Raw genomic sequence first — 144179 nt, 5'->3', positions numbered from 1 at the left:
AGGACCATGCAACTTTCCCCTGCAGGAAGGCCCAGTCTGCAAGGTCTTCTCAGTAGCCATTACCGTTATTTTAACTTTACTTTACCGGTTGTGTTGTCCCAGTAATGAAAATGTGTTCCACAAAGGCTTGCAAATCAGGCAAATCCTTCCTTCGTTATACTACATACTGTTATTTAAATTGGACTTCTTCCGAACTAAAGTTTACTTAACAGCTTTTTGCCATATCACCAATCCTCAGTCCCTTGGAAAGAAGTAGTTTCGATTAATCTTGTACAGGATTATTTTAGTACATGACAAAATTATTATCAAAAATGGTAAACTTTTGAAATATATGAATGTTTTCATAGAGTAGCATTTTGTTTTCTTTATCTTTTCTAGCAATAAGAATGAAGTATACAACACTTTACATGAGCAGAAAACAAAGTAATTCCATCTTTGTCTGACTCGTGCTATATAAGAAATTATGTCAGTCGAGCAATCAATTATGAAAGCCTTTACATGTTAAAGTGGTATTTATCTTTTTCCTGGGTCATGATGAGGATTGCAACAATAATCAATATCTGATTACAATGTTATGATATAGACAATACTGAAGAATTTGTGAGTAACCATCAAGCTGAATTAAAGATTGTGGCGATAAATGCAGATGGTGAGAATGTAGTCATGATGAGAACACTGCATTCTAAGTTACAAAAACGATGGCATAAAAATATAGCTGGAGCGGTTGCCTCTATACATGCAATAGAAGAAGAATCTGGTTATGTTACATAATCCGACGTGAACAACTCATTAGGATTGAGATGGAGGAAGTGCTCCAACCAAAACTGTGTCACTTCCACTTTGTTTTACCCAACACTAGACATCAGTTAATCATGAATTATAAAATATGTCGGAATACACTGGAATTCCCACAGGAGCGCTTCGCTGTATCCACGAACAAGAATCACGCAGGGGAGGTGCAGGTCAAGTTAAATAGGTTTCAACAGGATCTATGTAATGATAAAGACAGGGAAAATACCCATAATTGGTTTAAAACATTGAAGGACATGTGAAGGACCCATACTTGCCCCACAGTCAAATGAGCATTTCTCGCAATCGTCTTTGAGCAAAGTGAATAAGTCTTCAATTAACCATCAGGGGTCCAGTCTTTGATCATCTTCCTCTGATAAAGGTTGTGCTAAAATCAGTAGGAGGTACCTGGAAGCAGTGATGTAGTCAAGTCACTAAACCTCGAATCAAAGTCAAGTCCCTAGTGTTTTATATTTGAGTCCGAGTCAAGTCACGAGTCCTGGACTTGAATATTTGAGTACTACTAATTTACTACTTTTATTAATTATTCAGGTGTGATACAAAGTAAATAGCTATATTTTAAGTAGTTACCGTATTTGCTGGTGCTGTACTGAAAAAAATGCTCTTGCAGTAAATTACCAGGGCATGCCCTTTAATATTATGTTTCCCATGGTAAACTATACTCTACACACTCAACCCATCCCTGAAATGCCCCCTTGAACTCCCCTAGCGGCTGGCCGAAACTCTATAAAACAGCCACCATAATGGAGACCTGATGATGTCACCTTGGTTAATTAATGGAATCTGACCCCCAGATGTTTAAATTATTCAGTCCCTGAAAAAACGGATGAGCACTTTAATTAATACAAAACCCTGAGTGAAAGGGACCTGTGGCTGCCTGCGCTTTGTGAAGCTTTGTAACGATGTTTGGGCCCAATGTCCATTGTTCTCTTCCTGCAAATTGGAGCTTTTTAATGAGCGGCCACCATGTCTCACACTATTGTCTTCGGCACAATCAGCCACAGCTGGACCGAAGGGGATGAAAGATGTTTCTCTGACTTAAATGGGATGAGCTGTAATGTTTTTCTGTTGCAGCCCTTTGGTCGACAGGCAACCTTTTGCAAACCTCTTTTTTTTCATGTTGCTGTAACTTTTCTGTCTTTCTGTGTTTCTGTTTCTGTTCTTGTTTTGTTTTTCCTGTCAGTCTTTTTTTCTTTGGTAAACAAAGTCTGCATTGTTGTATTGTAACTTAAACTACATTTGAGACCAATAATTTGTTGTGCACATTTAGGATCTGTATTTCTTTTAACATAGAAAGGAAATTACAATATAGTTCCTCTGCTTGGGAAATTGGTCCAATCACCAAGTCCACACCCCAGCCGCAAACTTATAGCAACGAGGGAAATAATTTCTCTCCACAAGAAAACATCAATTTTGTTTTCCTCAAACCTGATGCTATTAATTATACTCTCCCTCTCCCTCAGGGGCTTTGCTCTTATCTGATCATTTCACATTGTGGACAATTTTTTTGTTTCAGTATATAATAATGGCGCTGGAGGGGGGGGGGGGCTGTTGTTTTACGGGCTCCTAACCAACTGTGCTATTTTGTTCGTTTTTTCGCATTGTTTATAACTCATTTTGGACATAATGTTGCTGCTACCATTATGACCAAAAAGAGCTTCTGGACATCAAAACAGCGACTACTCATCTCAAACTGGACAAAGATTTTTCCTTTAATGAGTCCGAATTAGAGGATATACTGCTTCGTCGAGACGAGGCCCAAATCGACATCATCGGCATGAAGAAAAGATAGAGAAAAAGTAGAGGAGGGTGGCAACTTGTAAGAATTTGCCAACAAGGGACCTCCCGAGTCGCCGCCGCAACCAGGAGACCCATGGGACGTCGCACAATTGGCCCAGCATCGTCTGGTTTAGGCAAGGGTTTGGCCTGCAGGGATGTCCTTGTCCCATCGCGCACTAGTGACTCCTGTGGCGGGCCTGGCATGATGACATGGTCGCCAGGTGTACTATGTTTCCTCCGATACATTGGTGCGGGTCGCTTCCGGGTTAAGTGGGCATTGTGTCAAGAAACAGTGAGGGGTTGTTGGGTTGTGTTTCAGAGGACACACGGCTCTCGACCTCCACTTCTCTCGAGTGTGTACGGGAGTCTCGGCAATGAGACAAGACTGTAACTACCAATTGGATACCATGAAATTGGGGAGAAAAATGGGTAAGAAAAAAAAGAAAAGAATTAGACGGCTTCTCCATGTTTTGGCAGGACAGAGCAGCTACATCTGGTAAGAGGATGGGTCGGGTGTGTGTGTCTCTTTGTCAATAACAGCTGGTCCACAATGTCTGATACAAGTCGCAAGGTATTGCTTGCCTCATGATAAACTATAGACCACACAATCTTCCAAGAGAGATCATAGATATTATAGCCGCTTACCACCACAATCCGATGCTGGCAACTAAGACCGCACTCAAAGAGCTGTATAAGGCCATAAGCAAACAAAAAAATGCTCAACCAGAAGCAGTGCACCTAGTGGCCGGGGACTTTAATGCAGGCAAATTTAAATCCGTTTTACCTCATTTTTACCAGCATGTCACATGTGCAACCAGAGAGAAAAAACACTCTAGACCACCTTTACTCCACACACAGAGATGCATACAAAAGCTCTACCTCGCCCTCCATTTGGAAAATCTTATCATCATTATATTCTGCTGATTCCTGCTTACTAAAGCGTGATGTACCAGTGACTCGCTCAATACAGAAGTGATCGGATGACACTACACTACAGGGCTGTTTTTCTAGCACAAACTGGAATATGTAACCAGGATTCATCCAAGTGCATTGGGGAGTATACCACCTCAGTTACGGGCTTCATCAATAAGTCCGTTGACGACGTCGTCCCCACAGTGACCGTGCGTACATTTCCCACAAGAAGACATGGATTACAGGCAACAGCTGCAGCGAGCTACAGACTAGAAGTTCCGCTTTCAAGGAGCGGCACCACTAATCAGGACACTTTCAAGAAATCCCATTATGCCCTCAGATGAACCGTCAATCAGGCAAAGTGTCAATACACTACTAATATTGAATCCTACTATACCGGCTCTGATGCTCATTGGATGTGGCAGGGGTGTGTGCTTAGTAACCTCCTTTACTCCCTGTTCACCCACGACTGCGTGGCCAAACAACTCCAACACAATTATTAAGTTTGCTGACGACAAAACAGTGGTAGGCCTGATCGTTGACAATGATGAGACAGCCTATAGGGAGGAGGTCAGAGACCTGGCAGTGTGGTGCCAGGACAACAAACTCTCTCTGTGTGAACAAGACAAAGGAGCTGATTGTGTACTATAGGAAAAGGAAGGCCGAACAGGCGCCCATTAATAACCTTTTGCGACTCGGGGGCGGTATTTTCATATTTGGATAAAAAACGTTCCTGTTTTAAACGGGATATTTTGTCATGACAAGATGCTCGACTATACATATAATTGACAGCTTTGGATAGAAAACACTCTGACGTTTCCAAAACTGCAAAGATATTGTCTGTGAGTGCAACAGAACTGATGTTACAGGCGAAACCCAGATAAAAATCCAATCAGGAAGTGCCGCATTTTTTGAAAGCGCTTCATGCCAATGACTCCTTATATGGCTGTGAATGGGCTACGAATGAGCTTACGCTTTCTACGTATTCCCCAAGGTGGCTACAGCATTGTGATGTCTTTTTACGCATTTATGTTGAAGAATAGCCGTAAGGGACCACATTGAGCAAGTGGTCACATGATGGCTCACGCAGAAAATCTTGCGTAATGTACTGAGGTAGCCATTATTCCAATCGCTTCTAATGAGAAACCAATTATCACGACGGATATATTATCGAATAGATATGTGAAAAACACCTTGAGGATTGATTCTAAACAACGTTTGCCATGTTTCTGTCGATATTATGGAGTTAATTTGGAAAAAAAGTTTGCCGTTGTAGTGACCGCATTTTCTGGTCGATTTCTCAGCCAAACGTAAAGAACAAACGGGAGCTATTTCGTCTACAAAATTAATATTTTTGGAAAAAAATAACATTTGTTATCTAACTGGGAGTCTTCTGAGTGAAAACATCCGAAGTTCTTCAAAGGTAAATTATTTAATTTGATTGCTTTTCTTATTTTCATGAAAATGTTGCCTGCCACTAGCAGAGCCTAGCATAGCATTATGCCATGATAAACTTACACAAATGCTTGTCGAGCGTTGGCTGTAAAGCATATTTTGAAAATCTGAGATGACAGTGTAATTAACAAAAGGCTAAGCTGTGCCTCAATATATTTCATTTGTGATTTTCATGAATAGGAAGATTTTCTAGGAAGATTTATGTCCGCTGTGTTATGCTAATTAGTTTGAGGCGATGATTACGCTCCCGGATCCGGGTTTGAGAGTCACAAGAATTAACATCAACGGGATTGAAGTGGAGCGGGTCGAGAGTTTCAAGTTCTTTGGTGTCCACAGCACCAACAAACTATCATGGTCCAAACACACAAAGACAGTTGTGAAAAGGGCACAATAACACCTTTTCCCCCTCAGGAGACTGAAGAGATTTTGCATGGGTCCCCAGTTCCTCAAAAAGTTCTACAGCTGCACCATCGAGAGCATCTTGACCGGTTGCATCTCCGTCTGGTATGGCAACTGGCTGTCATCTGACTGTAAGGCGCTACAGAGGGCAGTGCGTACGGCCCAGTACATCACTGGGGCCAAGCTCCCGGTCATCCAGGACCTATATACTAGGCCATGTCAGAGGAAGGCCCAAAAAATTGTCAGACTTCAGTCACCAAAGTCATAGACTGTTCTCTCTGCAACTGCAAGGAAAGCGGTACCAGAGTGCCAAGTCTAGGACTAAAAGGCTCCTTAACAGCTTCTGCCATAGGACTGTTGAACAACTAATCCACCTGGACTATTTACATTGACCCCCCCCCCTCCACCCCCTTTTTGTTTTTACACTGCTGCTACTCGCTGTTTAATATCTAAGCATTGTCACTTTACAAATTACCTCGACTTACCTCTACCCCCGCACATTGACTCGGTACCGGTATATTATATACCCCTGTATATTGCTTCGTTATTGTTATACATTTTGGATTGAAAATATATTTTTTTACTTCAGTTTATTTGGTATATATTTTGTTAGCTCTCTTTCTTGAACTGTATTGTTGGTTTACGGTATAACACCTGTAGTATTCAGCGCATATGACAAATACTATTTTATTTGATGTTGCACTGTGAAGATGGGCAAGCCTCCCCCTCAAGGTCCTAAACGATATCTTAACCTCCATCGATAAGAAACATTACTGTGCAGCCGTATTCATTGATCTGGCCAAGGCTTTCGACTCTGTCAATCACCACATCCTCATCGGCAGACTCGACAGCCTTGGTTTCTCAAATGATTGCCTCGCCTGGTTCAGCAACTACTTCTCTGATAGAGTTCAGTGTGTCAAATCGGAGTGTCTGCTGTCCTGACCTCTGGCAGTCTCTATGGGGGTGCCACAGGGTTAAATTCTTGGACCGACTCTCTTCTCTGTATACATCAATGAGGTCGCTCTTGCTGCTGGTGAGTCTCTGATCCACCTCTACGCAGACGACACCATTCTGTATACTTCCGGCCCTTCTTTGGACACTGTGTTAACAACCCTCCAGGCAAGCTTCAATGCAATACAACTCTCCTTCAGTGGCCTCCAATTGCTCTTAAATACAAGTAAAACTAAATGCATGCTCTTCAACTGATCGCTACCTGCACCTACCCGCCTGTCCAACATCACTACTCTGGACGGCTCTGACTTAGAATACGTGGACAACTACAAATACTTAGGTGTCTGGTTAGACTGTAAACTCTCCTTCCAGACCCATATCAAACATCTCCAATCCAAAGTTAAATCTAGAATTGGCTTCCTATTTCGCAACAAAGCATCCTTCACTCATGCTGCCAAACATACCCTTGTAAAACTGACCATCCTACCAATCCTCGACTTTGGCGATGTCATTTACAAAATAGCCTCCAATACCCTACTCAACAAATTGGATGCAGTCTATCACCACAGTGCAATCCGTTTTGTCACCAAAGCCCCTTATACTACCCACCATTGCGACCTGTATGCTCTCGTTGGCTGGCCCTCGCTTCATACTCGTCACCAAACCCACTGGCTCCATGTCATCTACAATATATAATAATAATATATATAATAATATCTACAAGACCCTGCTAGGTAAAGTCCCCCCTTATCTCAGCTCGCTAGTCACCATAGCATCTCCCACCTGTAGCACACGCTCCAGCAGGTATATCTCTATAGTCACCCCCAAAACCAATTCTTTCTTTGGCCGCCTCTCCTTCCAGTTCTCTGCTGCCAATGATTGGAACGAACTACAAAAATCTCTGAAACTGGAAACACTTATCTCCCTCACTAGCTTTAAGCACCAACTGTCAGAGCAGCTCACAGATTACTGCACCTGTACATAGCCACCTATAATTTAGCCCAAACCAAACCTCTTTCCCAACTGTATTTAATGAATTATTTTATTTTGCTCCTTTGCACCCCATTATTTTTATTTCTACTTTGCACATTCTTCCATTGCAAAACTACCATTCCAGTGTTTTACCTGCTATATTGTATTTACTTTGCCACCATGGCCTTTTTTGCCTTTGCCTCCCTTCTCACCTCATTTGCTCACATTGTATATAGACTTGTTTATACTGTATTATTGACTGTATGTTTGTTTAACTCCATGTGTAACTCTGTGTCGTTGTATCTGTCGAACTGCTTTGCTTTATCTTGGCCAGGTCGCAATTGTAAATGAGAACTTGTTCTCAACTTGCCTACCTGGTTAAATAAAGGTAAAATAAATCAAATAAAATAAATAAAAGCTGTGACTACAATGTAATTGATCAACTCCATGGTGCATATGTAACAACATTATAATTGCTCTGATACCATACCTCAAAATACAGCATGGACTAAAACATTCAAAAATGGACTTGGCTGTCAGGTCTTCTGAGCTGTTTATCTGGTTTGATGGGCATAGCCTTCAAGGAGAGGTGTAAAACCTACAGCCAATGTGTATTTTAGCAGTAGCTGTACATAGATATTAGAAACAGTTCCTGGAGAAAACAACACTCTTCTTTATCAACACTTATGAAGCCAGATCCTCAATGTGGTTGCCAGTGAAATTAGAAGCATTTAATAGCACACTTTGCCTACTGATACAACTTGGCCCAAAACCTGTTTTAGCATGGACAGCGCAATGTACAGATTTCACCATTTGAAGTAGTCACCTGGGTGGGACTTCGGACACTAATACATCTCCATGTACTACTATTAATTTCTGATTTGTGTATAGCAGGCATATTCAGTAATACAGTACTTTGTTACTGCAGTCTGATTGGCTATGTTAATTCTAAACGCTATGTAATCACTCCGACAGACATAATGCACTGATAAGTCAACAACCCCAGAGGTTATATCAAGTTACTCTCTTTCATGCTCTGTTCCACAAGTAGACAGTTTCTTATGTGACGTGTGTGATATTTTGTAATGGTGCAGTGATAGTAGGAAATGTATTTTGACCTTAAGTAAAGTCACAGTAAACTACTCAAGATCAAGTCAGATGGAGTGTTTTGCCGACGGCAGGGCCCGGCACGGACACAAATGCTCTGACATCCTCCACAGAGCTGAATACTTTCAACCAATGAATGTGGTGGTGATAAACCCTGACTAAAGCTATCAGAAAACCGAGATCAGGTATGGCCGCTGACCTGTGTGCTACCGATGAAAGCGTCCTGCTCTGAATGGTATTACTAATCTCCTGAGTCCTGGAAGAGCTTCGCTGTGTGGGGCAAAAATGGATGTCACAAACATTCATTCAGACTGGGTTATAAATTTACCGCTTTCGTACAGCAAAGCTGGGAATACAAAAATGTGTGTGCGCATGTGTGTGTGACCCGATCGGGTTTGATTGGCAAGATGTGGATTGTGGATGTTTAAATGCAGGGTTCAGGCAAATTAAACTGAGGTCTCAGAATAGGAGCGAGGTGTGAGTCACACAAATATCAAACAAATGAAGTGTCAAAGATGATACCTCGCACAAATAAAATGTCAGGGACAATTCCTCGGTCTGTGGCCTCTCTCACTTGGCCTCATCATTCCCAGCCAGTCATATTTTTAGTTAGGCAATGCGAGGGCACAGTAATGGGCACTCTCCCAGGCATGGAAATGGGCATCCATTTGACCCGTCAGGACCCCATTATTTGAACTGCTGAATGGAACATACCAGGGGCTCCTCCAATCTCCAATCCACCAGGTCACAAAGCATATTTTCTCCACCCCTTGCCACCCAGGCACTTCTCCTCTCTGTTTCTTCCTTCTCCCTGTCTGGCGCTTTGCCTCAGTTCCTCCCATCGCAGCATCCCATCCTCTCCTCCACCAACTCTGACTATCAAAACAATAGTCATTAGGCAAATTTGCTTTGGTGCAAGGTTATGTTAATTATCATGGAATTATCACTTCATTAAAGCGGGCAGAGATACATTATCTCAGATTAAATGGATGCGAAATGGGAAAATAATGATCAGGCGACGAGAGGGAAAAAATGTAAGCGACTACTTGACAATGGAAATAGTTAAATGACTCCCCATCTCGTTCCCAAAGAGCTGGCCAAACCCAAAGAGACAATGCAGGCACACAATGCGACATGACAGGGCACAAGGTCCCCCCATGCCCGAAAACTACTCGTGAGGCAAAAGTTTCTTCGCAAGATTTCTCTGCAGGTAACTTTTTTCCAATAGTGAGTTGCAGGTATCCATTAATCACACCAAATATCAATTACAGTTTTAACGAAGGCTCACATCAGCCTGGCGGAGCTCCTCTTTGTTTCCCAAACAAAGTATGGAGCTCTACGGCAAGACTGGGGTGTGTAATTCAGTGGATTGAATGTCAAAGATGGAATGCTATGACAATGTACAATCGTGGTGTGAGGGGAGGTTTGTTATGTCGGAAGCCAGGGCTGTCTTATCTAAATATATATTGCATTGTCACCCGGGTGATGAGCAGCATGGTGACCAGAGGGACGCAGTTAAGGGTACGCTCTACTGGTTGATCTGCCATCATTAAAGAGATCATATTGCTATGGCAACTTCAGCAGGACTCCTGTCTCCCCGTTGCTCGGTGATAGATAGTTACTTAGGCAGTCGGTATGGCCTTCGACAGCAACCAAATCAGGCAGAGAATAGGAGGAATCACTCAAGCCGCCGCGGTCGGCTCTCTCTATCTGAAATTCCAAAGAGACACGGGTCAGAGCCATGATGTATAGACACGAATAGGTCTACTTTCACCTCTGTAACACTTCAAGTTACAAATATGGACCAGGGTTGTGATATATTTTGTCTTTGGATTTTCTTTATAAACCAATCAGCTGAATGCACAGTCCATGGGGGAGTGCTGTGCAAATACATGAATACATGAATACACAGTCCATGGGGGAGTGCTGTGCAAATACATGAATACATGAATACACAGTCCATGGGGGAGTGCTGTGCAAATACATGAATACATGAATACACAGTCCATGGGGAGTGCTGTGCAAATACATGAATACACAGTCCATGGGGAGTGCTGTGCAAATACATGAATACATGAATACACAGTCCATGGGGAGTGCTGTGCAAATACATGAATACATGAATACACAGTCCATGGGGGAGTGCTGTGCAAATACATGAATACATGAATACACAGTCCATGGGGGAGTGCTGTGCAAATACATGAATACATGAATACACAGTCCATGGGGGAGTGCTGTGCAAATACATGAATACATGAATACACAGTCCATGGGGGAGTGCTGTGCAAATACATGAATACATGAATACACAGTCCATGGGGGAGTGCTGTGCAAATACATGAATACATGAATACACAGTCCATGGGGGAGTGCTGTGCAAATGCATGAATACATGAATACACAGGGCAGGTAAGCGTGTTTCGGGGGTTACAAAAGCTTGTGAATAACATAAGCAGTCTTGGTCACGTTCCATGTACTAGAAAGATTCAGTTAGTGTTCGGCAGTATGACGAATGAAGCGGATTGAAATTAGCATAATATTTGTCTTGCATGGGACAATGTCTTATGAAATGGAACAGTGGATGTAGTCAGTGAGCAGGTTCCAGTAGACTTATCAAGACCTCTTCTCACTAAAAACTGTGTAATGGACCTACGATTTCTAAAATGTGTGGTATTATCCAAGAAAGAGCCCACAAAAGGTTTCATTTTAGTTGCTTACTCATTCCCAAAGTTCCCGGTCTCCTCGCTCTTTGGAATTGTACCTTTGCATGATTTATCTGTGCTGGAGGTGACTTGAAAAACATTTAATGTATGTGAACAAGCATCGCTAACACCATTTACCCGCATTATAAAAAGTGGAACGTTTGCTTGCTCCCATGGTTATTTCAAGTCTAAACTCAGTAGGGGGAATAATTCAATGTAAATGCAGCTAGACCTTATATTAGTTTTACAACAGACTAAGGCAACTTTCTGTATTTGTTTACTCTTTTTCAGATGTTTTTGTGTGGATTTCCATACTTTTCAATAGTTTTGATAGTGTCTTACAATTACTTTAACAATGACAATTTCAGATATAATGAAGAGAAATATAAACGCAACATGTAACATGTTGGTTTCATGAGCTGAAATAGAAGATCCTAGAAATGTTCCATATGTACAAAAAGCTTTTCTGCAATTTCTTTGCACAAATGTGCATATATCCCTGTTAGTGAACATGTTCTCATTTGACAAGAGAATCCATATACCTGACAGGTGTGGCATAATACAGAATCTGATTAAACAGCATGATCATTAGACAAGTGTACCTTGTGAGGGAGCATGAAATTGGCATGCTGACTGCAGGAATGTCCATCAGAGCTGTTGCAAGAGGATTGAATGTTCATTACTCTACCATAAGCTGCCTCCAGCTGCCTCCAACTTTATAGAGAATTTGGCAGTATGCCCAACCTGCCTCACAACCGCAGACCACGTGTAACCACGCCAGCCCATGACCCCCACATCTGGCTCACCTGCTGGTTCATCTGAGACCAGCCATCCGGACAGCTGATGAAACTGAGGAGTATTTCTGTCTTTAATAAAGCCCTTTTGTGCAAAAATACTCATTCTGAGTGGCTGGGCATGGCTCCTCAGTGTTTGGGCATTGATCGCAAGTGGGTGGGCCTATACCCTCCCAGGTCCACCCATGGCTGTGCCCTTGCCCAGTCATGTGAAATCTATAGATTGGGGCCAATGAATTCATTTCAATTGACTGGTTTCCTTTTACGAACGGCAACTCAGTAAAACAGTTAATTGTTGCATGTTGCCTTTTATATTTTTGTTCAGTGGCGTTTACTATAGGTGTTATTTTGAATACTTGATCTCCTCCCTTCTTTGAAATTTGGTTTGTGAGCTGTTGTCTGCCTCACCCCAGAGAAAGCACAGACACTTAAGTTGCTTTTCATTGTAGATTTCAAACAGACATTCCTATTGTGATTTTACATTCCATCGAGGAAGGCAAGACCATAACGTAACCACTGCTACAATAGCGTGTCAAAAACCTATTTGAACCTAAATTGTCACGTCGACTCTCGCTCCTCCCTTCCGGCATTCGACGTCGCCAGTATACTAACCACCGGTCCTGGGATTAATCATTACGCACACCTGGAATCAATCATTACCAGCACCTACATGTCATCATGATACTCACCTGGACTCCATCACCTTCCTGATTACTTCCCCTGTATCTGTCACTCCCATAGTTTTTTTTCCCTCAGTCAGTATTGTTCCTGTGTTTAGTGTAGACACTACTGTTATGTTGGCTTGTTTCATGTTTGCAGTTTTATTCAACGTTTCACCTGCTTCTCGATTCTCAGCGTCTCCGTTACATAAATACAACTTCGCTCTGCTTCGTAACATAATTTGTCATTTTAGCTTGCTGTGTAATAGGAAGTGCATCACTTTTGTAGAATGTATGGAATTTGGTCCTAATACTTTGACGGCCCTGAATTTTTCTGAACCGTCTCAGTGCAGCTCCTTCCAATAGGGCGCTTTCCCTTTAATTCCCAATTAAATAGCCAGCATCATCTGCGCAAAAGTGGGGTTGTGATGGAGACGTGAATGAGGATGTGTTCAACCCTCAGTTCCGAAGCTTCTCTATTCCGTTTGTTTTGTTGCCGTTAAACATGTGTTTTGTAGCCTAATAGAGTTTACCCAGGACCGGATCCACTATTTGCTTCCGTGGACTACACCTCTCTGTTCTTCGTGGCTTTTATCCGCTGGAGATCTGTTGGCGGATTGGATTGTCTGACTGACGACAACCTTTTTTGTATACGGTATTTCATTTGTTTTGATGTGAGGTATACTGTGATGATTTATGTAGTTAGTTATAGTTGAGGCCTTCACTGTTCACTGAACTCCTTTACCGGGCTGGACTCTTTTTAGGCCCGAGTTACAGGACATTTCTAGAAGAACCAGAACTCATTGTGATATTATGTGTGTAATCATTGATGTTGCTAATACAACCCACGCAAAATAATATAGTTGTTTTTGAAGTTCTTTCCAATGTTTTAAGGGTTTATGAAAAGTTTATTTCCATCCTGACTTTTAAATAAGTCCTTTGTATTGGTGTAGACTTGACGGACCAGATGGGACTCATTCCCTCCCAAACCAAAAGGAGAAACCAATGTTTTCTCTGGTAGGCACAACCTACCTGGCACCCCTATAAATAATAACCTCAAGTCAAAACCGTTACAACTTGTCCTATTTTTGAGAAATCATGCAAGAGAATCAAAGACATTACATTAATTTAACATTACATAGAACCTCTTACCTCTGCATATACAGAGACATAGCCATCTTCCCTCATCTATTCCCCCTCCATTGGCCATTCCCCATTGTCCTGCACTACGACTACTTTCTCCTCAATCTGAGTAACTCAGTAGCTAACCGCACCACAGCCACTGCAGTACGGCTCCATGAACTCCCTCAATAATCCCCCTCCCTAATACTTGCCTGATGTTCTATAAAAACGCTAGTTTGTTTTTGGAATGGAGGTACAGGTTCAATAGCTGCCATTCTGTTGGAGAGTGGGCTCCCCAGTGGAGTTGTGGTAGAGGCCACAGGAAGCGCTGTTGGAAGGGGGGGGGGCTTCTAGAGGAGATAGTGGTTCTTTCCATCTGTGTGGATCCAGGCTATGTCGGGTCTCTGTGTGATTCTTCGTTGGTATCATTTATTTAATCTTTATTTAACCAGGTAGGCAAGTTGAGAACAAGTTCTCATTTACAATTGCGACCTGGCCAAGATAAAGCAAAGCAGTTCGACACAAACAACGACACAGTTACACATGGAGTAAAACAAACATACAGTCAATAATACAGTATAAACAAGTCTATATACGATGTGAGCAAATGAGGTGAGATAAGGGAGGTAAAGGCAAAAAAAGGCCATCGTGGCAAAGTAAATACAAATTAGCAAGTAAACACTGGAATGGTAGATTTGCAGTGGAAGAATGTCCAAAGTAGAAATAAAAATAATGGGCTGCAAAGGAGCAAAATATATTAATTAATTCATTAAATACAGTAGGGAAAGACGTAGTTGTTTGGGCTAAATTATAGGTGGCTATGTACAGGTGCAGTAATATTTGAGCTGCTCTGACAGTTTGTGCTTAAAGCTAGTGAGGGAGATAAGTGTTTCCAGTTTCAGAGATTTTTGTAGTTCGTTCCAATCATTGGCAGCAGAGAACTGGAAGGAGAGGCGGCCAAAGAAAGAATTGGTTTTGGGGGTGACTAGAGAGATATACCTGCTGGAGCGTGTGCTACAGGTGGGAGATGCTATGGTGACCAGCGAGCTGAGATAAGGGGGGCCAGTGGGTTTGGCGACGAGTATGAAGTGAGGGCCAGCCAACGAGAGCATACAGGTCGCAATGGTGGGTAGTATAAGGGGCTTTGATGACAAAACGGATTGCACTGTGATAGACTGCATCCAATTTGTTGAGTAGGGTATTGGAGGCTATTTTGTAAATGACATCGCCGAAGTCCAGGATTGGTAGGATGGTCAGTTTTACAAGGGAATGTTTGGCAGCATGAGTGAAGGATGCTTTGTTGCGAAAAAGGAAGCCAATTGTAGATTTAACTTTGGATTGGAGATGTTTGATATGGGTCTGGAAGGAGAGTTTACAGTCTAACCAGACACCTAAGTATTTGTAGTTGTCCACGTAGTCAAAGCCGTCCAGAGTAGTGATGTTGGACAGGCGGGCAGGTGCCGGTAACGATCGGTTGAAGAGCATGCATTTAGTTTTACTTGTATTTAAGAGCAATTGGAGACCACGGAAGGAGAGTTGTATGGCATTGAAGCTTGCCTGGAGGGTTGTTAACACAGTGTCCAAAGAAGGGCCAGAAGTACACAGAATGGTGTCGTCTGCGTAGAGGTGGATCAGAGACTCACCAGCAGCAAGAGCAACATCATTGATGTATACAGAGAATCAGTATCCAGGCCACCAGTATTGTTTTCAAGGCCATATCAAACAAAGGCCTATACATTAGGTGCTATAGTTTAAAAAGGAAACCAAGGAATCAAAAATCAAACCCTCAGAGATACCATTCTTTGGTTCTTATATATTCACAATTCACCACACCTAGCGTTTTGCACATTTAATGTTTGTTTTGTTTTAGGTGGCTTTTTAATGTTGTTTTTTTTTCGTTGTGGGGAAATCTGTCTTCGGCAATCTCCAGAAAGTTTGGCTCAGGAGAAACCAAATCCAATTTCCTCCACCTGCTGCACTGGAAGCTCGACACACCTGTCCTCAAAGTTCCTGGCAAGCTCTTCCTTGCGTTTGTTGGGAGATTTAATTAACATCAGAGAAATAAAGGTGGTGACAAAACACACACGCGCACAGTCATACACGTAAACACACAGGTACACACACACACACACACATACTCCTTCAAAATCTCGATAGTCAACCTGTTCAAATCTAAGAGCCTGTAGAAAAGCCTCTCTATACCACCCGTAACACTCAAACACATTAACTTTTCATTATATGGAAGAATGAAGCAAAAATGAACATGCATTTGCATGTTCTTCGACATATACATGTGTGGACACGCATGTTTAATACAGTACATTAATGCATGTATGCATAGCCTGTGCCATTGTGATGTGCAGATCTGCCCAACATAAAGTATTCATGTGTATGTATGTGCAGATTTATGTGTCATAGTTATAGCTCAGAGGACATTGTGACACATTCCTTCACGCTTAACCAGTCTCGTACATTTGTGACGTCATTCTGAGGAACACTTCCTTAGAAAGCAAACTGTAAACAAATGTTTGCACAGTGCTTGTTGTACTGGAAAATGCATTATAGGTGTTAAGGAGTATAACACAATTGTGAAAGCTCATCGACCAATCAGATTGCATGGTTGGAACTATCCAGTTGTATTTATTTATGGAATTAATTTGACAGGGACTGTGCACATTAATCAAATTGTTTGGAGCGACAGGTAGCCTCGAGGTAAGTGTTTGGCCAGTAAATGAAAGGTCGCTGGTTTGAATACCAGAGTTGACAAAGTGAAAAATTGGTAGCTGTGCCCTTGAGCAATGCACTTAACCCTGATTGCTCCAGGGGCGGTGGCTGTCACCCAGCTCCCTGCGGGTGTCTCAGGGGGAGATGGGATATGTAAGAAACACATTTGTGTATAACAGGACAACTATATTATACGCACCTCCAGAAATATTACTTCACATCCACAGAAATCTGCCAGAGTTAGCAATAGAGCAAATTTATGCCTGTTATCCTAAATGAAGCTAGATATGCTTGGTCAACTATCCACTTTGTTGAACTCTTCAGAAATAGGGTAAAATTTATCCGCATGGTTCCAAATTGACCCCTCTACACAACAATGGCTCTCTGTGAGTAAGCTCACTAATGTTTGTCCTACAGATGCAGAAGCATGCACTCTACACTCCCCATCCACATCTGCAGCCACTTCGTCAGCCTTTCAATTGATTGGAAAGCTCTAATTATTTGCATTACAGGGAGAAAATGTAATGGTGTGTGATTGGGATTTGACTAGTGTTTGGATCACTCTACTTGGCTCGAATAGGGTGACTGGATAGAAATTGCCAGGTTTGTTGTACATTTTAATGGGGCTCTGTGTGTTTGTGGTCCAACTGCACAGTGTATGCACATGTAGCCAGTCAGAGTAAGTATGCTAGCGCTAGAGTGGTGTTGTCAATCATATTTGTTCAATAAATCTGCAAGTTTGCTCGTTATGAGACAAGACCTTGTATTCACTCGCCATCTCTTGTTGCCATACCACAGTAAAAGATGGCTGCACAGGAGTTGATGGACAACTGCAAGTTACATTGTCACATTTCACCATGAATCATGGCACACAGTGTCTGGGAAACGTTATAGTAAAGTCTTATGTAATATTTGGAGATCTCCCTCCTTTATTGTTAAATCACACTCCTCCGTTCATACCTTGTTCTTGTGAATCAGAGCCACCTGTTTATCTTCAGGGAGAGTTAGCATAGATAGCATAGATCACTGTCATATTTCAAGTTCCTCGGCATTAGACGTGATTTGTTTGTTCCCGAGGCGAAAGGACAACTTCCCTACACTAAAGAGAACTGATTTTCACTAATAAAATAAACAAATATTGTTTTGGACAACACAGAAAAGCAGGATTAAACCGGTCTCAACAGAGGAGTTATATTCTTGCAGCCTGTGTGTCATCTTCCCACTGGTTTAACGCTTTCTCTGGCTGGTGTATAAATATGTGTCCTTGTAGCTTCCTGCGCCTGTTGTTCTCTTTTGGAGCTAATTTTCCTTTTTGGAATTGGTATTGAAATAGGAAAACGGGGGGGGGTTGCATTATTTAGAGAACTTTCCCACTGCGCCTATCGATAAGTGGCTCTAGGGTTGGGGAAAGTAACGGAGCTCGCCTTAGGGGTAAACAAGGTCATGGAAGGAGAAAGCTGTCAATGTGGGTGTATATATATGTACTTCTTTCTAATCCAATTTTGTCAAATTTAATTTAAAGGCAGCAAAATGTGAAGACTGTGTAAGGGGTGTAGATACTTGAACTAGTCACTGTACATACAGCAAAAACATTAAGTAGAGAAAAGCTGTGAGAATTTTGTATGTTCTCATAGGCCCCTATCCAGCCATTTTCGAGAAGGTAGTAGCAGCTTTCTCGCTGACACCCTCGGGTTCAATTCATATTCCAACTGATCAGAGAGTATAACCACTTTTCCTACGCACCTCCACGCCTACGTCTCCACCTCCTCATCCCTCAGATTTATGACAGCCGTTATTCAACATAAGAGCTACTCTGCATTCGTTGTCATGTGTTCAGCTCTCAGTAAAGTGCTCAAGTACCTGGCCAAAACCACTGTCAACAATCCAAGTTATTTTTCAACGTGTGGGTGACATTCGGCTCTCCTACACACAATGAGAATAACACCCTCAGCTCGAGCTCACCTTGGGTGTTTTGCCTCCAGGCCACCAGTGGCTCAGCTGTGTGTTCGATTCCTAAAGGGAGCAGTACGGATATGTATGCACTCACTGGATAAGAGCGACGCTAAATAACTCAAATGTAAAAAAAAAAAAATACGGGCCCTACTTTATCAGGGTCAATTATGTTGGCACTGTTGCATGCATTGTGTGCTATGATACAGCACACAACACAGCTTGATATAATGATGGAGCACCTACATAACATGCATGGATGGAAGACAGTGCTATCCATAACACAAGTCTTCATTGCATAATTATTGAGTCATTAAAGTTTTGAGTGATAGGCTTAATAGTGGCATTTACACAATAAAAAATGTTGCAATTAACTGGCTATGGGGCCAATGTCAAAACAACTCAAATCACTGCTGTTATAGAGAAAGAGTGGAATGAACTGATATTCCAGGGAGAGTTATTGAATATACTGCATATTTCATAAAATTCTACCCCCATGTTACAGAGCATACCTTCAGTATCCATGGGAACTGACATTTTAAAGTGACGTGCTCCTCTGATTTTAACTATCCACCCCGCATTTTGGGTCTCACTTTGGACTGTGATCCATCTTTCCGAATTGCTGTAGTACCGGAACAATTGATCCGATCATTTTAAATCCCCTAGTATATTCCACTAAAAGGCTTTGCACAAGACAGGGAAACATTTGAGTTTGATCCAAAGACGGATTAAAAAAGTAGATCTCATTAAGTAGTCCTTGTTGAAGGAACTACTGTTGATTGTTTGTATCATACATCAACTGGCCTTCTATTGTCGCTCTTCTTTAAACCACTTAAACTGTGACTCCCTTCTGGTTGCATTTTCTAAATGACACATAACATTGTATACTACCCGGCAAGTAGCCTAGTCGTTAGAGCATTGGGCCAGTAACCGAAAGGTTGCTGGATCGAATCCCTGAGCTGACACGGTACAAACCTGTCGTTCTGCCCCTGAGCAAGGCAGTTTAACCCACTATTCCCCAGGCGCTGAAGACGTGGATGTCGATTAAGGCAGCCCTCCCTGCACCTCTCTGATGTGGAAGACACATTTCAGTTGAAGGCATTCAGTTGTACAACTTTCCTTTCTACCCTCAAAGTGCATTTCGGTTTCAAAACTATACGTCCTACAAACACACGTGCTCCGTACTGTTATAAAGGTATCAGAAACAACGTGACTTACTGCAGAGCTCAAAACAAAGCTGAAATGTACTGCTTTTGTTTTTGTTTACCCAAAATTTGCAGGCCCTGTACAGGGACCCAAAACAACCGCTCAGAGTTTTAACAGGTTAAAACGTCACCAGGATCTGAGAGGTCAGGGAGCTTATCTGTGCCAAAGTAAAATAAATCATTGGCGGGCAAGGAGTTAAGGTCAACAAATCATCCCTCCGATAATGCACACCCATGGAGAGGCCCGGGGAGATTCATTGCTGTGCTAGCGTTGACAATAATGGAGGCTTTGAAACCCCACACTCTTTAATTTCTAGTCCCGGCGTTTAGCGCTTTTATCCTCCAGAGAGAGGAGGGTCAATCGCATCTGTTCCCCGGCCCCAGAACCTCGTTTTGGGGTTTTGAGGGCTGCGAGAGATGCCTGGGGGTCAGTGTCTGATTGCTGCTGGAGATAGCAGATTGAGGGCAAGGGGGCTCGTGTCCAGACAGAGGATCCTCAAAGAGCCCTGTTCCCAGGTCAGCGTTATCCGGGAATCTCCAATGGTTAGGATATCATCTGTCTAGCATCAATGCCAATTACAGGGGGTATCTGGTTCTTGAGGATGCAGCAACGCACCATGAATGCAAGGCATTGTTTGTCCTCTTCATTTCAGAAGGGCGATCAAAGTTCGATTGTGCTCACCACAAAAGGCAGCGGCTTAGATATGTAATGGTGGCCGGGAGATGGAAAGGGTAATGAGTTTCTCACAATCTCACTGATAGCAATGACCAGCCCACCTCTTTGCTGTATTACAAGCAAAATGCACATCCCTTTCTTTGACATTGTATCTCCACAATTACAGGCTCAAATCTTAGCAGTTTATTGTCGGAAAGTAATAGTAACCCTCCTCTAGAGCAAAACACTCTCTTAAAATGAATGTCTATTGTCAGATAATCTGCCATTCTTTGGCCCCGTCACCTCCAAATAAATGTGACCATGTAACAGCGGTACTGAAGATTCCTTATCCATTACTCATGTGTGGTGCTTCTGAGCTCCACAGGCCTCATCCAGGCCCCATGCTGAGCCAAGTCTGAGTCCAATGTAGATGGGCTGTGTGTGGGCCGCATGCAGGTGTGCAGAGCCCCGGCGCTGGGTTGATCTGATAACTCTCCTGCCGTGAGGATAATGGCTTCTTTTTAAAGGTGTGGATCTTCAGACCAAGACCATTATCTGCCTGACACCCCCCACCTCTTCGTCCTTGCACCTTTCTATCCCCAATCTGAGGTCCTTAGGTCCTGACACTAGGCTGAAGCTAAATAGTGCTAATGCAAAACATGGAGAGTCCAGGAAGAATAAATAAAACACCTCCTTTGTCCTCGCAAATCAGTCCCTTCCCACGCCCCTTCAGCCCTCCATAAAAATGTATTTGTCACATGCGCCAAATACAACAGGTGTTGTAGACCTTACCATGAAATTCTTAGTTACAAGCCCTTAACCAACAATGCAGTTCAAGAGGTAGATTTAAGAAAATATTTACAAAATAAAAACTAACAATAACGAGGGTATATACGGGGGGTACAGGTTAGTCAAGGTAATTTGTACACGTAGGTAGGGGTAAAGTGACGATGCATATATAATAAACAGCAAGTAGCAGCAGTGTAAATGTAAATTGTCCGGCTGGCCATTTGATTATTTGTTCAACAGTCTTATGACTTCGGGTAGAAGCTGTAGCATCTGGATTAGTTTCCCACTCCTTGAAAGCAGCGGCTATAGCCTGTACCTTGCTACGGATGTTGCCTGTAATCTATGGCTTCTGGTTAGGATATGTATGTACCGTCGCTGTGGGGACGATATCGTCAATGCACATATTGATGAAGCCGGTGACTGAGGTAGTATACTCCTCAATGCACTTGGATGAATCCCGGAACATATTCCAGTCTGTGCTAGCAAAACAGTCCTGTTGAGTAGCATCTGCCTCATCTGACCACTTCTGTATTGAGCGAGTCACTGGTTCTTCCTGCTTTAGTTTTTGCTTGTAGCAGGAATCAGGAGGACAGAATTATGGTCAGATTTGCCAAATGGAGGGCGAGGGAGATTTTTGTATGCATCTCTGTGTGTGGAGTAAAGGTGATATAGAGTGTTTTTTCTCCCTCTGGTTGCACATGTGACATGCTGGTAGAAATGAGGTAAAACGGATTTAAGATTGCCTGCATTAAAGTCCCCGGCCACTAGGAGCGCCACTTCTGGAAGAGCATGTTCTTGTTTGCTTATGGCCTTACAAAGCTTGTTGAGTGCGGTCTTAGTGCCAGCTTTGGGTTGTGGTGGTAAATAGATGGCTATGACTAATATAGATGAGAAATCTCTTGGTAGATAGTGTGGTCTAAAGCTTATCATGAGGTACTCCACCTCAGGCGACCAATACTTTGAGACTTCTTTAATATTAGATATCGCGCACCAGCTGTTTTTGACAGACACACACCACCGCCCCTTGTCTTACCAGACGGAGCTGCTCTGTCCTGCCGATGAATGTAAAATCCAGCCAACACTATATTATCCGTGTCGTTGTTCAGCCACGACTAGGTGAAACATAAGATGTTAGTTATTAATGTCCCATTGGTAAGATAGTCTTAATCGTAGATCTTCCAGTTGATTACGTTGGCCAAAAGATGTATCACAAGGCACCCCTCCCCCTTTTTCTCTTCACGTAAATGAGGGGATTTGGGCCTGGTCTCGAGAAAGCAGTATATCCTTATCGTAGGACTGGTTAAAGAAAGATATTTGTCCAGTTCGACGTCAACAATCGCTGTTCTGATGACCAGAAGCTCGGCAGCAGCAATGTTATCTACAAAATAAGTTAAAAACAAACAAAATAGCACAGTTGGTTAGGAGCCCGTAATACAGCAGCTATCCCTTCCGGTGCCTTTACCATTACCATTTGTGCGTTCACTTGCTCCTCTACCATAATCACAAGCGTTCAAAATCATTGAGGGTGTAGGTGAAACGGCCGTTGGTGGTGGAAGAAGGTGAGGACCAATGCGCAGCGTGGTAAGTGTTCATATTCTTTAATAGAACTCCAGAACACTAAAATACAAAATCAACAAGAGAACGAAATGAAAATGAAACAGAGAATAATGAGCCACAACTCAAGGGTGAAAACAGGCTGCCTAAGTATGGTTCTCAATCAGGGACAACAATTGACAGCTGCCTCTGATTGAGAACCATACCAGGCCAAACACAGAAATACCAAATCATAGAAAAAAGAACATAGACTACCTACCCATCTCATACCCTGACCATACTATAACAAAGACATCACAAAGGAACTAAGGTCAGAACGTGACAGTAGGGAATAATTAGACCCTCCGACATTCACTCCAAGCCAGTTAATCTTCCGGCTTCACAGCGAAGTGGTATCCACCAAGCACCGCTATTTCTTTGGTCACACAAATGACTGGAGAGGTGTTTTATGCAATGGTCGTCTGATGAAGAAGGATCGGACCAAAGCGCAGCATGGTATGTGTTCATGATTTTTATTAACACTGAACACTAGAACAAAATAACAAAGTGAGAAACTAAACAGTCCTGTCAGGTGCAGAACGCTAAACAGTAAACAACTACCCACAAAACACAGGTGGGAAAAAGCTACCTAAGTATCGTTCCCAATAGAGACAACGATAGACAGCTGTCACTGATTGAGAACCATACCCGGCCAAAACAAAGAAATGCAAAACATAGAATGCCCACCCTGACCAAACCAAAAGAGACATAAAAGCTCTCTAAGGTCAGGGCGTGGCAGTGCGCATTTCTTTGTATCTGATCTTGAGTGACAAATGCAGTAAATGAAATACCTCCCAATTTAAATGTTTAATTGTTAATATCCTCTAAAACAACATGGGTAATATGTTACTTTGAATTTAATCCCTGTTTTATTGCTGGACTATGGAACATGAATTGCATCATTCAAATCAAGAGTGTATCCCGAAGTTGTTGGGTTTATTTGATCCCCTCGCCACTCTCAAAGTCACCCTCTGAGTTTTGTAAGTTACACGTGACAGCAGAGGGCCCTCCAAAACGAGTTGGTAGGGGCGAGGGGCTGGTTTGTGATTCATCGCATTAGCTTTAGATCTGTGATCATTTTTGTGTAATAGAATGGTTGCCAAAAAAGAGCGGGAACTTGGTGTTGTTTTTCTTTGTCCTTGATATGGACCAACATCTACTGTCCTTCTTTTGGTCATGGCTGAGTACTTTTTCTCCTGGTCGTGGTTGGTGGAGCTCCAGCTGAAATGTGACTGGAGAATTAAATAAGAGATGTGGTATGGGAAGCGCCTGAAGTTAAGCCGGAGCAACACCTAATTTGCATCCATAAGACTGAATGAGTTTGGCAATTGATAAGTAGAGAAGTGGAGAAGAAAGCACATTAGACCTTTGATATTTATGGGCCAGACACCTCCCCATAAAAACTTATGGTGCCACTGGTAGTCCACTGTTGACTGGCAACAGCTTGGGCCTTCAAGTCAGCTTGAATAGTGTATGCATTTCAATGGACTAAATGCCTCAATTGTCCAGAGCTTAAGACAAATGTGAGGTCTACACCCATTTTTGTCTCTACAAAAGCATATATACTGTATTCATGATCCCTAATTCGGTCCATAATTCATGTGTCTGAACTGAGATCTGACGTTGCTTTAGTGGCAACTCAAGCCTTTGCTATTTGATGGTGCTGGACACTCTGGGCAGACATTTTGTTAGTTTCCAATTTAATCCCCCTGTGAAAGTGTTGTGGGGTTCCTGAACTGGTCCCATGGTCCCATAGGATCCAGTTAATAGGAATAGGGGGGCACAATGAGGCCTGTCCCTCTGCAGGAGAAGCAGCTGCAGTCCCTTTTGAAAGAATGAGGTCGGTGCAGAAATGGAGATCGGTGGCTGTGATTGGGGAAGGGAGGAGGGGGGGGCTAGCGCACTCAAAAGGACAGGCGACAAACTGTTTTGTATTGGAGGAATTCTGGGCTGTCGAAGGTGGTGCCCCCCTCTACAGTGCATGGCTGTGTCAGAATTAAATCATTTTAATTGTTCAATGATTTCCCCTCTCGCAATTTCGCTAAATGATAATTGAAACATTAATAGGACATTAATAGGACGTGTGTCCCGGTAACCTTTGATATAAATCTCTGTGCCGTAATGGGGGACAATTCACCCTGACCAATGGGAATCAGAAGTAATTAAATATGAGACAAGTGCCATTTGGGGATGGCTTAAATTACAAATACGGCTAACGATTTGCAAATACAGCTAATAAACTCGGGACTCGCTTGATAGAGAAGGGCACGGTTTTCACACAAGGCTGTGAGTCTGTGTGTGTGCATGTGTGTGTGTGTGTGCTATTGTATTGTGTTACATACTGTAGATTATTTGTAATGGTAATGATATACGCTGAGTGTGCAAAATATTAGGAAAACCTGCTCTTTCCATGACAGACTAACCAGGTGAATACAGGTGAAAGCTATGACCCCCCAATAGGTCCACAGACAATGCATTTTGCCATCACACTGCACACTGTCCTATCCCATCTGGACAAGAGGAATACCTACTGTATGTAAGAATGCTGTTCATTGACTCTAGCTCAGTATTCAGCACCATAATACCCTCCAATCTCATAATTAAGCTTGAGGCCCTGGGTCTCAACCCCACCCTGTGCAATTGGGTCCTGGACTTCCTGACGGGACACCCCCCAGATTGTGAAGGTAGGACACAACATCTCCACTTCGCTGACCCTCAACACTGGGACCCCACAAGGGTGCGTGCTCAGCCCCCTCCTGTACTCACTGTTCACCCATGGTGGCTTGGCCATGCACACTTCCAACTCAATCATCAAGTTTGCAGAAGACGAGATGACGAGACAGCCTACAGGGAAGAGGTGAGGGCTCTGAGTGGGGTGTCAGGAAAATAACCTCTCACTCAACGTCAACAAAACAAAGGAGATGATCATGGACTTCAGGAAACAGCAGAGGGAGCACCCCCCTAACTACATCGATGGGACAGCAGTGGAGAAGGTGGAAAGTTTTTCTTTTACGTTTCTCGGCGTACACATCACTGACAATCTGAAATTATCCACCCACACAGACAGTGTGGTGAAGAAGATGCAACAGCGCCTCTTCAACCTCAGGAGGCTAAAGAAATTTGGCTTGTCACCTAAAACCCTAACAAACTTATACTGATGCAAAATTCAGAGCATCCTGCCGGGCTGTATCACCGCCTGGTATGGCAACTGCAACTGCAACTACAGCAGCCCAGGACACCTACAGCACCTGATGTCACAGGAAGGCCAAAAAGATTGTCAAATACAACAACCACCCAAGCCTCTGCCTGTTCACCCTACTAACATCCAGAAGGCGAAGTCAGTACAGGTGCATCAAAGCTGGGACGAGAAGACAGAATCTGTTTTTCTCAAAGCCATCAGACTGTTAAACAGCCTTCACTAACACAGAGATGCTGTTGCCTACATACATACTTTAAATCATTGGCCACTTTAATAAATGCAGCACTAGTCACTTTAATAATGCCTCTTAATAATGCTTGAATATGTTGCATTACATACTGTTCTGTCATTACTCATCCATATATTTTTATATTCTCATTCCAGTCCTTTACTTAGATGTGTGTATTAGGTATCTGTTGTGGAATTGTTAGATATTGATATTGTTGGAACTTGAAGCACAAGCATTTCGCTACGCGCAATAACATCTGCTAAGCATGTGTACAGTATGTGACTAATAAAATGTGATTTGATCCCTTATTGATGTCACCTGTAAAATCCACTTCAATCAGTGTAGATGAAGGGGAGGAGACATGCTAAATAATTATTTTTAAACCTTGAAACAATTGAGACATGGATTGTGTGTGTGTGCCATTCAGAGGGTGAATGGGAAAGACAAAATATTTATCTGCAAGGGGTATGGTAGTTGATGCCAGACACACTGGTTTGAGTGTGTCAAGAACTGCAACGCTGCTGGGTTTTTCACACTTGGCAGTTTCCTGTGTGTATCAAGAATTGTCCACCACCCAAAAGACATCCAGCCAACTTTACACAACTGTGGGACGCCTTGGAGTTAACATGGGCTAGCATCTCTGCGGAACACTTTCAACACCATGCCCAGGTGAATTGCGGCTGTTCTGAGGGCAAAATGGGGTGCAACTCAATATCAGGAAGGTGCTCCTAATGTTTTGTGCACTCAGTGAAGTTCATACTTTGACCTTAAAGACAATAGCTGCTAGCTCCTAGTTAAAGGTACCGTTATGGGATCCCAGGGTAGACCCTATTAGGCATTGAGTGTATACAGTATGTGTGTGCTACTGTATTGTGGTTTTAGCTGGTTTGTAATGGCAATTATGACGATATGCACTGCATTTGACCGTAGTTACAACCCTTTCCTGCAGTCAAATGACCAATGTGCCCTCTAGTGGCCTCATGGGTGGGATGTTATAAATATTCTTCATTATTAATACACTTTTTTTTCTTTTTTTTTTACCACCCAAAATCCTGTGTTTCTGTGTCAAATGGTTTCGTTATTATTCAGTTTTCTGTGATGTATATAAAGTGTAGTATTGGAATGCAAACTCAAAATGGAACACATTTCAACTCTCTATCTGACATGGTACAGGTGTCTTCTTTTTTAAGCCCATCATCTTGTGTGAGAGGTGTAGATTTGTTTAAGACTACCAAGAAACACTCCGTTCGATCCTGATTCAGCCCACTGCAGTGAAAGTAAAACCTGGCTAGCTCCAGGTTAAAGACACACTCCAGCTATTTTTTAACTTTTCCTTTTGAAAAACAATATCCCATGTATAAACACACTTAAGGGTACAAATATGTTTTGAGCAAAATTGGGTTTCCTTAGACACAAGTCCCGAATGGCGCAGCGCTCTAAGGCACTGCATCTCAGTGCAATAGGCGTCACTAAAGTCCTTGGTTCGATTCCAGGCTGTATCACACCCAGCGTAGTCCGGATTTGGCCGAGGCAGGCTGTCATTATGAATAAGAACTTGTTCTTAATTGAGTTGGCCTGATGGTACCCTCTGGTGTCATCAGCCTCCTCCATGCTTGAGGAACAATAAAGAACAAAGAAGAAAGGCCTCCCACCCTGCTGTCAGAGGACACCAAAAATGTAGATGCCTTTTGTTAAGTAAATCGGTTGATGAATGAGCTGAAAAGGATACTGGAGTAGGACTGTAAATGTGAAGAACCCAGGGGTCTAAACAGTATTAGAACGGCATGAATCATCTAAATTAATGGGGGCAGGTCTACTGATAGTGACGTAGGGGTGGAAAAGTTAGCTGGAGGAAACAAGATTCTCCTAATAGATTAATGGGACTGTAAGCGAGTACGTTTTAAACTACTTTCATGTTGGCTTGACCAGAGGGTAGACAGGCAATGCCAAATTAATTAGAGAATATAAAAACGACCCCGCTCTCCACACTTATCTGCGAGGGCAGCCGTGTGGCATCAATTTTATCTCCATGCATTGGGGGTTCTCTTCTTTGTCTTTTTTCTCCTCCTCCTCCTCCTCCTCCTCCTCCTCCTCCTCCTCCTCTTCCATTAAGCTGTAGTTGTAGAATGTCTCCTTGTCAACCTGCATTTTCTCATTTGGAGCATCAATCCATTACAACTCGCTCAAGGGAGTCATCTGCACCTATGGGGGAGGTGAAGAGTGGAAGCACCATTGAGTGAATATGTCAAGGATAGAGAAAGAGTAGGAGTGGTAGATGAGTGAGGTCCTGACATAGCTTTTCACTTATTTCATCGCTTCAGGCTCTTCAGTGCATCAAAGGCAACTAATCAATTAATAAGGTTTGTAAAGGAGAAAATCCTGTCAAAAGGATATTATGTTGCTGGGTACGAATGTGCATTACTCACTCACCTAATGCAAAAGGAATGGCCACGCAAGGCTTCACATGCCTCAATGTCTGTTTCGTGACATCTAAGGAGTTGGTGAATGTTAAATGCCTCTAAAATGGCATGGGTGACCCACTCCTGCAAATGAAAAGGGCTCTGCCATTAGAAATGGGCACTTTGGCTGGAGCAGTCCCAAAAGACTGGTTTGCTTTGCAAGCTTGAGGTGTATCTACCGCCCGTCGCCCCAAATATCAACAAACAAAAAAAATGATGTCACAGAGCACTTATAACGAGAGCAGCACCTGCCTGAAATGCTTAATTGCGACTAGAGTGAGCCTGAACAGAAACTATGAATTTCCATCGTGATCGACATAATTGTCATCACTCTATGTACTGGCATGCCATTTTCAAGAAAGGCTTCCAGACGATATTCAGATCACTTTATACATTTTAATGAATTATGGTAAGACAAAAGATCATTTAAAAAAAAAATGGATAATTGCAATATGCTGGGATGCTGTCATGCTCTCCCGTATCGTTTACAACACACATTTCATTTGATGGTAATTTTGAGGAGTGTTATCAAAGACGACTTTCTCTCTCATACTATACATTCAGGAAAAACAAGGAAACAAAGTGGAGAACATTTAATAGTTTAATAATAAGCTGCTGTATACATTCAGTGATTATTCAGATTTTCATGATGCCAGAAGCCATGGGTGAGACCAGCAAAAAACATTCAGCTACAAGATCTATTTCGTTGTATGCAAATGTGTCCTTTTTCTCATTTACACTTTTCCATGTTGTACATAGGTTAACTGCAAAGCAACTGAAAACCGCATCGCTGATTTCTAAAACGCTTCTTCAAAGACCTTGATTTCCTCCAAACATACAATTCCACCAAATCTGTTTGGTTGTGATTGTAAGATTTGACTTGTTGTTCTTAATTATATTTTCAAACGCAATTCAAATGAGATGGTACCTGATGACACAACAGTTGAGCATTCCTTCATCCTTAGTCTCTTACTTGAAGTGTCAACAGGGCTCTCACCAGTGCTGAGGTGAGGAATTTACGGAGGGGTACCTTCGTCCAAAAACAGACACACAGAAATAGTTGGAATCATCTGGAATCATCTCAATAGCTGAAAAAAAAACGATCTTAAACCTCTTCATCTCACTTAAATAAATTAAGCAATCTTAAAGGTTTTGTTTGTGTCCTTTTTGGTTTATTTTGCTATCTCATTCTAAGCTCAACTGGCACACTACTGTTGCTGCTGAAATTGCTTTTTTTGTTTTTACATTTTCTATTTGCCCACACAGAAACTTCATGGCACGAGAACTGACCAATAAGAAACTCTTTACAACAAGGTAGACTGCAAGTCAACAGTTGCCAGGGGTAACACAGTAAACAAAATAATCCAAGTTTAATGAAAAGAAAATTATAATAATCATGATCAATACAAAAGCTAAAATAAATGAATCAACAAAAGCCAGTTAATTTCAAGTTTAACTTACTGATAAAATAACTAAAATAACTACACAGCATTAAATATTCTCATTATACATTTTTAAATTATTTATAAAATATATTTTGGCATATGTTTTTTTATTTTTGTGTTTGTGTAACAAACGCTACTGTAGCTTCAGTTGAACACCAATGTTTATTATTATTATTTTTTACTCTTGAAACAAAACATTAAAGGGATTGTCACATAACAACAGGTTATTAAAAATGATACTAGTATACCCTATACAGAGTTTCACATAGCAAGACGTGAGTGACGATCCCTCTATTCTAGCCCCATAGTCAAAACTCAGAAAAAGTACAAGACCAGAGCACAACGTTTCTAATTGTGCTCCACTGGCTACAATCAAGATTGGGCACAGGAGATTTCTAAAGCAATGTTTTTCCCCCCCTCTTCCATACATCTCGGTCGTGACGGAAGGAATCGGTCTGTTCCGAGTCCCAGTGTTTGGAGTGCCTGGGCAGATAGCGAGTTCATTTAGCCTTCCTTTCAGTGATAAGCCATAAATACTGTTCCATTCCTTTCTCCGTCTTTACTACTGAGCACTGTTCAAGACGCGCATGGAGGCAATTGTTCAAAGAAGATGTATGTCTGTCTTTTTGCCATCTGTTGCACTGTGGTGAGCTCACTCTACAAAGGAAACAACAAGTTGATTTGACAGCCGAGCCAAACTGCAAACCAAAGAAGGCAATCTCAGTTAGTGATACAAAAAAAGTTCAAAAGGCATAACTGTACTTTTATATCTGTCAGTGTAGGTGTCCAATCCACAAAAATCCGAACGGTGCCAGCCTCGGGCGGGGAAAGAGGCCGAATCCGGCCAAAGGGGCACGATTGGGCGAGTCACACAATCAACAGTAACCTGCCTGTCCACTGGCTGCAGACGGGGTGAGCAGCAAACAAACAGAAAAGCAAACAAGAAAAGTACTGCGACTACAACAAAGCCACATCCAAGACCATCACTTTTCTTGAGGAACACAACACAAAGCTCAGCATATTCCAGTACGGTTCCATATCTGGGCTGTGTCAGACCTGGTCGTTAGGTACTGTATACTATGTTCAAGGTGTCTCTCTTTCTTTCTTTCTTTCTTTCTTTCTTTCTTTCTTTCTTTCTTTCTTTCTTTCTTTCCTCGGCTTGAGTTTCTCCTGCGTACACACAGCTATGGCGGAGTGTATATATATACGTGTTTGTTTATTGTGTGTGTGTGTGTGTGTATAGACTCCCCTGAGGCCCGTTAGAGCACAATGTCCTTCAGGCGCTTGCTGCTGGGAGACTCCTTCTCAAGATGGACGCTGTCGTGGAGGAGCGTGTTGATCTCCCGGACGGCCGGCTCGCTGTCCTTTCCCTCGGGCTGTCGCAGCATGCTGTGGTTGGCGATGCGCTCAGCGTCGCGGCACTTGAGCGTGTTGTAGCCGGATGGCGCCTTGGCTAGCGGGCTTTTCAGGTGCACAGGGGAGGTGATGGGGCTGGCTGCCTCGCGCCCGTTGCCTGCCTCGCGCACGGCGCCGCCGTTGGCCTTGGGGCTGTATGCCTGCGACTCCATCATTGTCCGCTTGTTGCCCTTTAGCTCGCCCCGCTCTGGGTCCTCTGGGCCGTCCTTGCCGAAGGTGGCAAAAGTCCGTTTGATGGTGCCGGTGCCGCAGTCCTCGTAGTGGGGCACATCCACGGTGGTGGCCTCGATGGACAGGGCAATGACGTTATTACGTGGGTGGCCATGCTCAGGAGACTTGCCACGGGCTGGGCCGGGCACACGGGGCATCCAGCAGCGGTCCGAATGGCCCAGGATGCGACACTCGTCCTGGCAGTGGAAGCCTTCGCTTGGGTCTGCAGAGAGGGGGAAGAAGGGGGGGGAGGGAAATCGTTAGGTTTATCTGTTGAACTGGCCTATTTTCCAGCACTTTAACTCATTCACGCTTTGCTTTCATGGATTTCACCATGGTTTGTTTATGGTACTTTCATCTTATTGAAAGGTGTCAGAAACGTGAAAAAAATGAAGAAAAGTTTGTGGCAGCCCCAGTTTATATTTTTCGTGGGTAATTTGCTTTCTCTTTCATGTATGGCGTTTCTGCCATCTACACAAGACTCTTCTCCTGCTGCCTTGCCGTTGCTTCCAGACGACTCGATCTGCAAGTTTGAGGCACTTTTAATGCGCCAATTAAAGGACGTATTATTAAATCAAAAGTCAATTTCGAGATCATGCACCATCAGGTTTTCTATAGCAACACTTGATGAATGCCAGGGTTTAAAAAGTGCAATCAGATATTCCCACTAAGAGAGACAGCAGCCACGTTGCCATATTGTTGCCTAGTTCATCTAGCCCAGTCTCTGTCATCCGGCACCGAGTTATAAATATATAATGATGTTTAAATGCTGAAAATAATATTTGGCTGAGTCTGCATAACTACATATCCTTTGTGTCGAAGGGAAAGGCTTTCAAGACGGTTTTTGTATCATTATAAAAACAATAAAAGAGCCAAGCGCTCTAGTTTTGAGCTGTCGTCCTCTTTTTCTGTCTTTTTGTTATCTAAGTGAAAAATGTCTGTCATTTTGACATTACCTTTCTTTTTTAAGATGTTTTTATTTTTATCCATATGCCAGTTCTTGATGCTGAGGCCTTTTGAATCCATACATTCGTTATTGGCCATCTGGACAGATAACCTAACAAGGGTACATGCAGGATGCCCTCGTGTTTACGAATACTATCAAAGAGTGTGAGCCTCTCACCAAATCACACACCCATCACAAAGCAGGCAAAGGATGGCTTTATACTGACATATTGAACGCAAGTGAAGTTCTGTTATGAGAATGAAAAGGATGTTTGTGGATATGTAGCATCTCACTACAATCGCACTCGTGAAGAAAGACTGAATAACATCTACAGTAGAGCTACCCATGTTAATGTCCAAATATACACAGTCATTAATCTTAACCATTCAGTATGCCACTGCTGTGCCTCCGAGCTCTCTCTGTTGGCCTCGGCCTTGTAAAAGAAACTGACACGCAGATGTTCAGAGACCACATTTCTAAGCCTCCCGATTGGTCCTCGCCTCCTCAGGGCAAGGGGCCCTCCTCCCACACGAGAGGCCCAAGGTGACAAGAAGGGATTGTGGGTAGAAATTGCAGCGCGCCACACATTTACATATCACCTATTTAAAATCACTAATTACTGTTTCCTTCCCCTCTTTTCTGCACTCTGAGGAACACCTCTGCTTTGGGCATTCAGATCGATATTTAAAGATTGCGTTCCAGGGGCAAGGCTGCCGGACCTGTCTCCCTCTTAAACAGTGATCCTATGAGATTGAAAGATGACTGAATGGCTGGCTAACTGGCTGGCTAGGTTCATGGGACATTTAAACCATGCTATGGCTGATCTCCGTGGAGGATTAAGTGGGTTTGCTCAAGGCCAGGGACACTGGAGCTCAAGAGGCCAAGCAGGCAGCCATGACCATGGGTGACCGACGTCAATTCCATCATGAATGTTTCATGGAAGGGCTGTGCTGAAGGATTACCTTGAGCTTTGCAGTGTGTGTGTGGGGAGGGGTTTGTGTACCCTGACGCATATTGCCTGTGTCTGCAATATGCACACAGACACCACACACAGACACACCCTCTCTCCTTCCCTCTATTCACACGCTTGTCCATACACACTCCCGCCCACACACTCTGATGTGCACAGGGGAACATGGCGAAATTAAAATGGAATAGAAAATAAAGCTCTGGATCAACTCTGGTGACTCAAATTTAGTATGTAATTACCAGGGCCTGTGAACACACACAAATCACCTAAAGTCAATGTTATCACCATGGAAACGAGTGGTAAAGCTCCATTATCCATACTGCTCTCTGTGGCAGAGACTGGCTGTAGAGCACCTGGCATATTGTACAATCCCATTCTCCTCTTCAGAACTTTTGCTCTCCTATGAGGATCTTCCTCCTTTTCCAGGGAAGCTAGATTTGATTGAAAGATCTCAGAACACAAAGAAGACCTATTTAAAGCCTATGCTTTATACTGAGCCATCCATGAAACATGCAGTGAATATACCCTTTCTCACCCACTTCCTTTAGGGGACCTCCGGAGAGAGAGAGCGGTTCTGAAAGCCGGAGCGCTATTAATGAAACTTTCACATCCTGACTCCGCTTAGAGGTTCACAACACAAGCAGATGTCATTCTCAACGGTTCCCCCCCAAAGACGACAAAACAACATTGAAAATATAGAAAAATTAAGATGTACGACGGGTCTTCGGTCGAACCCTGACAAAGCCGGATCTCTTGGGGTGGGGGGGATCTAAAGAAGCTAAATCTAATGCTCACAAATGAAGCAATTAAATGCTCTTTATAGCCGGATCTGAAACACCACAAGCTGAGAGGAAGAGCAAGAAGGAGGCACCCTCCTGCTGTGAATGCCTATTGAAAGTCATCAGGAAAATAAGCTTGCCAATCAGTTCCATGAAAAAAACTTAGAGTACAGACAGAGCCGTTCGTTCTATATCATTTCCTGTCTAGGATTTAATACCTATTAATTACTGAGGGCACTCCGTCGGGAGTCGGAAGCTCGCCTGTGTTTTTCAGTCATTCCAGATTTGAAATAGAAATCGAGTTAAATGGAGAGAAGGGGGAAAAATAAATCACAACGATCCAAGTCCCTCAGTACTGCTGACAATTCAGAAATGTTGTGCCTTTAATTCAGCATCGGGGCGTCAACAGAATAGCAAAGGCTTTGTGGAGCACTTTAAATATGTATGCCCTTATAAACGTAACACATAGTGTAGGCGAAGAATACATATTGGCACTTCAAATGCAAAAGCCAAAATCTCCTGGTAGATATCGCCCGTGTTTTTACATAGAACAACATTGGTTTTACATCAGCATGAAGAAGGGAGCCCACCTGTTTCCCCCTCGCTCCTGCTTTCCCCTCGCTCCTGCTGTATTCATTGACTTGGAGCTCCGCTTATTCTGCCACCTCACTTTCTGCCCCCTTCCTCATTCACAGGAATGTGCAAGAACCTTAGGTCACGGCAGATAGAAAGTCAGCGGGTAGCTCTTTGAGCCTCTCACAGCCATCCCTCAGTGTACCGTTGCTAGCAGACCTTTAATGATCCACCCTAGTTGATCACCTGGCGGTGCTATTTGTTTGTGGCTAATGTAGCAAAAGTGAGAGAGTCGGCTAAACTAGCAAATGGTTGAGGATGAAATCTCCTCACAGTGAGCACAAAAAGGGAAGTATTCTGCTCATATGTAGAAAAGACTCTACCCCCATAACTCGCGCCAGAAATCTGTTGCCTTGTTTGGCAGGGTAATGTGCTTTCACTTGGAAAACAAACACTGTTTTCCCTCTAAAAAGTGCAACAAGAGAACCTCCAGGTAATCCTATAAAATGAGGGGGAAGAAGGCAGAGTGATGTCTTAACGAATAAGGCGGCTTTGACTAGAAAGCCAGGGGTGACTCGATGCAGGCCCAAATTCTGGAGACGACTCACAACTCGGTTTCTATTGGGGGGCTTAATTGCAGCCATGACGCTGTGAGATTCTCTGTATGACATCGTTCAGTCAGTTTGGGTTCTCTGAACTATGAACCCTACAAATTATTTAGAGCAGTAAGACTCTTTTAAAAAGTAGTATCAGAAAAAGGTGGATGAGGATATATTCTTAAAGATAATTGTATATAGTCATATACCCTATGGTTAGGACCATGTACCATTTTATTCCACTTTATTTAGCAATGATTAGTGCTATTGATAATGATTATGATGGCCCAATATTACCGTAACAACACTGTGCTGCACCAAAATAAAGAAACTTGTCAGACGATACCATGTTGAGATCATTCATCAGACGCTACACTGGCAAAAACATGATTTGGAGAGATTTTCAACTTTTCATTTATTTATTTTCATTTACTGCCCCAAAAGCTTTACTTTTCTACTGTAAATCTGTTTGTTGTTTCACCCCCAACCCGCGTCATCTTCGGTATTGGTCTGTGTCCAATGGCTGAAACAATGAATTTACAGCTTGTTTGTGTGAGAAGAAAAAGTGATTGGCTCTGGGAGAACGAAAGACCAAACCGCTATGGCTGATATTCTGTTTTGTCTCTTTCACTTCGCTGCAAGAGAGGTGCTGCCTGTAGCTGACTGGTACGAAATCTGAGCAGTTATCCAGCCACTGACCCCTTTAACCTTTTACTGCAGTGGGCTAAATCAAGGTAACACAAAGTGATTCTTTGTAGTCTTAAACAAATCTACTTTGAAACAAAGTATACACCTCACACACATGGTTATGGGCTTAAAGAAGAAGTCACCTGTACCATGTCAGATATAGAGTTGAAATGTATTCCATTTTGCGTTTATATCCCAATATTACCCTATATACATCACAGAAGATTGACATATGACATAGACAAAGACATAGACAGATTAATGATGAAATTGTGAAAAAAATATTCATAACATTCCACCCATGAGGCCAAAGAGGGTGCTTATGGTCATTGACTGCAGGAAAAGGCTACGGACAAGGCTGGTGGCAGGCCGCCTCTCCTCCTCCATGTCTGTCTGTCATCACTCCTCATGCACCACAACAAAGCCCACACGTTGCTGCACTTGAGGTGCCAGTCCCTATCTGTGACAGTGGAATTGCTGTTTTGTAATTGCTCTCCATATTAATTTTCCATTCTACCAGCCAGAGACTAAATTACCAAGATTATATCTCATTTGTACCACAGTCTCTCAATGCTCAACTGCTGATGCAGAAGCTCCTTCAGCAGAAAAATCTGAGGGAGATATTTCAGAAATGGGGAATTTAGTGTCTGTGGTTGCTTGGTGCTAGAGCTAAGTTGAATTCTCAAGCAACCCTGGACTCTGCTGAAAACCTGGGTTGTGTATATTAGGCACCAAGTGAAAGAAAGGGGACTGAAACAGGGAGGCACTACCTTTAACAATAATATATGCACATTTTCATTTTCCATTTGCAAAATGTTTAAACCCTGTGCCCCAATGAACACAACCCTGATTAACTTGGTCATGGCTTACCCAGACATAGTGGGTCAGGGGCTTTACAGTCTGGTCATGCTTTAGCTAGCTCTAGGGCTAATGCTATTTGCCATCCACTATTACTGGGCTTGAGCGGGGCCTGCCAGTGAGGCAGCCTCCTCCACTACTACCCACCAGGGAGAGTCCAAGCGCTGCTGTCATCCCAGCCAGCCAATTCAGTCGGCCGGTGCCATTAATCAGCCGTGAGCCCTGGTTCCTGCGGGAGTGCAAGATGGAGTGTGATGGTCTTGTTTTTACAAACATTGGAGGGGCATCCTTACCGTGCCGTGCAAGCCCATCATTCTCCCAGCACCGCCACGGCAGCCGAGGCCTTTCCCTTCTCTCCATCCACTGCCTCCTACTCCCAACAGCATCTGGTTCACTCAACCCCCTTCCTCCTCCCAACCGCAAGTCTTTCCCTCCTCCCCATCCCCTGTTCTCCCTCCCTCTTCCGTCCTCTCAACTTGTCTCTTGTCTTCCCTCGTCTTACATAAAGGACATCACTTTTATTAAATCTACCTCTTTTGGAGTCGTTATCCGACCCCTCCAGACTTCCTTCTCCTCTCTTCCTCTCATCCTCTTTACCGTCAGTAAGATTATTAATTATGGAGGAAATTAGAGTCGCTAGGAAGCCGTGTTACGACTGTCATACGGATAGGGAACTGTGAGAGCGGGGGGCCCTAAGCTGCCTCCATTTCAGAGCATTAGTACCAGTAAATTTATCAGGGAAGTGATTTGCTATCTAGTCCATCGAGCGGCCGGGTGTGTGTCTGACAGGCCAGTCTCTTCCGTGAAGGCCCCGGCTGTGTGATTAGTTGGCGGCTAACGTAAACTGACAGGTTATCTTATATCTCTGGTCAACACCACCAACCACTACCCTTACAGCCTGTTTATTTTACAAGTACCTCTTTCATTAATTCTTTTAAAAGCTAAACTATAAATCATGCCAAATTCCAGAGAATGTTCTCCTTCTCCTCCTCCCAAGTCTCTGTTTTACTGCCCCATCAACTCCTGGCGTGTGTGCATTCCATCGCAGGTTCCTCTTTTTTTAAAGAATGAATCTCCAAACTGGTGTTGACAAACAATGCAATGGCTTCTAAATTGGTACAAACACCATTTGTTTAACAGCTGTGTAACTGCGACGGGGAGAAGAAAATATATATAATATTTTTTGCTATGCTGTTTTCATAAATCACTTTGACCAAAACGCTGCAGTAGGCAGCGATGACAAAGGCAGAAGTGGCGAGCCAATGGACTGCTTTATATAGTGGTAACGAACATGAGCTGGTTGTCATTATGAAATACGCCCAAGTGGGCTGGCGGGACTTTTTTTCCAAGTGCCCTGGCAGGCGACTAATTCTATTTTGCTGGGAGGCACCTTTCCGCACCCTATCAAACAGTGGCTCTATATAGGAGATATAACCATCAATGGCAACTAGAGGTCACAGAAGCCTGGTTAAAGGTTCTAAAAATGCCATCACTGGCTCCAGGGGCTCAGCCTTTACTGGGAACATGGCGTAGGGAGATAGGGAATGCTCCGAGGGGCAGGTTTCAAAGTGATCATGACTGATCTTGTGTGAGCTACTGGGATGTAGGATGTAGGCAACTTGGATCACAGCGTAATAATTCCAGGGGTTGTAGGGGTCAGCTCACGCCCAAGGCTCTGATTTGACGACAGCCTGACACACACACACACACACACACACACACACACACACACACACACACACACACACACACACACACACACACACACACACACACACACACACACACACACACACACACACACACACACACACACACACACGCACACAGCCAGCTCAGGCCAACATATCAACAAGAGTAGGATCTGTACTGCATCCTAGGTGACCGGCTAATTAGATGAAGGATACCATTCTAGGGGTGCTGCTCACCCTATTGGCAGACCCTCAAATTAACCTGGCTCATTGCAGGGCCACAACAACAACAGTGGCACGCACCCCCAGAACACTCAATCCCCATTTTCTCCACAGTCCCAATCCCTGACCTGCCATTGGCTCTCTCATTTCCTCTCTTTGTAATGGCATCTTTAAATACATTGTAACAAATGCTGCATTCCTGCTGTGTTTAAGCTTGACCGAGCTAGCGAGCTAATTTGCTTCTGCAAAAACCCTTGAGTCTGGGAAAGGGATCGAGGAGGGACAAACGCAGATAGTAAATTACATCTGTGATAGGGGGACAGGGACGAGCTGGGCTTTTGGGGTTGAGGGATGGAGAGGGGGGAGTAGGCAGAGGCAGGAAGACGTCGAAGTCCCTTCGACGAGGTAAGCAGGATATAATCATCGCTGAGGCTTTCTACCCATCTCCAGGGAAGCAGTCTTAGCTAAGGAGTCCCTTATGGGACAGTTCTCAAATGAGTCTATTTGTGGAATTTGTAGAATCAGAGTCTGAGAATATTAGAAGAGTAGCAAGGGTAAAAGATGCTCTACCTCGCTTTAACAGCTGGGTGCTCTGCCATATATGACAATAAGGTTTCTTCAAAAAAGCCACCCCACTCTCACCCCAGTGCTACCATAAACCAACTTCCCTTACATTTTGTGTTTTTATTTTCAAGTGTGGTGTTTTATTCACTCAGGAAACCCAACACAATAGCTCAGTTCCCACCTGACCACGAACCCACCTGGACATCCGGCAGCCTGAGTTCAACAAATCAATGCGTCTTCCTCTAAACAGCTGGGCCCAGCATGCAGAGACATTGAATATACTAACATCGCTAGACTCCATGGCATTCCCTACATAGTGTACTACTTTTGACCAGAGCTCTATGGCTCTGTCTATGAGCCATGGTCAAACGTAGTGCACTAAATAGGGAATAGGGTGCGATTTGGGACTCAGGCCATCTCTGTCTCTACCCAGTGAGACTCGGCACTGCTTGAACAGAGGCCCCCTTACATAATTAATGTAATGTGCCTTCTCATTCAGTCATGTTCACTCTGTGTCTGCTGGGACTATGTGTTTTATATTCCGTTTTATCTCCCAGCAGAAAAGACGCCAGAGCATTCATTCTCTCCCTCCCCCTCTCTCTCTCTCTGTTCCCTCTTTCTTCCCTGTATCTCACTCTCTTTCTCACCCTTCCCTCTTTCTTCCCTGTATCTCACTCTCTTTCTCACCCTTCCCTCTTTCTTCCTGTTATTATTTCTTTCATTGTCCTCCATTTCTTTCCACGTCCCCTTCTCTTCATGCTCGCTTGAACAATCTATGGAAGTAGAACCATGTGGGTGAGGTTGGTTGAGCATGTAGGAACACAGTGAAGCAGGGGATGGCCCCCCTGGGGAGAGCCTAGCGGTCCGGTAGAAAGGCTTGATAAGAGGCCTGGCGCAGGTCACCGGAGCAACCCCTAGCCAAAGTAAAGTGCAGGTGACGCATAGAGGCTAATGTTGCACAGGGGCTTGTTGTGATTTTCTCCAGTCACAAAAAGGCCATTTTTGTTTGGTGTCTGGAGGCCTGCTGTTTCTCTCAGAGGGTCTCCATTATTCACAGCTGAGAGGGCGCTGGCTGTGATGGCACTTAATAGCACTGAGTCCGAGCCCATCTCCACACCACTCTGTTTCTCTAGCCATTGCCTCTACGGCGGAGAGGGGATTGTCAGCAGTACAGCAATCCCGGAGAACTGCGGTGGGCTGGTATCACCCACAGAAGACAGAGTGGGTGAAGAAAAGAAAACCATTGAAGTGAGAAAGGAAGAGGAAACCAACAGTTATGTATTTTCTCGACTATGGCATCAGGTAGATGGTGGGGAGGGGGGGTGGGGGCTCCTTACTGGATGCTTTGTGTATCGTACATTGGGTACGGTTACATGCACACAATAAAATGATTATTGTGAATACTCAGATTAATAAACTAGTTTGGTTTACATGCTTTGCAAGAAGATTAGCCTAATAATGTCACACCCTGACCATAGTTTGCTTTGTATGTTTCTATGTTTTGTTTGGTCAGGGTGTGATCTGAGTGGGCATTCTATGTTACATGGCTAGTTTGTCTATTTCTATGTTTGGCCTGATATGGTTCTCAATCAGAGGCAGGTGTTAGTCACTGTCTCTGATTGGGAACCATATTTAGGTAGCCTTTTTGGTGTTGGGTTTTGTGGGTGATTGTTCCTGTCTCTGTGTTTGCACCAGATAGGGCTGGTTTAGGTTTTCACGTTTCTTGTTTTGTTAGTCTGTTCATGTGCAGAGTCTTTATTAAAGAACCATGAATAGAAACCACGCTGCATTTTGGTCCCCCTCTCCTTTAAGTCAAGAAAACCGTTACAAATAATCCTGTTTGCATGGGCACATCTAAAATCAGGCAACTTGATGGGACTTTGATAAATGCAGAAAATTGCCAATCAAAATAAACTTTCTACCACCATGTTATCTTTGGGAAGACTAGTTTGATTCTGGGTTTGGACATAAAGTTTATTGTTTAAACTATTTCTATGATGAACACTTTACTCAGGCAAAAGAGGGAAGCTCCTTTGGCTGGTGCAAGCACATATGCTAGCTGAAATACACAGCTGGAACTGTGATTAAGGTGTTTACATGTCCTAATAATTTGGAAGATCAGAAATCCAGGTGTTTTAATCGGTGTATGCTTACTTCGATTGTAACTTTACTCTGATTAAGCTAAACAGAGTAAGTTATTTACATGACTAATGCCATACTCCTCCTACTGCCATAATCAGTTTAATATTGAATTATTAGTGTGCATGTAAACATACTCATTATGATTAAATGGCTTATATGTGGCAAAGAAGCATGCGCTTAGCTTGGCACGCTGCCACCCCCTATGCAAGTTAGAATGCCCCATTTAGGGATGGGGCCACACACACACATAACAAGGTTTGTTGCATGGGGGTGGGGTTAGGATAGGCCCATTCATATCCTCAAGGAAACCCATGTCATTAAACTCATAATCGTCTGTGGTGGGATATTAAATTAGACGTCACCTGTGAGTGCTGAATGATATCAGTGTCATCTGAGACTTATTAAGTTGTTTAAGATCTCTTTGTGATGCCAATGAGAGCCGAACTAGGAGACGGTGTCCGTCCCAAATGGCACCATATTTTCTACATAGCGCTCTACTTTTGACCAGAGCTCTATATGGGCATTGGTCAAAAGTAGTGCACTATATGGGCAATAGGGTGCCATTTGAGACACATCCAAGGAAACACAGGATTCCCATTATGGTCATGTGTGTCAGTCTTCTCCAGGCCATATTAATAATGGGCTTAAGTCCCCTATATAAGGCGGCTCTTGTTCATTGTCTGGGGTATGGCGATCAGTCTCTCTGCTGTCTATGTGCAGTCTGGCTCGGAGATTTAATGGGGAATGCATGAGAACAGGACGGTGCATCATAAAAAAAGCAATTTTGTGGGTTTCCTGTCTGCCATTAAACTTAACAGCTAACCTCTCCCATTACTTTCTATCCTCCTTTTTTAAAGGGGTGGAAGGGTGGAAGACGAGTAAGGGCTGAAAAATCATAATTGGCTCACCAAGGAGAATTAACTGATTTAAATGGAATGTCTTCCTTTCCAAGGGATAGCTATTTGATTGGCATACCTTGAATATTCTTGGGATTTCTCGTGGAGGAATGGAGGTTGCGTGCATTCAGAATGGACAAAGGGATCTTGATTGGAGAGAGGGAGGCATGTGCAAATGATGGTCTGGGCTGTGTGTGTGTGGTGGAGGTGGAGTCATCCGTTTCAGCAGGCCACTAGTTTATCAGTAGCGGCCAGAGGCCTTCTGGCAAGATTGGGGGCGTGAGGGGGGTTACAGGTGTCCACAGGCCATTTTCTGATCCCCTCCCTCTGTCTGTCCCTTTAATCTTTCATCAATAGCTATTAATCTGGACCCCAAGCTGGCCAACAGGCTTGCTGTAGCTGCGGTCATTCTGTACCAAGGGAAAGTCCCTCCCAACTCCCTCTACCTACATGTTTTCATCCTGTTTAATTGAAATACTGTGAGCTTATCCGGCCGAGGTCATCATTGGGGACAACCAAGTGGACTTCAGACACTAATCAATGAGGCTAAGAGGGAGAAAAGTGGTTTGTTTCAGTTTCCTCAACCTGTGGCCCCTACAAAGGAGATAAGCGAAAACACCGCCTGCTATTATGCATGTTTTATAGGTGGGTTGGCCGGGCTGGTGTGCTAGTATTTCTTCATTGAAAAATGGGGTCTGCTTTCCAAATGATTGAATTTTTAAAGAATAAATCATTTGCTGCTGAATATACATGAAGCAGAGTGAGAGATAAAGGAAATGCCAGCTGCCCAGGGTAGTAACCTTTTGTAACCACCTTAATTACTGTAGAAGGAGAAGGAAGTGGCCTCTACAAAAAAATCCATATATTTTAAATACACTAAGTGTACAAAACAATAAGAACACCTTCCTAATAATTAGATAAACAGAAAAGCCTCAATTTGTCGGGGCATGGACTCTACAAGGTGTCGAAAGCATACCACAGGGATGCTGGACGATTTTGACGCCAATGCTTCCCACAGTTGAGTCAAGTTGGACCATTCTTGATACACACGGGAAGCACAAGAGAAAGTGAGACTGAGGGATATCTCACACAGTTAGAGGAGGAGAAAAGCTTTCTCCTATCTGTCAGGAAGTGTGAGACCCAGGTAAAAGCAGAGATGCACACATTGCAGCAGTGGAGAGATGTGCCTCTCTCTCACTCACTCTCCCTATTTTCTCTTCTCCTCCCATGCTGCAGTGATAAATGTCTCTTTGTATTCTGGACAGAAAACTGCAGGGCTACAATGTACTTGTCAGTAGACAGCTCATTTTCTCTCCCTTAAACAGAGCACAGTATATGCTTAATCTTTCCCTTTGGTGTAGGCAGGAAATAAAACAAACGCCTATTGCCAAGGACTGGAATGCCCAGAAAATCGAACCCCATTCATTGCGTGTGTGTGTGCATGTGCATGTGTGGTGTGCGCAATGTAAGTGTGTATGTATCCGTGCGTAAGCATATTATGGGCTTGCCTGTATGCACACATGAGTGTGTGCATGCATGTCTGTGTGAGAGTAGCATATTAAATCAGTGTTGCGACTGCATGGCTGTTCATATCTTTGTGCCTCTGTAGCCTATTGAGACGTTCCGACTGTAGTACTGTAAAGTATTCCTACATGGGAGTCTACAGTGTAGCAAATAGAGTTGATTAGAGCTGGCTCATTGCAGGCTAGCTGCCAGGCTTGGCCCGGTCTAGACCGAGCGCATACAGGCTTGTGTCTGATACCCAGGGATCCCTGTAATACGAGGCCCAGCTTTGCTTTGGCAGCAACGCACGCACATACACACGCACATACACACGCATACGCAAGCAAGCACACACACACACACACACACACACACACACACACACACACACACACACACACACACACACACACACACACACACACACACACACACACACACACACACACACACACACACACACACACACACACACACACACACACACACACACAGCCTCTCCCAGAGATATTTGTCCTGTCTGCTCAGTTATTGCCCCACACACAGCCTCTCCCAGAGATATTTGTCCTGTCTGCTCGGTTATTGCCACACACACAGCCTCTCCCAGAGATATATGTCCTGTCTGCTCAGTTATTGCCACACACAGCATATCCAAGAGATATCTGTCCTGTCTGCTCAGTTATTGCCACACACACAGCCTCTCCCAGAGATATCTGTCCTGTCTGCTCAGTTATTGCCACACACACAGCCTCTCCCAGAGATATCTGTCCTGTCTGCTCAGTTATTGCCACACACACAGCCGCTCCCAGAGATATCTGTCCTGTCTGCTCAGTTATTGCCACACACACAGCCGCTCCCAGAGATATCTGACCTGTCTGCTCAGTTATTGCCACACACACAGCCGCTCCCAGAGATATCTGACCTGTCTGCTCAGTTATTGCCACACACACAGCCGCTCCCAGAGATATCTGTCCTGTCAGCTCAGTTATTGCCACACACACAGCCTCTCCCAGAGATATCTGTCCTGTCTGCTCGGTTATTGCCACACACAGCCTCTCCCAGAGATATCTGTCCTGTCTGCTCAGTTATTGCCACACACACAGCCGCTCCCAGAGATATCTGACCTGTCTGCTCAGTTATTGCCACACACACAGCCTCTCCCAGAGATATTACATTTACATTACATACATTTAAGTCATTTAGCAGACGCTCTTATCCAGAGCGACTTACAAATTGGTGCATTCACCTTATGACATCCTGTGGAACAGCCACTTTACAATAGTGCATCTAAATATTTTAAGGGGGGTGAGAAGGATTACTTTATCCTATCCTAGGTATTCCTTAAAGAGGTGGGGTTTCAGGTGTCTCCGGAAGGTGGTGATTGACTCCGCTGTCCTGGCGTCGTGAGGGAGTGTGTTCCACCATTGGGGAGCCAGAGCAGCGAACAGTTTTGACTGGGCTGAGCGGGAACTGTACTTCCTCAGTGGTAGGGAGGCGAGCAGGCCAGAGGTGGATGAACGCAGTGCCCTTGTTTGGGTGTAGGGCCTGATCAGAGCCTGGAGGTACTGAGGTGCCGTTCCCCTCACAGCTCCGTAGGCAAGCACCATGGTCTTGTAGCGGATGCGAGCTTCAACTGGAAGCCAGTGGAGAGAGCGGAGGAGCGGGGTGACGTATCTAGATCGTATCGTATCGTAGATATCTGACCTGTCTGCTCAGTTATTGCCACACACACAGCCGCTCCCAGAGATATCTGTCCTGTCAGCTCAGTTATTGCCACACACACAGCCTCTCCCAGAGATATCTGTCCTGTCTGCTCGGTTATTGCCACACACACAGCCTCTCCCAGAGATATCTGTCCTGTCTGCTCAGTTATTGCCACACATACAGGTCCCACTATTATAGTTCCAAATCATCATCCTCAATTCAAAAATAAAATTCTCTGAGTGTCATTCTAAGATTAGGATTATATGCTATTTCAATCAAGCCAATATACACTGAGTGTACAAAACATTAAGGACATGACATAGACTGACCAGGTGAATCTCAGTGAAAGATATGATCCCTTATTGATGTCACTTGTTAAATCCACAATCAGTGTAGATCAAGGATGACCAATCGGTCGCCCCCCTTTTGTAGGCCCGCGGGCCAATTTCAATCTGGGGGGAACTCAGTCGGGGTCTCAATTTACTGTTGAGAGTTAGAATAATAGAATACATTAGGTGCAATTTATACATTTTTGTTGTGAAGTCACTTAATTAGCCCATGTTAGCTAAAAAAAACGTATTGGTAAATTAGTCTAGCGACAGCTATAGAAACTTGTAGTAAGCATGATGCAATTGATGATCAGCTATCGTATAAAAAAAACTGCAAACAATTGCCTCCACCCTATGGAAAAAATGTGTATTGTCGCAGGAATTGAACATTAAAACCCCCAGAAGTATCTTCACTGTCACGAGTGAAGCCGCTGAAATGTTTTGCTAGCAAGGTGCGTGTGTGTGTGTGTGTGTGTGTGTGGGGGAGGGGGTATTGTGACGGCCCTGAATTTTCTGAACCGTCTCAGTGCAGCTCCTTCCAATAGGGCGCTTTCCCTTTAATTCCCAATTAAATAGCCAGCATCAGCTGCACGAAAGTGGGGTTGTGATGGAGACGTGCATGAGGATGTGTTCAACCCTCAGTTCCGAAGCTTCTCTATTCCGTTTGTTTTGTTGCCGTTAAACGTGTGTTTTGTAGCCTAAGAGAGTTTACCCAGGATCGGATCCACTCTTTGCGTCCCTGGACTACACCTCTCCGTTCTTCGTGGCCTTTCTCCGCGGGAGATCTATTGGCGGATTGGATTGTCTGACTGACCGACTGACTACCACCTTTTTGTATACGGTATTTCATTTGTTTGGATGTGATGTATACTGTGATTTGTGTAGTTAGTGGTAGTTGAGGACTTAATTAAGAGTTGATCCGCTTTAAGGTTCTGTGGTAAAGTAATTGTTATATTGATTGTATGTTTAATACTGGGTTTACGCTACACGGAACGAACGGACAAACATCGCGTGACAAAAGTCACTTGAGTTCACTGAACTCCTTTACCGGGCAGGACTCTTTTTAGGCCCGAGGTACAGGACATTTCTGGAGGAACCAGAACTCATTGTGATATTATTATATATGTGTGTAATCGTTGTTGCTAATACAACCCACGCAACAGAATATAATTGTTTTTGAAGTTCTTTTCAATGTTTTAAGGGTTTATGAAAAGTTTATTTCCATCCTGACTTTTACATACGTCCTTTGTATTGGTGTAGACTTGACGGACCAGATGGGACTCATTCCCACCCAAACTAAAAGGAGAAACTAATGTTTTCTCTGGTAGGCACAACCTACCTGGCACCCCTATAAATAATAACCTCAAGTCAAAACCGTTACATAAAAAATGGCACCCCAGATGGGACAGCTCAACATTGAGAACTAACCAAAGCAAATATTTTGTGTGGAATTAAAACAATGGATTCACCCCAAGATAATGTGCTCATCCATGTCATACCTGTCAATGGGAATACACAGGGCCATTCTGACCATCAAGCTGACAATACAAATCATAATGTGAATGGAGATAATGGAGTTGATTTGGGCCAGAGCCCTGGGAATCTGAATGCTCGGCCTGAGCCACAGGCCACAGGAGGTCTAACCAGTTACTCACTTATTGACATGGATCTGTGTGGAAGTACTGAGCTAGTCCTCCCTCTGACACCCAACCTTCCTCCATTGTCTGGTTTATCTCCAGAGGTTGTAGTCTTACAACTTCAAGGTGACATCCTTGATATTCGTCAGACTCAACAACATCTCCAAACTCTTATCCACCATAAATTCAAATGTCTGAGGGAAGAGCAACAACAGAGTGCCATGGAATTCAGAAACTCACTGAGCACTCTAACCCACACGCTGAAAGAGCTCAGTGAGAGTGGAAGACGGGAAATGACTGGTGCCATGGACAGGCAGTTTGACTACCAACGAAACCAACTCACTGCCTCTCTCCAATGGCGCCTGCAACATCACCACACTGAGGTCCTCAAGGATGTTAATTCTGTTTTTCTCCCATGGTTAACACTGTAGACCACTTGCAGACGGAACTCTCTAATTGTGTTAAAATGTTGGATGACGTGTCTGTGGACATGGCCTCCATTAGGCACAACTCCTTACACAGAGTTTCCCTGGTGTCCACTTCAGTTCAGACCACTGAGGGCCAAGCTGGCACCTCTGAATGTCCAAGACCGTATCAAGTAAACCCTTCCAGAAACCACAAATCACAACAGGCCAACACACCTAACTCTCTTCGCAGGAATGACCATCCTTCTCTGGGTGCTTTAACCAGAGCTGAAACCCCAAGAGTCACTGCCTACGCCCCCATCGACATCCCCTTCCTTTCAGTTAATACCGCACCAATCGGAAGCTAAAAAGTTACATGATTGGGGTTCAAATGTGGCAGTCTTCTCTGCCATTGCTCCGGTACCACTAACCCTCGATAATCCTTCTGACGATCTCCTTTTACAGGCTGTGAGAAAAGCTCAGCTGGAACAGCCAGAGGAGTTAAGGCTGTTGGAACAGCTGCAGAATAATGCTGATGTATGTACTTCAAAGCTGGGACGCACCAGGCTCCTGAAGCACAAAATATTCCTTACACAGGAAATGCCGATCAAGCAAAAGCCATATCGTTTGTCCCCAGCGAAGCTAATCATCCAAAAGGGACTCATAAATGATATGTTAACCCAAGATATAATAGAACGTTCCTCCTCTCCCTGGGCTGCTCCTGTTGTCCTCATCCCAAAAAAGACTGGTGGTCTTAGATTTTGTGTGGACTATAGGAAGACCAACAATGTTTCCCAGACTGATGCCTATCCTCTTCCCACCATCCATGAGATCCTGGAGTCATTGTCTGGCGCTGTTGTGTTCACTACCCTTGACCTCAATAGTGGTTATTGGCAGGTTGAGATGGACCAGGAAAGCAAGGACAAGACTGCGTTTGTCTGTGCCGAGGGCTTGTTTTCCTTTAAGGTGATGCCCTTTGGATTAAAGAATGCCCCTGCCACTTTCCAAAGACTCATGGAGATTGCGTTAGGTGAGCTCAAAGGGAAGATCTGTTTCGTCTACCTGGACGATATAATTATCTACTCTCAGAACAGAGAAAGACACTTTCAAGATCTTCAAGCAGTGTTGGACAAGTTAAGAGAAGCTGGTCTGACCTTAAATATGAAGAAGAGCAACTTCTGCCAAACCTCCCTGAAGTTCCTTGGCCATATTGTGTCTTTCGACGGCATTCATGTGGATCCTGAAAAGACAAAGGCTGTACAAGACTTCCCTGTGCCAACCACACTCAAGGCCCTTCAACGGTTCCTTGGTATGGCTGGATGGTACCATCGGTTTTGTGTCGAACTTCTCCCAGGTGGCAGAACCCTCAACGCGATGAAGCGAAAAGGAGCGAAATTCCAATGGACGGCAGAGTGCCAGACTTCCTTTGAAACCCTGAAACGACATCTCGTCACACCTCCCATTTTAGGTCATCCCAACTTTGATTGCCCTTTTGTTGTTTACACTGATGCAAGTGATGTTGGACTTGGTGCTGTCCTAGTCCAACAGACTGGACTTGGCACTGAAGAAGTGCTAGCGTTCGCCAGTCGGACATTGAATGGAGCAGAACGGAACTACTCCACAACAGAGCAAGAGTGCCTTGCAGTGGTCTGGGCTTTGGAAAAGTGGAGGTACTACTTGGAGGGAAGACACTTCACTGTGGTCACTGACCATTCCTCCCTTGTGTGGGTGTTCAAGACCAACAAACCAAGCACCAGACTCATAAGATGGGCTCTACGGTTGCAAGAGTTCACATTTGCAGTGGAATACAGGAAAGGAAAATACAACACTGTTCCAGATGCCTTGTCCAGAGCTCCTACTTGTGATAACGGTGGCCCTGATCTTACATGTGCTACTGTCCTGTCAAGCAGTCGAGACTCGCCCAAAACGGACTTTCCCATCTCTGATGAGGCCATATGGAAAGCTCAACAGGATGATCCAGAAGTACAGGCTTTGTACCAGACTATCCTGGAAGATGGAGAAAAGATGGTCAATCCTACCACAAAGCTGACCATCATTGAAGATAAAGTCTACCGAGTCGTACAACTACCTCACAGAACACTCTACCAAATGTACATACCGGACACTCTACGCCTACAACTGCTTCAACATTTCCATGAAGACCCATTAGCTGGTCATTTGGGCAGGTTCAAAACCTACAAGCGGTTGCAAGCGTTACTGTACTGGCCACATCTGAGCATGGATGTGAAGTCACACATCCAAAACTGTCAGGTTTGTCAAATGTACAAACCAGAAGGTAGAAAGCCTGCTGGCAAGTTGCAGCAAACGGTGGTTACCCGACCTTGGGAAATGTTAGGAGTGGATTTGATGGGTCCATTTCCTAGAAGCTCCAATCAGAATGTGTACATACTTGTTTTTGTTGATTACTATTCAAAGTGGGTGGAACTCTTTTCCCTGCGTCAGGCCACAGCAAGGACCGTCTCTAACATCCTTACGAAAGAGATCCTGACTCGCTGGGGAGTGCCTGATTACATCCTGTCTGATCGAGGTTCCCAATTTGTCTCTGATCTCTTTGAGGAGACCTGCCAAAGATGGAACCTGAGGCAGAAGTTGACCACGGCCTATCACCCACAGACCAATCTCACTGAGAGAGTAAATCGAACCTTGAAGACAATGATTGCTTCCTATGTAGGGACCCAGCACAAACACTGGGACAAGCACCTTCACGAGTTTCGATTTGCCCTGAATTCTGCTGTGCAAGAGTCCACTGGAGTCACACCTGCAGAGCTGAACCTAAGTCGTCCTCTCCGAGGACCCTTGGATATGGTGCTACAGCCCCAGCAGCTTACTCCAGACGCTGCTTGCTATGACCAGGTAGGCCATCTCCATGACTTGAGAGCTCTTGTCTCAAAGAACATGATCCAGGCTCGACTCAAGCAGAAGAGAAATTATGATAAGAACAGACGAGACATGCAGTTCCAGCTTCGTGATCGGGTGTGGCTTCGCTCTCATCCTTACTCGAAAGCTGAACAATTCTTCTCGGCCAAGCTCGCTCCTAAATGGCAAGGACCATATAGGATTGTGGAGCAGATGGGCCCTTTGAACTACCGAGTGGTGAAAGAGGACACAGGTGAAGATATGCGCATCGTCCATGTCTCACGCCTTAAGGCCTGTTACCCCTCGGCTGAGGAATTGGAGGCGATTGAGCGCCGCAAGGTCCTGGATATCTTTGAAGAGGATAGTGAGGATACTTTTCTTGGATTCCCAGACCCAGAAGTCTCGCACCTTAAGGCCTGTGACTTCTCAGTTGAGGAGCGTGAGCTCCAAAAAGTAATGAATATTTTTGTAGAGGAAAGTGATGAGGAGACCTTTCTCGGTTTCCCCGACCAAGATGTGCCTTCCAGGGCAATGGTCGGCTTTTTCCAGGGGAGGGGGTGTGTGACGGCCCTGAATTTTTCTGAACCGTCTCAGTGCAGCTCCTTCCAATAGGGCGCTTTCCCTTTAATTCCCAATTAAATAGCCAGCATCAGCTGCACGAAAGTGGGGTTGTGATGGAGACGTGCATGAGGATGTGTTCAACCCTCAGTTCCGAAGCTTCTCTATTCCGTTTGTTTTGTTGCCGTTAAACGTGTGTTTTGTAGCCTAAGAGAGTTTACCCAGGATCGGATCCACTCTTTGCGTCCCTGGACTACACCTCTCCGTTCTTCGTGGCCTTTCTCCGCGGGAGATCTATTGGCGGATTGGATTGTCTGACTGACCGACTGACTACCACCTTTTTGTATACGGTATTTCATTTGTTTGGATGTGATGTATACTGTGATTTGTGTAGTTAGTGGTAGTTGAGGACTTAATTAAGAGTTGATCCGCTTTAAGGTTCTGTGGTAAAGTAATTGTTATATTGATTGTATGTTTAATACTGGGTTTACGCTACACGGAACGAACGGACAAACATCGCGTGACAAAAGTCACTTGAGTTCACTGAACTCCTTTACCGGGCAGGACTCTTTTAGGCCCGAGGTACAGGACATTTCTGGAGGAACCAGAACTCATTGTGATATTATTATATATGTGTGTAATCGTTGTTGCTAATACAACCCACGCAACAGAATATAATTGTTTTTGAAGTTCTTTTCAATGTTTTAAGGGTTTATGAAAAGTTTATTTCCATCCTGACTTTTACATACGTCCTTTGTATTGGTGTAGACTTGACGGACCAGATGGGACTCATTCCCACCCAAACTAAAAGGAGAAACTAATGTTTTCTCTGGTAGGCACAACCTACCTGGCACCCCTATAAATAATAACCTCAAGTCAAAACCGTTACAGTATGGATGTGTGTATGCAGACCCATGATGCACTGTATGGCCCCTCATGATGAGTTCAGTTCTTTTGTAGCCCCCACCCCCATCAAAGTTGCAAAGATGTAAAGATGTAGATGAAGGGGAGGACACAGGTTACAGAAGGATTTTTAAGCCTTGAGACAATTGAGACATGGATTGTGGATGTGTGCCTTTATGAGGGTGAATAGGCAAGGCAAAATATTTCAGTGCAAGGGGTATGGTAGTGCCTTTGAATGGGGTATGGCAGTAGGTGCCAGGAGCACTGGTTAGTGTCAAGAATTGCAATGCTGCAGAGTCTTTCACACTCAACAGCTTCCCACATGTATCAAGAATGGTCCACCGCCCAAAGGACACCCAGCCAATTTGAGACAACTGTGGGAAACATTGGAGTCAACATGGGCCAGCATCCCTGTGGAACGCTTTCGCCACCTTGTAGAGTCAGCGAATTGAGACTGTTCTGAGGACAAAAGGGGGAGGGGGGGTGCACTTCACAATATTAGGAAGGTGTTCTTAATGTTTTGTACATTCAGTGTATAATCATGCCATTTCCAATGTGTTTCGATTAGTGATCCAGGACAGAGCATCCAGTAGGGGCCTGGAATTTACCCCCAGACAGAGCAGAGATGGTCAGGTCATCTCTACTGGGCTCAGCCTCTGGTTCCAGCCTATGGTTTCCTGGCCATTATTTAGTGTCTGATTAGACTACAGAGATCTAGCCTGCAGACCTCTATCTATACCCCCTGAGCCTTGTTACGAGTGGAGACTGTGTTGGAATGGAAATGGGGCTTTGCCAAAGCGAGGACTCTGGAGGTACTAGGACAGGAGTAAGGGGGGGAGGGGAGTACCTAGTGCTGTCACAGGCTTCCACAGTCCAAAAACACAATCATTCAGAACCACAATAGCCTGCACAAGCGGTAGACTGCAGACAGCTAGCACGAGGCCAGGGATGGGGTACTCACATTTCAGTCCGTTTTCTCTTTCCTCCAAGCACAGTTATCTCCTCTCTCGCTTTATCGCTCTACCCCACTCTCTCTCTCTCATTAACCTTTGAACACACACACTCATTCGCTTGATCTAACACACAGACACAAACAGACACATACACACACCAGCGTGCACATAGAAACAGGCAAACTCTCCCTCCAGACATATTGCCCTCTCTCTCTCTCTCTCTCTCTCTCTCTCTCTCTCTCTCTCTCTCTCTCTCTCTCTCTCTCTCTCTCTCTCTCTCTCTCTCTCTCTCTCTCTCTCTCTCTCTCTCTCTGTCTCTCTCTCTCACACACACACACTCTCCTTTTCTCTTTTTCCCTCCCTATCAACTTGTCACATGACCTGTTCTTAATCTCTCCCCCTCTGTTCAGCACTGCCCTGATCCCCCCTGTGCCCTCCTCCATTGGCTACTAGCTGTGTGTTCGACAAACAATTGTGATTCTACTTGGTTTCTGAGGAGATTATTAACACACCTAGCCTAGCATGCCTAGTAGCTACAGCGGGGTCATGAATAAGCAATGGGAAGAAGTATCCAAGAGCCGTATTTTCTCTTTCTCCCCCGCTCCCAATGAATGCAAGGGATTGTGTGGAAAATGAGCTGTCAGTGGAGGAGATACATCAGGCTCATTGGCGAAGCCCTAGGAAATAATGAAGGACTCCACCATTTCTCCCTCATACGTTCAATATGCTCCTATCCATGACAAGTGCAGGGGAGATAAGCAGTCATCCCTCTCGAGCTGATTAAATACATTAGGTTTATTGAGGAGGGCTGGAACGTTAGGGTAATGTAAAGCCGAAGGTTCAGGGGAAGTTGATACAACATTAGAGCGATGTCTTGTGAGTCACAGGATGGAGTGGAGGGGAGGCGGAGAGAAATATTTTGTGTGTGTGCGTGGTGCAGAGCGAGCAGCTATGTCAGGGGTATAGAAAGAGAGGAGAGGGCCTCAAGCCTGAGTGGAAGCCGTTATTCTTCCCAACGGAATCTGTAATTACCGACATGGCACACTGACTGACTGGGGGGCCTGCTTGAGGCATATACTGATAATAACACGAATACACCAGGGCCTGGATTCCCAAAAGCATCTTAAGGTTAAGTTAATCGTTAGAACCTTCGTAGCAGCATCTGTAAATATCCAAGCTGTTTCCCAAAACCCTTGTTTTCAACAATGCACTTGAAAATGTTCGTAATCTAATGCCTGCCTCAAACCAATTTTAGAACAGCTACAGTAACTTCAGAAAGTATTCACACCCCTTGGTTTTTTTTCACATTTTGTTGTGTTACAGCCTGAATTGTAAATTGATTTTAAATTGAGAATGTGTGTCACTGGCCTACACACAATACCCATGTCAAAGTGGAAAAATGTATTTGTGAAAATTTGACAAATTAATTTAAAATGAATAGCTGAAACGTCTTGAGTCAATAAGTATTCAACCCCTGTAAGGAAAGACTGAATATATTCAGGAGTAAAAATTGCTTAACAAGTCACATGATAAGCTACATGGACTCACTCTGTGTGCAATAATTGTTTTTAACATGATTTTTGAGTGACTACCTCATCTCTGCACCCCACACATACAATTATCTGCAAAGTCCCTCAGTAGAGCAGTGAATTTGAAACACAGATTCAACCAAAAAGACCAGGGAGGGGTAAAAATAAAGAAAGCCAACATTGAATATCCCCTTGAACATGGTGAAGTTATTAATTACACGTTGGATGGTGTCAATACGCCCAGTCACTACAAAGACACAGGCATCCTTCCCGTGATACAGGCGTCCAATGGTGACTTTAAAACAGTTACAGAGTTGAATGGCTGTGATAGGAGAAAACTGAGGATGGATCAACAACATTGTTGTTAGTCCACAATACTAACCTAATTAACAGAGTGAAAAGAAGGAAACCTGTGCAGAATAAAAAAATATTCCAAAACATGTGTCCTGTTTACGAGGCACTAAAGTCATCCTGCAAAAAATGTGTCAAAGCAAATTAAATTTTTGTCCTGAATACAGTGTTATGTTTGGTACAAATTCAATACAAGACATTACTGAATACCACTCTCCAAATTTTCAAGCATAGTGGTGGTTGCATCGGGTTATGGATATGTTTGTAATTGTTATGGACTGTAGTTTTTCAGGATAAAAAAGAAACATAATGGAGCTAAGCACAGGCAAAATCCTAGAGGAAAACCTGGATCAGTCTGCTTTCCACCAGACACTGGGAGATAAATGTACCTTTCAGCAGGACAATAACCTAAAACACCAGACCAAATCTTGCTTGCCAAGACAATATTGAATGTTCCTGAGTGGCCTATCTACAGTTTTAACTTAAATCGGCTTGAAATACTATGGCAAGACTGTCTAGCAATGATCAACAACCAACTTGACAGAGCTTGAACAATTTTTTTTAAGAATAATGTGCAAATATTGGAGGTTCTTCTGTCATTTATGTAATTCTAGTTTTTATATTAATTCGGTTGGCTTGTTGTCAGCCATTTTGTCTACAGTTTTTCAAAAAAGATACACAGACTTGGAAAATCAATATGGACGCCCCCACTTCATGTCTATGTATGTTAATGTAACAGACGACATGGACTGTGGGCGGGCATAAACAACTGCACGTTTTTGGAGTTTGACGTTTAATTCAATCAAATGTTAATATTTGTTTGAGCAGCCGTCGGATCCTCTGATACATTCATGGGGGTATTTTGCCTTCTGAGAAGGAGAGAGAGAACGAGAAAGAGGAGAGAAAAAAATACTCCTACCTGTCAGATTTTTTATTTTCCCTCGTCAAGTCTGCTTACTAGACTCTCAACTCCTCTCCCTCCCTCCCCTCTCCCAGGTTGTCAGCACAAACCCCGTTCCTGTTGCTGTCCTGATTCTGACACCTGTCAGCATTTTCATTAGTAGATCAGAGGAGTAGCAAACTAAAAATGTTCCCTGTGTTGAATTTAGGGCATGTTTTGCGGCATAAACACGCAACACTGCTTTGCTGTTTCTTTAATTCAACAGGGGAAGGGAAGTGCTTGACTGGCAGGAAGTTGACTTGGCAGATGAGGGTTTTGTGTGTTGAGATATATGGAGAGAGAGAGAGAGACTAGGAGAGCAGTGAAGTTAAGATGGGGGAAGCCTTGTGAAATCAATTAATGAATCAATTAAGAGCAGTTGGACCCTGGTGGATCTGTGCTCCATTGGCTGAGCTTCATCCCTGGGCTTCTGCTTCGGGAACACACCCACGGGGCGTGGATGGGATTAATGAGTGGAAAACCCCCTCAGGGGTGAACGATATGGAATATGTGTGGAATGAGAGAGACTATTGCCCTGCGACTGCAAATGTAGTTGACAAGAGTCCATGTGGTGCTAAAGACCGGAAAAAATGGTTTTCTGACCAACACTTTTTCCCCTAGAGTCATAATCCAAGAACCAAAGACCCCTGGTAAACTAAACACTCAAAATGGCCACTAAGAAAAATACACAAAAAGGCAAAAAAGGACATGGAAAAGTTGAGTTTCTGTGCATTGATCATTTTTGCACTTAACTAGAGAATCTCGAGCCCTTAAAAAACCCATGGCTCATCCGTGTCTGCAAGGAATTAAGTAAGAGGTTGGATAATCAAAGGATGTGGGGGTAAAAAAAAATGGCCGCTGCTGTTTGTTACCAGAGCCCTGTGCGGCTGTTCGCCCACTTCTCCCGTGAGACACTAATGGTTCTCTAGAGCCAAAGCCAGCACATTGTATATTTTTTTCAACAAAATCCCCTTGACGTTCACAGTCATGCCTATAGAGGTAATTTTATACATTTTTCTCCAGCTCCTCTCCCTTCCCTCAACCGTTTATAGCTGAGCGATATCATCCATAGTCACTCCATAGCCAGATACTGTACAAGAGAAAGCATTAATAGTTGAAGATATTTGACGATATGGGGCCTAATGTAATGTGATTTTTAAGATATTTTATATATTTCCCTAGTGTAATCCATTGGCAGAGTAGATTTCAGACCAAGGTATTCTTAGGAAGAACAGTACCTTCTTACAATGTTTGGTCTCGTCTCAGTGTCACGCAGGTAGCCTCTGTTGATTATGGGCAAAATACCTCTCTACAAAATCAGACAATAGTTTAGCTACTGCTGGATTCCAGAGACACAATCCATTATCGAGTATCACATTTCAAATCTAGAAGGATAAATAGAAACGCAAGAAATGGACAAACAAGTCGGTAACATAATCAAAAAGTGCAAAACGGAAGCCTGTAACAAAGGAATAACTTTGTATTGTGCGAGAGAAACGCAGAGCCTCGCAGAGAGCTCCATGTCTCATATGAGCGGATTCCCACACTGAGACTTTTAAGGAGGGGTGGGGGGGGGTAACGGTACGTCTCACTGTGCAAACACCACCTTTACATGGCGCCTATGAGAATGGTAAACATTTGTACTGTAAAAAGCTTAGGGAACCCACATGAGGGGAGTTTACTGTACTCCCTCTATCCCCCTCCATTCCTTCCTGTTTGCGTTTCACTTCCGAACACAAGGAAACATCACAAAAAAATCACTTTTGTATCCAGAGCCTGTCCTTTGGGGCAATTGCAGTGTGTTATGTTTTTTTTTTTGTTGTTGCTGTAGTACCAGAAGGAGAGGGAAACTGCAGATCTAAGTTATTCCCTATAGAACATACAGTATCTAAATGGCGGGGTGTTTTGCGAACAAGACTATTTGTTTTGTTCACACAGTTCCCTTCGCCAAACAGGGCTACTGCATAGTCGGTGCCCTGTCGGTGCCCGCTCACATTCAATTAAGACGGATGTGTCCGAACAAACCGCGTTTTCACTTCACTCCGAACCATCGGGACTCTCACATCTAGTATATGTTGCTGCTGTAACTGAGCTATCCTGATCTGCTCCTACTTCTGGAAATATATAGGATGCATCCCAAATGGCACGTATTTCCCAGTGCGCTAATTTGGCCAGCAGATACTCTAGTGGTTAGAGCATTGAGCCAGTAACCAAAATGTCACTAGTTTGAATCCCTGAGACGACAAGGAGGGGGAAAAAATTTGTTAATGTGCCCTTGGCACTTAACTTCTTCGAGATCGGGGGCGCTCTTTTAATTTTTGGATAAAAAACATTCCCGTTTTAAACAAGATATTTTGTCACGACAAGATGCTCGACTAAGCATGTAATTGATAGCTTTGGAAAGAAAAAACTATGACATTTCCAAAACTGCAAAGATATTATCTGTGAGTGCCCCAGAACTAATGCTACAGGCGAAACCATGATGAAATTTCATACAGGAAATGCCCCAGATTCTGAAGGCGCTGTGTTCCAATGTCTCCTTATATGGCTGTGAATGCGCCAGGAATGAGCCTGCACTTTCTGTCGTTTCCCCAAGGTGTCTGCAGCATTGTGACGTATTTGTAGGCATATCATTGGAAGATTGACCATAAGAGACTACATTTACCAGGTGTCTGAACATTTGCTATCTAACTGAGAGTCTCCTCATTGAAAACATCTGAAGTTCTTCAAAGGTAAATTATTTTATTTGAATGCTTTTCTTGTTTTTGTGAAAATGTTGCATGCTGAATGCCAGGCTTAATGCTATCTAGGCTATCAATACTCTTACACAAATGCTTGTTTAGCTATGGTTCAAAAGCATATTTTGAAAATCTGAGATGACAGTGTTGTTAACAAAAGGCTAAGCTTGAGAGCTAATTTATTTAATTTAATTTGCGATTTTCATGAATAGTTAACGTTGCGTTATGCTAATGAGCTTGCGGAGATAATTACACTCCTGGATACAGGTTTTTTTCGTAGCCAAACGTGATGAACAAAACGGAGCGATTTGTCCTACACAAATAATCTTTTTGGAAAAACTGAACATTTGCTATCTAACTGAGAGTCTCCTCATTGAAAACATCTGAAGTTCTTCAAAGGTAAATTATTTTATTTGAATGCTTTTCTTGTTTTTGTGAAAATGTTGCATGCTGAATGCTAGGCTTAATGCTATGCTAGGCAATCAATACTCTTACACAAATGCTTGTTTAGCTATGGTTCAAAAGCATATTTTGAAAATCTGAGATGACAGTGTTGTTAACAACAGGCTAAGCTTGAGAGCAAATATATTTATTTAATTTCATTTGCGATTTTCATGAATAGTTAACGTTGCGTTATGGTAATGAACTTGAGGCTATAAATAGGATCCCGGATACGGGATTGCTCGTCTCAACAGGTTAAGCCTAATTGCTCCAGAGCCTCCATTGATAACGGCACTCCCCGAGGGCATCGAGAGTTATGCAAGAAAAACATTTCCATTGAAACGGGACAAATTTAAGCATCCACCAAAATGTTTTTATATGACATTTGACCAGGGCCTGTGGAGACTCTGGTCAAAAGCAGTGCATTATGTCGGGAATAGGGTGCTCTTTGAGACACAGTATTGGTTCAGCAAAGTATCTTCTCTGCCTTTCACATTTTCTTAGGTCTGTCACAATTCACACAAGCCACAATTGTCTGACTTGTGTCTCTGTCCCGCAAGTCGATTAGCTTCGGCAAATACATAGCAGCGATTTCAGCTAGCTAGCTAAGTAAGGCACAATCATTATTCGTTGATGCTAGCGGAGTGGAATTAACCTTCCACGGAGTGCATTGTTTTCCAGAGAACGCATAGAGCCGCAAATTAAATATCCCTTTCATACTACGACTATAATTTAACACATTTGCCGCGAGAAATGTATACATCTACTAAAGTGGCTAGCAAGTTTACTTGATGGCGATAGTAGTTGCCTTGGTAACCAAACAAACTTGCTAGTTTAGCTAACCAAACCATCAGTCCTAGCTAGCTATTATGACAATATAATCAAAGAATAAAAATAATGATTTCAATTCGACTTAGCTCAAACATGGAACATGTAAGAATGAAACATTGCCATGGAATTCTACCGTGCAAATGCATGGTGCGTTATGAGTAAATAATGCACACTCTGGAACGCCCTTCAAGCCAATCGGAAATGAGTATTCAGCAATAGCTAATATCATCCTCTTGAAAAAGGTAGGAGGATGCAACAAGAGCCTTGTCTGTGGGGTATCGGAAGTACAGTATAGTGTGGCCGTGCAGATTCTGTCGAGCTTAGCCCCGGCCCCATCATACTCGTTAACTGTGTAATTAGAATGCTGAGATGTTAATGAAAGGACAATTCCATTTGGCTATGTTGTTACGTTCATGCATGTGTAAGGGTCTTTTGGTCAATTCATTTAATAATTATGAACAAGCCCTCAATACTGACGAACCCTCATGCTGTTTTACTGCCACAGACTCCCTTTAAAGACAGGAGAGAAGACAGACATTGCCTGCATTCCATATGGCCCCCTATTTCCTACATAAGTGCACTAATTTTGTCCAGGGCCCATATGCCCACTATATAGGGGATAAAGTGCCATTTGGGATTCAAGCTTAGAGAAAAAATTAAGCCATTTTGTTCAGTGCTTCTCACTGCTTCTTTTTCAACAGAGGGAGAAATTGGCCTGTTGCAAGACCATATTATAACTAGGTCTGGAGAAGGGGAGTGCAATAACAATAGCAACAAGGATCCAATTGCAAATCCAAATAGATATTTTGTACTTCTCTTTTGCTGCTATGGTCAAAGCAAGCTGTGAACGTCTGCCTGGTGGCGGTAAATAGTCCCCGTCGTTCTGTTTACCAGTAGCGTTTATTTGTTTACATACATTCCAGGAGTTAGCATCCATCTTGCGAGTGACAATCAAAAAAGCCTCTCTCTCTCTTTCTTTGTCTCCCCCATTCCTCTCTGTCTATCCCTGTTTCTCCACTTGTAATATTCTTCATGTACATATTTTCTAATTGTCTCAAATAAGGACTTTGCTAGACTGTTGGACCTGTCAGTATGCATGTTGTGAAGAGGGTTGTGAAATAATTACGGCCAGCCAACCAAATAGGCAGTGAACCCACTAATCATTATTCATTACTGTCTGACACTGCCAAGGCAACAGTCCAAGGCCTTTTCAGGCAGCATTTCATTGCAGGGCGTCACAATTAGCATGTCCCAATCCTAACGAACCTTAAAATGCTGCCTTCTAAGGTGCCTTCATTCGGGCATTTTTGAAGCTGGCATCCCATGTACTGTATCCTTTGCTGGACAGGCTGTACCAAAACACCTTGCGGCACACCGAAAATTCGAAACAATTCAGAATTAATAGAGGACACAAGTCCCAGCATAGGAGAACATTTTCCAGAAGAATAAGGAATAGCTGAGGAATGTAAGTAAACTCAGCAAAAAATAAATGTTATTCAGGACCCTGTCTTTCAAAGATAATTTGTAAAAATCCAAATAACTTCACAGATCTTCATTGTAAAGTGTTTAAACACTGTTTCCCATGCTTGCTCAATGACACAAACAATAAATGAACATGCACCTATGGAACAGTCGTTGAGACTGTTAGGACACTAAAGAGGCCTGCATGAACATGCCTTAGGCATGCAGCAAGGAGGCATGAGGACTGCAAATGTGGCCAGGGCAATGAATTGCAATGTCCGTACTGTGACTAGCCTAAGACAGCACTACATGGAGACGGGATGGACAGCTTATCGCCCTTGCAGTGGCAGACCACGTGTAACAACACCTGCACAGGATCTGAACATCACACTTGCGGGAGAGGTACAGGATGGCAACAACTGCCTGAGTAACACCAGGAACCCACAATCCCTCCATCAGTGCTCAGACTGTCTGCAATCGGGTGAGAGAGGCTGGCCTTGTACACCTGTTGTAAGGCAGGTCCCCACTAGACATCACTGTCAACAACGTCGTCTATGGGCACAAACCCACCGTTCCTGGACCAGACAGGACTGACATTAAGTGCACTTCACTGACGGAGTCGTGGTTTTGTCTCACCAGGGGGGATGGTTGGATTTGCATTTATCGTCGAATGAATGAGCGTTACACCGAGGCCTGTACTCTGGAGCAGGATCGATTTGGAGGTGGAGGGTTCCTCATGGTCTGGGGCGGTGTGTCAAAGGATCATCGGACTGAGCTTGTTATCATTGCAGGCAATCTCAACACTGTGCGTTACAGGGAAGACATCCTCCTCCCTCATGTAGTACCCTTCCTGCAGGCTCATCCTGACATGACAATGCCACCAACCATACTGCTCGTTCTGTGTATGATTTCCTGCAAGACATGAATTTCAGTGTTCTGCCATGGCCAGCGAAGAGCCCTGATCTCAATCCCATTGAGCACGTCTGGGACCTGTTGGATAGGAAGGTGAGGGCTATGGCCATTCCCCTCAGAATTGTCTGTGAACTTGCAGGTGCCTTGGTGGAAGAGTGGGGTAACATCTCACAGCAAGAACTGGCAAATCTGGTGCAGCCCATGAGGAGGAGATGCACTGCAGTTCATAATGCAGCTGGTGGCCACACCAGATACTGACTGTTACCCCCTCTTTGTTCAGGGACACATTATTCCATGTCTGTGGAACTTGTTCAGTTGTTGAATCTTATGGTCATAGAAATATTTACAGATTTTTCTGAAAATAAATGCAGTTGACAATGAGGGCATTTCTTTTTTTGCTGAGTTTCTAACTTGTTTATTCACCAAGTTAAGTTTAAATGTTCAACAAATTACTTTCATATGATTTTTAATTCAAATGTTAATTCATCAGATATATTGTTCTTATTCAACCTATTGCCAAGCTAGCTAGCTAGCACATCTTATGCAATAGATAGCTAATTTTAATGTTACTAGGCAGACTTGTACAGGTTATTGGCTGTTTAGAGAAGAACAACTAAACTAACTAGATTCAGAAATGTGTCAATTGTGAAGACACAAAACTATTTTAAATCATGAATTGGTAAACTTGCTAGCCAGCGAAAGACTAAGAAAATATTTTTCCCCCATTTGTTTTCAGTGGGCATTTGATCATGTTTCACTCCATTGCATTATACTGACTTGGCAGAAAACAGTCCCGCCTGACTCGTTTGGAGGTTTTACTTTTTTTTTTCATCTGATGAAAATTGTAGAAAATGCAGCTAGCTGTGTTTTGTTCATTCTAGGCTTGCTAGCCAGTGAAGTTGATTGTGCATTTGGTTTACCTTACGTTAAAGTTAGCTAACTTTCTCTTGTCATTTTTCCTTCCCCTATTGTGTTACACGATTGGGTTTAAAATGAGAGGTTAAGTTATTCAACTCTTACAGTAAGTTGCCCTAAAAAAAAGTTGTTGACAAAATGATTTGCACACAAATAAAGGTAGTTGTAGCTTCATTGACTTGATCCAGCACTGAAATTTGAGCAGCGAGGTTCATTTCAACCTCCATTGTCTCCACTCGCTCCAGCTTTAAGGACGTCACCCTGACATCCAGAAGATGGGACAGACTTTGTTGGGAAATTCCCCAGCCACCAGGACAATCACCATATCCCAGGGATTTCATTTTGAAATGTGCAAAATCACAATCTTAAATAGATCCAGATTTCCCCCCCATGTTGTTGCAGATTTGTCAGAACATTTGTAACTTATGAAGCTCATTCTAAAATACAGACGTGAGGGGAAGTCTTCAATGCAGTCCACAATTCGTTGAAATGAGGTGTTAGTAAAGGGCTGGAACTAAAAATTGTGTATAAAAAAACTGTGGCGGTCATGACTAAATAAGCTTACTGTATTTACTGTATATAATTATATTGGACATTTTGTTATCCTTTATTATATGCCAGTATTTTTATCCAATGTATTTAGCTTACATTAGGATGAAGTAGCCTAGGCCTTCAAATCATCTTTCACAGTGAAACACCACTATTCTTGTTATTAATCATTCTTAAACAGTCAGTATAAAAGCTATCTCAAAAATTCCTGTGTCCTGCATGCAAGCTTACCTATCATGTCCACAGTTGAGCTGCAGACCAAGCAATATGTGAAAGGAGGACCCTATACCGTAGGATAACTATTCTAGTTGGTGTTTAACTTCATGCATGAACAGGTACTGAGGAGATCGATTCTGTTACTTGCTATTCGTGGCAGATACAGTATTTCCATTTTGGGATAGGTGTTCACTGAATTGCTAGCACTAGTTGCTCACTCTGCTACAGTGCCTACAAGGTAAACAAATGTCTAGCGCTCGGTGGAATGCGAATGCATTGTCACGTGATGCTGCCTTTCGAATCCCATCCCAAATGGCAGTTACCTACTAGAAAAGTGCTACCTATTAAAGGTTGGTGCCATTGGAGGCCTTTGGATTGGGACACAGCTAGCCTCCCCATGCAGCTAACATACAGATACACACATAGACACGCATGCAAACACTCCCTGCCACTATCTGTTAACCCAACCCCCACCCCCAACCAAGCCGTCATCACAACATCACAAGACATGTTCGAGTTCAACACCAGCAACTGAAACAGATCCGCTTCAATCCACATGCCTTTACAGCAGCATCCGCTCCCAGATGAAAACGGAAGTAGAAGAGACTGAACTTACCTATTCTCCTCCTATCATGACATCATGATGTCTCTTTCCCCTACCCATAATGCCTTGCGGTAAAATGGCTGGATAATTAGCCCAATTCAACATCCGTGTGTGAGTCCACGTGATCCCGAGCTAACTTTCATTCCCCACGATGGAAAATGTTGCCAGGAAAAAAATCCCTCATAAATAATTTGGGTTAAAGTGTGATTGTTTCATTTTTCTTCATCTGTTAGTCCTTCATTCATTATATTCCCTTTTTCGGAGCAAGGCTAAGAGGAGTGAGCAGGGAGCATTAAAATGGAAGACTCAGAAAATGTGAACATATAGCTAGAGAGGATCACTAGAGGGGTTTTGAGAAAATTGGATGGATAATCACAGAGGTTTAGCATAAGGTGTGTGTTTGTTTGTTTGGGGGGAGGGGTAAAGGCTAGGGTTATGGCTAAGGAAGTTCCTAACACGAGACGCCACACTTCAACTAGAATTTCAACATATTTCACCAAACCTGTCCTAAATTTTCCTCTATAGCAGAAGCCAATGACCAAGGAGTAGGCGAATTCAAACCAAACAAAGACACACTGCGACGTGAAGCCTGCTGGGTAATATGCAGATGTAGTTTTCCCTATAATGGAGCTGTTTGATTGTTTCAAATTGCCAAGATGAGAGGCCTAGTCATCAGGACTGAACAAAGCAAGGCAATTCACCAGCTTCCTGTCTCTTCAAAAAATAAAGCAATTGTTAACTGGAGTAGGAGGCAAGCCAGTGAAATGGCTGCCGTTCATTTTGAGTTCATGCACTGAATCCACTCCCAAGTCTGAGCACCTGTGTGTGTTTCCTTTTGAGCTGGATAAACACTCCCATGTGCATACAATGGTAGCATACAGGTCTGTGCCAGCTTCTATCCACCTAATTCTCACTCATTCTTGTTCTCTCACTCGCTCTATCGCTGTCTACAGGCATATCTTTAATTCTGCTTCTCTCTCAATTCAATTAAATTTCTTCACAGATCGGTGCCAGTTCTACCCACTACTTTTTCCTCAAATACACACCCTCTCTTTCTCTCTCTCCCTCCCCCCTACCCTCCCTTTCTCTATGACACTTCTTCACATAAGCTCTCCCTCTCCACTACTCTAAAACCATAGAACCAGGAAACACTAACATGACCACCTCCACTTCCCCTGCCAGGGAATCGGATGTCCTCTTAAACGTTGGAAGTCGGCAAAGAAACATCAACATTATTTCCTCTGCTAAATGTTCCTGCTGAATAATGTATGAGAGTGGTTACAACGCGATATGTAGATTTCAACCCACCTTTGTCAGCCATTCAGGCGCATCAGAAGTTGGCAGCCACCAAATACTTCCAGACAGACATGGCTAGGCCACCAATCAGTCAATAATGTTACCAGAGCATCATATAAAGGGTAGCCTTGGTAGGGGGAGATCCCTCTACATTAGCAGCCTTAGTACCGGGACATCAAAGGGAAAGTACTAAGTTGTTATTCACAAAAACAGATCTGAGGGGCCTTATCTGAGAATGGGCACAATGCTACCGCTAAATGTGTTCTGCTTGATGTAAGCACACGAATACACACACAGGAATTGAATTAATTCCAATTCTATAGATACACAGAGGAACAGAGAGACACACACACACTCACAGGTCTGAGGCCTTATGTAGGAGTGGGTATAATGGCCTGCTGAAGCTGCTCTAGTTGGAGGTGTAAACAAGCTTCATTTTACATACACAAGCTTTGACCAAGTATCTGATGGGGTAATTCTAACACTAAGGGATGAATGATGAGTAACACACACAGCTTTCCACAAACCTTTTCTCCTACCTTGGTCAGGCAGCTGGCAGACGTTGGGGGGTACAGTCATGTTGAGCACGTCGTTGACAGCCGTGTCTATGTAGTGGCCTCTCTGGACATCGTGCTCACTGTCCGTCTGGTCGCTCTCTTCGTGCCCGCTGTCCTTCAGACTATTGCCCTCCAGGTCCTTGAATGTTGATGTGCTACAGAGGGAAGGAGGGAGGGAGAGGGGGATGAGAAAGGAGAGAATGTTGATTTACTGTCACATCAACTTCTATCAGATTCTCTCCTCTCTCCTTCATCACCTCTCTCCCTCAATCCATTTCTCCCCTGTGTCCATCTCTTTTTCACTATTTCCTTCTTAGCTCTCTTCTAAAAAAATCTAAACATTTTCTTCATATTGTCTCTCTTTCACTATCTCATACTTGACTCTCTAACATTTGTGTCTCTCCACATCCTCCTCTCTCACACATTTCTCACAGCACTCGGAATCTTGAGACAAGGAGAGGGATGATGGGAATCTTCAGGAGGACTCTTAACTCTGGCCTCAGCTGTCTAGAAGGACACGACTTCACAGCGTTCCACATTTTATTTCTGGAGGGAAACTAACCTTGCTACTACTGTAGTAATCGGAGGGTTGTGGTGGTGAAGGCACAGATTAACTCTGTTGGGAATTTTTGGGATTAAGAGGCCATTTTCAAACTCTGCTGATAGTGGAGCAAAGAGGCTGCAGGCTGTTTTAGTCAGTTTCTAAAAGGGACCGTGTGGATGGCGATGCACTGACTTCAAGGGCATCTCTAGTGTGAACCGTTGTGGCTATAAAGGGCCTGTCCGGATATTTAAATCCTGTTTTTTTTATCATTTAAATGTATGTAATTATATACCTATTGATTAATTAAGAATATCAGACGTAAATGCCGCATAAACCCTGTCCCTCAGCTTTAGAGCAAACCAAGAGTTGGAGACTGCCGTTGTGTTTTTCAAATAACAGAGTGGGCTTTTAAAACGCCTTGCAATTACACTCTACTGTTCAACAATCAGATGATAATCAAGCATTCCAGGAAGGAAAGGAATATAGAAAATGCTATGAGCATGTACGTATGTGCACAGATTGAATCTGTCTTGTTTGGGGCTTAAAGTCAATCAACAGCTTCATAGTGTATGCATGATTTCCGTTCATTTGATTGCCGCCCCACTGGAACAAATTGTGCTATACAAACAAGACTGCTATTGAGGGAGGAGGCGAATGTATACATCAAGAACCTCACGTAGGAGAAGAGAAAAAATATAAGAGAAGGAAAGAGAAGAAACATAAAGAAAGAAAAAAAAACAGTAGCAACAGCAGTTCCCAGCTTTCCTTTGAGAGGGTTGCCTGGGAAAGGGGGAGAGAGAGAGGTACTGCAGTGACGGTAAAGCTGGCTTTACCTCTCTCTGATGTTATCAGTGTAATTGCACCTGTCCCAGACTACAGGCCCACAGGCTCCTAGGGGATAGCTTTGTAGTGTGCTGCAGAGGCCCCTCGCTTAAATGTGCTTTTGTTTACATAAACATAGGGATTTTTTGGGGAGTAAAATTGCCATAATGGCTTTTCAAAAAGCCGAGGACGGCCTCAAACAAAGGGAGGTTGGAATGTTCAGCAGCTGCAGGTAAAAAGTGAGAAATTATAGGCCTGGCCACAACAACAACAAAAAAAGAAATTGCTGCAGGGCGTTATTAGAGTTGTCTACACTACCTCGCCGGAACCACGAGCTCACCGTATATCCTGCTTCAGGTGGAATCAGGAATGCACCATTAGTCCCATACCCCATACCTTTATATCCTGCTCAATGTTCTCAAAATGGGCGACTCAAATGAACTTAATTATTGGTACTTTGGTATTAGTTTTGAGTTAGTATTGAGCTGATGTAAAATTTAAAAAAAAAAAAAAAACCCTGAGATCCAACTGTGCTACGAACCTCTTGCATTATTGAAATCACATTCCCGGCCAAAATTCTATTTGATTTCTTTCAATCTTATTCACGATGTATAAGTCGTTTTACGAGCCGTGTTTTAGCAGGAGTTTTTCATATTGCTCAACGTGTCTTGATTTTGGTTTTTATGGGAATGGATGAAATTATTCATGATCATGTTAAAATATGTGCTTTGAAGACACAGACTTGAAGAAATGTACCTAATATAGTAGTGAGGGATCATTTTAGAGTCTAATTCCAAATGAGATTATTGACTGTGTGAATTTGTAGTGAATACACAGAACAAACACGGGTTTTCACAACATGCACACTCATGCATTTGCAGCCCATAGCATATGACAATTACGGATCACAACGGGTGACAGCGGAAAATATCAAATTGCCTAATCAAGACATACCTTTTGATAAGATGTGCTCGGCTGTTCACATAGCTGGAGTCGATATAATTATCCGTCTGTAAAAGAAGATTGGGGGAAGAGGGGGAAGAGGGGGAGGAAAGTAGAGAAAAAAAAACAGAAGAGATGCATTTAATTTCGTAGGGAAACAAATAATGTTACAACGGTAATTGCCTTTCAATAGAAATGTTATTTTACACAAAGTGAGCGAGCCTCAGCTTTCAAAGGTGGAAGCCATTCTCTTTCAAAGTACCTACACAGAGACAAGAAGAGAGAGAGGGCCGGCTAGGAGCTGAGAGAACTAAGGAGAGTGCTGCAGTGAGGAGAGACACTCCTCCATCCCTCCCTCAGTCCTCTCCATCCCTCCCTCAGTCCTCTCCATCCCTCCCTCAGTCCTCTCCATCCCTCCCTCAGTCCTCTCCATCCCTCCATCAGACCAAAGTCACAAAAACGTGATCATTAGGGATGACAGTGCATCATGCAGAGATAAAATGACGGAGGGAAGGAAGAAAAGTTTTCCTTTTTCTCCTCTCCAAATCTCTCTTTTCTCCTCAACCTTTTTGAGAAGATCTGAATCTATAAATTCGAAATAAATAAAAGTGTAAGAGGAGAAGAAGAAATTGAGTGCGTACCAGGGGGAATCTTAACTTTTAGCAATTGCAGATTAAAAGCAAGCATGGAGGAATCTGCATACGATGGATCTCTGACCCACATAGTTCAAATGCATTGTGCCTCAAAGGCATTGTGCATCATTCTTGGAGAGGGGTGTTATGACAGGGGAGAGAAGGTACATTGAGACGTCCCCTCGTGTCTGGTGAGCATCCACTCAGTCAAAGGCATCCTGTATTCAACATAAAAAAATAAAATCCCCCAACATTTATAGAAAGACTGTTATAGTATGTTAGACAGGAGAGTGACAGGGGAGAGAGGGGACATTGAACAGGTAGTCCCTTGTGCCTGGCCAACATCCACTCACGCCCAGATAACATGTCAAGAGGGTATCAAAGGCACTCTCAAAGGACTTCCCCAGCCTGCCCATGAAAACTCCATGATCCGACCCTTTCAACATACTTTGATGCAGGTGTTTTCCTGTGGGAAGAGGGAGAAAAGGACATCACTCCTTTTAAATTCCACTTTCATAGACTCATGATGTGCTATCTCAGATAAAGGATAAGGGATAGAGGGATAGTCAATGGCTCACATCCAATGAGGAAGTGTTTCCTCTGACAAAAGAGTCACCCCTATGATAAGAGACGTTAATGCAGGCGGTGGCACGAACTCACTGATTATCAAATGAGGGACAATATTTGCCAGCTCGGACCTGCTGTTCGGGGGAACGGGGAGCTGTGTGCGACGGTGAGGCAGTGAGGCAGGGTGACCAAATGCATTTGTATAAAAAAAATGTAGCTTGTTAACTGGCGATGGGGTTGGCTTTTTTGAAAAGTGAAACCCTTCCCCAATCCCCACCCTATTTTTTCCAACCTGTGTAGGTTGAGGCAGAAATCAAAATGCAAAAACCACAATATAAAAGTTAGAGAGAGATAGAGATATTGATGCTTTTTATTGAGACATCCTGACTTAAACACCCTATGAAACACCCCCCCCCCTCTCTCATTAAAAAGGCAAGTGTGTGTGAGAGAGAGGGGAAGGAGAGGCAGGAGACGGGAATGTAGATGCAACACTAGCCCTTGTGTTCTTGTATGTTGATGTGGATTTTAAAAGGCACTACACAAGAGCAAGGAGGTAGGCTGGTCTCAGAGCAAAATGTATTATATTTTACTCAAATCTGTTTTAGTAGTTCAATTAGTATGATACGTTAAGTTACATTATTTGACCTGTTTAGTATGACATATACAGTATTACATTTGACTCCTTTAGTATATGTTACATTTGGTATGTTTACATAAGACAGAGTTACTTTTTTGTAAGATATGGAAGCTCTGATATGGAAGCTCTGCTTCTAGCTCCTAAGCAACTTGGCAGTATTTCATTTTTTAATCAATTTCAGTTTTGCGTGAATGCTGCCATCAATCCACGGTTTCTGATTGGGGAAGGTTTTAATAGTCGCCGTGGGTACAACATCACCGATGCACTTGGTAATAAACTCGCTCACCGAATCAGCGTATACATCAATGTTGAAGAGACTTTAGCACGGGCGTTTCCTGTTTTAGTTTCTCTCTATAGGCTGGGAGCAACAAAATGGAGTCGTGGTCAGATTTGCTGAAAGGAGGGCGAGTGACGGCTTTGTATGCCTCGCGGAAGTTAGAGTAATAATGATACAGAATGGTACCAGCCTGGGTCGTGCATTCGATATGCTGATAAACTTTAGGGAGCCTTGTTTAATCCCCAGCTACAATAACTGCAGGCTCAAGATATGTGGTTTACGGTTTACATAGAGTCCAAGGAAGTTCTTTCAGGGCCTTCGAGGTGTCTGCTTTGGGGGGGGTATACACGACCGTGATTATAATCGAAGAGAATTATCTTGGTAGATAATGCGGTTGGCATTTGATTGTAAAGAATTCTAGGTCAGGTGAACAACATGACTTGAGTTCCTGTATGTTGTTATGATCACACCATGACTCATTAATCATAAGGCATACACCCCCGCCCTTCTTCTTACCAGAGAGATGTTTGTTTCTGTCGGCGCGATGTGTGAAGAAACCAGATGGCTGTACCAACTCTGATGACGTATCCCGAGTGAGCCATGTTTTCGTGAAACAGAGAATGTTGCAATCTCTGTTTCTCTGGAAGGCAACCCTTGCTTGGATTTTGTCTACCTTGTCAAGAGACTGGACATTGGCGAGTAGTATACTTGGGAGTGTACTTGGGAGAGGTATACTCCCAAGTAGGTATATATCTACGGTATATATCTACGGAGCCAGACCAGAAGACCGCTCCGACAGCTCCTTCTGAGGCGCCGTTGCTTTGGGTCGCCTGTTGGGATCCGATCCGTTGTCCTGTTTGGTGGACCAAACAGAGGATCCGCTTCGGGACAGTCGTATTCCTGGTCATAATGTTGGTAAGTTGACGTTGCTCTTATATCCAATAGTTCCTCCCGGCTGTATGTAATAAGACTTAAGATTTCCTGGGGTAACAGTGTAAGAAATAACAACATTAAAAAGCAAAATACTAGCCGGCTTCCACCCGGTTACGCAATCCTGTACCTTAGAGGCTGCTGCCCTATATACTGTACATAGACTTGGAATTCCTGGCCACTTTTAATAATGGAACTGTTGTCACTTTACTAATGTTTATACACTGTATTCTAGTCAATGCCACTCCGACATTGCTGAATCTAATATTTATGTATTTCTTAATTCCAATCTTTTACTTTTAGATTTGTGTGTAATGCTGTGAATTGTTAGATACTACTGCACTGCTGGAGGTAGGAACACAAGCATTTTGCTACACCCACAATGACATCTGTTAATTATGTGTATGTCACCAACAAACGTTTATTTGGATTTGATTTAGAGCAAAAGCGAAAGCAGGGTGGTTGGTCGCGAATGTCTAGCGAAAGGTTGTGTGTTTAAATCTCATCACAGACAACTTTAGCATCTTTGCAACCACTTACTTACATTACTTACATTTGAACTACTTTGAATGTTAGCTAAGCCATCCTCTTACCTTAACCCTAACATTAACTGCTGACCTACAAAAGCAGTCCAACGCAACAAAGCAGTCGAACATAGCATATCATACTAAATGGGTGACCGGGCTACCTGAAGCAGTCAAAAGTTACATCATAATAAGCGGGTGACCGGGCTACCTACAATGGCTTGCAAAAGTATTCACCCCCCTTGGCATTTTTCCCACTTTGTTGCGTTTTTTTTTGGGGGGGGGGGAGGGGTTGATTTACACAACATGCACTTTGAAGATTCAAAATATGTTTTATTGGGAAACAAAAATGATTGTTTTTTTTTTTATTAAAACGTGACCGCACATAACTATTCACCCTCCCAAAGTCAATACTTTGTAGAGCCACCTTTTGCAGCAATTACAGCTGCAAGTCTCTTGGGGTAGGTCTCTGTAAGCTTGGCACATCTAGCCACTGGGATGTTTGCCCATTCTTCAAGGCAAAACTTCTCCAGCTCCTTCAAGTTGGATGGGTTCCGCTGGTGTACAGCAATCTTTAAGTCATACTACAGATTCTCAATTGGATTGAGGTCTGGGCTTTGACTTGGCCATTCCAAGACATTTCAATGTTTCCCTTTAAACCACTTGAGTGTTGCTTTAGCAGTATGCTTAGGGTCATTGTCCTGCTGGAAGGTGAATCTCCGTCCCAGTCTCAAATCTCTGGAAGACTGAAACAGGTTTCCCTCAAGAATTTCCCTGTCTTTAGCGCCATCCATCATCCCTTCAATTCTGACCAGTTTCCCAGTCCCTGTCGATGTAAAACATCCCCACAGCATGATGCTGCCACCACCATGCTTCACTGTGGAGATGGTGTTCTCAGGGTGATGAAAGGTGTTGCGTTTGTGCCAGACATAGCGTTTTTCTTGATGGCCAAAAAGCTAAATTTTTGTGTCATCTGACCAGAGTACCTTCTTCAATATGTTTGGGGAGTCTCCCACATGCCTTTTGGCGAACACCGAACTTGTTCGCTTACTTTTTTCTTTAAGCAAACGCTTTTTTCTTGCCACTCTTCCGTAAAGCCCAGGTCTGTGGACTGTACAGCTTAAAGTGGTCCTATGGACAGATACTCCAATCTCTGTTGTAGGGCTTTGCAGCTGCTTCAGGGTTATCTTTGGTCTCTTTGTTGCCTTTCTGATTAATGCCCTCCTTGCCTGGTCCGTGAGTATTGGTGGGCTGCCCTCTCTTTGCAGGTTTGTTCTGGTGCCATATTCTCAATTTTATGGTGCTCTGTGGGATGTTCAAAGTTTCTGATTTTTTTTATAACCCAACCCTGATCTGTACTTCTCCACAACCTTGTCTCTGACCTGTTTGGAGAGCTCCTTGGTCTTCATGGTGCCGCTTAATTGGTGGTACCCCTTGCTTAGTGGTGTTGCAGATTCTGGGGCCGTTCAGAACAGGTGTGTATATATACTGAGATCATGTGACACTTAGAATGCACACACGTGGACTTTATTTAACTAATTATGTGACTTCTGAAGGTAATTGGTTGCACCAGATTTGATTTAGGGTCTTCATAGCAAAGGGGGTGAATACATATTGTTTTTTTTAAACAACTTTTTTGTTTTTCACTTCAATTTGGACTATTTTGTGCATGTCCGTTAATGAAATCTAAAGACAAATCCATTTAAATTACAGGATATAATGCAACAAAATATGAAAAACGCCAAGGGGGATGAATACTTTTGCAAGGCACTGTATTACATCGGTAGGCCTATGTAACATATCTTTCTAAATGAAGTGGTGTGGATTTTGGTCAAATATTATTAAGTTTTGCTTTGAGACCAGGTTGATGCGGACTTGATGTGGCCTTCCAGAGTCGTGTTTACCTCTGGAAAATAGCACCCTGGTATGGTCTTTGAAACAATGGAACAACATTTTAAAACAGTGAAATGCTTACTTACGGGTACTTTTTCAACTATCCAGAGTTAAAGGTAGAGTTAAAGTGACTAGGCAACATGATAGGTAGTACACAGTAGCAGCAGAGGGTAGCCATTTGATTAGCTATTTAGCAGTCTTGTTTTGCACTCTTAAGGCTTGGGGGTAGAAGCTGATTAGGGTCCTGTTGGTTTCAGAATTGGTACCGCTTGCTGTGCGGTAGCAGAGAGAACAGTCTATGGCTTGGGTGGGAAAAAGTCTTTGGTAATTGTTTCGGCCTTCATAGCATGGTTTAGAGGTCTTGGATGACAAGGAGCATGGGCCCAGGGATGTACTGGGTTGTACTCATCACCCTCTGTAGCGCTTTGTTGTCAGGTGCCAATTTTTGAGGATCTGAGGGGCCATGCCTCTCTTGAGGGAGAAGTGGTGCTGTCGTTCCCTCTTCACAACTGTGTGGGTGTGTGTGGAACATGTTATTAATTCCTTGGTGATGAACCAAAGATGAAACGCATGCCCCACCAAAGAACTTGAAACTCTTGACCCACTCCGCTACAGCCCCATGGATGTGGATTGGGGCATGCTCGCCACTCCGTTTCCTGTAGTCCACGATTAGTTTCTTTGTCTTGCTGTTGTTGAGGGAGATGTTGTTGTCCTGGCAGTGCCAGGTCTCTGACACTGCCAGGTCTCTGACCACTGTTGTGTCATCAGCAAACTTGATGATGGTATTGGAGTCTTGTGCGGTAGTCATGGGTAAACAGGGAGTATAGGAGGGGACTAAGCACACACCCCTGAGGGGCCTGTGTTGATGGACAGTGTGGCAGATGTGTTGATGCCTACCATCACCACCTGGAGCCGGCACATCAGGAGGTCCAAGATTCAGGACTTCCTGACGGGCTGCCCCCAGGCGGTGAGAGTAGCCCCTCATGGGTGTGTGCTTACTGTTTATTAATGCTAGGGAAATGCATGTCTGTGTTTGTTTTACTCTTTAGTAGACCTGCCATTTTCTCTCCTAGCTTCAAGGACAAACACAATGCGATCAAAAATATAATAATGTCATCAGCTTTAGCAATGTACTGTACTATAGGTTAAAGAAGTATTGTTAAAATATCACGTTCCCCCCAACAACTTACATACCAGCTATACTGCAATGGTTGAATGTCAACATTTTGACAAATTAAAATGAGACCAATATAAATCTGAGACGTAATTGTGGTTGAAATATCACGTTCCCCCCAGCAATATAAGTAACAGTTGTTATTGTGGTTGAAATATGGTGTTTCCTCCACCCCCTCTGTCCAGTAGACTAGGCCTGCCAAAATACCTCAATCACTGACCAAATAAGGCCATTGTTTGTCGTCTCACCTCCACACCGGCTAATTACATCCGTAACAAGATAATATTGTAATTAGCGACGACGGCGGGGCAGGCGGCCTCCTGATTGCATCGTCATCTCACAAATTTCAATCTTAATTCATTAAACCTTAACTCATTGTTATCAAGGAGATCATTTGTAAAAAGCTATTTTAATTAACATTTTATTAGCCGCCCTTAACTCATCTGTAATTATTGTTGATAGTTATTTTGTGGTTGGATGTGTATGCACTGTACAAATACATATATTGTATCGTGTGGTTTTACTTGGTGGAGCGTGCCACCTGTGCTCCACTTTGGTCCCAGTGAGCACTCATTATAATGCCTGGATCACAGGATTTCCATCTAGCCCAGGCATTCAGTGAGAGGCTAATGAAAGTGCATGGCGGGAGTAGCAAGGGGAAAACTTAATATACATTTCCTGATGAATCTCACTTTGGCTCAAGCCCTGTAATTGGTTTGGAATAGTAAGCTCAGCATTGAGTGTCGTCAGTCCCCCTGGGAGTAGCGATGGTGGGAGGGATGATGCTTAGGCACTATACTGGTTTAGTAGTCTACACACTGGGATACGTCATCAGGACTGCATTTCCCCAAATGCACTGCTCCATATTCACCACAGGTAATCCTATTGTAATCCCTTCAAGACACCCTAATGCCCCCTTATATTCTTGGTTTTGTGCCCTTATAATGGTTTGAACTACCATTCAACCGTTCAGTAGAGTAGCTTCAATGGACCTGTGCTCCGCCAAGGGACTCTAGTCATCAGTAAAATCAGAGCAGCAATAAAGCGAGCACATTTTCTCTATTATCACATAGTCAATGGCAATGAGCAAACACAAATCAGAAAAGGGGACAAACTTGCCTACTGCGTTCATGAGGAGGCACTCTGGAGAGGGCTTTTCTGAGGGAGAATATGTCCAGATAAATTGGCAGGGCGGCTTCCTGTAAAGAAATGCCCTCCGCCCCCCGCCCGCCTTTATCTATCTGACCAACTTTAAAAAGCGGAGGAGGAAATGTCGATATTTCTTGCGCTGAGATCGAGTTTCAGGCCGATGGAGGACGAGGAGAGACTTTCTTAACTATCGCTAGGCCACTGCAAATGGCTACTTAATCAAGTTGGACAATGTGTTGTTGTGATCTGAGTGGCCCCAGTTTGACAGCCAGAGTCACTCTATCCCTATAATTATTGTTCCGTTTCATCTGGAGAAGAGGAGGAGAGGAGGAGAGGAGGATTAAAGCGTTTGGGGGAGTAAAAAAAGAAGATGGGTCGAAGGAAAGTGGTGAACGAGGGAGGGTACAAGGGAGGGGGAGATAGGTGAGACTTCTCTTTCTACTCATCCTCTAGCCCCAGCCCTAAGGCCTCCCCTTTCCTCTTCTCTCTTCCTCCCTCTTTTTCTCCCATGAAAGGGGCACTAGTGGGATCCTCCTCGGTGACACTCTTTCTGCCGCAGCAGAGAGAGGAAAAGCAATCTTCTCGCTTAGTCTCTGCCATGAGATTTGATTTACCTTCCTACCTAGCGTGACAATAGGTATTCATTGTATATGGGAGTGGAGAGGGGCACCCAGTGTGTGATTGTTTGTGTGTGTGTAGGAGAGGACGGGTTGGGAGCAGACACAAGCACCAGGCAAGTTCTGGAGTTGTCGGGAAAATATAAGAAAAAAAGGAGAAGAAAATATTGACACAAAGTCACAATTTTGGTTTCTTTAAAAAAAATCTCCGCCGTGGCCTGATATATCAACCAATACAAATCAACTTGCATTTACAGAGGAGGGATGCAAAAAAGTAATTGACTAATTGAAGCGGTACGCTTAAAACTCAAATGATTAATTATCGTGCCCGTGTCCTTGTTTTCAGTTTCCAAAGATAAAACTCCTATAAGTTTGCCGTTTTAAATAATTTAAGATGAGCGGAACACTTCATTTAAATGACTAAAACCTCCCACAAATGTAGTTGGAATGGAAGAAGTGAGTTAGTGGTGGTAGACAAAAACGTGTTTGGAAAAATAAGCACTGGGGAAAAAACAAGGTCTGGAAAGAGGAACTCAATGCCCGTCGTGGATGCAGGCCTCTAATCATGTTAAGTTGTTCTGCAGAAACACTCAGCCGAGGCTGTATCAATTAAGTCAGCCACACAGCCTCTGGCTGCACCCTTCCCTCTGTAGGCTACTAAATATGAAAATAGTCCACAATATCATCAACATAGAAAAAACACAAAGTCCCACGATTAAAACAGACTGTATTTTCATGCCTGATTTGGTCTTTCACACTCTCAGTCTGCAGTCTTGAGTCATCTTATAGCGTGGCTTACTCATACGGTCCCTCGAGTCCTGGGAAGGAAATGTTACCCATAATGAGCCATGTTGTTTCTATACTCTTCCCCAGGAAGGGGTCAGATATTAGGGCTCAGTGAGCGAGAGGGAGGGAAGGGGGGGGGGCAGCAGAGGGAAGGCTTAGTGTCTGAAGAAGCATCTGTTTACTCACGTATGTATTCCTCCTTGTATAATGCTTCAGTGAAGCTGCAGAGGAGATACTGTGTGTGTGTGTGTGTGTGTGTGTGTGTGTGTGTGTGTGTGTGTGTGTGTGTGTGTGTGTGTGTGTGTGTGTGTGTGTGTGTGTGTGTGTGTGTGTGTGTGTGTGTGTGTGTGTGTGTGTGTGTGTGTGTGTGGCCTATCATCCCACACCCCGCTCTTGCACATTCCGATCGCGAATAGAAACGCTCACCCATAAGCCTCTCACACTCTCTCTGTCACGCACATCTTTCTCTCTTTCCAAAAAATGCTGCTCTGACAAACTCTGATTTGCATGCCTGTGCTGGTGCCCCCGCCACAACTGCTACTGCTAACACGGCCGCCACACCAGACCTGCCACTGTATAACCCACTTCTCTAACCAGCTCGGCTTCGCGCTGTGTGGCACTACCCATGACAGCACACCAGATCAGCACAGTACCTGCTAGGAGTGAGATTTATGCAGCATTTACCAACGGGGGAGACAATATCCCCACATTCACCACTCTCCTCTCCTATTTCCCAACACACACACACACACACCTATAGAATGTCCTATAGATCCTCTACATCTGCTAGATTATAGATGTCCCTTTTCCCAGCCAGGAGGCTCAACCAGTAAAAAGGGGTGAAAAAGCGCCCAAGGTACCACACCCATGGAACTAGTGGATGAGATTACACATTCCATTTCTGGAGCCCTCCCCACGATGAATACGAGGGAGTTGTTACCATTTAATATCAATGGGCACCCTGCAAACTCTAATTACGGCCGATCCGTGGGCACGTGCAAAGTTCCCGGCATCATTTCACTTTATCACCTGTCAATTCAGCCCCCAATTTGGAATCAAACTTATTATGAAAGTGAGTGACTTTTTGCGAGTAGTGAATGTAGTAACGGCGTTCTGAAAGCAGAGCTAAGAAATGCATTTTCCCCATTCTTTGTGTCTGCAGGCACTGTGGTAGTGCTACTATGTTCACACAGAGGATGTGTCCCAAATGGCACTCTATTCCCTATATAGTGCACTACTTTTGACCTGGGCCCATAGGGCTCTGGCCATAAGTAATGTACTATGCAGGGTATAGGTTGCCATTTGGGTCACAAGCACAGATACATTAATAGCAGACAGAGTGAATCAAACGCGATCACACCACTGCCCTTGACCACGTGTTGGTGTCGTCGGCATTGTTTGAACCCGACTATACAACCCGTCCGCCGAGGGAGGAAACACAATGAAACAGTATATGTCAACACAATGCTCCTACTTCCTGAATCTAGTCTTTCTCTCGTTCAGTCTCTTTCTCTCCGTCTTCCCGTGTGAAACGGAACAAACATTTGCCCATTCTGTTCAGAAACAATTGCCATCTGCTTGTTTTAATAAACTGAGGAAAAGAAAAGACAACGGTGTGTGGATACTTTTTGAGTACTTTTTTCCTGCCTTGGCATCTGTAGTTACAAAGAGTGAGAGGAGGAGGCTCTCGTGCCCTTGAGTTTTGAACCAGCAATAATGTAATAGCCTCAATAGCCAATCCCAGGCTATAACATCCCAGTCAGGCCCTTATAGGCATCATCTCCTTCGGCTCCGTTTGTGTGCGAGTGAGTGGAGATGTGATTAATTATACATACATTAATAGCAACAGCATTCATAATTCATGAGGTCGTCAAACGTTAACGCTACTTTCCCTCCTTTTCCGTGTGATTCAAATATTCTAAATAATAGGCCCACGTCGAGATGTCTGTTGCTGCATTCTGGAGGACGGGGCTGAGAGCGTTGGTTTTAGCCTGGTCTTGTTGTTGTTGTCTTACTAGAGAGGAGCATTGTTCAAGCCCACCACTCCCGTTTCTAAAGTGTCAGTCAGAGAGAGTCGGAAAGGATCGGAATAGCACCTGTGTTGTGCTTTGTCAGTGTATCTGCCTTTGTGGTAAAATGCAAATGAGACCGAGACAATGTATCCACTGAGAGTAGCAGGCTATCAGTGTAACATCCCGCTCAGTAGATTCACACCACTGACACAGAGAGAAGGGAGTATGGGGAACTGTGGTTACATTTCACAACTGTGTGTGCCTGTTTGTGTATGTCAGTGTGTGCATTTTTTTAAAAAGCTATCTGTCTACCCGTCTGTTTTGAGCGAAATCCTGAAGGAATGCATCAAGATTAAGATTTGGGGTTTTACATACTAAAAAGGGGAGGGAAAAACTCTTGGCTATCACATGCTAGCTTTTTCAAAGGGGTAAATAGGCTTACTTTCCTCTTAAGCCTGCGAAACCTAATCAAACTCAAATAGCAGGAACTTCCCCTGAGGCAGTCCCAGGGGATTTTCCTTAATTTGGATGTCAGGATAAAAAAATACAAAAAAACTTTTACACCCTCATCCCAAACTGGGGAAGTCTGCTTGGATGTCAACTGGGACAGGTGGACATTTGCATCGAAATTCCCTGAACAGGCCCTGGAATTCCAGAAAGATCATTCAAAGAAAGTCGGAACATCTAATCAGAATGTCGAATCCACGCAGATTTCCTCAGTTCTCCATTCGTCCGGTGGTAGGCGTGAAACCGGTGTGGTTACTAACCATTTTAGCTTTCCAAGTTAATTAACCGAGTGAGGATTTCGGAGGGCTTCGTCAAAATTGTGGATTTTCTCTGTTCACCAATGTAAAAGGGGAGAGGGGAGACTGTAATTTAATGTTCTTATCATTCCCACCGCTTTTGGTGAACATTACTTCCCTGTCACTAATCCCAAGTCTCAAATAGGAGCCCCTTTGCAGTATCTCTCCCACATTCTTAGGTCTAATAATCCTACATACTTAAAAGTGGCACTGGAAGTAGGCTGAGCTTTCATGATTAACACAGTCAGAAGACATTCAAACTGTGCTCCTTTACACTCTAATGTAAATATATACAGTAGAGTAGAAAAATGCCTATTGTAGGATACAGTTGTACTAATACAGAATACTACCGTAAAACTTCAATGAAACACCAAGTATCAAATGGCATATATAATATCAAAATAGCCTCATGTCCCTTTTAATAGCCAGGCAACGGCACATATAGTACCTTTATTTATACAGGTTTTTCTCATTGAGATAACATCTCTTTACCAAGAGAGACCTGGTCCAATAGCAGCAGGGGGAACAATGTTCCAGGCTAAAGAACTTACATATACTAACACAACATTAAACTAAACTACACTGCTCAAAAAAATAAAGGGAACAGTAAAATAACACGTCCTAGATCTGAATGAATGAAATGTTCTTATTAAATACTTTTTTCTTTACATAGTTCAATGCACTGACAACAAAATCACACAAAAAATGATCAATGGAAATCAAATGTATCAACCCATGGAGGTCTGGATTTGGAGTCACACTCAAAATTAAAGTGGAAAACCACACTACAGGCTGATCCAACTCTGATGTAATGTCCTTACAACAAGTCAAAATGAGGCTCAGTAGTGTGTGGCCTCCACGTGCCTGTATGGCCTCCCTACAATGCCTGGGCAAGCTCCTGATGAGGTGGCGGATGGTCTCCTGAGGGATCTCCTCCCAGACCTGGACTAAAGCATCCGCCAACTCCTAGACAGTCTGTGGTGCAACGTGGCGTTGGTGGATGGTGCGAGACATGATGTCCCCGATGTGCTCAATTGGATTAAGGTCCGGGGAACGGGCGGGCCAGTCCATAGCATCAATGCCTTCCTCTTGCAGGAACTGCTGACACACTCCAGCCACATGAGGTCTATAGCATTGTCTTGCATTAGGAGGAACCCAGGGCCAACCGCACCAGCATATGGTCTCACAAGGGGTCTGAGGATCTCATCTCGGTACCCAATGGCAGTCAGGCTACCTCTGGCGAGCACATGGAGGGCTGTGCGGCCCCCCAAAGAAATGCCACCCCACACCATGACGGACCCACCGCTAAACCGGTCACGCTGGAGGATGTTGCAGGCAGCAGAACGTTCTCCACGGCGTCACCAGACTCTGTCACGTCTGTCACATGTGCTCAGTGTGAACCTGCTTTCATTTGTGAAGAGCACAGGGCGCCAGTGGCGAATTTGCCAATCTTGGTGTTCTCTGGCAAATGCCAAACGTCCTGCACGGTGTTGGGCTTTTAGTACAACCCCCACCTGTGGACGTCGGGCCCTCATTACCACCCTCATGGAGTCTGTTTCTGACCGTTTGAGCAGACACATGCACATTTGTGGCCTGCTGGAGGTCATTTTGCAGGGCTCTGGCAGTGCTCCTCCTTGCATAAAGGCGGAGGTAGCGGTCCTGCTGCTGGGTTGTTGCCCTCCTACGGCCTCCTCCACGTCTCCTGATGTACTGGCCTGTCTCCTGGTATCGCCTCCATGCTCTGGACACTAGGCTGACTGACACAACAAACCTTCTTGCCACAGCTCGCATTGATATTCCAAACATCAGCCAGGAAGCATAGGAACTGAGAAGTGGTCTGTGATCACCACCTGCAGAACCACTCCTTTATTGGGGGTGTCTTGCTAATTGCCTATAATTTCCACCTGTTGTCTATTCCATTTGCACAACAGCATGTGGAATTTATTGTCAATCAGTGTTGCTTCCTAAGTGGACAGTTTGATTTCACAGAAGTGTGATTGACTTGGAGTTACATTATGTTGCTTAAGTGTTCACTTTATTTTTTGAGCAGTGTATAAACACACATACAGGACAACAAAACATTGTACGTAAAAAAAACAGAAACTCTTGACTAAAAACAATCACACTCTTCTATGATATATACATCAATCAAGTGTTTAAACTCCACCAACGTAACTAGATCATGACATTTTAAAATGTTCAGAAGAGAATTTCAGGAACACGGAGCTAAGTAACAAACTATTTATACCACGACCTGTTCTATATTTTGGTTCTGTTAGAAGCAAATGAGAATGGGACCGTAATTGATATTTATTTACCGACCTGACTAAAAAAAGAACAGAGATAAAATGGCATTTTAACCAATATGGCCTTATAAATCAGTGTACACCAGTGTTTAAGCCTACGCAAGGTCAATGACTACCAGCCAACAGCGCTGTAGAGTTCACAATGATGTGTTAGACGTTTCTGATTTGTAATGAATCTGAGGGCTGCATGATACACTGAAATGATGAAATGATACACTGATCAAGTGCTCTCGGGGTAGTGATTGAGGCCTGCATATATATATATATATATATATATATATATATATAACATCACTATTTCAGCAAATAAACGCCTGCTTCAAATAAACACTGGGACAAAATGAATTGTTTATGAAGTTAGCATGAATAATTTACAAGTTTCATTGTTTGATTTGTTACATGAAATAATTCAGTAATGACAACAACAAAAAATGTTAATCATTACTTTTTATCTCCAGTAAGAACCATCTTGGATGCTAATGGCTGAGAACTGCTGGCTAACTGGCAAGAATGAAAACAGCCATCAACTTCGGAAGTACAGACCCCTATAAATCGTCAGATTGCCCTCTAGTGGTGGAAGTAAGAACTGCTGAAAATGCACAGTCGAAGAGGAGAATAATTATTCCGCCAAGGAAAAGTGAGAGAGTTTGTAAATGGATTAGAAAGCTGGAATTAAACAATTAACTATGCAAATGAGCAAAAGCTGTGTGCATTAAATACTTCCCTGTGACACAACATTCGACGTCTCCGGGTCCTGTCGGCGTAGGGAGAGCTATCAATCGAAGACAGTGAACACTGTTGTGATCGCTTGACACAACAAAGTGAAGTAATGAAATGGTTCATCGGTGGCTATACCCCCCCCTGAAATATCTAGCAGGCAGGCGGCTACCATGTTGGGTTGTCTCTTCAGATTCCACCCCCCTCTCTCACTCGCTCTCCTGTCCTCGGGAGACTGACAAGGCATCTTTCCAGACTTTTTTGTTGGATTAAAAGCCAATTCATGCTTGATCTGAAATTGTGGTCTGAAGCACCATATGGATGGTTTCACGCAATTGCGGAACCTCCGGAGGCATACAGAGGCCAAATTGAGCTCCGTTCCGCTTCGTCGTACGTCTCTCAATTTTTTAAACAATGTGGTAGGTGATGGTGGGAGGTTCTGTATCAACACAAACAACTTCCTTCACAAATGCTCTTTGCTGCTCTGCGAAGCGCAAAACGTATGTTTGCTCAGACCTCTGTCGGAGGCTGCATCACGGTAAATGATGTATGGCAGATGTCGGATTGACCATGCAGTGCCTTTAAGATTTGTGGCAGCTCATTACAGACTGGGGCTCGGCGAGAGGATGCACTCACTCTGAGATGGATTGAGTGGGTCTCGTTATTGACATGCGTTAATCTGACACTTGCTGAAGGATGAGTCTCACACACACTGGTTAAGGGAGTAACAGTCCACATGCACACACACACACACACACACACACACACACACACACACACACACACACACACACTCTCTGCCTCCAGAGGTTGCGTCTGATTTGGATACAGGTGGAACTTCATCAGTGCTTATTAATCCTTCTAGCCCTGAATACTCACTTAAACAAACCACATGTACACAATGGGCTTGGGCTGGCCACTGTGACAGGAGGGGTGGCGGGGGTGGATTTGATCTAAGGCATGTATGCAGGTGCTAAGAGCTTCATACACACACACACGTATACACCTACAGTACACAGTTCCCATTCCAAAGGCAACACACACACACACACACACACACACACACACACACACACACACACACACACACACACACACACACACACACACACACACACACACACACACACACACACACACACACACACACACACACACACACACACACACACACACTGCATACACTAGCTGTACCACACCACTATGGATGCTCTTTCGTTTCACAGAAATGAAAGCATATATATGTGCTCAAAGCACTGGGTGGATATGATAGGGCAGGCTCACTAACTGATGAATCATAGACGGGGGGGAGGTTAATAGACAGATGGGCATGTATCGGTGGCTGCTAACCACAGCAAGGCTGCTCCAATCACGGCTCCCATCCAGTAATGGAAGGCCCTAGTTAGCTTTGAGCCCCCATGTTGCCGATGGGGCACATCTGGTCTAAGTTTTTCGGATTGGTCTTTCTAGGCAGCTGTCAGCTAGCGGTGGGATTGATGGGAGCCACGTTACCACCTCAAGCACGTCACTCACACATCTGTACAGCCAGGAGTAGCAGCTTGGTCAACAGGGGACATGACAGGCTGCCATCAGGTCATCATAGTCATAACAACACCATTCTATCTCTCACAACTCTGCGGTGAATGTAATTCACACGGATGTTGGTTTAGCTCAACCACCTTATTTCGATAAGCAAGTGTCATTTTTTCCCCCCGGGAAGTTAATGAATGTAAGTGATAGAATAGAGGAGTCTGCCAATGTTGACCAATAACATGGCTATAGGAGTGCAAATATTGTAAATATATACATAGGAACATGCATGCACGTAGAGAGAAACATACACACACATAGAAGAACACACATACACAATCAACCACCAACACACACACACACACTCTCAGTGGTGGGGTGGGGGTTCAGCAGGGGCCTGCTGTCATCTCCAGTCAGGGAGCGAATGGTGAGCAGCGGAGCAGCTTGAGAGCGCGGCCGGGGCAGAGAGCGGGCCAGATACAGCGGGTTTGACCCACTAATTCAAAGGGGGGGGTTCAAACTGCTGATACACAAAGGGATTACCCTAGCCTGCACTGTCTTGATTTAAGTTGTAGTAGGCCCTGTCTTTGGGGGCAAACAGGTTGTTACAGAGAGAGGAACGCCAGGGCCACTGAAAACAACAACAGAAGGCCCGTCTCTCTGGTGCTCCCAAACCCCATGTCTTGATACTGCAGTCCTGGAGCCGCGTGGTCTGCTGCATACTGCAGGGAGGCAGGAGTCGCCAGGACACAGTGTTCTGATGCCCCTAGCATGCCGGATAGCATCTTGTTTGCGGCTTGAATAGGTCTGCTGCCTGTGCTTTACCTCTTTGACATAATGAAATTGCTCGCCTGCCTTTAATACACACCTTGACTTCCTTGAAATGAAAAGCTCAAACCATTTTGTTCTGCCATTGTAAACAACTTGTCGTAATTGTTGTTGACTTATCAGCTGAGCTGTCTGTGTGTGTAGGTGCGCGTGAGTGACATTGTGCGTGTGTGTAATTGCGCGTGTGTGCGTTTGTGTGCACTTACACTGCACACAAACATTCTCAGTGGTTATCTGATGAAAACATATCTTGGGGGTTGATGTTTATCCATTCTGATGCAGATTGGGTGAAGTTAGTCTTTGTCTCAATGCGGCAACTATGGCAGGATAATGTAATTCATCTTATCCTTATTCATGGCTTCTGATTAACAGGCAATTTTATTCACTGCAGGCTGATGTAGTTTGATATCCTATAGCGGATAGAAGAAACATTCTGTTTACCCTGTAGATATCTAATGTGATTTTATTTGTAATCTTGGGAATTAATTAAATGAAAAGGAGGTAGGAATCTGCACACAATATAATCATTTTTACATTCCCCTTCGTCCACGACTGGCGAAGTCGACAGACGATGACTTACAATGTTAAGCAGAAGAGAGAGAAAAAAGGATACTGTGGAGCTGAACTGCGGGCCTAGTAAAATGAAAAGTGAAAACCGAGCAGCCGGAGAGTAACAACAGAGAGTAGGCGGAGTACGTGGGCTATTCCAGTGAATGAGTAGACATCCTAGTGCCTGACCATCTACAATAGTGTGCTGTGAAAAATATGCCAATACTGTGTAGCCATCTAGTCTGTTAAAACCCAAAGGCATGATGGTCTAAAAGCCTCCTTTATGTCTTCTCTGTCAGGTGACAGGCTCCATGAGAGCGAGCTAATGTACCATGCACTGGGAAAAGTTGTTTTATTACAAGGCAGATCTAAACAACATTAAAGGAAAGAGAGAAAAACCTTGGGAGAGCTACAAATGCATTTGGAGGGTCCTTCTGACAGAAAAAAGAAAACACTGTCGGAGTTCCTTCATTCGAGACTATCAAGCAGCACTCAGAAAATAGATGCTTTTTCATCCTTCCCTGCTCCTATCGGAAGATATTATGGTGGGAAATGTCAAAGAAAGAAAGAGAAAAAAGGGGAAGAGAAGTATTCTGGTTCAATTTTTTTGATGGCAAGTAGAATAATTGGGCCTCAGACTCTTTACATGAGTGGCACGCCAGCCAAAAGAGTGCTCCGACTGTCCCCGTTCATTCATGTGGGACGCTTTGAAAATACTGCTTCCTGCACTAACCTGCTCACTGTGAGATGCAACAGATCTGTCACCTGCGGGAGGCGCTATTCTAACCCTATGTTGATGGGCAATTACACAAATCTTTGAAAATGCCTCTTTCATACCATCCCATTCTTAAAACATCTATGGCGTGGTGGTGAGGTAGTAAAGATGAAAAAGACAATGATCTGACTCAGTAATAAGGTCATTAGAATGAGCATTACAAAACAATGTTTTCACATTCCCTCTCCGTGTCTGTCTCTCTCTCTCTCTCGTTATTTGGCAGTACATTTTCCCCTCATTTGCATCTAGTATTGTAATGCGTGTACCCAGGCTAATTCGGGGCCTATTACTAATAGCTAATAGCATGATCCTTATTGTTGTTCTAACTACCCATGTTAATGATTGTAACTCTAATTACTGTTGCTGTATTACCCAACTTAACCTATTCCGGGGTGTAGATCACCCGCATTGACGGCAGTTCCGTCCCAAATAGCACCCTATTCCCTTTATAGTGCAATACTTTTGATGGGTGCCGACAGGGCTATCTATGTAAGGAATAGGGTGCCATTTTGGACGTAGACCATGACAAAGCCGGTGAGGAATCGCAGAATTGCCCCTTCGATCAAACCTAATTAGTAGTGTGGTTTACGAGAGAGAAAGAGAGACAGAATTGGTGTCACACTGTAAACAAGTATCCACACACAGGAGCACCTTCTATTTCTATCCCTCCCTCTATCCTCACCCAAGACCCAGAGGCTCTCAGGCTGTACCCACAAGGGATCCAGTCCAGCACCTCCTTCCCTCCCTCTCTTTCTCCCTAATGAGATGCATGATGGCTTCGCACTTTCAGAGCATCTAAAATAACACATCAGGTGGCAAGTGCTAGATTGGTGCCAATTCCCTTGGCAACTGTGTGACAGCCAGTCAGCCAACCAAAAAACAACACTTCATTAGCAAGGTAGTGAGACAAACAGGCTTAAATTGGAAGAAGACTGCTATCACTCCTATTCCTGCTCCATTTCCTTAAAACAACTCTTCTTTGTTCCTAGATAACACCCAGATCTGTGCGATAGCAACTTCACAGCAGCTATAGTTCACCGAATGTGCTGTGCTTATTAGTGTAGGCTGTAAAAGTAGAGAAATAACAAGATAAACTTTCTGCAAATGTGCTAATTTCAGAATGCTTTTTTTGATCTTTTTGCCTCTGACATTGAAGTATTTACGCATTCCCATTTGGCTTAAATCCATATTTTCCTTTACATAAACACTCAGGCAGTCATGTCAAATCGAGTAACTAAGTGCATGTGTTGAATGTGATTATGAAGGCGTAAACCGTACAGCTTAATCAGATCAGCTGGACACGCCATTCTGCTGCTAAATTTAACAGGTTTTTCTTACTGCTGTGCTTATTTGCGGCGTAAAATAACACATCACCACCTGGCACCCTCTTTTTTTAAACAGGGGAGAACAATTAAAAGAAAAACCTCAAAGCCATGAACAAAGAAGAAGATAGTCAAGGACCTCAGTCACCCGAGCCACAGACTGTTCATTTGGCTACCGTTTGACAGACTGAGACAGTACAGGCACATCAGAGCAAAGACAGGGAGACTAAAAAACAGATTCTATTACCGGGCAATCAGACTGTTGAATAGCCAACACTATCAGTTTACCAGGTGATGCACACACACAAGCTATCACACACACACACCTCATGCACACACGCTGTACACAGCCAATGCTGCTGTCCCATGATAGAGAGACGTGAAACCACAGGACACTTCCTGTTTCCCACTGTTTATTTAAATAATGTATTCTCAACATAGCTCATTCCAATACTTCTACTACTGTATATTGCATTTTAGTTACACTGTTTATACAGACTACACACATACACTGAGTTCTTGACATAGCTCACTCAGTACAGTATCTACTGCTACATACTGTACCATTCTTAGTGTACATCTGTGTACATACGTATAGATTGCATTTAGATGACTGTTACAGTCCTATTTGGGTTGTTAATTGGATTCGTTCCAACATTTCTTGATCATTTTTTAATTTGTGTACTTGACTGACATTTTACTGCCTTGTCAGGAGCCAGTAACATAAGCGTTTCACAGCACCTGCTATAACATCTGCTAAACTGCGTATGTGACGAATAAACTTTGATTGAAAAGTCATTTCTACAAGGGAAAAAAGTAAATGATCATATATTTTTTCTAGATCAATTGATTTCCTGAAAGGAAATGTGAGTGTAAATATAGAGAAATAACAAGATCTATCCTCAACTGTCTGCAAATGTGCTCATTTTTGAATGCTGCTTTACCCTTTTTGCCTCTGACATTTAACTAGTTATACCTTCCCATTTGGGCTTAATACATCCATATTTGCCTTTTCATTAACGCTCAGGCAATCGTGTCCAATTGAGTTACGAAAGTGCATGCGCTGAATGTGATTATAAAAGCATGAACCATACAGCTTAAACAGAACAGCTGGACACGCCACTCTGCTGCAAAATGGAACAGATTTGACTTGCGTTAGTTGGGTGTGAGCATGTTGGAGCGTGTCTGTGTGCACGCGCGTGTGTTTACATGATTGTGCTTATATTAAAATCCATATACGTTTTTAAAAACTTCACAGGTAAAAAAAACTAAATTGTGAATATCCCGATTATCGTTCATATTACTTGTCAGGTGGCATATTCGAGAAGACACAACAAATAAAACTGCCAACATTCTATGACGTCGCTATCTCTCATCCGATTTGAAAAGTCGCTGTTAGAATGTTACATCCCAAATGTGTACCCTATTACCGATATAGTGCACTACTTTTAACCAGAGCTCTATGGGCCCTGGTAAAAGTAGTGCACTAAATAGGGTGTAATTTGGGAGGCATTCAAAGAGTTGAGGGAGGCAGTGATAAGCAGCCCCTTATCCGTTTAGAGACACCACCCCGTAATCCAGCCGAGGGGAAACTGCAGCTTTAAAAGACTTAGTCTGGATTAGGTCTAGTCCTTCCAAATTAAACCAAAAGTCAGCTTTCTAGCCATTGCTCTTGCAAGCTGCTGCTTTCCCTTGATGGCCTTTGTCCCACCAACCAACCACAACAAGGAAATTGGAAAAAGGGTTAGGGCTATTATTAGAATATTAAGAATATTCAAATGATATTGCTCTGTTGTCTGACGCTGGGCCCGGACACCCAGGTACTTGGAGGGTCGGCTAAACCTTGTCCCATCCTAACCCTACCCCTCAGTATTGACCTGTATTGTCCCAGGAAAATAATCCTGCAGCAACAGTATTTTAATGTCTTGTCCATAATGTGTAAATGACAAAACTCATCTGCATTTCCTGTGGTGCAGGATAATTCTAAGGAACAAACGAGTGATCAAATTAAGATCCAACATCTGTACATCAACCATGGCTGTGCAGTAGGAAAACAGCAAAAAGCAATGATTTGTAATTTATCTCTTCCCGCTGCTGGGAGAAAAAAAGTGAGAGCAATGTGCAAAATCATTACTCATGCAACTTGTAAAAACCCTGGAGAACACAATGTCTTGACTCATGTCATGACATGCCCAAAATGTAATTATTAGAATCTGATGTGGCTCAGATTAAGACAGTTGTGAGTAAAAACTACATGAACCCCCTTTCTCCTCAACTACATTACAGCTGTACGTGTTTGTGTCTGTCTGTGTGTGTGTGTGTGTGTGTGTGTGTGTGTGTGTGTGTGTGTGTGTGTGTGTGTGTGTGTGTGTGTGTGTGTGTGTGTGTGTGTGTGTGTGTGTGTGTGTGTGTGTGTGTGTGTGTGTGTGTGTGTGTGTGTGTGTGTGTGTGTGTGTGTGTGTGCTATTAATGTCCCTGTCAGGCTGCTTTAGGATAATGATCCTTCAGTGTTAGTGGGTGTGATCAGAGCACCTGAACACAACTCCATGGTGACCCTTCTCCCATAGGGAATATTCAATCCCAGTTGTTATTACAGCAAGCGAAACAAGTCCCAATTTCCACTGCCTCCACCATGGCGGCGCCACATCTTCCTCCACTCCTTCTCCCGTAAGGCAGGTCTGGCAACAGCTGGCGATCAGATAGGAGTAGGTGAGCTTAAGGCTCCTGCTGTAGGCACTGCACTCGGAACACCCCAGAATGACCCAGCGTGTCAGAGCCCCGGTGCTTTCATACATTAACTAGGCCACTTGTGCAGCGGGATGTCAAACTTTGGACATGAGAGGAAACTAAAAGCTCCTGTGTCCCAATGGCACGATGTGTTAGCTAATCCAAGTTTATCATTTTAAAAGGATAATTGATCATTAGAAAACCCTTTTGCAATTATGTTAGCACAGCTGAAAACTATGATTCAAATATTTACACGTGTTAAATTTGCTGAAAATTGACACAGAGGACATTTATTGTTTTGCTGAGTTTATATTTTATATTTTTATACATTTATACATTTATATTATATTTTATAAACTCAGCAAATAAATAAACGTCCTCTCACTGTCAACTGTGTTTATTTTCAGCAAACTTAACATTTGTAAATATTTGTATAAACATGACAACTGAGACATAAACTGAACAAGTTCCACAGACATTTTTTTTCTGAGTTGAAATGTATATTTACAGGCAGACATTCTTGTCTTTCCAAGTTGACTGCTATCAGTCAACCAAATAAATGACTCCCAGGAAACTCTCTCACTGACTGACTGACTGACTGTCTGTCTGTCTGTCTGTCTGTCTGTCTGTCTGTCTGTCTGTCTGTCTGTCTGTCTGTCTGTCTGTCTGTCTGTCTGTCTGTCTGTCTGTCTGTCGTCTAATCCAAGCAAAACAAATCGGAGGGAAACAATCCCACCTGAATCGTTTTCAGGGAAAACCGGATAATCAAAATTCAAAACAGTTGAGTCACTGGAGATCTAGTGCAAATCCCTATACCTATAACATCTGCATTCATCTTCATAAACTTCGTAGTCATCTGTTTTTTTAATGTAGTATAATATAGTATCCCAGACCCTACCAGTCAATGTACTACTACATCTATTATCTGAAGTTTCTTTATGGCCAGCAGAATAGAGGATTGCCTGCTCTGGGGCCTTCCAGGCATTATGAATACAAAAGCACTAGAGGCATTGTGACACATTAGGGGTCCCCCCATCTCTTTAGACAGGGGGACAAAAGGAGGGGAGGAGAGCGAAAGGGGAAAGAAAAGAAGGGAATGTGGGTAGGGGCAGGGGCAAGAGGAAGGGGAAGATGAGAAAGGGAGATAAAGCCCTGAGAAGTAAAGACAGAGGCATTGGCGATATGGGATGGAGAAAAGAGGGGAGTAAAGAAAGGAATGAGGGTAGGAGGAGGAAGGGGAGGAAATGAAAGAGAGGGTAGGGCAGGGGAAGATAAGAGATGCACAAAAGAAAGAGATGAGACCCAGAGACAGAAAGATAAAGAGGCATTGTGCCGTGGGGTAAAGAGATGCATGTGGGGGTTAGCTCTGAAAGGCCTGTGAGTCCTATGGCCGGTCATAGCCCATTAACCCGGCGCGGGGAGAGAGTGCTACAGCTCATTACATGCTCTGACTCCTGTTCTGGGGATGAACAATGCACAATTACGCCGGCCTGCTGTTTCCACAGCCCTACCGCTGTTTGCCTCTGAGGCTACTGCTGTGGCTATAGCATGCCAACAGGCTTCTGTGTTCATTAAACTACCCCTATAGCTACTAGCTATGCTAATGCTAAATCTATGAAGAGGTATAAATGGCTTACTATGAAACGAGGGGAAGTATGGTGTACAATTCAAATAGATAATAAAGTAATACATCAAGGAATGTGCTGTGTTTTATCGTGTGATTTTTCATATGATTTCTTTCATTTTTCTTGGTCAGCTCGATCTTTAAATATGCACTATGCAGAAATTGCTCCACCATTTCATGGTTGCTAAAATTCTAATATTGTGCCTAATGGGAAGCATGGAAATAGCGCACATAGAACAGATCTACTGCTTCATAGACTTGCTTTCAATGAGAATGACAGATCTATAACTCCCATTTCTATGTGATTTTGGTCTGGTCACCCAAAAAGCTACATATTTCAGCTTTAATAGATATCAAATTCAGACATTAAAGTAAGATGACAATGTGAGGAGTAAATGTGAGCCTAATTCCTTTATTTTCAATTGACTTAGGGAATGGACAGCCAAATGACAACTCTCTTATTATATGCAGATTCAATGAGATTAACATGGGCCCAGTCATGCTTAAAGTGTATGACTATAATATAATGATGCACATAATTGATCACGTTATCCACTACAGTGCTATTTTCCTAGCACTGCCGAGAATAACAAGACAAAAAATCAATTTCACCAGCAAATTGGTTCATCTCTCTCTCTTTTTTTCTCCTGTACCATCCAACAATTACGCATGCAGAAGTTGACATTTAATCGGATGGTGGGAAATGCTAACTAACTAGCATCCTCCCTACTTCCTCTTTGTTTTAGGTCATTCTCTACTAGTTGTCTGAGTTGGATGCCTGGAAAAATAGTGTTTTCAGTTACCCTCCTTCACAATGAGCATTGTTGTGTTCTCACCACGGCCCTCCCCCATCACTCAATCACTCGAGCAACCACACAGTATCACCACTTCAAGCTGAGGTTGTGAGAAACCTTGTCAGCCAGCGCAGTGGGAAGTCTGGTGGTGTAACTAGCAATTCAAGTAAGAGTGTGGGACCCCGAAAGAAGAGACACATGTAGTTATGCATCCATTTGAATTAATACCTTGCATTTTGGACTAAATTAATTTTTGTGCACTCTAATAACAGCGGTCATTACATAAAGTCGAAATGAACTACGCGATCACTCAATATTTGTCAGCCTATATTATGAGGGGCAATTTAGCTAGCAAGATATCTTAGCTAGCTCCATTGCTACACTCTTCCTACCCCATGCTTTCTATAATACATACACTATATATACACATGTGGAAACCCATTCAAGTTAGTGGTTTCAGCCATTTCAGCCACACCCATTACTGACGGGTATACACAGTGCATTCTGAAAGTATTCAGACCCCACATTTTGTTACGTTATAGCCCTGTTCTAAAATGGATTCAATAGTTTTTTCCCCTCATCAATCTACACACAATAACCCAGAATGACAAAGCAAAAACCAAAATATCACATGTACATAAGTATCCAGACCCTTTACTCAGTACTTTGTTGAAGCCTTCGTGGGTATGAAGCTTGGCACACCTGTATTTGGGGTGTTCCTATCTGCAGATCCTCTCAAGCTCTGTCATGTTGGATGGGGAGCGTTGCTGCACAGCTATTTTCAGGTCTCTCCAGAGATGTTCGATCGGGTTCAAGTCCGGGCTCTGGCAGTGCCACTCAACGACATTCTGAGACTGCAGAGATTGGGTTCCTTCTCCACAGAGGAACTCTATAGCTCTGTCAGAGTGATCATTGGGTTCTTGGTCACCTCCCTGACCAAGGCCCTTCACCCCCGATTGCTCAGTTTGACCGGGTTGCCAGCTCTAGGATGAGTCTTTGTGGTTCCAAAATTCTTCCATTAAAGAATGATGGAAGCCACTGTGTTCTTGGGGACCTTCAATGCTGCAGAAATGCTTTGGAACACTTCCCCAGATCTGTGGCTCGACACAATCCTGTCTAAGAGCTCTACGGACAGTTCCTTCGACATCATCGCTTGGTTTTTGCTCTGACATGCACTGTCAACTGTGGAACCTTATATAGACAGGTATGTGTCTCTCTAAATCATGTCCAATCAACTGTATTTACCACAGGTGGACTCCAATCAAGTTGTAGAAATAGCTCAAGGATGATCAATGGAAACAGGATGGACATGAGCTCAATTTCAAGTCTCATACAAAGGGTCTGAATACTTATGTAAATAAGGTATTTCTGTTTTTTTATGTTTAATACATTTCCAAACCTTTCTAAAAGCCTGTTTTCGCTTTGTCATGATGGGCTATTGTGTGTATATAGCTGAGGATGTTTTTTAATTTAATCCATTGTAATCCAAATTTCTGCCCTGCTAGAGCTGCCCCGGGTCAACTTTAAGTGCTGTTTTTGATACGTGGTAAGCAACAACGGTTAAGCTGCGAAGTGGTAAGCCACACAAGCACACAGAAGGGGAATGCTGAGTGCTGAAGCACATAGCGTGTAAAGCGTTGGCTGGAGTGGTGTAAAGCTCACCGCCATTGAACTATAGAGCAGTGGAAACACATTTTCTGGAGTGATGAATGACGCTTCATCATCTAGCAGTCCGACGGACAAATCAGGGTTTGGCAGATGGCAGGAGAACTCTACTTACTTGCCGTAATGTATATTGCCAACTATAAAGTTTGGTGGAGGAGGAATAATTGTCTGGGGCTGTTTTTCATGGTTCGGGCAAGGCCCCTTGGTTCCAGTGAAGGGAAATCTTAATGCTACAGAACGCAATGACATTCTAGATGATTCTGTGCTTCCAAATTTGTGACAACTGTTTGGGAAAGGCCCTTTCCTGTTTCAACATGACAATGCCCCGTGCACTAACCCTAACCCAATCAAATACCTTTGGGATGAATTGGAACACTGACTGTGAGCCAGGCCTAAATTGCCCAACATCAGTGCCCGACCTCACTAATGCTCTTGTGGCTGAATGGAAGCAAGTCCCTGGAATTATGTTCCCACATCTAGTGGAAAGCCTACCCAAAAGAGTGGAGGCTATTATAGCAGCAAAAGGGGGACCAACTCCATATTAATGCCCATGATTTTGGAATGAGATCAACGAGCAGGTGTCGACACTGAGTGTAAGCTACTATGTGAAAGTCAATAGCCTTTCCTCCCTAACCCATGGCATTAACAAGTGGTTTAGCTTGTGTCGAAGAATGTAGGCCGACCTTTCCTATCCCATTAATTGAACTGCAGGCGTAAAAAAGGAAGCTGGCAGCCAAATCTGTGTTAATGAGAGAAGAGGCTAAGAGAGGCAAAAATAATTTAATTAAGTTATTTTTTCCTCCCTCTCTCCTGCAGCGTTAGACACCAAACACTTCTTCCCTGAGACCAGTGGTATTTTATTAGGTGTTCTTCCACAGCCACCTTCCTTTGAATCGTTTCCCACCAAAGGCAGTAAGAAAACTCACATATGAATTGTGTATGATATGAAAAAAGTGTGTTATGTTTCTTGCAACCCTCAGGGATGGTTTCCAAAGGCTTGTCTTAAAAATTAGAGGAGATGTGAAGACTGCTGTTTATTGGACTTCTCTCATACCGACAGGCATCCACAGGAGATGCTACACTTAAAATCTCACCCAAGATTAAGATGAGAGTAGCCCTTTCCTGCAGGCAAATGACCCAGTGGCCTCATGGGTGGAAGGTTATTAATATTTCATATAAAGGTTTTGATATATTTCAGTCTTTTGTGATGTACATAAACTGTAATATTGGGAACTCAAAACTGAATACATTTCAGCTCTATGACATGTTACAGGTGTCTTCTTTCTTCTAAGGCCATAACCATGTGTATGAGGTATATACTTTTGTTTCAAAGTAGATTTGTTTAAGATTACCAAGACACACTCTGTGTGACCCTGATTTAGCCCACTGCAGTAAAAGGTTTTAAAAGATACAATGATGCTTGTAGGAAGATAAACATGTCTATATTATTTAAGATATTTCATGCATATGGATTTGTGCAAATCGTCTTCTTTTTTTTCTAACCTTGGCAAACTGTGTTGGAATACCTTGCCGGGTTTCATGCAAGACATAGTGGGCTGTATATCTTTGATTGCCCACTATTGACATAGTACCTCAATGACCTTCAACATCAATGTACCTCAAACTGCCAATATTCCCAACATTGGATGCAGTAGGCCTACATATGCAGACTACATATGCTTAAATGTATTGTTCCATAACAGACAGTAGAATAGAGTGAAAATTATAGAGTTGGATCTGCTAAATCAATGTACCTTAAAACTGCTAACATTACTGACAGTTAGTGGTAGTACAGATCCCTGACTAAACATGCTCAAAGGTATACGTAAAGTACAAATGCTGGAGGTATAGGCCTATCCAGTATAGTCCTTTGGATTGCAGGGTGGACGCAAACCGAGTGTGGCATATTTGTGTCACAGGCTTTAATTAAAAAGAACATTAAAACAGTGGTTGGAGGAAAGTCCTTTAAATGGGTAATTACGTCCGAGGCTCGGCATCGCTGGAAGGGCTTAACAAGGTGCATAATGATGTCCCCCCTTCCCCGGGGATAAACCTCACCCTTCTCTCACCCTTTCTCCCTCTCTCTCTGTCCATTTCACTCACTCCATTTATTTGTGGTGGTTTTGGTCTCGCCTTCTCTCATTTACCCCTCTACAACATTCAGTCCAGACCCAAGGTCATTATCTCCCTATTGCCTTTCTGGGATCTATGAAAAATCTTGGCTGGTTTATGTTGCTAATGTACGGCTCGTAATAAGCAGTAAGTATAAGTTCAGGTTTAATTGAGAAGTGTAATATATTTCACATTGCTTTGGGTTTATAACTGAGGTTGTTGTTTTTGTTCTGTGGGTCACGACTGCTGGATGATGTAGTGAAAAGTGATTCAATAGGTGAATTGCATTTTGGGATGTGTGGTAGGATGTATTATTATATTAGTGCATATTATTTTGTTTTACAAGGGGGGTTGGGTACAGATTTATAAGATGATAGTATTTATTCATTAGCGTCATATTGCAAGAACACCACAAGATTGTGTAGCAGGCCTATTGTTAAATTACTGGGACTATATAACCCACTAACAGAACTCATGTGCTTTCTTTTCAACGTTCTATTTTTAACGTTGGACTCGGCTCGAAGCACATAAGTGCTTACCTCTTCGTACCTTCTACCATCTAAGGTTTACAGTTTGGACTGCCATTGCTGCCAGGCAAATTGTACATGTGCAAAAATAAACATTTTGGTGAATGACTACAGTATTTTCATGTACAATGCACAACTTCATGGAGGTGCTTGATATGGATATTTTCTTTAGCAGACGTAGTGCATGCTGAACCAACACTAAAAGGGAGCCATTTTCTTTCCCTCCTGCTCTATAGTTTCATTTGGGTTATATTTTGAACAAAGGATGGGCTTTCAGTATAATAACTGTATCTGTACTTCACAATAGAATTACATTTCAGAGGGAAGAAGAGAAAGAGTGTTTTGGAGTCAGACTAATACAGGTTATGGAAAATCGTTCGGGGTCCTATAAATAGACTTACAGATAAAGCTGAGGTTCTATCTCTTTTTCTCTCTCCCTCCCTCTTTGGAGACTGTGTTGCTCTCTCTCTCTTCTTTCCTCCCTCCTCTCATCATAATTCCAGCCTTTTTCCGTGTCCACAGTTTCCCTGGCCTTGATGCAACCGACAGAGGGGCTGCTCAGCCATCACACGTGGTTACAGGCGGGCTTCAGTGACATGCATATGACAGGCCCTCTCACTCATGTACTGTATGTGTTGACACCTCAGCTGTTGCCTGCACCCCCCAATCATGAGAAGAGGGCAGCAGCCTGGGGCTTGAGGAGGCTACCATTGGCTGCTAATGTGACATATTTATTGTACATCCTCCACATACGAAGCAAGGAATAGTGTTTCAGGGGCAAGGCTATATATATATATACACTGAACTGGCATTAGCTTGTCAATCATGTTGACCTGAACCTTACTGTGCTGGCATGGATGTTTTCTTTTCACATTGTTATTTGCAGCAAGTTGCCAGGAATTATGGTGGATGCGCAACCAGGCCAGTCCAGTACAGGTCAACTTGGCTAGACTATGTAGTAGGAACAGGGTAGACCTATCCCTGGGAATTAAAGCATCCCATGGGTTAATGTTACTCATCCATAAAGGCTCAAGTGCAACCCATTTCAGTGTTCATCAGAGCATAATTTCAGTCACCGAATATTAAATGACCCGACGTGGCTATTGGTTGACACATATACAGTACCACTCAAAAGTTTGGACACACCTACTCATTCAAAAGATTTTCTTTATTTTTACTTTATTTTCTACATTGTTTAATGTTAGCTAGCTAACATTAGGCTATAATATTCAGGCAAATGTCTCTGAGATGCGAAAAATAAGATCATACATGTAACGTTAGCTAGCGAGCCAGCCATCTAACGTTAGCTAGGCAACAGTACACTTTAACTTGAAATGAAACCATTATCTGTCAAAATTAGAAGCGTGTAATATCTGAAAATTTAACTAGCTAGACTATCTTACCCATATACATCATGGATGGATGTGTCTCCTGTCGGATGCTATGGTTTCTCTTAGTTTGAAGATGTAAACCGGAGACAGGTCAATCAGGAACATTTCAAGAACTTTGAACATTTATTTACGTGCAGTAGCAAAAACCATCAAGCGCGTGATGAAACTGGCTCTCATGAGGACCACCACAGGAAAAGAAGACCCAGAGGTACTTACTTGGGCCAAGAAACACGAGCAATCGACATTAAACCGGTGGAAATCTGTCCTTTGGTCTGAAGATTCCGAATTTCAGATTTTTGGTTCCAACCGCCATTTCTTTTTGAGACACAGAGTAGGTGAATGATCTCCGCATGTGTGTTACCCACCGTGAAGAATGGAGGAGGAGGTGTGATGGTGCTTTGCTGGTGACACTGTCAGTGATTTATTTCAAATTCAAGGCACACTTACCCAGCATGGCTACCACAGCATTCTGCAGGGATACGCCATCCCATCTGGTCCGTGCTTAAAGGGACTATAATTTGTTTTTCAACAAGACAATGACCCAAAACACACCTCCATGCTGTGTAAGGTCTATTCGACCAAGAAGGAGAGTGATGGAGTGCTGCAACAGATGACCTGGCCTCCACAATCGCCCGATCTCAACCCAATTGAGATGGTTTGGGATAAGTTGTGCCGCAGAGTGAAGGAAAAACAGCCAACAACTGATCAGCATATGTGGGAACTCCTTCAAGACTGTTCGAAAAGCATTCGAACAGCATTCCAGCATTCCAGAAACTGGTTTAGAGAATACCAAGCGCGTGCTAAGTTGTCACCGTGGCAAAGGGTGGCTACTTTGAAGAATCTAAAATCTCAAATATATTTTGAGTTGTTTAACATGTTTTTAGTTACGTCAAAGTTTTGATGTCTTCACTATTATTCTACAATGTAGAAAATAGTGAAAATAAAGAAAAAAACCCTTGAATGAGTAGGTGTGTCCATACTGTACATGCATGAATGTGCATGAATGTTGAAATGTTTGTTTGTTTCGCTGACTGACTAACTGACTGTCAGACTGACTGATGGTTTTGCAAGAGCGTTCCCAAATCCATGGCTCACTCACAAACCAAACCTTTCTCGCAATAATTCCTGCACTCATCTGCCAGTTACTCAATCAGGGGCTTCAGATAAGATGCCTCACTCTCTCGTATCCCTCTGAAGAGGAGACATTAAAGCACGCAAAGGTTCGCCCCCGACTCCTTCAACAGATAAAACACACTAGCATTTCAACATTTCAAGTTCAAGCAGCCAAGAATGCGTCAGTTGCCACTCTGTAAAATCTTTGTTTCGCTTTTTCACCACCTGATTATTCTCTTTTCTTCTTCCTGAGCTTCGAAAATCCCCTTTTGAAATTGTTTAAATGGTACTCCCTCATCAGAGCTTTTTCCTGGAGCCTGACTGAGATTTCTTCTCAGCATAAAGCCCCTCAACGAGACAGCATGCTTTGACCTTTACTTTATCGTATGGATTTAGGGATGATTAATTGGATTAGCCTGATGAAATCTAGTGAAATACAAAAGCCCTAGTCTGTTGCCTCGATGGGAGTCATAGAAAATGTACAATTCTGTAGTTCGCAACATATTATCCTGCCATATGTGTTGTCACATGTATTAGTCAGTGGCTTAAAGAGGAAGGCAACCAGATTAGAGAAGACAGACATTTTTCTCAGAAAAAGCTAAGTGAGATGGAAGGAGGGAAACAGGGGGCTTGGATCGTCCAATTACATTGGAAACATCACAAGATCAAAGACTAAACGTAGAGCGGCTTGAGTTTGTGTTGTGCCAGTCAAACCAGTAGTGCAATGTATGTAGTATGTGTTGACAGCACGACATCTACTTTGCATCCTCAATGTGGCTTGTTGGAATGTGTTCTGTGCATATTGTTCTGATGTGAAGTGATTGCATGGGGGGTGGGATGATGTGCAGGCATGTAGAATATGGAACCCAGTACCGCTCCCCATCGCCTCTCTTGCAGCAATATTAAAATGTAGGCTATTTCAAGCTATCTTAGAAAACAGTTAGTGATTAACACATTTCTGTAGCTAGCAACCTTGGTTTTGTTTGCAGCATGGAGTTCTGCTGTTGACTGTGAGAGGAACAAATTCAAGACACAGTAACAGAAATGCCTTTGGTATGGCCAAATGCTCCCAAGTGCCTAAACTCGTCACACTGCAGAAAGCCCGAAATTGAACTGTACGACATGTGCCATATGCTTACAATAGCTAGTTATGTAGCCATATTTCAGGTAACAGAATGGGAGCATCTGGATGTGAATTTACCTCAATTAGCATTGAACTAAACTTGGCAAAAAATATCTGCTTATAGTTTCTCCACAGAACGTCTCACACTTTAACACCAGGGAGCACAAAGACTGCCTCCCTTTTTTCTATTTCATTGAACACCATAATGAAACCCAACAAAATAAAAAAATATGCAATCTGTTTCCCGCATAAGGATGAGCGTAAACTGAATCAATACCAGAGATAAGTTATTTTTTTCCCTGCCATATTCATTATCTGGAATCACAGGTGGAGATATAATAAAGCCACAGTAGTACACATTACCCATTCAAAAACACGTTATAGCCAAAGGCCATTCCTTTACTGTCTAATTGTCTCCCCCACCAACTGATCTGCTACAATTAAGCCATGGAAGAAGAAGAAATTAAACCAGTGACCTGTAGTCTTTTAATCTGCAACCACAACCACAGGCAGGTCAACCAAACATCTCTCAGCTGGTAATACATAGGTTATTCCTGTTTAACTACCATTTGACCATGTTGTTTCATAGTACACCTAGCTTGAAGTAAAGCACTATTAAAAATCTCTATCTTTCTGAAGTAGGATAATACAACCAATGTCAACAAGCCTTGGTTTCTCTAATGACCTGGTTCACTAACTACTTCTCAGATAGAGTTCAGTGTGTCAAATCGGAGGGCCTGTTGTCCGGACCTCTGGCAGTGTCTATGGGGATGCCACAGGGTTCATTTCTCTGGCTGACTCTTTTCTCTGTATATATCAATGATGTCGCTCTTGCTGAGGGTGATTCTTTGATCCACCTCTACGCAGACAACACCATTCTCTATACATCTGATGCCGTTCTTTGGACACTGTGTTAACTAACCTCCAAACGAGCTTCAACGTCATACAACACTCCATCCGTGGCCTCCAACTGCTCTTAAATGCATGCTCTTCAACCGATCGCTGCCTGCCCAGCATCACCACTCTGGACAGTTCTGAATTAGAATATGTGGACAACAATAAATACCTAGGTGTCTGGCTAGACTGTAAACTCTCCTTCCAGACTCACATTAAGCATCTCCAATCCAAATCCTCCTTCACTCATGCTGCCAAACTTACCCTCGTAAAACTGACTATCCTACCAATCCTTGACTTCGGCGATGTCATTTACAAATTAGCCTCCAACACTCTACTCAGCAAATTGGATGCAGTCTATCACAGTGCCATCTGTTTTGTCACCAAATCCCCATATACTACCCACCACTGCGACCTGTATTCTCTCGTTGGCTGGTCGTCGCTATATATTCGTCGCCAAACCCACTGGCTCCAGGTCATCTATCAGTCTTTGCTAGGTATAGCTCCGACTTATCTCAGCTCACTGGTTACCATAGCAATACCCACACTTAGCACGTGCTCCAGTAGGTATATTTCACTGGTCACCCCCAAAGCCAACACCTCATTTGGCCGCCTTTCCTTACAGTTCTCTACTGCCAATGACTGGAACGAATTGCAAAAATCACTGAAGGTGGAGACTAATATCTCCCTCACTAACTTTCAGTGTCAGCTGTCAAAGCAGCTTACCGATCACTGCAGCTGTACACAGCCCATCTGTAAATAGCCCAGCCAATCAACTACCTACCTCATCCCCATATTTGTTTTTGTTTTTCTGCTCTTCTGCACACCAGTATTTCCACTTGCACATCTTCATCTGCACATATATCACTCCAGTGTAAATTGCGAAATTGTAATTACTTCAACACTATTGGCCTATTTATTGCCTTACCTCCTTACTTCATTTTCACACACTGTATACAGATTTTTATATTGTGGTATTGACTGTACGTTTGTTTATCCCATGTGTAACTCTGTGTCATTGTTTTTGTTGCACTGCTTTGCTTTATCTTGGCCATGTGGCAGTTGTAAATGAGAACTTGTTCTCAACTGGCCTACCTGGTTAAATAAAGGTGGAAAAATACAAAACGACCTAATACATGTACTGGGTGCTGATGAGACCCATATACCTGTACACCAATAAATCAAATCCTATAACATTAATGAATCTTATAAAATCAAATCCTCATTATTACATATGAAGTCGTTCACTCTCCTGTTTTTGATTATTCATTTTTTTCTCTTATTCAAATCCTAATGCCATTATTCCATGTGTCTCAGCTTAGAGTTCATACAATAAGTTGGAAATAAAGAAATATGATGCCCTAGTGTAAAACTGTAAAACGGTGGTTGACTCACAGATGATAGCAGGAGCGCCCTCAGGCCAGGGTGAAGACAAACGTTTTTGAGGATAAAGCATGAACCTCACTAATCACAAAAGTGCCCCTGTGTCCTAGCTAGACCTCGTGAAAATGTGGACTTGTGGAGTCAAGTGGGTTTGCTCACCGTGACAGAGCTATTATTGGTCATTTCACAGATGCACTGTTTGTTTGCGGTCTACATTAAAGGCTATGCAATTGCACTTGACAACACTTTTTGTATTTTAACAGCAATGTGTGAATATTTAGCTACTGTCTTATAAATGTCAGAATGGAGAATAAATATGTGGCTTTCGCTGCAGCCTGCTTGAGGGGGAGAATGCAAACACACACAGGCACATGAACATACTCCCTCCCCCTCTCTCTCTCTCTCTTCAACCAGCTCATCTATCCTTTTTCCTATTTCCCTCTTTCCCGCTCTCCCATTGACTAACAATCAGCATCTCCTCTCTCCGTCTGTCCACAGGAAATATGCACAGGGTCGCGGTCAAAGGGATGTTTGTCAACGTCATGTGGAACGCGGAGCTACGACAGAGCTTGCATGTTAAGCAGACCCTCTGCCTTTATCAAGCCAATCACAAACGGAAAAAAAAATGTAAAAATGTTGTGGAGCCCAGACACCTGGCATGAAGACACTCTCCCTCCCTCCTTTCCTCCATCCCCTAACTCATCCCTATCAGACACCTCCAAGCTTTGCATATCAGAAACTCAGACCTTATTTGTCTCCCTCTCTTCTCTTTTTCATTAACAGAAACAAATAAAGGCCTCTCTAATCCAGAAAATGTGCTTTTTTATTGGATGCTTTAAGCCCTAAAGACAGGCTACTCCACCTGGATTTTACAACCACACAGTCATTTCTTTGTGCCTGCCGGACTGAAGTTTTTTCCTGTGTTTTGCTCATGGAGAGGTCTGTGACCTGAATGCTACCTGCGGGTACATAAAGGCCTGGGCACGGTATGGTGGCATGCTCTTGTTCCCCCCTACCAGCACTTGAATTTACAGGACATCTCTTTCTCTCCCTCTTCCTCTCCCTCTCACTCACCCTCTATCTGGCTCCATCCGTCCCAGACAGTCTACAGTAAATCAGCGTGGCTGTAAGTGGGGCCTCATCGACCCCGCGGGATCCGATACGAGCTCAGATCCTCAGTGGATCAGCCAATCAATGGCTCAATAACTGTTCTTATGTTTCTGGTTTTGATTTTAGGCTTTTCCACCCTTCTTCTCACTGAATGTCAAATGAGTATTGGAGTCATCAAATATGTGATGGCTGGGGTTGCTTTATTTGGGACTGAACAGGATTGTGAGAACCCCCTACCCCACTGAGGGCCATAGAAGTAGGTCAAGCTAGAGAGGATGTCCAAGGAATCCAATAGACTATGGCATAGAGGCAAAAATCTATACTCTAAAGACCAGCTAGTCGGTGTACACTCTTGTCAGCTTAAATAGCGCCAGTCGAGCAAGGCCTTTGCTGTCTTCAGCCATACATCGCTACGTCAATACAATCAATCCTATCCATAGTGAATTGACTATAGCTCTATAATAGCTGGCTGTGTGGGGTGCAAAGCTGCAGTCTTGGCCTTGACTGCATGACTAACACTGGAGCCTATTGGGCCGTTCGCACTGTTTGCACATGGAGCATTCTTCTACCACATGTGGTGGAGCTGATTAGCCGGGTCAATGCGTCTGGCAGGTGTTCAAACTCCTGTTCTTTTGCAATAGCTCAGCTCACAAAGAAACAAGGCAGGTAGGTGGAAGCCAAATAATCCATTTTGTCAGGCCTCCAAATTCGTGCTTGGCACGGCTCGCTCTCATCCACAGGTCAATCCCTGTACCTGGGTAAACCTCTGACATGCCTTTGATTTATTTCTCTCAAATGCATCTACTAACACACAAGACCACACATGGCGGATCAGATTCTATTTCAAACGAGTAGGAAATGTACTGTTACACTGAGGGTATAGAAGTATGATCTGGTACGTTTCTGTTGAGAGAACATACCCGGTCAACGTGACAATTCATTCACATACACCAGGTGAACCCACAGCGACTGTACTCCCGACAACTACTATTTTATACCCCAAAATGACTATACTCCCACTGGAAGCTGAAGCACAGCGCAGTCATGACAATGACTAGTGAGACTAAGTAAGAGTTGACCGGACATGTCTTAACCATCACTCTCCCCTGTCCCATACACCCAACCCTGTACATCCACCCTCTGTCCCCCCCTCTTCCCAAGGGCATTGGCACAGATTGGCACAGCAGCAACAAGCCGCAGGGACAGATCAGAGCGAACTAAGCGTGGTCTCACCTCAGGCAGCGGCATGCCGTTGATGATGAGGTCAGGTTGCTGGGGGCCCTGCCCGCTGGCGAAGGAGTGCTGCTGATAACTGCCGTGGTTGGGTGCAGCATTGCGTGAGTTCTGGTTGTCCACGTTGACGAAGGTGCTCTCGGAGCGCCTGCAGCCCAGCGGCAGGCTCTGCTGGTGGTAGTCGAAGTAGTTGAGGGAGGAGGTGAGAGATGAGCAACTCACCACGTTCATCTTGTCCGTCTCCTCCACGTCGCGCGGCACGAGGCGGATGTCGTTCTTGCTCAGCTTCTTCTTCTTGCTCGACTTCTTCTGGCTGCCATATGAGTACTCCGCCACCCTGCGCAAGTAGAAGAAACTGAACAGACTCAATAAAGCAGTGCTCTGTTGTATCTGCCCACAGGCAAACGCCATTCAGTCAGAGGCGCCCCGCCCGGCCATGCCAGGGTGCTGACCGAAAGTTCCCATGGTGGTGGCCAGCTCATTGGTGGGCATTCAGGGTAGAGCGAGAGGAGCCATGCTCAAGTCACCCCAAGCCTGACCGCCTTCCCCATGCCACCAATGGAGCCATCATCCCTCATTTGTTTGCGTTTGCATGCACGGCACAGTCGACATGTCTCACAAACAACAAGCACACACAATGCAAACATGCCAAACCACAAAAGCACACGTACGCACACACAGCAACAACAAGACAACAGACAATACTGAAGAGCACCAACCAAATTTTCAATCATATTTAAAGCACAGCCCCACTGCTAACGTTAATTCCCTTTTTTCTTTCATTACCAAGCGAGGCCCACTGGCAATATGGAGTGCAGGAAATCTGTAAAATCAAATTCATTTAGAAACTAGTGTCTGTGGCTGTTCCCTGACTGGAGCAGAGCATTTTGATTCTAATCAGCCTAAATGAGAAAGCCGGAGATTCTTTATTGAAAGGATGCTGCTGATGCTCAGGCTGGAAGAAGACAATTTCCATTCTCCATCCAGGCTTGCAAATTCTTATGAGGGGAAGTTTTATTTTAAGCAGAATCCCTTGAATCCCTCCTGACTTGAGCCTATTCCTCTGAGTTTTTAACATGTCAAACATTTGCATGGACTCCCACTCTCCAACAATCTATTTTTAGCCCCGGTTGGATAGATTGTGTTATTTACTATTGTTTCTACCGTGTATCTAATAAAACTTGAGGCCCTGGTTGCATATGCACATGTCGGACTCCCCCGTCCTTAGTATTTACTGGATGGGTTCTCCTTTTCACTTAAGATGCTTTCCGGGTCTGTTCCTCCCTGCCTTCATTCTGGAAAATAAAATGTCAATAGCAGCCATGGACTCTATCTTTTTCGGGTCATCTTAAAACTGTTATTTCCCTCTCTCGCGCACGTGTCTGCTCTCTCGTCTGAGTAGGGGAGAGAAGAGACTGTGAGGATCAAAAAAGAGAGTGCATCGTTCTGTCATTGTTCTCTCTAGTACTCCTGTGCCCAAAATCGAAAAATGGACAGGAAAAATCCTGCCGACTCAAAGAAAATTAGTAATAAATTGCAGATAAGTACTGCATAGGTTTGAGGTGGTAGCTAGCTACTCAGGAGCACTGCACAGCAATATAGATTAAAGTACCCAGCAGGAAGAGGATTTTTATGCCACAAAACAGGATTTTTTTAAGATGAAGGTTAGGTAGTGTTGGGCAGATATTATTTTATTTAGCTTAGTTTTTTGTTTGATTGGTTGGTTGTGTATTTTTCTTACAGAAATAGAGCATTGTGGGTTACATCCAAATGAAAGAGCGTGCTGGGAAATGTAGTAGGCTATGTTTTTCAATGTGGCAATGACAGACATCTTTGGAAAAAAACAACAGCATATAAACGCCCTAAATCCCCTTAAAGTTGGCTTAATAAAATGACTTATGTCCAGAGTCCTTTGCTTCACTCTCTAAGAGCATTGTTTTTTTCAGAAAACAAACAGATGTTTTTATTCCAATGTCATTCATTACTGTCTGTGTGCTGTTTGTGTTGACAACAATGTGACTTTGAAACTAGAAGCTATGTGACATAACAAGTGAGGCCCTAGGGGTACTATCCATACCGTACATAGAATATTGAATGTAAAAGTGATCTCCTACTATGTGAAGCCCTGATCAAATCTACATCTCTGAAGAATAAGGATTGGGAAAACATGATGCAAATCCATGAGTGCTTTAGATTTTAAATCAACAGTGACCAATATGAACCATAATCCATGATCATGTGTGCCTGAGAAAGTCCACACTTTTTTTGAAAAATAAAGTTGTCTGCACACCTTAAGTATTTATAGGTGAATAAAGGAAAAGAAAGTACAACACAATGTCCATTCTTGTAGGCTATGCTTCACAGCAGGGGTTCCCAACCTTTTTTTCCCAAGGGTCTCCTCAATCATTATTGTTAATTGAGATAGCCTATATTAAATACAACACTAATTTGGTTTAATTTGAGGAACCTAGGAAAATGTTGTTTTGAAACTCATTTCCTGCAATTCTACATAGTTTAACATGACCCGTGACATATTTTAGGAAGGTTATTTAATGATTATAATAATAACAAATAAGGAAAATAAAGTATAGACCCGATTTCCCAAAATATTATTCTATTAACAGATGTGTTTTATAATTTTTATGAACCCTCAACTTAATTGTATCTATTCTCTTTGACAGAAAGTGATTTGATCAATTGATAGTGACAGTCACTGTATAAAATGACTTCCCAAGCATAGTCCAATTTCTTTGACTCCTGGACTTTAGAAGGTCATAGCTCAGCTTCTGATTGTCATAGAGACAAACCAATACTCCCATGTGCATCAGAGTCCCATCTTCCTCTGGCATTTTACAGCTTGTTTCTAGCCTAAAGCATTGCAGATTTCTGCGTAGTTTTAGATCAAGGAAGGTCAAGGAAGGTCCCGAGCATCCCATGAAACGTTGGCGCCACGTTTGGCGGGCATGCCCCCTGAGTTGGGAACCTCTGCTTCACAGTGTGTTTAATGGATCTCAACCCAACATTTTTGTCAATAGTCCTTTATCTGCTAGAGCTGACTGAGAGATGTGCATTTGCCTTACTTTATGGAAGAACCATACAAGGTCAGCCAATTGCCACACGTTTGAAACGGCCTGATGTAGCAGCACAACAAAAATGCTGTTCAGAGTAAAATATGAAATATGATAATAGCTTCAGGTTAAATCCACAAATGCAATTTGGACATTTTAAGTGGTAATGTATCACTAGGAAATCAAAGTGGGAGCTGATGCTTTACAGAATAAAATCATATGTTTATTATGATGATCAAGACAATAATGTGCTACATAATAATGTATGTCTCCTTCAGAGGCATAGTGGGTTCAAAGGTGGATGACATTAATTTTAGTAATAGATCCCTCTAGCATTAATTGTATTATTATTATTATCATTATTGGGTTTATCATTGTGATTAGTAACAGTAATATTGATAATGATAATTATTATGTAATCGTTCTCACAGAATGGTAGGGTATGCTGTCTCCTTTAGAACATTCATTTGAACCCTTGGGAATAACATGCGCCATAAATTCAATTAGCTGTAAAATTCAGATAATTCTCTGAATCTAGCCAAGATTATTAGTCCTATGTAATGGTGAGGATTTGCAAAAAAAAGGAGTAAGCCAAGGAAGGACACTTGGTCAAGGAGTCCATAAGCCATTTTTGCTTACCAATTCCGAGCACCTGCATTCCTTAATAGCGCCTAACATTCGGGCCCTTGGACATGCACTAGATATACAGCTACGTGCACTCAGTACCAGCCTGAACTCACTCACTCTCTCTCACACACACACACACGCGCACAACAATTATGCGCACCACTGAATGGGTACCAAAATGCGTACATGTAGGCCTATATGGGGGAATAAAATAAAACAACAGGCCTATAACCATGACCGACTGAAACACCAAACTAATGAGATGGATATGAAGGGGCTGTTTTCAGTACCTGCAGTTGTACGTTCGGATCTCCTTGTTATCCCTTTTGCACTTTACTGCCACAAAAATCATAGTGACAAAGAGGATAGCAGCAATAGAGCCCAGGGCAATGATGAAGATCAACGACAGGTTTACGGGTCCAATAGATTCCTGAGCGTTCAGGTCCGGTGAGAGGTAAACTACAATGTATGCCGAGGCCGACAACGACGGTTTCCCGTGGTCGCGTGCCACCACTGTGATCTCGTAGGTCGACTTGACCTGCTCTCCGAACATCTTGGTGGACCGCACCTCTCCATTCACTTGGTCTATCTCAAAGAAAAGCCTGTCCCCCTCCGAGATGGTATAGGTCAGCCTTCCATTCTCCCCCTCGTCATAGTCGTCGGCCTTGACTTGGGTCACCAGGTAACCCACTCCTGCATTTCTTGGAATGGATACCTCCGCGGTGCCATTTACCAGGGATGGAGTGGTCATAACAGGTGTATTGTCATTCACATCCAAAACGACAATGCGTACCGTCGCGTTACTGGACAAGGACGGATTCCCCTGGTCCCTGGCCAAAACTTTGAAGTCAAATGTCCTAGTGTACTCGTGGTCGAATGATCTCATGGAATAAATACGCCCTGAAGGATTTATGCTGACATATGTGTTTACGTCCATGTGTTTAATCTCACTGGGCACGATGGTGTATGAAACTGTGCCATTCATGCCCAAATCAGGATCGACAGCTGACACAGCCAGCAAACATGATCCAGGAAGGTTGTTTTCTAGGACCATCTCTTGGTAATGTGGTTTTAGAAAGTGGGGAGGGTTATCATTTTCATCTGTGACTTTCACTACAAACGATTTAGTGGCGCGTAAAGGGGGGGTACCACTGTCCTCTGCTTGGATAGTTAGATTGTACGTGTCCCTCTGCTCTCTGTCTAGCCTGCCATCAACAAGGATGGTTGAGAAGCTCTCGTATTCCTGGAGCCTGAAAGGAACGTTGCCTTGTAGTCTACACTGGACCTTACCATTCGCGCCCCCGTCTTTGTCTGAGACCCTCACTAATGCAATAACGTATCCACGAGGCGCGTTCTCACTAACTTCAATCAGCTCCGTGTTCACCGACAATAAACTAATGACAGGTGGGTTATCGTTCGCATCCATCACATTGACAGTGACTTTACAATGAGCCGGAATAGAATTGGGACCTAAATCTTTGGCTTGGACATCAATCTCGTAAATATGGGTTACTTCATAATCCAAAGGGCCATTTACAGTGATAATACCGGTTCTAGGGTCAATTTTAAATACGTCTCTCGTTTTCTCGGTGACGTAACTGTTAAACGAGTACACAACCTCACCATTAGTTCCCTCGTCAGGGTCCGTTGCATTCAAGTCAATTACAAGTGTATTAATAGGAGAATTCTCCATCACGTTCACTGTATACACAGGCTGGTCAAAAACTGGATTATTATCATTTGAATCTATTACTTTAACATTGAGCTGGACTGCGCCAATCTTTGGGGGGTCTCCACCGTCTTCTGCACTGATTTCGTATGAATAGTGAGACTGAGTCTCCCGATCTAAAGATTTTTGAACTACGAGCTCGGCAATCTTGGACCCGTCCCCCCTAGTCTTAATCTCCAGCCCGAAGAGCTCATTCGGGGTGATCGAATATGATTGCACACCGAAGATCCCCGAGTCCGGATCGCTTGCCCCCTCTAGGGGGAACCTGGTACCAGGGGAGGCGTTCTCTGAGATTTCAATGTCAATGTGGTTTGTGGGGAATCTGGGCGCATTATCGTTCAAATCCACAATTTCAACTTTTATGACACATATCTCCATAGAGTTTGACATCACCTCCAGAGAGACAGTGCACTTTGCCGTCTGTCGGCAAGCCACGTCCCGGTCTATTTTCTGATGTGTGAGGAGAAGTCCAGCCGGGCTGAGTTCCACCCATCGCGGCTCTGAATTCGAGATGACCCGCAAGTACGGCGCTCGCGGTGCAATGGCAAATCCTTGCGTTTGTGCGTCCTTTGTCACGTTTCCAATGATATACCCAGCTTTCTGCTCTTCGTTTATCGAGTATTTCAAATTAATAACAGAATCAACCCCAGTCCAGCATAAAATAACTATCCAAATCATTTGTATAAAATCCATCTCCCTGGCGTACATTGTACCTGTTGATTTTCCTTATATTTAATTGGGACCTTGTATGATCACGCACACCTATGCATGTCAGAGATAACGGGAAAAATCATCCAGTTATCTCATCGAAAAGTTTTCCAGGGAATACGTTTTGATAAAAGAAAAGGCTCGTATATGACATAAATGTTACTTGATTATATCGATATGGTCTACTTCATTGTACTCTTCTGATAAAAACCACATTCTCCAATCTGCTGCAACGCGTGAGATTTTGGGGAGGATAGAGCTTGGAAAACATTCTGAATGATCTCAGAACACTGATTTACCCATGTAAATCTGAGCAGTTCATATCAAGCAACAACTATAGCGATTGACACGATAAACCCAACCATTTCGATGCAGGGTGAAAAACCATGCAAAAAATAACAATTTAAAAATCAAAAGGGAGGAACAATCCGATGAACAGGTATATCAAAGGATAACGTTCAATGGAGATCAAATAATTGGCTAAACATTTTCCAGTTAAATTCTTCCCAGCGTCATGATTCCGGTACCAAAACCACAAGGCGCATTTTAGACAAACTGGATTTTACGCGTGCGTTCCATTCATTCATATTGACGATTTTTTTCAAGTTGTAATGACTTTTCCTCTTCACTGGGCAATTATATCACACCAGATATCCGATTGAAACGTAAAAATGAATCCGTATTGAGAAAAGCCCTGAATAGCCAAAGTCCAGTTATCGAACGTAGACCAAGGATGCTGTTGTCGGAACTAGTCTTATAATGCTATTAGTGAAGACCACAGTTACCTTTTTATTTCCAGGCAAGCATTTAGAGGTTTTACTCTCTCTCTCAAAGTATTGTAGCTTATTTTACTAATTCATTTCCTTGGATCGCACACATGGAGACACCGAACACATTCCGCGGCGAGATATGGTCCATATCAAATCCATTGTGAAACTATATAGAGATGAAAGGATATCGTCACAATAAGAAGCAGTTCGTTTTCAAGCTTGCAGCAGAGCAAAATGCATGAAAATATCCGGCCTGAATGAGCTAAAAAGCACCACTCGTTGTCAGTAGGCTGCTAGTTGACTCCAATACGCGCTCCCGGCTCCGCTCGCATCAACAGTACACACTGCCCCAATGCACAGCTCAGCGCTGAGCGCTGAGTCTCAGGACCCGCAATCCCCTCAACCAATCAGAGGTTACACAGGAGGTTTGGATTTGCTGGTGGGTGGGGCAAACTACAGCAACGAAAACTCGGCCGACGACCTGCACACTTGTACAGCTGTAGATGGAATGGGTTAAGTAGTGTTGATATAAATAGGTTACATTTATTATGTATTTAAATAAATTGAACAGGATCCACGCCTAGTACCGTAGTTCTAATTAACTAACACAGACACGCACATATATATAACGGGTAGACCTCTTGGTATGTTTACTATATTTAATATTTCAGGTTCTCTTTGTGTTTCTTGTCATTTCAATGCAATCTGAGTGTTTACATGCTTTCTTTTGAAATACCGGTGTGTATTGAGGCTTTGCCAAAATGCAGCTGCATTTTCTATTGGGATCTGAGTCCCAATCCTTCAATGATGCTATGGCTTTATGTATCGAAATAATATTTGATTTACATGTGATCGCTGATGACAGCAAGATGATATAAGCTTCATTTACATAATGGACGTAGCATATAGCTTATTGTAGCCTATTTTGTTAACGTGGATAGATTTTATCATGAAACGCTGTAAAGCGGTTCATTTTTGGCGGCTTCAGACTGCGTTTGATGCGCGAAATGTAACACGACCCGTTCTTGAGAATCAGGTAGGTGTAGTTTGCCATGTAAAACGAGGACAATTTGTTAACAATATAATGAGGATAAGTGTCATGTTGCATGTTATTTGTGGAACATCGTGTCTGTATTGCAGGACAATGAAACAAATGTGCTTCGAGTTGCAGCCTGCAAACTCCCCCTCTGTCAGAGCGCGCGCCACACGCACGCACACACACTGCATTCCTTAGATGTGAATAAAATGACATGGTCACTAAAATGTATAATTATGCCAACAAAACAATGCGATTGCTTTGATGTAGCAACATGGCATGCTCAAATTAAAATCATTTGCAATTATTGTTTATGATACTCCAGTCCTTCGGTCTCCTGAAAGTAACACTTTTTATGTTTCATATCAGTATATCTCTGATAAGACTAGGCTACTTCGATCTGCCTTTGCGTGTAAACAGCAATATAACCTCCACGTCATTCCGTGGAAATGTAGTTGAGTGTTGTGTTAAAAGCACAGAAAGCACACATTTTTGTTTGAATCAAGTCAATACAAATTGGCCAGGTCTTATTCGTAAAATGACAATTTGTTTGAGGATACGATAGACTGCGTGCTATCCGTTGACAAAAATGTAGGATATTTACTTGAATTGGTCATGCAGCCAATATATATATATATATATATATATATATATATATATATATATATATATATATAGTGTGTGTGTGTGGTGTGTGTGTGGGGAGGGGGGGCATGGGTAGGCCCAGCATGTCTGTTGTAAGGCATATTTGTCCCTCGTGTGTTTTGCTGCCTTCTCACTCTTCAGCTCACTCCTCCCCTCCAGTGAACATGGTTGCAGACAACCCAGACCATATCGAGTGCTAACAGGTTTCAAAGTCACAAGGGTGACACCTAGCGTCCTTTTTCAGCTTGGCTCATTTATTGACATTGACCCAACTACATTTATGTCAAACATTTTGCCCATTGTTAAATTGCTGCATAATTTTCTCATTGTCGCAGACCAACTTGCTCTGAGATATGCGGTTATTTTGTTTGGAGGTCATTTGTTTCATTTATTGTTTGTATTAGGCCTACAGGTGTTTATTGTTTTGTCATCATCGCCATATTTGTCCATAAATGATGCTTGAAAAGACATGTTTTGTATTCCTCATATCTTACTTGAGATGTTCTGAAAATTAAAAATAGCCAAACATCACAAAACTATTATACCATATTTCTGGAATACAACACACCCTAACAGTTGTGGCTATTTACATTTATTTTCATATTTATTATTCTCAAACCTCAAACAGCCATCCGATTCCAGAGTGAGGTAACTGTTATATTCGAATTACAGGCTGTACATTCCATTGTGGAAGTTGCCAAAACACTGGTTGCATGTGAAATACAGTACGAATTACAGTACCTTTCACAGTCATATGCCATGTGAAAAAAAGAGTCTCTACTAACACACTAATCCCTATAGATCTGTAACATTATGTGGATATAGAAAGTGCTTGATGGATAGATTTTATTTTTGATTTTGAGTTATTTTACATACAAAACCGCCAACTGTAGGCTACTCTCTTCTCTGTTAGTCTTGATAAGCAAAACAAGCTTTCAGAAAAAACTACCTTCAGAAAGTATTTAGATCCATTGACTTATTCCAACAATGTACAGCCTGAATTCAAAATGGATTAAATAAACAGTTTCTCACCCATCTAGACACATTACCTCGCAATGACAAAGTGAAAACTTATTTTTAGAAAAGTTAGCAAATTTAAATAAAAAAAGTAATACGGTAATATCTACTGTAATATACATAAGTATTCACACCCCTGAGCCAATACATGTTTGCATCACCTTTTGCAGAGATTACAGCTGTTAGTCTTTCTGGGTAAGTTTGTAAGCGCTTTGCACACCTGAATTGTACAATATTTGAACATTATTATGAAAAAAATGATTTAGCCTCTGTCAAGTTGGTTGTTGATCATTGCTAGGCAGCCATTTTCAAATCTTGCCATAGATTTTCTAGACTATTTAAATCAACTGTAACTAGGCCACTCAGGAACATTCCATGTGGTCTTGGTAAGCAACTGCAGTGTACGGCTGATGTCGGAAGTTTACATACAACTTAGCCAAATACATGTAAACTGTTTTTCACAATTCCTGACATTTAATCCTTGTAAAAAATTCCTGTTTTAGGTCAGTTAGGATCACCACTTTATTTTAAGAATGTGAAATGTCAGAATAATAGTAGAGAAAATTATTTATTTCAGCTTTTATTTCTTTCATCACATTCCCAGTGGATCAGACGTTTACATACACTTGATTAGTATTTGGTAGCATTACCTTTAAATTGTTTTACTTGGGTTAAACGTTTCGGGTAGCCTTCCACAAGCTTCCCACAATACGTTTGTTGAATTTTGACCCATTCCTCCTGACAGAGCTGGTGTAACTGAGTCAGGTTTGTAAGGCCTCCTTGCTCGCACACGCTTTTTCAGTTCTGTCCACAAATTTTATATAGGACTGAGGTCAGGGCTTTGTGATGGCCATTCCAATACCCTGACTTTGTTGTCCTTAAGCCATTTTGCCACAAATTCGGAAGCATGCTTGTGGTAATTGTCCAATTAGAAGACCCATTTGAGGACCAAGCTTTAACTTCTTGACTGATGTTTTGAGATGTTGCTTCAACATATCCACATAATTTTCCTCCTCATGATGACATCTATTTTGTGAAGTGCACCAGTCCCTTCTGCAGCAAAGCAACCCCACAACATGATGCTGCCACCCCCGTGCTTCACAGTTGGGATGGTGTTCTTTGGCTTGCAAACCTCCCCCTTTTTCCTCCAAACATAACGATGGTCATTATGGCCAAACAGTTCTATTTTTGTTTTATCAGACCAGAGGACATTTCTCCAAAAAGTACGATCTTTGTCCCCATGTGCAGTTGTAAACCGAAGTCTGGCTTTTTTATAGCGGTTTTGGAGCAGTGGCTTCTTCCTTGCTGAGCGGCCTTTCAGGTTATGTCGATATAGGACTCATTTTACTGTGGATATTGTAACGATCTGAGTGTAGTGGGTGAGGAGTCAGGCACAGGAAGCAGAGAGTTCAGGTGAGTGCTATTTTAATGTACAGAGAAACGGCGAACATAAGCCAACCCTCACGAAAACACAGGGCGTAAAGAACAAACAAATGCCCCAAACAGGGGGACTTAAACTGTCCAGGGAAAACCCACAAAATGGGAAAACACAAAACCCATAGATGTGTACACCAAACAGACGGTCACAATAATTAATCCCGCACAAGGATCCAGGCGGGCCGGCTGACTAATAAAGCCTACTACTAACTACCTAACTCAAAACAGGTGCATTCAATAAACACATAAGGAGGGGGAGGAAATAATCAGTGGCAGCTAGTAGGCCGGCGACGACGAGCGGCGAGCGCCACCCGAACGGGAAGGGGAGTGTCCTTCGGTCGGAGTCGTGACAGATATAGATACTTTTGTACCTGTTTCCTCCAGCATCTTCACAAGGTCCTTTTCTGTTATTCTGGGATTGATTTGCACCTTTTGCACCAAAGTCAATCAAATGTATTTATAAAGCCCTTCTTACATCAGCTGAAGTCACAAAGTGCTGTACAGAAACCCAGCCTAAAACCCCAAACAGCAAGCAATGCAGGTGTAGAAGCACGGTGGCTCGGAAAAACTCCCTAGAAAGGCTAGACCCTAGGAATAAACCTAAAGAGGAAGCAGACTATGAGGAGTGGCCAGTCCTCTTCTGGCTGTGCCAAAAGTACGTTCATCTCTAGGAGACAGAACGCGTCTCTCCTTCCTGAGCGGTATGACGGCTGCGTCATACCATGGTGTTTATACTTTCGTACTATTGTTTGTACAGATGAACGTGGTACCTTCAGGCATTTGGAAATTGCTCCCAAGGATGAACCAGACTTCTGGAGGTCTACAATTTTTTTCTGAGGTCTTGGCTGATTTATTTTGATTTTCCCATGATGTCAAGCAAGGAGGCACTGACTTTGAAGGTAGGCCTTGAAATACATCCACAGGTACACCTCTTATTGACTCAAATCATGTCAATTAGCCTATAAGAAGCTTCTAATGCCATCACACAATTTCCTGGAATTTTCCAAGCTGTTTAAAGGCACAGTCAACTTAGTCTATGGACTGGAATTGTGATACAGTGTGAAATAATCTGTCTGTAAACAATTGTTGGAACAACTTGTGTCATGCACAAAGTAGATGTCCTAACCGGCTTGCCAAAACTATAGTTTGTTAACAAGAAATTTGTGGAGTGGATGAAAAACGAGTTTTAATGACTCCAACCTAAGTGTATGTAAACTTCAACTGTATATTTGGCCTTGTGTTTTAGGTTATTTTCCTGCTGAAAGGTGAACGTTTGTAGGAAAGCAGACTGAACCAGGTTTTTCTCTAGGATTTTGTCTGTGCTTAGCACTTTTACGTTTCTTTTTATCCTCAAAACTCCCTAGTCCTTGCCGATGATAAGCATACCCATACGATGATGCAGCCTCCCCCGTGCTTGAAAATATGAAGAGTGGTACTCAATGATGAGTTGTGTTGGATTTGCCCAAAACATAACGCTTTCTATTCAGGAAATAAAGTTAATTTATTTTGCAGTTTTACTTTTGTTCCTTATTGCAAACAGGATGCATGTTTTGTAATAGTTTTATTCTGAACAGGCTTCCTTATTTCACTCTGTCAATTGGGTTAGTATTGTGGTGTAACTACAGTGTTGTTGATCCATCCTCTATCACAACCATTAAACTCTTCAAAATGTTTGATAGTCACCGTTGGCCTCATGGTGAAATCCCTGAGCGATTTCTTCCTCTCCGGCAACTGAGTTAGGAAGGATGTCTGTATCTTTGTAGTGACGGTGTATGGATACACAATCCAAAGTGTAACTAATACCTTCACCATGCTCAAAGGGATATTCAATGTCTGCTTTTAAATATTTTTTTTTGTTGCCATCAATAGGTGCCCTTTGCAAGGCATTGAACAACATCCCTGGTCTTTGTGGTTGAATCTGTGTTTGAAAGTCACTGCTCGACTGAGGGACCTTACAGATAATTATATGTGTTGGGTACAGAGATGAGGTAGTCATTAACAAATCATGTTAAACACTATTATTGCACACAGTGAGTCCATACCAACTTACTATGCGAGATAGTAGCCCTCTCCTGCAGTCAATAACCAAAAATGACCTATTTGGCCTCAAGGGTGGCATGTTATTAATATGTTTCATAATTAATAAAGATTATTGACAAAAAACAACAACTAAAATCCAGTATTTCTATGTCAAAGTATTTTTTTAAATATATTTCAGTCTTCTGTGATGCATATAAAGTGTAATTTGGGGATGCAAACTCTAAATTTAGTACACTTCAATACATATAGCTGACATGTTACAGGTGTCTTCTTTTCTCAAGCCCATAACCTTTTGTGTGAGGTGTGTCACGGCATTGCATGGGCGGTTCCTCCTGCAGGCAGAGGAGAGTCATTAGTGATTGGAGCCACCTGGGCTCAGGGTATTTAAACTGCTTCACTAACCACTCTTGTCTCTCTCTCTGCTCCTCCAGGTATGATCCTGTATTGTTTGTTCCTTTGTAGTTTTACTTAGTTTTCACTCAGTCATATTCACACACACACAGATTCACGCATCCCTGCACTTTACATACACCCCACTTTATGATACCTTCACACCTCATTCCTTTTTCTTGGTTTAAAGTTAATAGTTTTTGGTTTATAATAATGAACCTTTTTGATTGGCCTATACCTGTTGTTTGTGTCCCCTCATTTTTGCCACAGGCTATGAGCCGGCTTGTGACAGGTGTATACTTTTGTTTCAAAGTAGATTTGATTAAGATGACCAATAATCACTCTTTGTGACTATGATGGCTAAGTGCTGTTCTTAGAAATGATGCAACCCTGAGTGCCTGGATATAGCCCTTAGTTGTAGTATTTTGGACATATACCAAAACCCCCCAAGGTGCCTTATTGCTATTATAAACTGGTTACCAACGTAATTAGAGCAGTAAAAATAAATGTTTCGCCATACCCGTGGTATACGGTCTGATATACCATGGCTGTCAGCCAATCTGTCAGCCAATCAGCATTCAGGGCTCAAACCACCCAGTTGCTGGTGCTTTTACAAGACACTGGGTGGATTCTGAAGCTAGATACAATACATTTTTAATGGACAGGGAATTAAAACAACCATCGGTGATGGTGGGGCTTTTTACTCAAGGCTTTTATTTAAAACATGTTGCATAGTAAAGGTCTGCAAATCAGCCAGAGGATTTTATACTGTATAATATTCAATTTGAAATTGTGCACAGGTTGATAAACAAAGTTGCTATGTCATAGGAGAGTGGAAGGGAAACAAATCAATAATTTCAGTAGGCTAGCCACTCTGTCTCCATGAAAGTGGTGGCATATCACATAGGTGATGAGTAATAGAAGGGAGGAGACGACTGGACAAATTACATTAATTTGTTTGTCCTTTTGATTTTAAATGATTTGAGTGCTTTTTTTAGTGGTTGTAAACATAACTGTTTACATTTTCTATACTAAGTATCGTTGTCCTTTTATCTGTATAATTTGGTCAAAGCAATATTTTGATTTCAGACACTAATCTACTAATCTACTGTATATCCTTCTCTATCATCTAAGAGGAGATGATGGCGATTGACTAGGCTACTTCTCCATTAATTATTAGTATGACTTTTTATTGTTTCAAAGTATAATTACCCAGAAACCTCCAGCTCTCATGAACAAAGTGGCCATGAAAATATGTTTCTCCACAGCCACAGATATTGGACCACATGTGGAGCACAGTTGGCACACCCCTACAGTGCATGTGGGGGGTTAGGGGGAGGGGGTGTTACTTGTTTGCAGTTAAAGGAACCATACCTGATGGTCCTGGGTTCTGTTTACCTAAGAGTCATGACGCACACCTAGATTGAATTAATTTGTTCTAATAATAGATTGGAATAGATACCTTGAGTCCCATTCAGGCTTTCATAGAGATAGATATAGGTCTTTGTCTCTCTCTGTTGTATTAAAAAACACATTTAGAAATGTGTACTCTCTCTATCATACTTACAAATGTGCTCTACCTTTGACAGACAGACGACAAGGGTTTTGTTGAGCTTGCTATATGTAGTGATGCATACGAAATTGGGTTTTAATCTATCTTGGCTCTATTCTTTTTAATGGAACAGAAATGGGAGCGAGGCACACTTGCTGTTGTGCGGAGACTGAGACAGTCAGACGGGTTCTGCTGTGACGACAGACTGAAGTGGGGAGATGAGATGGCTCGCTGTCAGAAAATGCAGAGACTTGACTGCACCTAGATGCTTTGAAGTCGGGGAGAAGAAAAGTTGCTAATCAGAGATGACAATGGCTGTTACGGTCCTTCTCAAAGGGTTGGAAGTGTTTGAGGCAGCTCAGAAGTTTTTCTTTGTACTTTTATAGTGTACCACCATTGCTGACATTTGTTTGTTGCTCTCTGCACTGTTATCACCTCTTTCTAACCCTATGTGAAGTATGGCACTATGGAGGAGTATGACGACGGACAGATGGTAGCAAAAGCTAGGCTAGTTCGGGTGAAGGGGAGCATATTTATACTTTTTTTGCCCAGAAGACTTGAACCTTCACAGTTCAAAGTACAGAGAGAATAATTGATTTTGTCTCCCTCAATATTTTTCTCTCCACCAAGGCATGTCTGCATGGCACACGCTTCTGTAGTCGGACTCCTCTGTCCCTGCTGCTTGATTCGAAAGGAATAGCTGAGTCCCTCTGACGTTGCGTTGGCACTATCCTCACCCCTCGCTGCACAGCCCACCCCACCTGTCCATGCCGGTCTGCCTGCTGAAGCTTGGCCTGCACTCAGACACACGCCTTACAGGTAGCTAGCGGAAGACCGAGACCGACAATGGAGCGTTGATTCAGAACGAGCAAGATGGTTGTGCTTGTTTTGGCTTTTAGAACAACCTTATTATTAGTCTTCAACCACACGGCATAGCGAGAAATGTATTCCCCCTCACTGCCCTGGCCAGATGCTGAAGGCAAGGGAAGTGACAGGCTAATTCTGTCTACGGGCCCTGTCCATGAATAATGTTATGCCTTCCACTCCATGCTGTGGCGACTGTGATACATCCGTTAATATCTCCTTTACTCTTTTTTATCAGTGGGCACAGTCCTAAAAGCAGTGGTATAAGTTGGATAACAATGTTTTTTTTCTTATGCTAATATAACCAAGCATGTTGTTGGTTTGCCACAGTCTTAGAAGCACTGCTAGGTGGATTCCAGTCACAAACTATATACACGAAACATTAAGAACACCTGTCTTTCCATGACATAGACTGACCAGGTGAATCCAGGTGAAAGCTATGATACCTTATTGATGTCACTTATTAAATCCACTTCAATCAGTGTGGGTGAAATGGAGGAGACAGGTTAAAAACGATTTTAAAACTTGAGACAATTGAGACATGGATTGTGTATGTGTGCCATTCAGAGGGTGAATGGGCAAGTCAAAAGATTTTAAGTGCCTTTGAACGGGTTATGGTAGTAGGTGCCAGGCGCACCGGTTTGTGTCAAGAACTGAAACGCTGCTCGGTTTTTCACTCAACAGTCCACGCCCCGAAGAATTGAGCCTGTTCTGAGGGCAAGATGGGGGTGGGGTGGTGCAATTCAATATTAGGAAGGTGTTCCTAATGTTAGGTATACTCAGTGTATGTCAGCATAACAGTGATGTTGTTTTGCCACAGAATTCAGTTAGATAACAAAAGTTTTTTTTCTTCTCAATATGTCACTATAACTGGGATGTTGTCCTTTGTCAATTTTATGATGTTTTTTTGTATTATGAGGTTGACAACAAGCCATGGTCTGGATGGAAGCTCGTTGATGATGAAAGGCACAGGGAGTTCATCTTCGCTTGGTGTCCTTCACTCAACTCCCAGGGTGGGAATGAAGTGGATGCATTTGTGTTTGATGGCATGTGACCATTATATTAGTATAGTAGTATACAGTAATTTATACTGTTTATAAATTATTTATAAAATAATTTAGTCAGCCACCAATTGTGCAAGTTCTCCCACTTAAAGTTGAGAGAGGCCTGTAATTTTGATCATAGGTACACTTCAACTATGACAGACAAAATGAGAAAAAGAAATCCATAAAATCACATTGTAGGATTTTTAATGAACTTATTTGCAAATTATGGTGGAAAACAAGTATTTGGTCACCTACAAACAAGCAAGATTTCTGGCTCTCACAGACCTGTAACTTCTTCTTTAGGAGGCTCCCCTGTCCTCCACTCGTTACCTGTATAAATGGCACCTGTTTGAACTTGTTATCAGTATAAAAGACACCTGTCCACAACCTCAAACAGTCAAACTCCAAACTCCACTATGGCCAAGACCAAAGAGCTGTCAAAGGACACCAGAAACAAAATTGTAGACCAGCACCACGCTGGGAAGACTGAATCTGCAATAGGTAAGCAGCTTGGTTTGAATAAATCAACTGTGGGAGCAATTATTAGGAAATGGAAGACATGCAAGACCACTGATAATCTCCCTCGATCTGGGGCTCCACGCAAGATCTCACCCCGTGGGGTGAAAATGATCACAAGAAACGTCATGCATTGGGGCTGTTTTTCTGCAAAGGGACCAGGACGACTGATCCGTGTAAAAGAAAGAATGAATGGGGCCATGTATCGTGAGATTTTGAGTGAAAACCTTCCATCAGCAAAGCCATTGAAGATGAAACGTGGCTGGGTCTTTCAGCATGACAATGATCCCAAACACACCGCCCGGGCATGAAGGAGTGGCTTCGTAAGAAGCATTTCAAGGTCCTGGAGTGGCCTAGCCAGTCTCCAGATCTCAACCCCATAGAAAGTCTTTGGAGGGAGTTGAAAGTCTGTGTTGCCCAGCAACAGCCCCAAAACATCACTGCTCTAGAGGAGATCTGCATGGAGGAATGGGCCAAAATACCAGCAACAGTGTGTGAAGACTTACAGAACATGTTTGACCTCTGTCATTGCCAACAAAAGGTGTTTAACAAAGTATTGAGAAACTTTTGTTATTGACCAAATACTTATTTTCCACCATGATTTGCAAATACATTCATTAAAAATCCTACAATGTGATTTTCTGGATATTTTTTCTCATTTTGTTTGTCATAGTTGAAGTGTACCTATGATGAAAATTACAGTCCTCTCTCATCTTTTTAAGTGGGAGAACTTGCATAATTGGTGGCTGACTAAATACATTTTTGCCCCACTATGTGATGCAATCCCTTTCTGCTCTTTGCACCTTATTCCCTATTATCCAGGTGTTTGTTAGCATCCCATCCCACTGGGCAAAAACTGGTTGCATCAGCATTGTTTCCATGTAATAATAATAATAATAATAATAATTATTATTATATATTATTTTTACTTTGATCTCATCTTAGTTGACATCTCCGCCAAATGTAAACCAAAACTATATGTTGAAATGACGTCTAATGCCCAGTGACTGGCTGGCGTTGACACACAAGGTGGCCTTCTCTGCCTGTCATTGGCACGGCAACCAGCACATTTGCATTTCCGTTTGATTTGGATGTTTCTCTTATCAAATATGTCAAGGATTTCTGGAACGGTGCTCTCGCAGGTTTAATGACCCAAATGTTATCCCCTCTATCCCCTATTGTTTTGGCACTGGATGGGAATTATGTGCAGATGGGATTTGTATGGGAATGGGATGCAAATGAATAAAGAAATATTGCTGAGTCTGTGTGTTTGAAATGTCCAGGAGGGTTGGTAGGGTTCCTGGTCATCAAACGCTTCCATGATTAAATATTGTATCTGGTTTGTCAATATGTAAGCAGTTAATAGTTAGTCACCGAAAAATCTATTTGCATCTGAAATTAAACATGTTTAAGAGAAATATGTTCTATTTGTGCATGAATCATCACAATATTTATGCGTTAGATGACAATTAGGTTAAAATAACCAAAATTGATCTGCCGTTGACATTAGATAATTTAGCTTGGTAAGAAAAAAAAAACAACGAACACATTTTAAATGAAATATCAGTCAATATAAGATATTTCGTCTGGCTTAGATTTCACTGTTTGCAGTGCAGGTCAATAATGCCATGAATCAGGACCCAACTCAGAATGAGTTGCCCTATTGATGTCTGCTAGCCCTGAATAGACCTCATGTTATTGCTTTGCCTGTGTGTTTGAACCCTGATATTTTGCATTCCTCCAACCGGTTCCGTAGCATTTAGCACAATAGGCCCAATCACACACACATTGCAGTCCCAGAGATGTAGATTTTGATCAGATTACCCCTATGTGCAAAATCAGTAGGCTTTGTTGTGAGGGACACGGCACCTGAAAAGAAAGCCACACAAACACAACGTCCTGAATGCACAACAACCCGGTTCTATAGTCATATAGGGTGCGTTGTACACCTGGTGCATGCACAATTCAATTAGCTTTGTGCTCTGTGTGTGTATTCAGTGTCACCCTCCCTGATTAATTGGGTAACATGGAGCATGGTAACACCTAAAACAGAATCAGGCCTGGGTGGGGCATGCCTCTCTGTCTGATAGCATCTCCACGACCCACCATGGGAGCGCTTATCTCCACATCCCCTCGGGTGTGTTTACAGATTTTTTTCTAGTCAAGACAAATTAGCGCTCCGCTATCAATTGTGTTCCTCTTAGATGCAGAAAGGCAGATGTTGGTAGCATAGAGATACATTTCATAATATTGCATTATTCTTAAATATATGGAAGGTACATACTATTATAGTCTCTCTATGTATCTGTACTGATCCATGAGCTAATGCTTAATTTTAAAGGCCACACAAGTTAAAGGCCATAGACAGGAAATGAAGGATAAAGAGGTCATTGACATGAGCCTAACTACAGTACAACAGCAAAGTATACTGTGTGGTGGCTATATCCTCCAGCATGTGTAAGTGTGTTTGTAAATTGATGTGTATTTACGGCACCGGGGGACTTAAGTCTGAGAAACATATTGACTGTGTTTATTTTCCTCCCTAAATCTGTCTCTATCTAATCTAATATCTAAATATCTAGTTCATGAGCAGCTGCTGTGGCTGATTTACATCCCCAGTAATACTCTAAATCCCTCCCTAGTCTCAGTTGGCTATTGTGTGGCTTATCAGGAGGACAAGAGGTTATAGTGACAGGGGATAACCCCCACCCCCCCCTCTCTCTTTGACACCGGGGATTGTTAGTGAAATATTGAGAGTGGAAACCAGGGAAAAGCTTTGTTGATATTTTCTTGCCTCATAATACCTCTGATGAATGATGAACTTTCACCTTTCCACTGTCCACAGCACTGTGGTTAACACAAGTGGTGGGGGCACGCCCCCCCCGCTTTTGGGCCACACATATGTTTAGCACTTTGATAAATGCGGTCGCGAGTAGGCCCTCGTATTTATTGCTTTCCGTAATGTGCCACCGGGCTCGGCGGTAATGCGCTATGATTGTGCCAGGTTTAAATGTTTCACTTCATCACCTTTGACGTCGGACTCCAGCAGGGCTCGAATGTACACTTCTGACAGGCTCCGTGAGGCAGGTTTAATCGGAACCCCTGTTTATTTCTATAGCACCTTATCAACCAACCACGCATCTTCACTTCTCTGCTAAGAGCCTATTGGTGCTCTAAGCAATGTAGACCTCCCACACTGTGGCAATAATGAATGGTTCACTGAGTATTGGTTATGGGAGATGTGTGTGTGCGCACACAGAAAATAATGTCATTTTATTTTATCCCCAGAGACTGATCTGGCTTAGCATTCAGTGGCGCTGGTGGGGATTGTTTGAGCTGCTATGATTGGCACAGGTCTGCTAACTTGGCCTCGTAACAGCATTAGCCCCAGCAGCACTGCAGTCTTTGGGAGGGCTGGACAGTCCCATTTTGTCTTCCCTGAAGGAGGGTTATTAATTGTCCCTATGTTGTATGTCGTCTGCCTGCAGAGATGCCGCCTGCGTTTCCCTGACATTCTGAATTCCGAGCGTGTATCCCAGAATGCAATTAGTCTTCCGCCATTGGATAGAAAGACACACACGTCTGCTAGCCTGGCACCCGGCGCTGGAATTAAGGTAAGTGAGGAGAGAAGAAAGAAATTAGTATGGAAATTTGCCCCCTGAAATGCAGCTGGCGATTAAAAGGTGGTTTAGGGAGCAAGCAGAGAAGGTGGCAGTTCCCTTTGCAGATATCTGAGGTGTAGAAAACAGGAGGATACGGGGAGATTGCTTTCCTTGGGAGACCCATTTTTCCTCCCTTGAAGTGCTGGGGGATTAAGGAAATAGCATATGAAAGGCATGGCATTCTGTTTAGTGTAACCTAATTGCACATGCGGTATATTGAAAAAGTCTGGGGTGGCCAGATTGTATGTTACATCATTGTTTTTTGTTTTTTTTTAGATGTGTTGGGGCTCAGCTTAGCTCTAATATGCGTATGCTTCGGTCTGAATTCATATGGTCCACACAGTTTTATCTGCACTGCAATTGCATCCTTGACCTAATTTCTGTTTGCATGGGGATGTATATGGCCAGGCCAGATGAGATAAAGCAGATACAATGACTGTATTTGATACGTTAAAAAGAGGCACACATCCCAGTTTTGCATGCATAGTTCAACAATAGGTCAGAATGCCACAAAGTCAACCCTGCTCTGCTAGATTGTTCTACCTCTTTATCCTGTTTTCTCTCCCAGTCGCATTTTACTACGCCCACGGTGTGATGCTCGGCATCCTTGAGGCATTTTCTAAATGGCTAAACTCACTAATACCCATCTCCCTGGTTTTGGGCCCTCTGGAAATTGCTGGGTCCCATTCCTACTGGCTTCATTATCTGAGGAAAACACAGTACCGCCGACATCTAAGCGTGTTAACCCTCGCAAGGCTGCCGGCCCAGACGGCATCCCTACTCATGTCCTCAGAGCATGTGCAGACCAACTGGCTGGAGTGTTTACTGACATATTCAATCTCTCCCTATCCCTTTTGAGTGCTTTGAGAGGCTCGTTAACCGATAGGGCCGTCGCCATCATACAACACATGGCCCTATCCCGTCTGGACATGTAAGAATGCTGTTCATCAACTACAGCTCAGCCTTCAACACCATAGTAGCCTCTAAGCTCATCACTAAACTCAGGCCCTGAGTCTCAGAGGTTAAAAAGGTATCAAATTGTCAAACCTGAGTAAAAGTAAAGATAGAAAATAGGAAAGTCACCCAGTAAAATATTACTTGAGTAGAAGACTAAACGTATTTGGTTTTAAATATACTTAAGTATCAAACAATTTTCTTAATTTTTTACGGATAGACGGGCACAGTCAGACATAATTTGCAAACAAAGCCTTTTTTTGTGAGTCCGCCAGATCAGAGTCAGTAGGGATGACCAGGGATGTTCTCTGGTTAAGTGTGTGAATTGGACCATTTTCCTGTTCTGCTAAGCATTCAAATGTAAGGAGTACTTTTGTTTGTTAGGGAAAATGTACGAAGTAAAAAGTACATTATTTACTTTAGTAATGCAGAGAAGTGTAGTGAAGTAAAATAATAGATTTTTGAAAATATAAATAGCAAAGTAAAGTACAGCTACCCCCAAAAACGACTTAAGTAGTACTTTTACTGAGGTATTTTACACCACTACTGGGTCCTGGACTTCCTGACAGGCCGTCCCCAGGTGGTGAAGGTAGTCAACAATTCCTCCACGACACTGATCCTTAACACAGGGGCCCCCCACAAGAGTGCATGCTCAGCCCTCTCTTGTTCGCCCTGTTCACCCATTACTATGTGGCCATGCACGTCTCCAACTCAATCATCCTGTTTGCAGACGACTCTCCAGTGGTAGGCCTGACCATCAACTACGATGAGACAGCCTATAGGGAGGAGGTGAGGGCTCTGGCAGAGTGATGACAGGAAATATCCTCTCCCTCAACGTCAACAAAATGAAGAAGTAGATCGTGGACTTCAGGAAACAGCAGAGGAAGCATGCCCCCATCCACCTTGACGGGGCGACAGTGGAGAGGGTAAAAAGCGTCAAGTTCCTCGACGTGCAGAGTGACGGCAACCTGAAATGATCCAGTCACACAGACAGTGTATTGAAGAAGGCTCAACAGCGCATGGTCAACCCCAGGAGGCTGAAGAAATTTGGCTTGGCCCCTAAGACCCTCACAAACTTCTACAGATGCACCATTGAGAGCAACCTGTCGGGTATCACCACCTGGTAGGGCAACTGCACCGCCCACTACCACAAGGCTCTCCAGAGGCTGGTGCATACAGCCCAACGCATCATCAGGGTCACACAGCCTGCTCTACAGTGTCACAAGAAGGCCAAGAAGATAATCAAGGACCTCATCCACCCGAGCCACGGGCTGCTATCCCCACTACCATCTAGAAGGCGGAGACAGTACATGTGCGACCAATCTGATTCCACACTCCAAGACTGCTTCCATCACGTGGACTGGGATATGTTCCGTATTGCGTCAGACGACAACATTGACGAATACGCTGATTCGGTGTGCGAGTTCATTAGAACGTGCGTTGAATATGTCGTTCCCATAGCAACAATTAAAACATTCCCAAACCAGAAACCGTGGATTGATGGCAGCATTCGCGTGAAACTGAAAGCGCGAACCACTGCTTTTAATCAGGGCAAGGTGACTGGAAACATGACCGAATACAAACAGTGTAACTATTCCCTCTGCAAGGCAATCAAACAAGCTAAGCGTCAGTATAGAGACAAAGTAGAATCTCAATTCAACGGCTCAGACACGAGGTATGTGGCAGGGTCTACAGTCAATCACGGATTACAAAAAGGAAACCAGCACCGTCACGGACCAGGATGTCTTGCTCCCAGGCAGACTAAATAACTTTTTTGCCCGCTTTGAGGACAATACAGTGCCACTGACACTGCCCGCAACTAAAATATGCAGACTCTCCTTCACTGCAGCTGACGTGAGGAAAACATTTAAAGTGTCAACCCTCGCAAGGCTGCAGGCCCAGACGGGATCCCCAGCGGCTCCCTCAGAGCATGTGCAGACCAGCTGGCTGGTGTGTTTACGGACATATTCAATCAATCCCTATCCCAGTCTGTTGTTCCCACATGCTTCAAGAGGGCCACCATTGTTCCTGTTCCCAAGAAAGCTAAGGTAGCTGAGCTAAACGACTACCGCCCCGTAGCACTCACTTCCGTCATCATGAAGTGCTTTGAGAGACTAGTCAAGGACCAAATCACCTCCACCCTACCTGACACCCTAGACCCACTCCAATTTGCTTTCCGCCCAAATAGGTCCACAGACGATGCAATCTCAACCACACTGCACACTGCCCTAACCCATCTGGACAAGAGGAATACCTATGTGAGAATGCTGTTCATCGACTACAGCTCGGCATTTAACACCATAGTGCCCTCCAAACTCGTCATCAAGCTTGAGACCCTGGGTCTCGACCCCGCCCTGTGCAACTGGGTACTGGACTTCCTGACGGGCCGCCCCCAGGTGGTGAGGGTAGGCAACAACATCTCCACCCCGCTGATCCTCAACACTGGGGCCCCACAAGGGTGCGTTCTGAGCCCTCTCCTGTACTCTCTGTTCACCCACGACTGCATGGCCACGCACGCCTTAACTCAATCATTAAGTTTGCGGACGACACAACAGTGGTAGGCTTGATTACCAACAACGACGAGACGGCCTACAGGGAGGAGGTGAGGGCCCTCGGAGTGTGGTGTCAGGAAAATAACCTCACACTCAACGTCAACAAAACTAAGGAGATGATTGTGGACTTCAGGAAACAGCAGAGGGAACACCCCCCTATCCACATCGATGGAACAGTAGTGGAGAGGGTAGTAAGTTTTAAGTTCCTCTGCGTACACATTACAGACAAACTGAATTGGTCCACCCACAAGACAGCATCGTGAAGAAGGCGCAACCTCAGGAGGCTGAAGAAATTCGGCTTGTCACCAAAAGCACTCACAAACTTCTACAGATGCACAATCGAGAGCATCCTGTCAGGCTGTATCACCGCCTGGTACGGCAACTGCTCCGCCCACAACCGTAAGGCTCTCCAGAGGGTAGTGAGATCTGCACAACGCATCACCGGGGGCAAACTACCTGCCCTCCAGGACACCTACACCACCCGATGTCACAGGAAGGCCATAAAGATCATCAAGGACAACAACCACCCGAGCCACTGCCTGTTCACCCCGCTATCATCCAGAAGGCGAGGTCAGTACAGGTGCATCAAAGCTGGGACCGAAAGACTGAAAAACAGCTTCTATCTCAAGGCCATTAGACTGTTAAACAGCCACCACTAACATTGAGTGGCTGCTGCCAACACACTGACTCAACTCCAGCCACTTTAATAATGGGAATTGATGGGAAATTATGTAAAATATATCACTAGCCACTTTAAACAATGCTACCTAATATAATGTTTACATACCCTACATTATTCATCTCATATGTATACGTATATACTGTACTCTATCATCTACTGCATCCTTATGTAATACATGTATCACTAGCCACTTTAACTATGCCACTTTGTTTACATACTCATCTCATATGTATATACTGCACTCAATACCATCTACTGTATCTTAGCTATGCTGCTCTGTACCATCACTCATTCATATATCCTTTGTACATATTCTTTATCCCCTTATACTTGTGTCTATAAGGTAGTAGTTTTGGAATTTTTAGCTAGATTACTTGTTGGTTATTACTGCATTGTCGGAACTAGAAGCACAAGCATTTCGCTACACTCGCACTAACATCTGCTAACCATTTGTATGTGACAAATGAAATTTGATTTGATTTGCATCAAAGCTGGGAATGAAAAACAGCTTCTATCTCCAAGCCATCAGACTGTTAAACAGTCACCACTAGCCGGACTCCACCCAGTACCCTTCCCTGAACTTCAGTCACTGTTTCTAGATGGCTACCATGCGGTGCTCAACCCTGCACCTTAGAGACTGTTGCCCTATGTACATAGTCATTGAACACTGGTCAATTTACTAATGTTTACATACTGTTTTACCCACTTCATGTCTATACTGTATTTTAGTCAAGGCCTGTACTATAAAACTACTGCTGTACACACATTTTCTATTCACATAATGCACATTTTCTGGACTCTGACGTTGCTCGTTTTAATATTTCTATATTTCTTACAATTCCCCAAAATGTACAGAAAGGAAGTATGAATTGTCTGTTATTACTGCACTTGTCACGACTTCCACCGAAGGTGGCTCCTCTCCCTGTTCGGGTGGTGCTCGGCGGTCATGGTCGCCCGCTGGTCAGCGTACACTGCACCCGGCCAACCACAGGAGTCGCTAGTTCGTGATGAGACAAGGATATCCCTGCCGGCCAAAACCTCCCTAACGCGGATGACGCTGGGCCAATTGTGTGCCGACCCATGGGCCTCCCAGTCGGGGCCGGCTGCGACAGAGCCTGTGCTCAAACCCAAAATCTCTGCTGGCACAGCTAGCACTGCGATGCAGTGCCTTAGACCACTGCACCATCCGGGAGGCCCAGAGCGCTTGATGGTTTTTGCGACTGTACTCGAAGAAACTTGAAACTTTCTTGAAATTTTCTGCATTGACTCACCTTCACGTCTTAAAGTTATGATGGACTGTCATTTCTCTTTACTCATTTGAGCTGTTCTAACCATAATATGGACTTATTTGGTAAACACCATCTTCTGTATGCCACCCCTACCTTGTCACAACACAACTGAATGGCTCAAACGCATTAAGGAAAGAAATTCCACAAATTAACTAACAAGACACACCTGTTTATTGAAATGCATTCCAGGTGACTACCTCATGAATCTGGTTGAGAGAATGCCAAGAGTGTGCAAAGCCGTCAAGGCAAAGGGTGGTCACTTAGAATCTCATATAAAATATATTTTATATATATATATATATATATGCCATTTAGCAGACGCTTTTAACCAAAGCAACTTAGTCATGTGTGCATACATTCTACATATGGGTGGTCCCGGGGATTGAACCCACTACCCTGGCGTTACAAGCGCCATGCTCTACCAACTGAGCTACAGAAGGACCACATTTAGATTTTTTTACAGTTTTGGGGTTACTACATGATTCCATATGTGTTATTTCATAGTTTTTCTGCTGCCAATGACTGGAACGAACTGCAAAAATCACTGAAGCTGGAGACTCATTTCTCCCTCACTAGCTTTAAGCAGCTCACAGATCACTGCACCTGTACATAGCCAATCTGTAAATAGCCTATCCAACTACCTCATCGCCATATTGTTATTTATTTTTCTCCTTTGCACCCCAGTACCGCTACTCGCACACTCATCTTCTGCACATCTATCACCCAAGTGTAATTTGCCATAGTGTAATCATTTCGCTACTATGGCCTATTTATTGCCTTACCTCATGCCATTTGCACACAATGTATATAGACTTTCTCTATTCCATGTGTACCTCTGTGTGGTTGTTTGTGTCACACTGCTTTGCTTTATCTTGGCCAGGTCACAGTTCTAAATGAGAGCTTGAGAACTTGTTCTCAAAAAGCCTACCTGGTTAAATAAAGGTAAAATAAAAAATCTAGCCTCGACAGTTAGTCGGTAGCAGCACTGCATATTGAGCCAGGAGGAATGGCACCAAAATCATGTGATTTATGTATTTGATACCATTCCACTCTAGCCATTACCAAGAGCCCACCAACCTCCTGTGATCCCCAGGGCTATGAGGATTCCTTGCCCCAATGTGTCAGCTAATGTTTACTAAACTCTGAGGGACCGGGGAGAGCGGGGCAGTATCACAGCATTTCACAATCCAGTGGCCCCGTTCGTGGAGGCAGGGAAGAATAATTCTCCTTGTGTAAGCAGTTGTTTCGTTCATGGGTAATTTCCCCTCACCACTAGCCACATAACCTAGGCTAGAGTAACACTGGAGACTTGAGAGAGAGGGACCCACACTCCAATACTCTCACCTTTCTCTCTGTCACTCTCTCTCTGTAAAGAATGCTCTACGATTAGGCTTAAACCTTATTGGGATTTCAACTGCATTCTCCCCCATAGTTACTTAACCATGCATTTGCAATTCCAGTCATTTATGAGAACTATTCAAGTCAGGCTGTGTTTATATAGCTCTCAAATATTTTTCTTACTGTTTTTGTTTCACCGTTTTTTGGCTTTGGCACAGTTCCAAAATATACAGGTTAGGCTGGCTGTCTGCACATAACATAACTGTAGCAGGCAGGGCTGGGAGGTAAGCAAGGACATTGTTGACTACTCTGCTTCATGCCAATTTAATATGAAGTAGTTTGTTTACATCTCAGTGGATCACAAGGGCTGTTAATGATTTCCACCCCAAATGATAATCAACCCACAAACTACAATTGGGTTTGCATTAAAGTATATATGTATTGCAAACACTAAGAAATTCTGTATTCCCATGGACATCCACACAAGACAAACACACTACAAAAAATCTATTTCATTATGGAGGTGAATGAGCTTTATCACATACAGGGTTGCGTGTGCCTGCAACACATGAGTTACAAGTCCACGGCCCCCATCCACTTCTACACTAGCCACCTCATTAAGTTTGGCCAATGGGCAATTTAACCCGAATGGAAACAACTGTTCCCCTATGGCCTCTCCCCTGCAGCCACTCAATACACATTTATGCTGTCAGGATGCTAAGCTGATGTCACGTTCTTCAAAATGAACGGACCAAGGCTCAGCGGGCATTGAGTTCCTTATATTTTCAATACAAAGTGAAACTAGAAACAAAACAACAAAGAACGTGAAGTCATAGTGCCCAAACACACTAACACAAACAATATCCCACAAATGCAGGTGGGGAAAAAGCCTACCTTCATATGATCCCCAATTAGAGGCAACGATTACCAGCTGTCTCTAATTGGGAACCACACAAACCACCAACCTAGAAAACTAAAAACTAGATACACCCCCCCAGTCACGCTCTGACCTAAACACCATAAAGAACTGAGGGCTCTCTATGACAGTACCCCCCCCCCCAAAGGTGCGGAGTCCAGCCGTAGAGGAAGGATCCTGCCATGGAGCGGGACTGGACGCCGTGCCTGGACTGGGCACCGGTGCAGAGGAAGGCTCCTGCCATGGAGTGGGACTGGACGCTGTGCCTGGACTGGGCACTGACACAGAGGAAGGCTCCGGCCTTGGAGCGGGACGGGACGCCGTGCCTGGACTAGGCACTGGCGCAGAGAAAGGCTCCGGCCTTGGAGCGGGATTGGACGCCGTGCCTGGACTGGGCACTGGTGCAGAGGAAGGCTCCGGCCTTGGAGCGGGACTGGACGCCGTGCCTGGACTGGGCACCGGTGCAGAGGAAGGCTCCTGCCATGGAGTGGGACTGGACGCTGTGCCTGGACTGGGCACTGACACAGAGGAAGGCTCCGGCCTTGGCCTGGACGCCATGCCTGGACTGGGCACTGGCGCAGTGCCTGGACAGGATTGGGCACTGGTGCAGAGGAAGGCTCCGGCCTTGGAGCGGGACTGGACGCCGTGCCTGGACTGGGCACCGGCGCAGAGGAAGGCTCCGGCCTCGGAGCGGGACTGGGGAGGTGCACTGGAGGCCTGGTGCGTGGAGCCGGCAAAGGTGGCACCGGACTGGTGACACGCACTTCAGGACGTACTGGCTGGGGAGACGCACTGGAGGCATGGTGCGTGGAGCCGGCACAGGTGGCACCGGACTGGTGGCACGCACTTCAGGGCGAGTGCGGGGAGCTGGCACAGGACATACCGGACTGGGAAGGCGGCACTGGAGGTCAGATGCGTGAAGCCGGCGCAGACTTCACCAGACTGCTGACATGCTTTTCAGGTCGAATGTTGAGCAGAACACACTTGACCATCATCTCTCCCAACTTCTCCATTCCTCCCTGATGGTCTCTGGCTCTCCAGGGTGAGTACGGGGAGCTGGCACCGATGGCACCGGACTGATGACCTGCTCTTCCGCTGCTCCGCCGACCACCCCTCGTGGCTCCCCCCCAAAAAATGTTGGTGTTTCTGTAGCCACGGTCCCCGGCGTCGTCGCTGTCCTTCCATCTTCCTTGGTGTCTCCTTCCAAGGAAGGGTCTCACATCTGGACATGATTTCATCCCAGGTCCAAAACACCTTTACCTCCGTCACACGCAGCTTGGTCCTGCGGAGGTGGGATATTCTGTCACAATCGTGAGGAGAGACGGACCAAGGTGCAGTGTGTTCTGAGTTCCACATATTTATTTAGTGAACTTTAATCAAAAACAATAAACAAGTAACATAAGTGGTGCAACTAGCACACACACAAACACAATATCCCACAAAGCAGGTGGGAGATAGGGCTTCCTAAATATGATCCCCAATTAGAGGCAACGATTACCAGCTGTGTCTGATTGGGAACCATACAAAACCACCAACATAGAAATACACATTCTAGAACACCCCACACCCCCCTAGTCACACCCTGACCTAAACCACTATAGAGAATCCAAGGGCTCTCTATGGTCAAGGCGTGACAGCTGACTGGGCCCGGCTCCTCTGTATAGTATGATGGAACGCTTGTAAAGGTGGGGACCGGCACAACTAGCAACCGCCCGCACACTCGTAAGCCACAGAGGTGACGCGCGAGTGACCTTGGTCATAGATCCTGCGAATACTCCTTTGCTTTTCTCCTCTACTCTGCCTCAGCCCTGATATCTTCCCTTCACGTAAGACAGGACTCAGGAGCAAGGCACATCTTAAGGGGGTCTTTCTTTATCGAAACCCTGTGGATTTACCAGATTTGAAAATACATTGTATTCCTGGTGTGTAAACCCAGCGGATGCATTCATTGTTTTGTGTAATGTCTATTTGCATGTGCCTTTTTCTCACAGAGGACATGGAAATATACAGTAATGTTTTATCAATGGACTCTGAAACAGGTGCAGAGACATTGTAAAGTAGCCCACATGAAGTCGTGTGAGATAAATAATGATTGTGATATTTTGGCGTAGGAGCAAAAAGGAGTACACTCAAGTATAGCGATCCTGGCATAATGTACATGATGCAGTATTCAGTAGAGGCCTTTGAGAATCCGCCGTGGGGACAAAATCATTGATTAGACACCGTACGGCATCTTATTTGTCATTAACTGTTGTAAAAATAAAAAATTGCTTCCATAAAAGTGTGAGGGAAAATTCAGGGGAAAGACGGTACGTGTTAATTGAATCTAGGCCCTAGCAAAGGAATTGTGAATTTGTGTGGGAACGGCTGTGAGTAATAAGTCAAATTTAGTTAGTTTTGTTTTGACTTTCGATTTGTATGATGCAGGAACTCAAGATAAACAGCATCGGCTTTTTGGGCACCTGCTCTGGTTCCTAGAGGGAAGTGGACTGCGGTGTGAGAGGATGCAGAGGCTCGACCTCGTAGGGGGTGTGGTGGTCCTGAGGTGTGGCGGTCCTACCCTTATGAAAAAACCATGTGAAAAAAACACAAGGTGTGAGCTTTTGTTCTTAGGTTAAAAAAAATACATTCACATGGGAAAGTTTAACGAGTCAGACAGGTGGTTTGCGGAAACGTGAAGTTTCACATGTCAATTTTTCAGGTGTCTTTCCTCCGTGGAAAAAACAACACCCACAAGTTTAAAAAATATTAATATCTTTCAGCTACATCTGGTCTTCCATCCAGGGAACGACCAGGATCAACGCTGGTTAGCTTCAGAGGCTAACCAGCAATGGGATGCAGGGTTCTATGTTGCTGGAATCAAGGTGACAAAAATTTTAACTGGAAAAAAAGTCAGCATAACATAACCAAAAAGATGGAGTTTTTGAAAAATACATTATCATAAAAAATGTATCACGAAATTACATTTTTGTATCCATTTACAATTAATTTGCTCTCGCATTTAAAAATGATTTCCTTGCAATATTTTGTGTTTCTATCAATACTTCTGGGTTTGCTTGCTTTCAATAGCATCATTTTTGTTTGCAATACTGAGCATTTTGTTCTCGACTTCAGAAGTTTTTCTTGTGTTTAATTGATACTACAAAAGTAACTCACTCACTAGAGGATTGCACCACTGAGTGTACAAAACATGAATTACTCCTGCTCTTTCCATGACATAGACTGACCAGGTGAATCAAGGTGAAAGCTATGATCCCGTATTGATGTCACCAGTAAAATCCACTTCTAACCATGTAGATGAAGAGGACGAGACAATTGAGACATGGTTTGTGTATGTGTGCCATTCAGAGAGTGAATGTGCAAGACAAAAGATGTAAGTGCCTTTGAACAGGGTATGGTAGTAGGTGCCAAGCGCACCGGTTTGTGTCAAGAACTGCAACGCTGCTGGGTTTTTCACGCTCAACAGTTTCTTTTGTGCATGAAGAATGGTCCACCGCCCAAAGGACATTCAGCCAACTTAACACAACTATGGGAAGCATTGGAGTCAACATGGGCCAGCATCCCTGTCGAATGCTTTCGACACCTTGTAGAGTCCATGCCCCAACGAAATTGAGGCTGTTCTGAGGGCGGGGGTGCAATTCAATATTAGGAAAGTGTTATTAATGTTTTGCACACAGTGTAAAGTAACAACACTATTACTCTATTAAAGTTGTTTAAAGCAGCAATCCTTAATTGAAACATTAACATTAACCAACTTTAACCGGCCACAGTTTTGAGATAAAGCTGAGGGATGGGGCTGGAGAAATGCGACCACTCTCAAACCCATAGACTACAATATGTATGTAGTGTGAAACTGCTCATTTCATTTTCACTTTCACTTGTGGAATTGCAAGTACAAGTGAAAAACAATCAAATGTGAAAGTTTCACCTATGAACCGGCAAATTAGACGGTTGATTTGATGTGGTTGATTTATGTGATTTTGCAATTCCATATGTGAAAGGGAGATTTTCACATGTGAAAAATTAGCATGTGAAAATGCACATTTTTATATGTGAAACTGCAATTGACACGTGAAAAGGTTGTGTTAACATGTGAAGTCTAAATTGAATACAGTGCATGTGAAAATATGGTTCCACTTGTGAGATTTAAGCTCAATGTGTGAAAACAGCTATTTCACATGTGAACATGTGTCTTTGACTTTGACTTGTTTTTATAGTCGTTGAAAGCATTACCCAGTTGGGTGCTACATTTCAGAAGTGGACAATCCATCCTACCTATGGAGGAGGAGCTGTGAACATCAAAGATGACGAGGTGCCCGATGAAGAGCTCTGTGGCCTATTTGCCAGATGTTTGTATCTGTACTCCCTCTGCTCAAAATGCTACCTTTCCAAAGCCTATGGATCACCAAACTGTGTGTGTGTACTGTTTGTGTTTAGGCCTAGATGCACGCATCAGTGTGTGTGTGTGTGTGTGTACACTTGCGAGCATATCTGTCTATCTGTGTGTATATGGTCAATGTGTAATGCAGAGATTCCGCATGCAGGCATCCCTTCCTGTGTCAGATATGGTACAAACGTAGCTGCCATCAGGGTTGGGCACAGTAGGTTACTTTCTACGTGTAATTCATTACAGTTACTAGTTACCTGTTCAACATTGTAATCAGTAATGTAACTTTTGGATTACCTAAACTCAGTAATGTGATCTGATTACTTTCCCCTTAAGAGGGATTAGAAGACAAAAATGATCCATCAAATGCATTGTGTGTGTGATCATAATGGTGTCTTAACTTGTGGAGCAAACTTGCACGTTTTTTTTCAATGCTGAATTGAATAGATGAGAATGGGGTATGTTGAGTATTTTTTTTTGCATTCAGCATCACTACTTCAAGGGAAATATAGTATTATTTATAACAAATATATCTATATACATTCCAGGGTGTTGTGTATCCCTGGAAATGATCAGAATTAATGTAAACATAGCAGTTTTTAAAACAAAGGAATAGGTTAAATTGAGCTTTGAGACACGGTAAGTTGAGCCACCTTGGGGTAAGTGGTTGATGGTGTCCTGTGACTGTAGGTCAAAGTTTAGTTAAAGTAATAAGAAATACAGGTAACCAAAATAAAGGAAACACCAACGTAAAGTGCTACCACGAGCCAGAACAGCTTCGATGCACCTTGGCAAAGATTATACAAGTGTCTGGAACTATTGGAGTTACGTAATACCATTCTTTCATGAGAAATTCATGCATTTGGTGTTTTGATGATGATAGTAGTGGAAAAGGTGCACCACCAAAATCAATTGTGTTCAATTGGGTTGAGATCTGGTGACTGAGACGGCCATGGTTTACATCCTTTTCATTCTCATCAAACCATTCAGTGACCACCCATGCCGTGTGAATGGGGGCATTGTCATCCTGTGGGGGAATAGCCATGGCAGCCACAATAATGGCCTGCCCAGCATTTTATACATGACCCCGAAGCATGGTGGGATGTTAACAGCTTGATTAACTCAGGAACCACACCTGTGTGAAAGCATCTGCTTTCAATGTACTTTGTATCCTTCATTTACGGAAGTGTTTCTATTATCTGTAGATCTCTCTGATCAATATCACTTACCCTTCCATTTCTTGACCAGTTCTCCGGGACAGGGATATTTTTTTGATGTGCCAATTCGCAGGCAAGTTCTCTGCATTTGAGGCTACTACGCCCAGGAAACTGGTTCGCAAGATGATTGATATGTTTAGCAAGATCAAATTCCATGTCATTATATAAGACCTTGTGTGCGTCTGCTACTCTATCATAGCCTCTCTTTTGCATCAATGTACCTCTATGTAATTCAGTTTATTTGTTCATCCCTTGTTGTTGATCAAATGGACTTATTCCCTTCTATCACTTAATTGAACCTTAAAGGGGTGGGGTCCCTACTTGTTTTACTTTTGTAGACACTTGGCATGATGTCTTCTCTGTAACAATAAAAATGAGTTTATATGCATGACACGATGCATAAATACTATGTATAATATGCATAAAAATGACAAAATGCAATCATAATTTGTATGGGATGTGGTGGCCATTGGCTCAACTTACCTCAAGGCAGACATTTTGACTATATTAGACAACACTGCTACAAGGATGCACTTTCATGCTAGGTTTAGGACCACATATTGTAGCTTATAGAGACCCCAACTTATGTACAAAACTATCTACAGTACTTTGGTTAAGATACAAGCATCGTGAAACCTACAGTATTGTTTTGTACAGTTTTTTGGACCTAACTTGCTTACCACTAATTACGAGGTTTCTTCCTTCAGACACCATGAAATCATGACCTCTTCCTAAATATTTGGTATAATGATTAATTGTTTTGTGTATGGTTTCCCAGAAACAAAGGATGGCTCAACTAACCCTTTGGCTCAATTTACCCCACTCTCCCCTAATCATTGTGAAAACAAAGGTGTCATAAATTAATAAAAAAAACTTTCTGAATTTAAGGTAATCCAAGAAGTAATCAGTTACTCTCCAACCCTGCCTGCCATACAGTATATTCAGGGGGATGGCTAATTGGCTAGCGTAGCATGGTGGGCTCCCTGATTGGCCTTATCTTGAACGCTTCTACCGCAGAGCGCATTGGAAAACTATGTGCACACAAATGGAGAGTGATTCATTCCTAACTGCCACCTCAGTGGTGGGAAGGGAATGATTTCTGTCAACAGCATTGTAAACAAGGTATGCGTGGAAACATAATCCACCCGATGCCAGCAAATCACAGGATATGAAAAAACAATTCTGTAGAGACAAACTGTCATTTTCAATATTCCTAAAGAACGACCAACTTGCCAAAGTTGATGCTTGTGCCCATCCCCTGCAATTCAACCCCACTACTCAGTCAGTCCCTCAATGTTAGATAAGAATGTAATATGATATACTCAAAGCCGGGACATTAATCTGATATTTCACCTCGGCAAGAGAGATATAAAAACGTATTAGGAGTGGGCACTATGAAGATTAGTGTATGGAAACGGATGTGTGCCTGCATTTTCAATCCACTCACGCTTAACCCTTATCAAGTTTCCTAACCTGCCACCTTGCAAAATAATGATTATTTTTCCTTGTTCACACGGCAGGTCTCAATGCTCAAATCCATTTTCGACCACCCAAACAGCAAGTTAAAAGTGACCATCGGACACTTGTGTTCAGACAGCAGTCATTTACTGACAAGGCTATGTTGGTTGTCATAGTAACGACGGGTGTATGTGCATTGGTGTAGGCTGATTGGTGGTGGTGCTCATGTTTCCTAGTTATGGAGCAAGCTAAGATGCCAACAATGCCCGCCATGGACGTTTCCCAGTTTCCCAGACAAAATACCCACATTTATTGACATCGTAAAAAGTTTGCAGTAGTCACTGCACTTTTCCCTAATCTTAAAAATCAACCATATTCATTTCACATTAAAACAATCTATTAATTGCACATCATACCGATCCTTCAAATAAATACACCTGACCAGCAGTAGGGGGCACAAGGGGCAGTGGAGTGGCTTCTTTTACTCAGACAAGCTTGTACAAATGAAGACCTTTGCCTGCTTTTTAAAGCTAATTTTACTTTTTATTTGCTTGATCTCAAGGGGGAGGCTATTCGATATACAAATAAATGCCTGTATAGAAAAACGTACTCTTCACATTACTGTTTACTCTTGGGAATTTACAAGACATGACAGTAGCTCTGGTATTGTGACTGTGTTGGTTGTAGATCATATCAATGTGGCTTTTCATGTAACCTGTTGATGTAAAATATATTATTAGGTTTAAGTTGGTCCATTCTGGACTCCAAAGGCAACAAGCCCACCGGGAACTCCTGTACCCCTATGTGTGGTCCTAGGGGCGACATTCAGCACATACCGGATAACATTATTTTGCATGACCTGCATTCTCTTTAAGCTTTTTTGATTGCCCACTATACCAAGCAGAGCAGGCATAATCAAAATGATAATGAATCAAAGTTGAGACAAGCAGTTTCTTAATTTTGATATTAAAATATCTAGTGTTACAATATAAAAATGTACATTTGTTTGCCATTTTAGAAACAATTTTAGCAGCAATCAGGTCTCCAGAAAGGGATTGATTTTGGGACACACCAAGATAAGTTACACTTGTTTTAGATTAAATCTCCTTGCCTGCACAGTTTACCTTTATCTTGTCAGCCCTAAGCAATCTATGTTTTGTTCCAGACAAAATCGAATCAGTTTTTCCCAAATGTAGCGACAAGTTGTTGTCAGTTAACCAATCTCTTAACTAAATGCAATTCCTTACTCAGGGTCTCCTCTATGTAAACTATATCCTTCCCTAATACCAGTATGCCTGAGTCATCAGCATAAAGCAGGAGTTTGCACTTTACTGTATCTGGCATTTCATTAACGTATATAAAAAATAAGAGGCCCTAAAATTGATCCCTGGGGTACTCTTTATTTGGCCTCTGACAGAACATCACCAACATTACATACATGTTCTGTTGGTCAGATAAGGCCTAAACCAATTTACTGCTACATCATTTAGACCCAAGCATTTCAGTTTCTTCAGGAGAATGTCATGTTCCACAGTGTCAAGAGCTTTCTGCAAGTCTAAAATGACCTTACTTGTAC

At 43.3% G+C, this 144179-nt stretch overlaps 1 protein-coding gene and 1 long non-coding RNA gene across 9 annotated transcripts; one reads left to right on the top strand and one right to left on the bottom strand.

Moving 5' to 3' along the window:
• Window positions 1-29056: 29056 nt before the first annotated feature.
• Window positions 29057-113974, bottom strand: LOC118363646 (protocadherin-19-like). Of its 8 annotated transcripts, none has more exons than XM_035744714.2 (5): window positions 110689-113974; window positions 106704-107058; window positions 68992-69047; window positions 66642-66826; window positions 29057-31762 (listed from the first exon to the last, which is right to left on the bottom strand). In XM_035744714.2, the coding sequence occupies exons 1-5, from the start codon at window positions 112833-112835 to the stop codon at window positions 31173-31175; spliced, it is 3333 nt and encodes a 1110-aa protein (XP_035600607.1). In that variant the 5' UTR covers window positions 112836-113974; the 3' UTR covers window positions 29057-31172. The 8 variants fall into 8 exon arrangements, with proteins under 8 accessions (XP_035600607.1, XP_035600612.1, XP_035600609.1 ...); XM_035744719.2 differs by having other exon boundaries at window positions 106926-107058; XM_035744716.2 differs by having other exon boundaries at window positions 106704-107040.
• On the top strand, window positions 70644-105266 carry LOC127914010 (uncharacterized). Its single transcript, XR_008087595.1, has 3 exons — window positions 70644-70731; window positions 71612-72007; window positions 104859-105266. It is a non-coding gene; the product is annotated as an uncharacterized LOC127914010 (long non-coding RNA).
• Window positions 113975-144179: the final 30205 nt, after the last annotated feature.

The sequence above is a fragment of the Oncorhynchus keta genome, chromosome 30, assembly GCF_023373465.1.
Source record: "Oncorhynchus keta strain PuntledgeMale-10-30-2019 chromosome 30, Oket_V2, whole genome shotgun sequence".
Lineage (NCBI taxonomy): Eukaryota > Metazoa > Chordata > Actinopteri > Salmoniformes > Salmonidae > Oncorhynchus > Oncorhynchus keta.
Note: the sequence above shows the minus strand (reverse complement) of the source record. Positions and strands in the feature narration are given on the sequence as shown.

What these genes read in the sequence shown, in the direction of transcription:
- LOC118363646 (XM_035744714.2), bottom strand. Translation starts at nt 112,835, where the DNA reads ATGTACGCCAGGGAGATGGATTTTATACAAATGATTTGGATAGTTATT. An exon ending in ACGGCATGCCGCTGCCTGAG is followed by an intron (nt 69,048 to 106,703) that starts GTGAGACCACGC and finishes CTTCTTTTACAG; the next exon opens with ACGGATAATTATATCGACTC. An exon ending in CGAGCACATCTTATCAAAAG is followed by an intron (nt 66,827 to 68,991) that starts GTATGTCTTGAT and finishes TTCCCTCTGTAG; the next exon opens with CACATCAACATTCAAGGACC.